General features: G+C 53.8%; 4 protein-coding genes and 1 long non-coding RNA gene across 9 annotated transcripts in view; 2 read left to right on the top strand and 3 right to left on the bottom strand.

Annotated features, from left to right (window-relative positions):
* The first annotated feature begins 1104 nt into the window (after positions 1-1104).
* On the top strand, positions 1105-58641 carry SCAP (SREBF chaperone). Of its 4 annotated transcripts, XM_082045047.1 has the most exons (24): positions 1105-1269; positions 5131-5233; positions 18952-19162; positions 28036-28165; positions 29761-29918; positions 33384-33604; positions 35251-35356; positions 36088-36260; positions 37101-37227; positions 40301-40413; positions 41260-41354; positions 45310-45408; positions 46071-46289; positions 47447-47862; positions 48508-48702; positions 49531-49732; positions 50579-50694; positions 51052-51589; positions 52674-52759; positions 53123-53205; positions 54121-54287; positions 55078-55158; positions 56366-56572; positions 57310-58641. In XM_082045047.1, the coding sequence occupies exons 3-24, from the start codon at positions 19041-19043 to the stop codon at positions 57553-57555; spliced, it is 3900 nt and encodes a 1299-aa protein (XP_081901173.1). In that variant the 5' UTR covers positions 1105-1269; positions 5131-5233; positions 18952-19040; the 3' UTR covers positions 57556-58641. The 4 variants fall into 4 exon arrangements, with proteins under 4 accessions (XP_081901173.1, XP_081901172.1, XP_081901175.1 ...); XM_082045046.1 differs by lacking the exon at positions 5131-5233 and having other exon boundaries at positions 1106-1269; XM_082045049.1 differs by lacking the exons at positions 1105-1269; positions 5131-5233 and adding an exon at positions 1413-1522.
* A 262-nt stretch (positions 58642-58903) lies between these two features.
* Positions 58904-78565, bottom strand: PTPN23 (protein tyrosine phosphatase non-receptor type 23). Of its 2 annotated transcripts, none has more exons than XM_082046519.1 (25): positions 78451-78565; positions 75975-76049; positions 75091-75218; positions 74817-74893; positions 73360-73409; positions 71090-71221; positions 70686-70766; positions 69718-69849; positions 69459-69506; positions 69155-69211; positions 68193-68251; positions 67674-67753; positions 67348-67462; positions 66836-66901; positions 66351-66496; positions 65186-65506; positions 64206-64360; positions 63942-64093; positions 63581-63760; positions 61151-63392; positions 60320-60504; positions 60003-60107; positions 59773-59911; positions 59566-59679; positions 58904-59496 (listed from the first exon to the last, which is right to left on the bottom strand). In XM_082046519.1, the coding sequence occupies exons 1-25, from the start codon at positions 78532-78534 to the stop codon at positions 58966-58968; spliced, it is 5454 nt and encodes a 1817-aa protein (XP_081902645.1). In that variant the 5' UTR covers positions 78535-78565; the 3' UTR covers positions 58904-58965. The 2 variants fall into 2 exon arrangements, with proteins under 2 accessions (XP_081902645.1, XP_081902646.1); XM_082046520.1 differs by having other exon boundaries at positions 60320-60501.
* A 1813-nt stretch (positions 78566-80378) lies between these two features.
* On the bottom strand, positions 80379-93961 carry MYO1G (myosin IG). The gene is made up of 22 exons (XM_082045438.1): positions 93673-93961; positions 92077-92285; positions 91897-91990; positions 90841-91006; positions 90696-90749; positions 89919-90014; positions 89734-89844; positions 88454-88678; positions 88237-88382; positions 87609-87723; positions 86594-86764; positions 86452-86522; positions 85248-85322; positions 85015-85147; positions 84144-84310; positions 83866-84073; positions 83023-83246; positions 81993-82137; positions 81810-81914; positions 81613-81726; positions 80760-80914; positions 80379-80686 (listed from the first exon to the last, which is right to left on the bottom strand). Exons 1-22 carry the CDS (start codon positions 93957-93959, stop codon positions 80530-80532), a joined length of 3228 nt encoding a protein of 1075 aa, XP_081901564.1. The 5' UTR covers positions 93960-93961; the 3' UTR covers positions 80379-80529.
* An 87-nt stretch (positions 93962-94048) lies between these two features.
* Positions 94049-97106, bottom strand: LOC309435930. Its single transcript, XR_014183245.1, has 5 exons — positions 96918-97106; positions 96503-96573; positions 95035-95105; positions 94334-94415; positions 94049-94192 (listed from the first exon to the last, which is right to left on the bottom strand). It is a non-coding gene; the product is annotated as an uncharacterized lncRNA (long non-coding RNA).
* Positions 97107-97459: 353 nt separating this feature from the next.
* Positions 97460-106892, top strand: part of CCM2 (CCM2 scaffold protein) — a 24342-nt gene continuing 14909 nt past the window's right edge. Inside the window, exon 1 of the mRNA XM_082046420.1 lies at positions 97460-97705. Within this exon, the coding sequence (XP_081902546.1) occupies positions 97676-97705 (30 nt within the window). The 5' untranslated portion in view covers positions 97460-97675. The remainder of the gene's footprint in view (positions 97706-106892) is intronic.

The following is a 106892-nucleotide window of genomic DNA, read 5'->3' as shown; positions in this document are numbered from 1 at the left end:
GGTGACTCCAGCACTGCCCTGGGCAGCCTGTTCCAATGCCCCACAGCCCTTTGGGGAAGAAATTGTTCCCCACATCCAACCTCAACCTCCCCTGGTGTAACTTGAGGCCGTTTCTTTGTGTCCCTGTCTCCCCTCAGCTCCTGTTCTCCAGCTGAACCCCCAGGTCCCTCATCTGCTCCACCACACTTGTGCTCCAGCCCCTTCCCCAGCTCCGTTTCCTTCTCTCAACTTGCTCCAGCACCTCAAGACCTTTCTTGGCCTGAGGGGTCCAAAACTGCCCCCAGGATTCAAGGTGATATAGTAGTTTCAGGCGGGGATCTCAGGAGCAGTGCTTGGCAGCTGGGAGCTGTGCTGGGGTGACAGCCGTGCTGGCAGCACTGGTGTGGGGGCACTGTCCCCCTCTGCCTGTGTTGGCACAGGAGCTGCTGCATCCTTTGCTGCAGAGCTCGGTCTTCCCGTGCCTTCCTCTGCACGAGGGGGGAAAAGTGCACATGATGCAGGGCTCTCACTGTCCTTCCAGCACTGCAGCTGTCCCAATTCTGCCCAAGCCATGTGCTGCTGTGCCCAGGGCTCTGGAGTCTGCCACGCTCCTGTTCCCCACAGCTCCGAGTATTCGTTTCTCCCCAGGGCTCCCGGTGCAACGTCCTCCCTCCTCCCCGCTTACAGTGCCCAAACCTCCCCTCTCAGCCCCTGCATCCCCCCCGTGTTATCTCAGCCCCGGCAGCCCCACCACTCCCCGCTGCACGCTCCGGGTCTGCTCTGCCCCCTAAGCCCCAAGGTGGCTGATGCCCTGTCCCGCCGTCCCCGGCTTTGTGCCCCACGGCTCCCAGTTTGCCCCCCGCCCCGTTTATCCGCGCTCCACGTGTTCCCGCCACCACCGTCCCGCTTCCGCCTTCCCACGTGAGCGGCGGCGCGCCCGTCCGCGGGGGGGAGGCGTGGCCTGGCGGTGGGCGTATCCAAAGCGCTAGGGGCGGGGACTGGCAGCCCAAAGGGGCGTGGTTATATACTATAGGGCGTGGTTTGTTGCGTGAGGGGGCGTGTCCACGCCGGCGGTGCGTGCGCGCGCACGCGTGGGGCCCCGGTAGCGGCGGCAACAACAGTAGGGAGGGCGGGAAGGGAGATGGATGAACCCGACGCTGGGAAACGACGGGAAGGCGTTTAGTGTCGGGGCGGAAAAAAAAGGGGGTTTAAAACAAGCCAAGACGGGACTCACGGCCGCGGAGAGTTCGAAGTTCGGAGGTTAACGAGGAGCCGCTTCCCGTCCGTGAGGTGAGAGGAACCGGCGAGCGCGATCGTTCCATCCCGTTCCCCACCCCCCCAAAAAAAAGAAAAGAGCGGCCTGGGCGCGCGCCCTCCCCTCGCGCGCCCGCACGCGCGCGGCCGCGCGCGTGCGGGCGCGTGAGGGGAGGGCGCGCGCCGCCGTTAACGGCCGTTTAACGATCGCTCCCCGCCCGCCTCACTCTCTGAGGTAACCGCGGCCTTCAGGCCTCTCTCCCTGCGCAGAGAGGTTGCGTTTTACTTGGTGAGCGTGCTTTACCATATTTTATATAACAATTAGCGTTTTTAAACAGCAAAACGGAGCGAACGTTGTTAATATTCGCAAAGAGGTGTTGGCGTGCGGGGAGAGGGAGGGAAAGCGCGAGGAAACGGGGATGTGCGAAGTTTTGGTGGGTGAGAACGTGGTGACTGAACCAGTGAAGATGAAGGGCGAGATGAAGGAAAGGGGCCGTCGTTCTGCTGCGGAGTCGGAACAAGGTGCTTTATAGAAAAGGAGGAGTGTGTACGGAAAGGGAACGACCAAGATGTGGAGTAAGTGACGCTGCTCCGTGGGTTTGCTCGGCACGGCGGCTGGTACTTAGCGATGGTGACAGAACGGGGACTGGGCTGCAGAACTGGGATTGGGATTCAAACAGGGACTGGGCTGTGGGACTGGGACTGGGCTTTGGGACTGGGACTGGGCTGCAGAACGGGGACTGGGCTGCAGAGCCAGTATTGGGCTGTGCAACTGGGACTGGGTTTTGGAACAGTGACTGGGTTGCGGAACTGGGATTGGGCTTTGGAACAGGGATTGGGCTGTGGAGCTGGGATTGGGCTCTGGAATGGGGACTGGGTTTTGGAACAGGGACTGGTCGGCAGAACTGGGATTGGGTTTTGGAATGGGGACTGGTCGGCAGAACTGGGATTGGGCTTTGGAACAGGGACTGGGCTGCAGAACTGGGATTGGGTTTTGGAACAGGGATTGGGCTGCAGAACTGGGATTGGGCTTTGGAACAGGGACTGGTCGGCAGAACTGGGATTGGGCTTTGGAACAGGGACTGGGCTGCAGAACTGGGATTGGGCTTTGGAACAGGGACTGGGCTGCGGAGCCAGGATTGGGTTTTGGAACAGGGACTGGGCTGCAGAACTGGGATTGGGTTTTGGAACAGGGATTGAGCTGCAGAACTGGGATTGGGTTTTGGAATGGGAACTGAATTTTGGAACTGTGACTGAGCTGCAGAACTGGGATTGGGCTTTGGAACAGGGACTGGGCTGCAGAGCCAGTATTGGGCTGTGCAACTGGGACTGGGTTTTGGAACAGTGACTGGGTTGCGGAACTGGGATTGGGCTTTGGAACAGGGACTGGGCTGTGGAGCTGGGATTGGGCTCTGGAATGGGGACTGGGCTTTGGAACAGGGACTGGTCGGCAGAACTGGGATTGAGCTTTGGAACGGGGACTGGCCGGCCGAACTGGGATTGGGCTTTGGAACAGGGACTGGGCTGCAGAACTGGGATTGGGCTTTGGAACAGGGACTGGGCTGCAGAACTGGGATTGGGCTTTGGAACAGGGACTGGGCTGCGGAGCCAGGATTGGGTTTTGGAACAGGGACTGGGCTGCAGAACTGGGATTGGGTTTTGGAACAGGGATTGAGCTGCAGAACTGGGATTGGGTTTTGGAATGGGAACTGAATTTTGGAACTGTGACTGAGCTGCAGAACTGGGATTGGGCTTTGGAACAGGGACTGGGCTGTGGAGCTGGGATTGGGCTCTGGAATGGGGACTGGGCTTTGGAACAGGGACTGGTCGGCAGAACTGGGATTGGGTTTTGGAATGGGGACTGGTCGGCAGAACTGGGATTGGGCTTTGGAACAGGGACTGGGCTGCAGAACTGGGATTGGGTTTTGGAACAGGGATTGGGCTGCAGAACTGGGATTGGGCTTTGGAACAGGGACTGGGCTGCAGAACTGGGATTGGGCTTTGGAACTGGGATTGGGCTGCGGAGCTGGGATTGGGCTTTGGAACAGGGATTGGGCTGCAGAACTGGGATTGGGCTTTGGAACAGGGATTGGGCTGCGGAGCCGGAATTCAGCTGCAGAACAGGGACTGGGCTTTGGAACAGGGACTGGGCTTTGGAACAGGGACTGGGCTTTGGAACAGGGATTGGGCTTTGGAACAGGGATTGGGCTGCAGAACTGGGATTGGGCTTTGGAACAGGGACTGGGCTGCGGAGCCGGCATTGGGTTTTGGAACAGGGACTGGGCTGCAGAACTGGGATTGGGTTTTGGAACAGGGGTTGAGCTGCAGAACGGGGACTGGGCTTTGGAACGGGGACTGGGCTTTGGAACAGGGACTGGGCTGCAGAACTGGGATTGGGATTTGAAACAGAGACTGGGCTGCGGAGCTGGGATTGGGTTTTGGAACAGGGATTGGGCTACAGAACAGGGATTCGGCTCTGGAACAGGGACTGGGCCGCAGAACTGTGTCTGAGCTGCAGAACTGGGATTGGGTTTTGGAACAGGGACTGGGCCGCGGAGCCAGTATTGGGCTGCACAACTGGGATTGGGTTTTGGAACTGTGGCTGAGCTGCAGAACTGGGACTGGGCTGCAGAGCTGGGATTGGTCTTTGGAACGGGGACTGGGCTTTGGAACAGGGAGTGGGCTGCAGGACTGGGATTGGGCTTTGGAACAGGGACTGGGCTGCAGAGCTGGGATTCAGCTGCAGAACCAGAACTCTGCTGCAGAACTGGGATTGGGCTGCAGAACTGGGACGCTGCTACAGAACCAGAACTCCGCTGCTTTGGTTTTGTGGGGACTTCATTCTGTGGCAACAGCACCGTGCTGCAAGTGCTAATCGCCCTAGTGTTTGAAGTTTGGTTAATATTTAGGAATCAGCTTCCGTATACGAGGCCAAATTAACATTTGTAGATGATTTTCTAATATAACTATTTGCATCCTGAAGTCCTGTAGCTGTGGGTTTGTATCTGGGAGAATCCCAAGGAAAGAGGTGCTGCCTATGTGCCAAAATTTCCTGAATGCAAGGCCCGCTTATTTTTCAGGAGTGCTGAAAGACAAATCGTTTCCTTTCATGAAGGGGCAAAGATGAGGCATGACCTCACTCTTTATGAAACCTGTGACTGCTATGACAGGGTGCTGGTGCGATAATTCAGGATTACAGGGGCTGTTGTGTAATAATGCAGAAAGGAGATTAGCTGACTTGAATGCAGAAGAGAGGAAAACACCCCGGGATTTTCACTGAATGTGTGACACGTAGAGAGCTGTGCTGGTAGCCCCTGGGTCCTCCCACCAAAACGCTTCTGCTCAGTATTTCCAGTTACAAAGCTTAACTTAGTGCGATGCTGTTTATTTTTCCAAACGTGATTCCAGTAGAACATCACGAAAGAGCAAAGAAGAATCAGGTTTTGTCTCAGGAGCATTAAAATAGTTTAAGTGTCAAAATCTCAGCACTGAATGAATTTGTCGAGCTTTCTCCAAAGACAGCCGTTGAGCTATTCAGTGTTATTTTTGCTAAGTGGGTTGCTAGGCCTGTCTGTCATCAGAGTTTGTATAATTGTTTGTAGAAAAGTCTTTCTTGTTTGTCCCTCTCTGAGCAAAGAGTTTTAAAAAAAAACAGAATAGGTACAGCTTGATGAGCAAAAATAGTTTTACGTGTCTGTAGCAGGATGTAGTAGGTAATGAGTGGAAGGGGAGTAGCAGGAGGTAGATGTAGACTGAGCTTTACAAGTATTCCTTAGCTGTCATATCTTGCATTATAATTCCTTTGAAACTTCTGCACGCAACCAAAATACCAAAAAGGTGGAGGAACAGGGACTTAAAGGTGGTTGTTTGCAAGTGAATCCTAATTTGTGTCCTCAGGTGAAGCCGCAGTCCTGGTGTTTTGGAGCAGCCGGTGTCTTTTCTTCCCAAGGGAACCCAGTTACGCTGAAAATAAAATTCTAAGGCTCCTACCAGTAAAAGAGTGAGTTTGAGCCACAGCGCGAGAGCGGGGCTGAATGAGGAGGGTTGCATTTCTGTGGTTAAAAACGGAATTAATCTTGTATGGACCATTGTGGTCAAGATGCCATGGGAATAATAGTTGATTTGTTTTCAAAAGACAATGTCGGAGTCAGAGTTTGAGACTTGTCGTCGAACAGAGTAGTTTTGGGTTTGTTGCGTTGTTGGGAAGAAAGAGCTTAGTGACTTGCCGATCCCGGCTTTTTAGTTGGTGATTATTAGAAAGAAAAATATTTAGTTCGTTGTGATGCTAGAGATGACAACAAGCTCCCTTGTGGGATGCTGGGAGTCCCCATAGTTTGCTCATTCAGGTTTGCCAAATGCTGCTTCTGTAACCTGGAACCCGCTGAAAATCAATCCCATGCAGGTGAGTCACCTTACACATGCTTGTGTTCCCTTCTGCAGGTCAAGCCTGAAAGATCTGCAAGTGCAGACTTATTTATAATGAAAACTGTTCTGCTGAAAGGTTTGGCAGTTTGTTTTTTGAGGAACCAATGCAAGGACATACATGCTGAAGCTTCCTTCTTAATTTTTGCTTTCTGTTTCGTGGACCAAGTGGTCAGAATTGCATTTGCTGGCTGTGTTGGTTGTCTCCCTGATTGCTGTCAGCGTTCGCGTCCTGCCTGGGAGAGGGTCCCTGTTCATTGGGTGACGGACACAGCCATAACTTGCGGCATTCAAGAATTTAGAGTAAAAATACCCCTGGAGCTCTAACTTTTGGGAGTTGTTGAGAGGGTCTGCATGGAACACAAAGCGCGTTTCCCTGGACAGTCAAAGGTAGATTCCTATTTTGCTGCCCAGGGGTTTCACAAACTCTTCTGTTGACAGCTATCAGCCGTTACTCAACAGGTACTACAGAAACCAAGTCCTCCTGAAATGGGAAAACCATTGTTTTATGTGTTCCCACAGCATATTTTTCAGGAAAACAATAGCGCTTGATGCATAAACTTAGTTTGATCCAGCTCTGTTATCTGTTAGTCAGGAAACTTCTGCCCGTGATAGCTGGACTTTGTAGTGGCTGTGTGTTTGTAATGCGACAGAGTGGAAAAAAACGGCTTCTGAGTATTTTTTGGGAGGATTTTCTTCTATAAGCTGTGATATTGGGAAACCAGAAAAGTAATACTGCTCTGTCGCATCAGCAGAGAGCACCAAATTGAGCGGCTGAACTAAGCAGTGATGAAAATGGTAATGATGCTAAAGGTGCTTGAGACCTCTGTGCTGGTGAGGCAAATTGCAGCAAAAGGAAGGTATTAGTACCTAAAAAAGCTTTTCTGCCCTTCCTTGGTTAAAGTCCGAGCCAGGACGGGTTTCTGCGTGGTGGGGGGAATGTGCCTTTGCATGGGGAGGCTTCTAAATGAAGTATATTTCCTTCTGGGGAGTATATTTTTCTGTAATAGGCACTTAAAAATGTTATTGTCCAAATTAACTTTCCCTGTGCAGTAAAACTGTTGAATGGAGTATGGATGTTGTCTGTGTATTCAGAAATACAGACAACGCTGTCATTTGAGAAATAAAACTGGAAACTATACAGTTGGAATCTGTGGCCTTAAATTAAACAGTGGTGTTTTGGTTTTTTTCAATAGCATTCATTAACCATTAATTCTGATACCTGTCCTGAAGGAGAGTTTTCAACCCGGAAATGTGTCCTTTGTGGGGAAAGGAGCCCCAGCCATAGATAAAGAATCGAGAAAAATTCCTGCTTCTTTTGGATACTTAATAGAGGTAAATGACTAATTGCAGCTGTAGAAGCGTTCAGGAAAAGCGAGTGAATGTCCGAGGAGTATGTTGTGCTACTAAATGAGTACTTCTCAGTTATGTGAACTTTTCTCGAAGGAGCAGAGCTGGGTAGAAATCTCATTCTTAAGGCACTAATTGCAGCCATTGCTTTCATCACTCCTGCAACGTGTGGGTTACTCAAACCCAGAGGTATTTCCGTTTTTCATTAAGACCACATAAGAAGGATTAAGACGGAAGTTGAACCTCAGTAGCAGAGGCCATCGAGGGATACAAAAATTATTCTGTGTTTTAATAGTAAGAAGATGGTGGAGGAAAGAACAGAGAGGAAAACTTACTGTCCAGTGTCTCTGGAACTGAAGAGTTCAGGATGTTTTGGCTCTTATTGAGGACCAAAGTCAGCTGGTGAGCAACTAATGCTAGTGACAGACTAGAAAAAAGAAAAAGTGCATTTGCAACAGTCACTTAAGTGAGATATTTTCATCTAGGTACTTACAGTACAGACTAAAAAAAACCTTAAGAGCTTTAGTAGGCGTCTTTTGAGAAATGGAAAAGAGGTGATGTTTTGAAAGCCTCAAGGAGAGCGAGCGGTTTGTGTAGGCGAAGGAGTGGGAAGAAGAGAACGTGGAGTAGCAGTGATCTGAAAATACTGCAGTGAGTAGTTGAGTGAGAGATGCCAGGGAGCGCGGCACGGCCGGGGCTGGTGCCACGGGTACCTCCTTGGTAAGAAGGTGTCGCTGTATAATGGATATAAAACAGGTAAATGTGCTGTATGACAGGATTAAAAATCGGGAAATGGATTTGATGACTTAAATGTTGCCTGAAAAATAGATTACAGGTCAATAAGGACAATGGTGAGGTTTTGTATTCAAGCAGAAATAATCAGCTGCAGGCATGGGAATAATTGATGAGGTATAATCCAGAATTAAAAGAGACTTTTCACCTGTGATCTGTGGGGAAAGGAGGAGGGGAGGTGAAAATTGTGTTTGGGTATATAAACTGGAAAATAAACTGCAGGTTATGATGGTCTGTTCCACCCCATGCTGGTAGAGCTTCACTGTAATTACTACCGAGGTTTGTTCTGCGCTGGGGCAGGATAAATGGCGAAGGGCAGCCTGCCTCACGGTTAGTGCCTTTCACCACGGATGGAACGAGGCAAAAAACACGTGAAACGGAAGAAAAAGGCTGTGTCCTTCAGTGAAGAAATGTGTGTCTGCCCTTGTGTACTTACAGAAAGCATCACAGTTATGCTGGAGTGTTTATCTTGATTTTTTTTTTTTGCAGTTTTCATGCTTTAGGGGGGGGTGTAGGGGCTGCTTTGGGGACATTTGGACTCTTTATTGCTGCTCTATAATGTGTATAATCCTTGGAAACTTCCCAGAAATGACACTGAGGATGGATCTGACCAAGTCACCACTTCATGAATGGTTCTGAATATTTCATAACCCAAACAAGAGGTGTGGGCTAAGCTGTTAAATTTGATCTTGGGGAGAGGTTTAGGAGAAGTCGTGAGCCTTGCGGGGCTGTGTGGTGTGAGCTGTTCATGGATTCCTCTCACAAGTCTTGCAGCAAGAGCTGCAGCGACGGTTACAGCAAGAGCTGAGCGGATGCTGTTGTGTTCCGGAGGAAACACAAATGTAGGCAGATATTACAGCGCTGGAGCTTGATAAGGCCTCCAAGAAGGTAAAGAATGTGTAATTAACACTTGGAGTCCGTATTATTTTTATGGAAATGAATTTTCCTCATACTTCAGAAAGTTTAACAGATGGGTTTCAGGTGTCTGATCAATGCATAGTTATCTGCATCTCACATAGATAAGGTATATCCTCAGAAAGATCAAAGATGCTCTTGGTTGTTTCCTGTTTCTGTCCTGGAGTTAAATTCTCTATAGCCAGTGTCTGGAATATCCCGAACTGCTGAGCAATGAAAAGTTGATCAGATTCCTCAGTGTTTGTGCCTCACTACTGAGTTGGGGCAAACTGCAAGAGCCCAGCACACTCTTGTTGAAGCTCAAGGTGGATTTGCTATAGCTGGATTTAATGGTAAAGCTCGGAGACGTAACTGCAGGTGGGTGTTGCATCAGGCTTTTAGTATTTTTAGGAGGAAGTGATTCCCTCGCCGTTTGTCGTATAGCAGTGACATCGACAAACACGAAGCAGCAGATAATTCCAAAAGCAGTCGTGTGGGATGCGTTGTGTAAGGCCAGCTGCCGGCCTGTTAGCCTAGTGTCTGCTTTCTGAGCGCAGACAGTGTTTATAAGAGGGGGAAAGCATATGAACGAGACAAATAGGTTGGATGCTGGCAGGCAGTGTGGTGTTCAGGAGCAGCGGCTCGTGGCCAAGGGGCTGCTCAAGCCAGAGGATCGCCTTGGCCTTGCCCTTCCAAAAACGTGTCTGCTTGCCTTTTTAACCGCCATGACATAGGCTGAGTCCTGATTTCCACAGCTTAACTGGGTGTTTATTTTGAGCTGCCGCTTTGTAGCTTCGTTTGATGCTGAATTATTCCTGTCCTGGAAGAGGTGGCCGTCCCCTGCTCCGTTTCCTCACATCATCTCTGGTTTTTAGAGAGTTCTGTTGAATCCATATGCTGATAAAATCTCCAGATTGAAAACACTTCCCATGCTTCTTTGTATAAAACATCCTTGTTGACCTTCTCTGTACCTTTTCTAAGGCTACTGCACGTCCTTGTTCAGATGAGGAGGAAGAACGACCAGAACTGTGTATAGAACTTAGTGTGTGCATAGCACAGATTTACATACTAATGGAATGATTTCTCTTTGTTTTCTGTTCCATTCTTGACAATTCCTAATATACAGTTTGCCTTTTTTGATGACATTGAGTACACATTTTCAGAGAATTAGCAATTAGGACCCCAGGATCTTGTTTGCAAGTGGCGATAGGCAGTTGAGAATGCATTCCTGTGTATGTAATGTTATTTACATCGTGTACCGTTCATTGGCATTGAACTTAATTTGCCATTTCGTTACCTGGTCACTTGACCTGGAGTTATTTCTGGGGCCTGATCCTTGCCACCATGGCTAACAGACAACTGAAAGTGTTATTTATGTCCACATCACACCTTTTTCCATGGAGATGGTGTGTATGTCAAGCAGCACAGTTCCCTCTGGCACTGTCTGATTGCCGCCCTCTATCAACAAACCTCCCTCATTGCTTATGGTCATTTTTTAAGCAACTCGTACCCGTGAAGGCTCTCCCTCTTTGTCACGTGGCAGCTTGGTTTTTCAGAAGTAAGGGGTTTTTGAAGACATTTTTCTCAGTCTGTGCAGCCTTTCGACATAGGATCTCCTCTCTGAGTGGGTTTTTTGTCCCTCTGGAGCAGTCAGTCTGATAAACCGATGATTTTCTGATTTGCGAAGCTGACTCTTCCTCAAGGTATAATCACTCTCCTTCCATCAAACAATTCTATTTGCTATTTTCTCCTGATTTCTTGAAAACATCTGCCTTAATGACCAGTAGCTTCTCAGGTATTCCCCAGTAGAAGCAGGAAGAATACTTCCCACCTTGTAGTAACGATATGGGGACACAAGGTGATGTGTTACTGTAGCTGTTTGGTGTCTTTTGCAGTAATTCGCCCTGGTCCTCCCCCCACAACGTCTCCCCTGTGAAGATAAATTCAAATTTGATGTATCTTTTCCATGATTTTTTTGTTCTCTCTGTGTTCTCTCAATCATCTCTTGGCCCTACAGACTCCCTGGTGGACTCGCTGCTTGTGGTATCTGAATTAATGGTGATTGTTAGTTGTTATACCTCTTTGCAGCTGTTCCTCAGCCTCCTCCTTGGCCAGCTGTATAATCGTCTCATACACAGTGTGCAAGAACCTCCCTCCTTGTTTGCTGATTTTTAGGTATCAAACCACTCATCAAAAATAATGTTGGAAGAGCCTTTAGAATTAATCAATGTTGATCCTATTGACAAAGAAGTTACATGAAAAATGTGTTGTATGGCAAGTTGTGAACTCCATAAATTCCTTGATAAAATGAAGGGCTTGCCACTTTACAGCATTTGATAATAAATGGTAGAGACACTTGAAAGTCTTTTTTGAACGACATTCTGATGACCATTGTTTGAAAGTTTGTGCATTACATGGCACTGGAGCGTTTAGATCCTTTCCAAAACTCCTGCAAGTTTTTCATTATAGTGTTGTAAGTGCAAACTTCTGTTTATCTAAGTAAATGTCTATTTTCTATAGTAAAAAAAAATCAAGAATTAAATGAAAAGCCAATCACTACAACCTGATTTGTCTCTTTTGCTTTCTTATCTCACCAGGAGTTTATAGGAGCAGCTTTTGAATGGGGATTCTTAGCTTCATATTTCACAATATTTTTAAATGGAATCAGTATGATTTACTTTTACAGATTGGGGAGAAATGGGTCTAGAGAGGACAAACCTTTTGTCCAAAATCTGCTCAGTGGCCGTGTGCCAGAATTAGAAATTAATTTGGGGATTCTTCCAATTGTATTTATCCCATACCTTTTCTTCGCTGGACTAAACCCTGTCCTAACTAATTTTGCAGGTTTCCTACAATGCACCTTGATCAGTTCAAATATTTCTTAAATTGTAATAAATGGTGCTAAATCCATATTTTTAAGAGATAAATTGTCTCATATGATCATGTTTCTTTCCTTGTAGTAAATTGACAGAGGAGACCAGATAATTGTGAACAAGAACTCAGGAAGGAGAGACTGGAAAATGTTTTCTTGTATTGGGTAAATTGTCAATGTACTTAATAATGAGTAAGCTGCCTTTGGCTGGATGCAAAGAGAAGAGAAGAGAGGATAGAAAAAACACCCTGAAAATAGGTTTGGAAACTTATTTTGAGCGTCAGTCCCTTCTTTGGTAGCAGGTAACACGTTATCTGGGATGTGGAGATTATTTAAGTGCTTTCCTTTTGAATCATGGTGGGAGCGTTTCTCTCTTGTCATTGCTGCTCAAGCATTTCAAGATATGATTAGAAATTTGTTAAATGAGTGAAGTACCACTTGTAAAATGGAGTATTTCAAATAACCCGGATTTTTAAACTCTCAAAACATAAACGAATATTGTAGGTGGAGGAAAATGGGCAAAAAGGTGAGAATGAGGTGAGTGGCTAACCATGAATTTGTGTAGGGTTTTGTATCAAGATGAGCGTGACTCCTTGATCTTCAAACCTCCCCAGCTCCTGGCAGACACGCTTTGATTTGGTTTTGGTGGCTTGTTCATTTTTTTTCAGTTGACTGAAGGGAGTGAGTTGCCAGGCGAGTTCAGAGCACACAGTGTGAAGAGCTTTGAGGTGTCTTCAGAGAAGGAGAAGCGAGAAGGGAAGGGTATGTTGCAGATGTTTGATCCTCGCAGTGCGACGTTGGATTATTATTTTGGACTTTAGAGAACTTGCGGGTTCAGCTCTCATCAAAACCAGCATGTTTCTGAGAAGAGGAAGGTGAGACTTGCCCTGAGGTTGCACGTGCCTGGTTATCCTGGGCTAGATGCACATTTTGTGCATGGAAATCTGGTTCAAAAACTCAGTTCAGACTTTCAAATACCGTTCTGCCCATGGAGCTGGAATGGAGGAAATGCACCCTGAGATGTAATTTGTCAAATAGTTTCTGCTTTTTGGGTATGAAAAGTGCCCTTTTATGAAGAATATTCGGCAGAGAACATACAGGCTCGTGTGGAGCCTTGTTTCTGAAACAGCAGCACCAGGATTAACCCCTTTCAGACACCAGTTTCCAGGAGCTTATGGTTTTCCCATAGGGACTCTTCTGTTCCCTCGTCACCTCTGAGTCCTTTCACAGCACAAAGCCCCTTATTCTTCTCCTGGGAACGCAAGCGGAGAAAAGGAGCTTGGTGTTTGAGCTGATTCTGCAGCATTTCCATGAAGGGAGGTTGGTGTTTGGAGCATTTTTCTTGTTTTCCCACCTCTGAAGTCTTCACAAGAACGTTTCATCCCTGGCCCTCGTCGTGCTCGGTCAGTCAGACTTGAAGAATGGGACAACTGGTTTCCCAAGGGCTGTTCTTCTCATCCTTCCCCTCTGTACAGAGGGCGAAAATCAGGTCTTTCTTTGCTGGTGTGTGAGTGATCCAACATCTGGCTGTTTTCTGCATCTGCCAGGAAACTCTTTGATTTCTCTTGTTTTCGGAGGGTGTTTGTGGTGCTGAGTTTCTGGCATTGTTGTGAAATCCTGGCTGTAATGAGGATGGAAAAAAGGCCAGAGGGGCATTTGCGGGTCGAGTGGACCATGTCAATCAGGCAGTAGATTCAGTGCTGGTCATCGCTCTTGCTTTTCTGCTTTGTGTGTCCTGGGTGTAGCCCAGGAATGTATAAAATACCTGTAGCCGTGTGCATGTGTGTGAATAAGTCCCCAGAGGCTGTGGAAATGCTGCCACATGAAGGAGGTGGCACATGGCCACGAAAGAGGCTTTGTCCTCCATGGACCCTCTATTCTGTGGCTCGAGATCTTAACTGGAGCCTGAATAAGAATTGTTCGTATTTAACAGTAGAAGATTGAAGTAGTTTGTCTAATTTTGTCTCTGGCAGCATCAATCCTGCTGTTTCCACATGCCTTGCCCTGCGGTGCTGAGAGAACAGCCGGAGATTGATCTGCGCCGTTTGCAATGGCAGAGAGCGGGGTTGTTTAGTCTAGAGAAGAGGAGGCTTAGAGGTGACCTCATCACTCTCTATAACTACCTGAAGGGAAGTTGTAGCCAGGTGGGGATTGGTCTCTTCTCCCAGGCAATTAGCAATAGGACAAGGGGACATGGGCTTAAACTCTGCCAGGGGAAATTTAGGCTGGATATTAGAAAGAAATTCTTTACAGAGAGAGTGGTCAGGCATTGGAATGGCTGCCCAGGGAGGTGCTGGACTCGCCGTCCCTGGAGGTTTTTAAACTGAGATTGGACATGGCACTTAGTGCCATGATCTAATAAACGGACTAGAGTTGGACCAAGGGTTGGACTCGATGATCTCTGAGGTCTTTTCCAACCCAGTCGATTCTGTGATTCTGTGATCTCAATTTTTAATAAATTCTTTCATCTTTCCCCTTCTTTCCTCCCCTTTCCTTCCCTAAATATAGGAAGCTGCTGAAATTCTGCATCAGATCTGGGGCTTCTGCCATGATGTTATGTTCCTGCTCGTGCATTTGAAATGTTGGGTCCCAGGATCCGAGGATCCCTGAGGATCTTTTTGGGTTGACAGAAGGACCATGTTGAGTCCGTTCCTACTTTACCAAGCTCAGTGTTTTAAATGGAAAATGCGCTGCGTTAAAAGTCGTGTTGAAAATTTAGATACAGGACTTTGCTATAGGCAACAAGATGGAGCGAATTATTTTATATATTGAAGTGCAAGAAAAATTACTACAAAACAGTGTCTGTGAGGCTTAGTATATTTTTTCCCATGCTTCACTAGCTCAGTAATATATTTCATGCCTACCTAACACTAAGGCCTGGTTGAAGAACATTTTCTGGAAAACTGAGATGTTGAATATACTTTAAAAACCAGACTACTGTTTATTATAAAGGGAAAAGTTTTCACACATTGGGTAGTTTTGCCTCCAGGCTTACGGGGGGCTCCTGTTGTCTGAGCTGCTACTATCTACAGATCTGCATTTTCAGTGGTAAAGAGGGGCCTTCTGTGAAAGCTCTAAAATGCTCTCAGGCAGAAATGTAAAGAATTTAGAACATGGAGCCATTGGTAAGCGAGATAAAAGCTTTTGTCTTGGGTAAAGCAGTATCATTCAGCATCTGTAAGTCTGAGTTTATATTTCCTGCAAGAAGAAATTCTACATTTCTTCCTTTGCTGGTCAGTCTTGGTTTTTGTAAGAATTTGCAGTAGAGGCAGAAAACAACAGCAAAGGCAGGAGTTTTCCAGGAAAGTATGGCCGTTCCAGCATCTATAATACTATGGAAAAGCAAACTCTTGAGTTTGAGGCACAGTTTAAAGTTACTCTGGACTCTCTTGGTCATACGCTCATTTACTAAGGAAACGGAAGAGGCTGTTCTGGGTTTGTGTTGCAAACCTCATATGTTGGTACGGGTGGGGATGAGGAGGCTGCTGTCTGTACACACAGATCTTGTGATTTATTTCTTAAACCTTAGTGAGACCAGACATGAGGAAGCAATTGTTGCCCTGAGGGTGGTGAGAGCCTGGCCCAGGTACCCAGAGAGGTGGTGGATGAACCATCCCTGAGCCATCCCAGGCCAGGCTGGACGGGGCTCTGAGCACCCTGAGCTGGTGACGATGTCCCTGCTCATAGCAGGGGGGAACTGGGGGGCTGGGAAGGTCTCTCCAACACAAACTACACTGTGATTCTCTAAGGTGGAGCGAGGCAGAGCTGGTTTTTGTGAGGGATGCGGATGAAGAGCCACTGTGCTGCTGTAGGCTAAGGGAAGGGCCGGGAGCAGGTGGCACGGTGCTGTGCTGTCAAACACAGATGCTGATGCTTAATTCCGGTTGAAAAGTTGCTTTGTCTTACGACAGCAGTCAGCACAGTGTGTATTGTAAATTAAATGGGATATAACATAATGTTTTCCAAACAAGATAAGGATCAGCTGGAAAGAAGGCGGCCTAGGGGCTCGGGCTCTTAAAGTGTTGTGGGCATTTAATATTCTCTCTGCCTGTCTTGTGTTGTGAATTACAGGATCATTTTGGTTGGAAAAGCCCCTCAAGATCATCAAACCAAACCATTCCCCCAGCCCTGGCACTGCCCCATGTCCTGAGAACCTCATGTCCGTCTGTCCAACCCTCCAGGGATGGTGACTCCAGCACTGCCCTGGGCAGCCTGTTCCAATGCCCCACAGCCCTTTGGGGAAGAAACTGTTCCCCACGTCCAACCTCAACCTCTCCTGGTGCAACTTGAGGCTGTTTCCTCTGCTCCTGGCGCTTGTTCCTGGGGAGTGGAGCCCGACCCCCCCAGCTCCAACCTCCTTTCAGGCAGCTGCAGAGAACAATAAATGAATAGCAAATAAATGATTGCGCTTTCTCTTGAGATGGTAGTTGTTTCAGCAACTGCTTTTTCTCCTCTTTTAACCCAAGGATGGAGGAAGATTCTGGTCATGAGGTAGATTAATTCACTCTTCTGCAACTACCCAGCTCTTGTGAACTTGGTAACAATCCAAATTCTGTTTCCCATCTGCACCTTCAGTACCTGGAAGGAATGACTACTGAGTTTAAGCAATTGCTTAATGTGTAACTTAGTTTGGAAATTAAGAGATTTTAAAAGCCAAACCCTGGTGCTTGCTTTTGTCTCCTGCAATCTCTGAACTTCATTGTGTATCTGTCTCTTGTACCTGAAGTGAACCAGGAATGCAAAATTGTGTTGAAACGTTAAGGAAATGTCCTGGTGTTCTCTTGTTTCCAGTCAAGCTTTGTCTTGGCTTTGCAGTCGTGCAAAAGGAAAGAAATACTCTGAATCGCTTCTACTTTTGTCTTAGAATCAGAGTGTTTGTTTTGAGTTAGCTACTATTTGTTTGCAAAAATGACTTTGAATAGGAACGGTTCCTGCTTTTAACTTTCATGAGCACTATTGTAGTGTAAAGCTAATAAAGATTTCAAAATTTAATATGCAATCGCTGAAAAACTAAGAAGCAAATATTCGCTTTGGAATGCTTAATGTTTCCTTCTTAGCAAATGCTGAGGTTTCGCATCAGGTAAAGCAAGTAAATATCAAGTTTTCCTTTTTGCAATTAGTAGAAACTGTTCCCAGGGCGATGCTAATAACCGAAATTGCTGTTAGAAGGTAGGGCCGCTCGGAGAGCCAGTCCCGGCAGATTTCTGCCCCAGAAATAGAGGCTTTGTGGTGTTGCCAAGTCACTCACAGAACAGGCGGCAGAAGGGATGGGCCAGTCCTGACCCCAGCCCTACACTGAGCTCTGATTTGTTCGGTCACTTCTTTCTAGACCACAACACCCAAGGTCTTGAGGCCCCCCAGCTCACCGGTGGGCGACAGGGAGGAGCCATCGCTCTGTGTGTGCATCAGAAATCTCCGTTGATTTGCGCTTTAAGGTAAAGGTGCAGACTCAAATGCCGTGTACGTGAACCGTGGGGGTGAAGCCAGGATGGCGTTGGCACAGCATGCGAGAAAATTGGTTCTGGAGGTTTGTCCCCCCAGAGTGCCTTTGGCAGGACAGTGTCCCTGTGCTCAATGCTGCCGCGGTGATGCCGCCGCTTAGGGAGGAGAATTATTCTTCACATTTGCCCTGTGCTTTATGTTGAGTGTGTGATGTATAGCCACTTGAATTTTTAAGTAGTCTAAACTTTTTATTTCTTTTCCCCCACTTCTGTGACTGGTTAGAGTAGAGTTTGTCCCTTGGAAGGGACTACGATCATCAGCTGGCCCAACTGCCTTCTAGAGCCTGAAGCTTTTCTCATTATTCCAATTCTTGCACAACAGTCATCAGCTTTGATGTTTCTACTCAGTCCTGAGACCTAGAACAGAAAGTCCATGTTTCTGTTGATTTTTGGTGCACCTTTAAAAACATTTTTTCTTTTTTCTTTTTTTTTGTTTGCCTTGGACTCGATTTAAACAGTTCCCATTTACTACTGGACCAAAACAAGCTAAAGGTTAAAAGTTGAGGAGTAGGTAGATCGTTGTAAAATAGTCCCGTGGGCGTTAAATAGAATTTAATCTGAAATGGAAAGCATAACAGCTGTACTTAGGGTTTGTCTTCCCTCATATGCTCTCTCCCATATAGCTGAAAAGACAGAATATAAAGAACATAAAACAAAACAGCGCCTGTGATACCTCCCCCAGCTTCCAAATACTTGAGGAGGATAGAATACTTGAGGAGCCAGATAGGTATAAAAACCCATAATGGGTTTCAGACCTTCTCCTCCAGGATTCTGTACATCCAGGGGGGTGAAGGTGAGTTCTTCTAAACGTCAAACAAGCGGCTGGTTTTAATGGGTAGCCTGATGAATTCTCTGGTACAATCATTACAGCATTTTCCTGTGGGCAAAGTGCCTTATTTCATATGCTTTGGGTTTCTTATTAGCCCCGTCTTATTCTGGAGAAGCCAGGAAAAATGTGTTTATTTTCCTCTCTGATAAAGATATAAAAATCTCACGTAATCGTAGCTTTGAACTGTACCAAAGAAATTCCGTCTTGCAGTGAATCCTTTCAGTCCCGAGAGCGCTTGTGAACCACACGTTTTGCATTCAGCCTGAGACTTAAAAGAGGAAAAAAAGGTTTGAGGGGAGGTTTCTCCTGCTCCGTCTTTCCGAGAAATTTGGGTTGTGCTTTATTTTAATGTAGTATCTTAAGCTGTTCTTCGGGCTTTTCATATGGCGGTTTTTTTATACTTTGTAAATCCAATTGCAAATTTAAGGTGACGGGTTCTGACATCTGCAGTTCAGTTTGCACTCGGTGAACAGCCCAGTCCCGAGTCTTCCGCTCAAGTCCAAATATGTTTTGACAAGAAGTATCTGCATTAGTTTATTCGTCTGTGGTGTGCTCAGGCTACTCGTGCTTCCCTCCCTCATTCCCCACTCAAAAATAGAATAGATTTGTTTAGATTGTGTTAACAGCGAAGGCTGTTCTTGTCCCTCCTCTCGTTCCCGGTGCGTTGCTAGTAATTAAAGCACTGCAAGTGCTTCAGTCTGTGTCCCGCTACCCTCAATCCTTCTTTTCTAATTGGCATTTTGGCGTCTTCTCGGAGCTCTGCGTAATTATTTCACTAAGCTCCTTTCCTTCCTTCCTCCCTTTCAGAGGGTTTGGTTCCTCGCTCCGTCCAGGCGCGTTTGCTCTGGCTGCCAACAGTGCCGCCGTTCCTTCGGCTGCTCTTCCTTCTCTGCCTTTCCTCCCCAAGAACTCCATCAAATCAGGCTCATGACTCTGCGTGCAGTGTCTCCTCCCCTTTCTCCTGAGGAGGTGCAATGCTTACAGTCTTTCTAAAGCAGGTTGATATGTTTATTTGCCATTTATTTATTCTTCTCACAAGCCTTCTTTCCGGTTCCCAGCTGGATCCTGTGCCGAAGCGTCGCCCATGCCGGAGTTCCCCGATCCCCTGACGTACCCCGGGATGGCAGCGAGGTGACGGCCGCCGAGGATGACCCTGACTGAACGGCTGCGCGAGAGGATATCGCGGGGGTTCTACAACCACGGGCTGCTCTGCGCTTCCTACCCCATCCCCATCATCCTCTTCACTGGGCTCTGCATCCTGGCCTGCTGGTAAGTCACACCAAATACTTGGTGTCCCAGGGGGTTTTCAGAGCGATGCTGTGAACATGCTCAGGTTTCCCTGTCTTGTGGGCTGTCCGGAATCTCTTTCTTTATTTAATACATACTAGATCTTTGTCATCTTTTTGTGGGACAAAAGAAAAGACGGGGATGAAGTGTCTTTGTGTGGTTTAATAAGTAAATAGTAAAAACTAATTGAATAAATGAAGAAAAGGAAGAAGTAAAATAAAAATAATCCCCAAAACACATGGTGTGGACTCCAAAATAATGACTTAAAACTGGGGAGAAGGGAGGTTGATCTTTCCCTCCATACCTGCCTGTTCTGTTCTCCCTGAAGCTTGTGCTCTTCTTTACCAGCCCTTGCCTTGGCACGTGTGCGTGTGTGTTCTTAGGAATCCTCTACTGTCCTTATGGACTCTAATTTGGATATGACTTGCAGCTGAATGTATTTTTACTCTCAGAAATGTTACATGGGCCTCATTATTACCGCTGGAGTTGAGAGAGTTTTGGGCACAGACACACACGTGTGCAGATACAGATTCTATCTTCAAGTTTTTAATTCCAAGTATCTTGTCTCCTTTGGTCAGAGTAAACCCTACGAGATAATGTACTCCTCTGGTTTTAGAAAAGCTCCCCCTGTGTTGATACAGATGTAAATTTTTCCCTGAGCGTTGCTGAGGATAAGACAGACTTTGTTCACATCTACTGTTAATAGATTATTGATTATTTTCATGTGTCGGAAACCCGTTAGATCATTTCTCATGCCTGTGACTCTTCGAGATTGTGCGCAGCAGCCGCGGTGTTGCTTTCCTGATTATTTTTCACTGCTTCATATGAATTCTTGTAACCGTTAATGATACTAGTTTTATCTACAGATCTCTTGTTCTGTAGAAATATGGAGCCTCTATGAGGTCCAAGCAAGTGGATTTTATGTTGTGTTTGTTGATGTGGTTCCAAGTAGCAGCTCTGTCTCTTTATTTCGGCTTTGCTGGCTGCTGCTCTCACGTGTCAGGTCTACATTAGCCAAAGTGCTCCGCCGTGCGCCCACGATCACCGGCCGCAGCGATCACCGCGCCGCAGCGATCTTGCTAATTGCTTTCAGAGCTGCCAGTGCCATTAGGCTCCTATTGAAATTTCTCAGGTGCTGTAGCTGGGGTAAATGCAGGAATGCAAGACAACCGCTTCACTGTAAGATGTTTATCCATACAAATGTTGCACTTTGGGAGGGATCAAAATAAAAACTTACTCCCTTTCCTAAATTTAGGATTTCCCGGACATTAGGAAATGTGATCTAGGATTACCAGCAGCTGTCCTCGTTCTTCCTCATGCCCACTAGGTCAGAACTTGGGTCTGTCTTTTTAGTCGTATGCTTAGAGCAGCATGAATTAAGGGGTCTCACATGAAGCTTCAAAACAGGTTGTATTTGGCAGATTAGCTATGAGTAATTGTGTGCTTGTGAAGTATCTGTGTTACTCGGTGTTGCTATTTGAGGGTTTTGCAGTTTTTGGTTACCTTTAGGCTGTAGAATTTTGTCCAAGACCCTGTCGGGCATACAGTGAATAGCCTGTTTTCTTTAGTGAGTTTCAGTAACTCATTAGAAAAGGAAATAATGGCCCTAGGAGAGACAAGGGTTTAAAAATACTGTGACACCCTTTGAGAGCAAGAGTATCGTGGCAAAAAAATGAAGTGTGGTTGCAGTGCTTCCTCTTTAGAAACAATTTGTGGGGCCGTTTTAGTTCTTGTTCTGAGCTGCTCTGTATCAACTGGTGTTAATTCTGGCTTGAGAAGTGGAATTGCTAACTAGGTCAGAGGGCACGGCCCGTCTACACTTGAGCATTTCAGACTGAACTCTGATGGGATATCCACGCGCAGGATACTCGGGATGCTTACTGGCTGCTTAGTTTTGGGCTGAGCTCAGCAGATCTTCCTCTTAGTCTGAGCCTGAGGTCTGACATCTCCACTGGTGACCTGGCTGATGGCGCAGACTGCACCCTCAGCACGTGTGCAGATGATAGAAACCTCATATGCCATGAACTGGAAAACGGAAAACTGGATGAAGAGCCGTGAAGATGATGAAGGGACCGGAGCATCTCTCCTATGAGGAAAGGTGAGAGAGCTGGGACTGTTCAACCAGGAGAAGAGAAGGCTCTGGGACCTTATCACCATATAGAGATATATGATGAGAGACTGTAAAGAGAAGGGAGCAATGGACCTTTGCAGTTCATTCCTTTAAAACAAGAAATAAAACTTATTATGTCACTTACAATGAAGCTACATTACTAAGTATATTGTACTTCAGGTTCCTTGGCTTGTACTAGAATTGGGGTATTTTCTTGCCAGAGCTCCAATTCAGGGGCTGTTCTCTACAGTGAGCGTTTGAGAAATATCCTTCAGAAGTCCAAGAGACTTGTTTGCTCTGTGTGTAATAATCTGATATTTGTGGTGTGCGGCTGCACACAGTTGTTTGCTCTGTGGTATGTGCAGCTATAGTTGTTGAAAGCTAATCCCCTAACGAATGGGTAGGGACTACGATTGTGTAAACCTGGAGCAAGAGATTCTGTAGCTTTTTGGACCGTACGGCACTAAAATCCTTCTAAGCAAGTCTTTTCATCAGATAGAGTAAAATACGATAGTTTTTTGGGGGGATAGTGTGCCAAGGCCAAAGAAAGGACTACACGAAGTGTCACATCTGCCTTTTTTCCTGTAGTCATTGTGAGGACTCTGAGTCTTTGGCACTGATTTTACTGCTGGAATTGAACTTGTGCTCTTCAGAAGTGTTCTGTTTTCTTAGGACAGATCTCACTGATTCATCTCATCCACCGCACTGCGAAAATGAGAGAAATGTGCTGAAATTTGGAGATAGAAGCTGGTGATAAAAATCAAGGCCAACCTTCAAGGCAGTAGCTCATTTAGCAAATGTTTCTGTCCAACACATCGATAAGCAACTCGGTGCTGTTTGCGTAATAATGCAGATTAGTGCCTGAAACAAGCACGGAGCAGTTAAGTAGTAGGAACTACATGTTTTCTAGTACATCAAGGGGACCTACGAGAAAGCTGGAGAGGGACTTTTTACAAGTACATGCAGTGACAGGACTAGGGGTGATGGCTCTAAACTGCAAGAGAGAGATTTAGATGAGACATAAGGAAGAAATTCTTCCCCCTGAAGGTGGTGAGAGCCGGGTTGGCCAGAGTGGTGGTGGATGAACCATCCCTGGAGACATCCCAGGCCAGGCTGGACGGCGCTCTGAGCACACTGAGCTGGTGCAGATGTCCCTGTCATGGCAGGGAGGGCACTGGGGGGCTGGGAAGGTCCCTCCAACACAAACCATTCTGTGATATGATTCTAATGAGGAAAAAAGAGACACAAGTGATTTGGTGGTTTCATACTCACTTTTATCAGCAGGGGAGGAGCTAATAACATCCTCAGTGTCGCTGAGAATGTTAGTCTTTGTCCCTGAAGAAGCGAGTGGAAAAAGAAGGTAGTAGAGCAAAAAGGAAAAATTCTGTGCTCTTCAGCCTTAAATGTGGTTAATAAATACATCATATTGTACAAACAGGGGTGGATCCTATATCTTGAATTCGTGAAAGGGACAGAGGTGACACAGCCTGCTCTTGAATCAAGGAAAGCTTAAAAAACTCTGCTACAGAAGGAATTCATTCAGTTGGTTATCGTTTTGCTCCCCACACCTCAGTAAAACATGACCGTCTGTGCTCAGATAACTTTCTTGAAAGCTGAAATAAATCGTGTGCTCCACACCTCACGCAGCTTCAGCTCTGGTTGTCAAGCCGTGTGACAACAGTTCACGGGCGTGTGTTTCTGCCGTTCTAGGCAGGTTGGGGTCAGGGATCAGGTACCACAGCCCCCACAGGGTCTGTGTACAGTTGTTTCAATGTCTTCTGTCTTTACCCTTGGGAGTATTTTGTGTAGACGCTATTTTTAATGTCACCTCTAGACAAGACATAGCACATCTATTTTTTTTGTTAATAAATTAATATTCCAAGTCAAACCAAAAATGCCTATGACTCATTCTTACTCTAAAATTCTGAAAATCCAGGTTATATTAGTATTTCCTTCCCAGTGTGGGCTTTCTGCTGAACTAGCTATTGACAGCTGTAGGGCTCGTTAAAGTCTTGTTTTGCTGTGTATCCCTTTGCAGGTGACGTTCATTTTCATCATCCCCTTTAGGTGGGTCAGCATTCAGAAACATTCCTGTTCTTTACAGGGACAAACTTACCTGAGTGTGTAACTTTTTTTCCCCTAGTAGAGTGCAAGTGTCACTTAAGCTTATCTGGCACAAGAGCAGTCCCTCCTCCCAGCAGAGAAGAACAGAAAATCTGCCAATAAGAGTCAATTTGAAGCGGCTGTGTAGTTCTGAAGAGCACTTTTTTTGTTGAAGTATTTAAAATCAAACCATTTACCCCATGAATCAGGGTCTGACGGACCCTGAGCAACGTTGTCTGGTGAAGATGTCCCTGCTCATGGACTGGATGAGCTGGGAAGGTCCTTCCAACCCAAACTGTTCCATAATTCTATGTATGTCTTGAAAGAACACATCACTGTCTGACAGGCTTGTGGTGTCTTGTGTGATAACCAGAGGAGGTGCTGGTACTTACCAAGTGCCTTGGTACTTTAAAAATGTTCTTTAAGCTTCAATGATTGTTTGCTGCTCCCCTTGTCTACAGTCATGCTGAATAAAGCTATAGCTAAATGGAAAGTTAAATGTATTCATGAGGTGTTCATGTCCACATCTTATTATTTGCAGTCTCTCAGAGAAAGCAAAAGAACTACAAGTAGCGCTGTGCCAGAAACTGGTTTCTTGGACCAACAGTGTTGCTTCAGCATGTAAGGAACTGGTTCATTCTAAAGTGCTCACAGTTGTTGGTGACAAGAGGCTTTGTATTTGAATATGGCACAGCTTTTGGTCCGTGTGAAAGCAAGTCTGAATGTTAAATATTTTCTGACGCTTCGGGGTTACCACTTTAATCAAATTTCATATCATTAGTAACGGGTTTTCATGTTGTCCTATCTTTGTGATAGTTTGAGCGTCTACAAGAACCTTTCTCAAAACCAAAATGTGCTTTAGATCCGACTTTTCTTCTCTTGTTTCTCTCTCCTTTCCATTCTAGCGTTCACCTCTTTCCCTCATGGTCAAAAAGTCTCTTTACAAAGACAAATGTGAAGAGGATCAATCCTGAACACTAGAAATCGTGTCCCTGTGACTCACGTGGAGCAGTTGGTGAGAAGTGTCTGTGGAAATGGCCTGGGCCTGTCACATCTCGCTGGCCCCGCAGCGGTTGGCGTCTGTGGGAAGCCAGGATGCTCCTCACAGCTCTTGCTTTGTTTTCAAACTCTCTTTACTTAAAGGATGCTCTGACAGCCATGTCTGAAGTAGCTGTGAATTTCTCTGTGTCACCGGCTGGTTCTTTTTCACTCTGTTCTTTCTTTTTTCCCCCTCCTGTCAGTCTCAGGTATCACTGACAAGATCAGCTGGTATCGCATGTCCGTACTAGTCTAAATAAATTCCAGAACTAATGCTTTAGCATCTCACTGAAGTAACTTAAATATAATATAGAACACATACTTTGTGTGTGTTTCTATCAGATGTTCTCAAAACCTTTCATAAACATGGATTCTCAAATATCACTTATAAATCTATGTCCCTGCTTCCCTTATGGGGACACTTATTTATGTTGTAGTTGGCTCGAGGTGAGGGAGCCTTTGGAAAGACTCCCAAGATTAAATCTTGTTCCTGAGCTTTGCCGCAAAACAACACCACGAGCTGCGCTGCCGGGATCATGAGGACTATAGGAGCGAACCATAGGTGTGTTTTAGCCTTTTTAACCTTTTAAAAGTGGATTTCCTGGATTTCCTTTTGCTGAAGACAGTTGCTGAAAGTGTGGCTTATAATAAAGAATAATTCCAGCGTTTTTTTCTGCTGTTCCAAACAATCTGTGAGGAAGTCGCGTTCCTGATGGTGCATCAGTGTCTTCTGACGCCACAGCTCTTCCCTCAGTAAAATGTGAAGATAATATCACCCGCCACAGAAGCTCTTGCTCCCAATGAAGGTGATAACACCTGAGAGTAAAGCCGTGGCTGAAATGCGTTACGTCTCGCTGCCTTTGACAGCGATGGGTGTTAGAATCAGGACTCATTAGCTGATGGAAAAGTGAAGACAATGATGTCCCTCGTGGCAGCGTGGCTTTTGTTCTTCCCTCCATTGCATTTGCATGTGCTTTCCAGTTTTTTGGACAAGTTTGAAAATCCAAACGTGAAAATCAAAACCCAGCAAGGCAAAAATCTTGGTCATTCAAAAATAGTGGTTAAGGAGCTCTGAGTTGCTGTGTCCAGTATTTTGGGAGCTGGCTCGCCCGTCACCGTGGGAGCAGTTTGCTTCGTTGCCTCTACACAAAGCTACACTTTTATTTAATAACAGAAAAAACCCCAAATACTGGATTCTCATCTAACCTCCCTATTAGCTGCCGCCTCCTGCATCTTTATCCGAGGCCCCATGTGAATGTGTGGCGATGAAACAATTTTGTTCAGATGTCAATAGACTAGTGGCTGAGAACCAACGCAGTGGAGCAACACTCAACCATCTTCAGAGGCTGATTTTTTTAAAAACATAGAAAAGTTCTTTTTTCCAGTTTTGTGTGGTGTGTAAACTGACTTGTTAAGACCTCCCTGTGTGGCCTCAAGCACAGAGATTGCAGAGCGGAACCCAGAATTGCGTGATGCGACGCGCTCAATACTGACAGAACCTGGGTGGTTGTGACCAGGTTGATATTTTGCTGTGGTTGTTGGGGTTGTTCCCCTGGCCCACGTGTTCTCCTGTCCCTCCCCTGCAAGTTGCTGCTCCCATAGCTCTGCCAGCACTTCATGTTCAACCCCTAATACCTGAACAAGGGTGAGGTCTAATTAACATTGCTGTTAATGACCCGGATGAGGGAGCAGAGTTTTGGGAAGGTCAGCAAAGGTAAAAAGACCTTCTTACTGTCTGCAACTGCCTCAAAGAGGTTGTAGCCAGGGCGGGTTGGGTTCTGCTCCCCAGGAACAAGCGCCAGGAGCAGAGGAAACGGCCTCAAGTTGCCCAGGGGAGGTTGAGGTTGGATTTAGGAACAATTTCTTCCCCAAAGGGCTGTGGGGCATTGGAACAGGCTGCCCAGGGCAGTGCTGGAGTCACCATCCCTGGAGGGCTGGACAGACGGACATGAGGTTCTCAGGACATGGGGCAGGGACAGGGCTGGGGGAACAGTTGGACTTGATGATCTTGAAGGGCTTTTCCAACCTAAATGATTCCTCGATTTTATGAAGATTTTGTTCTGACTCCCTAGAGCTGACAGGTGATTGCACAGGGAAATCCACCTCCACATAAGCACGTACTATGAATGTGAAGTGTTTCCTTAGATTACTTAGGTGCAGCAACATCAAAACCAGTTAGTGAAAAAGTCATTCTTCCTCAATCACCCGTTCAGCTCATTCTGTTGGGTTTTTCTAATCTCATCTCCTCGATTTCATGGGTTTAATTTCTGTCTCAGCCAGACGTGGGATGATTGCTGTGTGTATTTTCCCCCAGGCTTTTATTTTCAGCAGCACATTTGTGACAAGCAGGTGCTACGTGTCATTGAAAAGGACTCAACCCGATGGCTGCGTGTGAGGGAACGGAGGCAGCGCCGTGTCTCCAGATTGTGCCTTTTGTTGGGCATTTTTGCCACCGATGTATGATTTTATTATTCCTTTTTATCTTCCCTCCCATTGCACAACGAGATGGTAATAATTAGATGTTGTCTTTTTGTCAGCCTAATAACATCACAAATCTGACAAGCTTTGCTTCTGATTTCTTTGTTCTTTTTCAGCCTTTTGCTGTTCAGTCCGAAGCCTCCTTGTCTTTAGCTGTTGCTTGTTCCCGCCGTGGCCCTTGATGATTTGGGCTGATCCCTAATGAAGTGGGCAGAGTATTGCATGAAAGGCCTGTATATTTATTCTGGCAATATTGCAAGAAAAGATCAGCTGTAGGCAGAAAAACATGTCAGAAATTTAAGGCCTGATAGATTGTGGTGCATCAGACAACAAGAGAAGAGAAATTACATAATGAAACTCAGGTCACCGGTTCATTCTGGTGCTGACAATTCCCACTTGTTGGTCGATATCCCTGTAAGAGCAGCCTTGCTTTTCCACCAGTTCACATCTTGTATGATTTTAATCACTTTTGAGAACCTCTGGAGCTAAAGCTAATATTTGAAACTCTCTGAAACCTCAATACCTCAACTTTCAAATAGTTTTGAGTTATTTGTTGTGGGGGAGCTGCTACAATGATCTAAGATTGTGGTAGCAAAGGAGCAAGAAGATAAGTGTTTCGTAGCTGGTTTGGTGTCTCATTACTACTATTAAAAGCCCTTTGAGGACCAGTGAAATTAATGACAAATATTGGGAATAGTTTAAATCTTAATGGGGAAAATGAGGTGATTAGGATAGGGTTTGGGTCAGGAAAGCAGCCATTCGAATACAATGAATGTCTTGTTTTTATGTGGATACAGAACAGTTGAGACCTGGCTGTACTTAATATTTTTAGCATGGCTCACTTTCACGCGATGGAGAGTAATTCAGGTGAGGTTCTGCAACAACATCCCTTCTTTTTCTCCCAGGATTTTTCGCTGCATTATCTCTTGCGCTGGGGAAACACATCACACAGTTCTATGAAACATCAAACCCTCTTGCATTTCAGCTGCGCCTTCCGTCCCGCAGAGCTCGAATTAAGCTGCAGCAGGATTATTTTTCATGACCTATCCTTTTTTTTTTGAGCTCTTCTGTCTAAAAGCCTGCTTAAAACCCAATTACAATCTTCTTGCTTACATCTCCCCCCCAGTTACCCGCTGCTGAAGCTGCCGCTGCCGGGCACGGGCCCCGTGGAGTACAGCACCCCGGTGAAGGATTATTCTCCGCCGTCTCCAGCCGCGGGTTTGCAGCAAGGGGATCTCGGCGAGCGTCCCGACTGGGTGAGTCCTGCACCGTGAGGCGGTGAAACACCCCTGCTGCTTTACCAGCGCTTTACTGCCATCAGTGGAAAACATGCCTGGTGTCGCTGCCGAGTTTCGGCTGTATTTGTCTTGGTCTATCAGAAAGACGGGCGCTAGGCATTGGGAAGAGCTAAAAGCTTTGAAATGCTGTTTAAAAGCTCATTTTCAAGGATAACTTGAAGGCAAGTAGTGCACTTTTTAAAGCATTATTAGGTTAATGGTCATAAATGGATAATAGAAGGATGATACTAAATGATTCTGTGATTCTAATAATGGGTTCTGGGATAACAGGCCTGAATTTCCTAATTCCACACAAAATCATGGTCCCTAGAGCAGTGGGACAAGTGACACACACCACTTCACATCCCTGTCCTGGGCTTCCTCAAAGGCAGAGAACAGGATTTAGTCACTTTTTTGCAGCTGTGGAGATGCTACCAGTAACTACTGGTGGGTTCGGTGTCCTCAGCCTCTCTCTGGAGGGACCTGAATTCTGGCCACCAACCCGCTTATTTTTGAAAGATCACCAACTAGCTATCAGAATGGGAATGTCTGGCCTGGAGGTGTTCCTTTAAAATACTTCACGTGGCAGGGTTCTTCTGACGATGGAGGTTTCACCTCCAAGACACAGGTGTTTTTCTGAAAGTCACAACCTAGAGTTTTTCATTTGAAGTTGAATTTAGAATTTAGGGGAGCTGGCTACTACCGTGTGGTCTGGGATGTGTGGGGATGCTTGAGGAATCTCATGAATTTGGTATAATTGTGGTTTTTAATTGGCTGGATGTGTCATGCAGGTCAGCTAGACTTACGTCCTTATGTTACAGGTAAGGAATTAACTTTGCATGAACAAACTGGAGCCCCGATGCTTTTCGAGAAGGCTGTTAGCCTGGCCCAGGAAATCAGGAAACAATTCTAAAGTCATCCCTTGTAACCTGTGGTGTTCTTTTTCATTCCAGGGTCTCTCTTAAGTAGAATTTACCTGTTGGATTAATGCTTTTGATACCTCCAGCTCTCTACTCTCTCCTGTGCTCTTTTTCACTCGGTGGTTGAAACCATTTGCCACCTTCTACACTCGCTGGTGCCATGGAGAGCTTGTCGCAGTGGCTCGTTCAGTCCTCCCTTCTGCTTTGTACCCAGTTCAGCTCATAGGGCAGCAAATCCTGGCTGCCACGGCGTGTCGTGCTGCATTCCCAGAGCCGGGGCAGCAGCCTGGGCACCGAGACCAGCAGGATTTGGATGTCACACAGGTCAGGGGACCCGCAGCGCTGTGAGAGGCAGAGACTCCCTGCTCCTGCCTTTAATTCCAATACTAAATCCAGCAGGAACTGGGAGCCTCTGCCTCCAAGACACACGCAACACACTGATGCCAAAATGGTCAGTGGCATTTTGCCTCTTTGAGAAACAAGCTCTTTTATCTTCTTGCTAGGTTAGTACTGTCATGTTTCACTTCTTAATTCAAGAAAGGAAAATACAGGCTGGCAAACCCTTTTCTGAGACGTTGCCAAGCTGTCGTGGGATTCCGCTAAGCGGCTTCCCACTCACCGCATGTTTCCGTTCTCCCTCTGGTTTCCCCGCAGTACGTCGGTGCTCCCGTGGCCTACATCCAGCAGATCTTTGTGAAAGCCACTGTCTCCCCGTGGCAGAAGAACTTCCTCGCTGTCGATGTGTTTCGTTCGCCGCTGTCCCGCGTCTTCCAGCTGGTGGAGGAGATTAGAAACCATGCCCTGAGAGACAGGTAATTACAGACAGGTAACTCATTAACGTTTCTGTAGAAGAGAGAATGGCCCACTTGTACACTTGCAACTTCAAAGTTACTGCCTCGACAGTCTGAGTTTTAGCTTTGAATTTGGAAGATTCTCAAAATACAAAGAAAATGGGAGATCACTGTTAACAAGTGACATCATATCCATCCTGTGCATGGAGCAGTTCAGCTTTTGCACTCACGAACTTGCCTGTCCTCTAATTACTGATAATTGTCAGGAACCCTCCAGGCAGAGGGGTCTGGAAGGGTCCTCCAAGGTTATGCCTGTTAGGGCAGATAGCAGCATCATGTAACTCTTTCATAAGCGTGCAAGCTGCATATTCATTAAAGCAAATTCATTTGACCCCACTGTGCCTATTGGGAAGCTCTTCTGGAATTTCACATGGTCGGGAACCTTCTCCTGACTTTCCACTTGGCGATAGCACCGGTTTATACGTGCTTGGTTTTGTCCTGACATGGTCTTTGAACAAAAACAGCTGCTTGCAGATATTTACAGGGAGAGCTCCTACCCCTGCCCCCAAATCCTTCTTTATTGAGCTAAACACCTGAAGCTCTTGGTTTACCTGGGTGAGACGGTTCCGTATTCAGTTTGTCATCCCAGTTGCTCCTCTTGGCACTGTTAGTTCATCATTCCTGAATGTGGGAGATCAAAACTGTACGCAGTATTCTCAGAGGCATCTCACTTGTGTGTTATTTTCCATGGAAATGCCTTCCCCGTGTCCCTCTCTGTCATTTCCAGCTGCCGAGCTCTCACCTTGCAGCAGAAACTCCTGTTAGTCCCCAAGTTCATGGTCTTGCACTTTGTACCATTAATAGAAGGGAGATTAAATTTATTCCAGCCCTCCCATCATCCATTTCAGATTTCTATTCCTTTTCTGTATTAACAGCATTTCTTTATTTTGTGTCATTGGCAGATGTCCTTATATCTTATTCCAAGGTTATATATAGAATATATATATATAAAATAATCCTGGTTCTCTGACTTGCCTGTGAGAAACTCCACTTGGTTTTCCTCAGTCCCAGTGATTCCCCTTTCAGCAGCCCCATGACCATTTTCCCATTAACCTCCTTCTTTACTGCGCCACAATTTTGGTGCTAATTTCTGTCTTTCTTCTGCATTTTCTGTGTGGTGCCGCATCAACAGCCTCTTTGAGGCCCAGCTGGATGAGACCTGCTGTGCTTTCCTATCCAAGAAGTCAGGCGTTTTAAAGAAAAGGCCGCTCAGATTTGTCATAAATCAAGAATACGTTTTAAACACATTACCTTGACTCTGGTTGGTTTTAAATAAGTTTTCCTTCAAGTTCTAAGTTTTTATTCATGGTCAAGGTCTTGGCTGCATTTACTTTCTGGGGGACAGAAGGGTTTCCCTCCTGTCTGTGTGGTCAGTGAGAATGATGATGCTGAAAACAGGTGAGATTAGAGTCTCTGATAATCTCGTAGCTTTTCAGCTAGTTGCTTTCTTCATTCTTTCTCCCCTAACTCCCACAGGTAGAAGGATTTACTGCCTGTTCATACTTCCTGGTCAGCATCCTTCCTTGCTTCAGCTTGGAGTCCCCGCTTTCCTCTTCTACCTGATGATTTGTCCTTTTTATTCCGAAAGCGCCATCCCTTGCAGCTGAGCTGTGTGCTCTCGCTGGGATCGTTTTTTAGGAATACTGTTAAATGAGGAGCCCTTTCCTACCAGCTCACAAAGCCTTGGCACTGACATTCTCCCCGTGTTTTCAGTTCGTCTCCTCCTTTATCATATGTGTAGCTTTAGATAATAATCAGTATCTAGTTGCCAACTGCAAGTTAGAAACAAGTTGCTCCCAGGACGTGTGTTGTCTTCTCGTTATCTCCCCTTGGTGTTGCCCTTGATGAGCAGTGATGCAGTAGGGAAGCAAAATCAAACTTATGTAGCCACCAGAAACAAAAAAGATGTAAGCGCTTAAACTAAACCTTGGGCTAAGGGCTCCCATTCTGGTGACGGACTCGGATATTTCAGGAAACATCTCACTTTGAGATAAATTCTGAAATTCCTTCAGAAGTCATTATGAAGTCCCTTGTTGTCGGTTGCTTTTGTCAGTGTCAAAGTCAAGTGCAGCTGATTTTCTTAATATGAAAAAAGTCATTCTACTGACGTACAGAAGGAGCTGAAGGTTGCTGGCAACCAGGTAGGAAACACTGGGTGATTACATTTTCAGCAGCTGTGAACTTGCTGAAACTTTGAGCCGTCGACATCTGTAAAATGTCAGAATTGAACCGAAATTTGTGTTTTGCTCCAGTTGGTGGTTTTTTGGTATCACTCTGCATGCACAACGTACCGGTGGGGACATCAGCTGCATGCGTTTGCTTCACGAATCAGAACGTTACAAACCGTTATCGCTGTTGTGTTCCGGAGTGAGCTGAAGCTGAAATACAGCACAAACTCATCTTACTCTTCCTGGAGCTATTAGTGGAGGCATCACCACATCAGCTCCTTCAAATTCTCTTTCAGAAAGCTTCTGTTCCTATAAACACAGTATTTTCAAGCGTATTTTCTAGTATTCTCTTTTGATAGGTGTGACTTTTCTGGGTATCCTGCTGTATAGTGGCAGGAGGTGGATTGTGGGGGGAGTGTTCACAAAGACATAACTCAGATTATCATGAGTTTGTTTCCACGTTTGCTCTTTGTAGACATTATTGAAAAAATCTCCTCTAAAGAAGGAATTTTACAAGAGAATCCATCTTCTGGATCCACCTTCTCTGTAATCTGGAGCCAGGGAAGACTCATCTCTTGTCTCTTAATTTAGCCTTTGTTAAATATTCCCTTCCTGTGCAAATCCCGGCAGTTGCCCGTCTCACGTTGAGGGAAATGTTCTCTTTTGGCTCGGCAGCTCTTCTTTGGCTCACCAAACAGCGTGCTGACAGCTTTTGTCACTAAACCCTCGCAGGCAGATCCTATTGTAAGCCCAGACTGAGTCTTGCTTGAATTACTGGTTGGTAGGGATGACGTAACTGTGTTAAAATGAAGTTTGGGAACGAACACAAGTTCTATTTCATACCAGTTGCACCTCTATTTATTTCTAAACCTGTAAGACATTTTCCATACAATACAGAGGAATTCTGAAAACATTTTGCACACTTGGAAATATCGAACCCTTTGTACATTTGGGGGACACTTTGTACACCTTAAATAATCCACCTTGGGGAGGCAAATCAAGATTTCTGTACAATGTCCCTGTGCATATGTGGAAGGAAGTGTTTAGAGGAGTTTTAAGGTCTTTGAGGAGGAATTCCAAGGAGACAGTTTCTCTGGAGGTACTGGAAATGTGGAACTGAAAATTCCGAGGCTCTTGATCCTTAGTTACTAAGAAGAAGAGCAGTAACGCGGTGATGTGGGTCCTTGGGAAACTCATCCCAGCAGCTTTGCCTCTTGTTTGCGAGAGTTGCAATGTCTGACCTCTGTTTGCGTTTCAGTTCTGGTGTCAAAAGCTTGGAGGAAGTTTGCCTTCAGGTCACGGACCTCCTGCCTGGCCTGAAGAAGCTGCGCAATCTGCTCCCCGAACACGGCTGTCTGTTACTGTCTCCAGGGAACTTCTGGCAGAATGACCGCGAGCGATTCAATGCCGACCCAGATATCATCAAAACCATCCACCAGCATGAGCCAAAGACCTTACAGACATCGGCCACTCTCAAAGGTAAGAGGCTGAAGCCACGAAGGCGCTGCGAGAGATCCCTACCTCTTGCATCGCTGTTTTGTGCTCGGTATCTCCAGCATCTAGATTGCCAATATTATCAAATTGGGTGGCATTTTGTTAATTCACAGCATCCGGAATGAAGCTACCAAATATATGTCATCTCTCATTTCATATCTGTATTTGAACTTGGCTCTGTATTCGTGCAAAGTTCAGTTCAGGAAAGAGATTGAAGTGCTGGAGCGGGTCCAGAGAAGAGCAACACGACTGGTGAAGGGACTTGAACATAAGACCTATGGGGAGAGGCTGAGGGAGCTGGGCTTGTTTAGTCTGGAGAAGAGGAGGCTTAGAGGTGACCTCATCACTCCCTATAACTGCCTGAAGGGAAGTTCTAGCCAGGTGGGGATTGGGCTCTTCTCCAAGGCATCAGCAACAGGACAAGGGGCCATGGGCTTCAACTCTGCCAGGGGAAATTGAGACTGGAGATGAGAAAGCAATTCTGTGCAGAGAGAGTGGTCAGGCATTGGAATGGCTGCCCAGGGAGGTGCTGGACTCACCGTCCTGGAGGTTTTTAAACTGAGATTGGACATGGCACTTAGTGCCATGATCTGGTCAATGGGCTGGAGTTGGACCAAGGGTTGGACTGGATGATCTCTGAGGTCTTTTCCAACCCAGTCGATTCTGTGATTCTGTGATTCCACTCAGCCTCCTTTCTATAGGTGTAAAAATAGCATGTTCATGCCTTTTCATTCCCCTCTTGCTATTCTCTGTCCTACTCAGACTGTCTCGTTGTCATGATAAATGAACGTTCATCCTGCTTCCTCTTGTGCATTCCCTGACATTTGTTGCATCTACCCTGAGTTGATACTGGATCTCATAAAAGTATTTTCCTCTCTTAATTAAAAAAATAAGTGACCGTATCTGAGATCATTTGATTTAGTGGTTCCATAAGGCCAGACAAAATGCTGTTCCCTTTTTTATAAAGGAACTTTGAAGGTGTCAGGAAACCTATGACATGTCTGAAACGGGGTTTTGTAACTCTAAAGTGAGTTTGTTTCCAAGGTTATTTCCTGAGCGTCCAGCGTGTGTGCACACTGTGGTTTGGAGCATACGGAACCTCTCCTGGAGCGCTCATTCGCAAACAGGATAGAGGCCCACGGTATCCTGGGAGTTCCTGAGAGCGGTGGTGTGTTCATCGTTACGCATCATTTTCTCAAGTCTGTGTTTAGTGCACAAGGCGAGACATTAAATAGGTCTTCCTTGAAACTCTTTTTAAATCACACCTTGACATGCTCAACAATGAGTGTCCAAGGATTTCTTTGGCTGCGTCCTGTCTCCGTTATGGAAGGACACGTTGGGTGCCAACTTGACATGCCTGGACGCTAAAGGGAATTTAAAGGGAATTTCCCATGTTTTAATTTGTGCCTGTTGCCTCTTGTCCTGTCCCTGGGCACCGCTGAGACCCTCCAGTGTCTTTACTCCCCGCATCAGGTACATCTGCCACCGATACGGTCTCACCAGAGCACTGAGAAAGTTCTAAGAGTGGTAGTTCTCATTCAGCATCCCTCGCAGTGAACACTGCTCCTGTCCCATCTGTTTGCTTGATTTTCTGCTTCCCCTGACGGTTTGTTCACACTGTGTTTTTGCAGATCTGTTGTTTGGGCTCCCTGGGAAGTACAGCGGGGTGAACCTCTATAATAGGAAGCGAGTGGTATCGTACACCGTCACGCTGGGTCTCCGGCAATATGATTCCAGGTAAGGAACTGTTTCTGTCTTCGAGATCTCTTAGTCATTTCTTGGCAAGTTTGCTGTTTTCTCTAGTCTCATTCTTGTTATGTTTTTCTTTAATCTCCATTTTCTCCATTTTCTTGTGCTGTACAGTATTTTAGCATCTTCTGAATGTGCTATAGGAAAACAGCTTGCTGTTTTGGGGAGAAAACTTGCTGTGTTTTTGGGAAACAAAATACTGTCAGTTCTCAATCTCTCTACAGAAAGTACATGTAATAGCCAGAGGTGCCCATGGCAGTTCCTCTGGTGCTGGCTTCACCTGCACGCAGCGCTGACCTTGTTGCAGCCAGGGCCCAGCAGGTCTGTTTTGACCCAGTTCCTGGTGCACAGAGCAGTTTAGTTTCCAATAAGCTCTAATTCAGCTGGTACCAACTGCAAAACCCACTGCAGCATGTTCTGTTCCCCAGGGCCAGGATTTCAGATGGTGAGTCCTTGCTTTAAATAGTTTTGCTGAGTCTTCACAGTTATCATTGAATCTTCCTAGAAATCAAGGTCTGTGGGATTGCACAGTAGAGATGTGACGAATGTAATTTGAGATAACAGATTTAGCAGTCAGGCCTGGAGAAAACTGTGCTTTGTGAGTCTGCATGAACTTATGGAGCTTCCTCCTACTTGATCTCTACCCGTTGAGCTCCTCCACGGAATCGTACGCTGATTTTTGAGTGTGTTGACCTCCTCCTGCTTGCTTGTCATCTCAGGTTCCTCAGCAGCCTCCGCTCTCGCCTCAAGCTGTTGCACCCCAGCCCCAACTGCACGCTGCGCGAGGAGAACATCGTTCACGTCCACTTCAAGGAGGAGATCGGCATTGCCGAGCTCATACCCCTCGTCACCACCTATATTATACTCTTCGCCTACATCTACTTCTCCACACGTAGGTTTGTGGGGGGGAGAGCAAGCTAATAAGCCACCTGTACACCCACCAGCTGAATATATTAGTATGAATATATATATAATATGTAAAGGATCAGTGGTGGGCTGCCCTTTCCCTGGCTACAATGAGAGGAAGGCTCCTGTCCATGTAGAGAACCAGTAGTATCTGATTACTGCTCATTTTCCCCTCTTAGCCAGTGTGTGCCATCATAATGACATTTTTTTTCCAATTTGGAGTGAATAATTTGTTATGGAACAGATCATATAGAATCACAGAATTGCTTTGGTTGGAAAAGCCCCTCAAGATCACAGAGTCCAACCGTTGCCCTACCCCTGGCACTGCCCCATGTCCTGAGAACCTCATGTCCGTCTGTCCAGCCCTCCAGGGATGGTGACTCCAGCACTGCCCTGGGCAGCCTGTTCCAATGCCCCACAGCCCTTTGGGGAAGAAATTGTTCCCCAGATCCAACCTCAACTTCCCCTGGTGCAACTTGAGGCCGTTTCCTCTTGCCCTGTACATGTTCTGAGCTGGTGATGTTAAACCTTACTAGCCACACTAAAATACTTTGATGTATACACGAGCAGTGCTGTACGGGAAGCAGTTTGAGCTGCAAGCCACGCGTTACCCTCCACCCTGCCCTTGTTACGGCACCTCTTGCCTATGGAGAGGATCCTGGAGCTGCATTTCAGCAGCTGAGACTGAACAACTGTTACTTCTGATTGTGCAGGATATTAAGCTACCGTCTGAAATAAGTCAGGATGAGGATCCTTCCTTGATTTTTTTCATCAGTGTGTCGTTTTCTTTTGCTTGGTAACGGAGGCTTTGCGTTGTGTTTTCCAGGGAAGATCGACATGGTGAAGTCCAAGTGGGGCCTGGCGCTGGCGGCGGTGGTGACGGTGCTCAGCTCCCTGCTCATGTCCGTGGGGCTGTGCACGCTCTTCGGTTTGACCCCCACTCTCAACGGAGGGTACGTTTCCAACGTACTTTTTTCAAGCTGAAAACCTCTGAGAAAGCTCTGATAGGCACCTCACCTACTTGAGTTCTTCACTCTGCTCATTTCCAATTAATTAAAGTTCAGAATCTTTCTTTTTGATTTTCAGATCCCTTTCCTAAGTAGCTCAGGAAATATCCATCATTTGTCCTCCCATCTCCTCCTTGCTGCTGCACACCACAGAAATAATGAAATTCTCAGCTGTAGGGAGACTCCTCAGGGCTGGTGATAGTTCACCAGGAGCCAGACCTGGATGAATTCCTCTCCTCTGAATAATTGACTTCAAGAAATGAAATATTGGGGATTTTTTCTGATTTTTCTGCTGTGGTGCCTTAATTATGGGTCAAGACCACCTTATTCTAGGTGGTCAAATAAAGTAGATATCCACTGGGAGTTTGTCATTGTAATGCAAGAAAAAAGGCAACATTTGGATGCAGATAGAAGGAGGGAATCCGAGGGAACGGTGTTAGGGTTGTCACACAGAAGGGCTAAACCGATTTAATTGTTCCTCCTGCACAATACAAAGAGTTAAGTCAGTCCTTATTTCTAAAAATAGTTTTCCAGCAAAATTTCTTGATTCCCCAATGCCCGCCAGAGCATTTTCTCTCATTACCTGCTGCCCAACTGGGAACAGACTGTTCTTGGTGCATTCTAAACCAGCGGCAGCATCCTGGGATTTGGCCAGCGTAGGATGCGGGGTCTGGTTAAACTTTGATCCTTTTTTGATCTGTTTTGTTGACAGCAGAGCCTTCCAGATGTGGGTCTGTTTGTTTTTCATGGTACCTGTCTTTATGATAAGCCTTTTTCCCTTGCTGGTTTTTGTAAGGTATTAAAATAAAGCTTGTTGCTTAGAGATCAGTGATATGATATGATACGATATACAAGTTGGACCTTAATCATTATCAGTCAAGTTTTATGACAAAGTAACATGATTATAGGTGAGGTAGGTATCAGGTTTTAAAAAAGAATGACCGGCGAAGTTGAAGGGGATGCCAGTTCATTTGGATTCCTGTATCTGGTGCACTGGGAGAGTCTCCAACTGAGTCCAGAGCACAAACCACCGACCCACAAGCTGGCACCTCAGTTAGAGGAGAGGAATCGCAGTCTGAAATGGTGAACGACTTCTCCTTGTTGCTGTAAAAAAAACCCTCAACCAACGAGCTCAAATGTGAACATTTGCGTTTTTGATAACAGAGGCTGGTGTGCTAAATTCTGAAAGCTTACAAGCATTTTGGAGAAACCAGAGGTTGTGTTTTCTTTCTGAGTTACCCGTAGGGTTTCTGTTGCCTCTCTGGGTGCTGGTTCACGTTGTGGTGCAGCATCCTCCGGCATCAAAGCGATAAGTGAAGTGTAGATGTTTCAGCCGCAGCATCTCCCCTCGCTCTTCCTCCTGGAAGCTCTTTCTCGGTGCTTGGCAGAATATACGCCGAGGATCTCTTGCCATCTGCCTCACCGCGTGGGGACAAATGAGCTCAGGTTTTGGAGTTTCAGGGTGTGAACAGCTCGCGTTTGTCCCACACAGTCGTGTTACTCTCCTAGAAAAGCGAATGTCTCGTTGCTTTTAAACTGCTGGTCACTTAACATGAAAACTGCTGACTCTTCAAGGACTACTTAGTTTTCTCCTGCAGTAGAAGCTGCTGTTTAAGTAGGACACAGTTGAGGAGAGAATTACAGGGTTTCTTTTCTGTAGTGGAACTGGCTCCTGAAGGGTTAGTGCAGCTTATCTGGGAATGGTGCAGGACGGCTGCGCTGAGGACAGGGCTTTGCAAGGACTCTGCAGGACGGTGTGCGCTGTGCCGGCCAACCGAGATCTCCCTTGTGGTCACTGCATCCTTGTTACTCAGCAATTCCATCCCGAAGGATTTTGAAGGACTTTTTTCACATCCGTCTCCTGTGACACAGGTTATGAACTGAAAATGCTTTAGGTAAAGACAGGACTCAGTTATACTTGCTAGATTTTGGATTCTTTGACAGGAAAAGGAAGTTGCCCATGAGGGGCTTACATCTATTTTGTATGTTTTACATTAAGGAAATTCACCACCTGCACGGGTTTTGGACAGGAGGTGAATGGACTGATGTGTTACACAGTTATCAAAGCTGAAATTTGGTTAGAATACCTGGAGAAGGGGGCGTGGAGTTTGCTTTTTGTTTTGTAATCTTGCTTTGAATTGAACTTGTGCTTGCCCTTTGTTCAAGGGATCAACTGGACCGACGCAGCTGAGCGAGCAGGGGATCCAGGGCCGTGTTTTGTGCAGATGTTGCAGCCCATGTCCGATGGCCGTAGGCAATCGAAAGCAGCATTTGGGAAAATAGTCCTTGGGGTTGCGGCAGAAAACAGGAGCTGTTCTTCCGCAAACCTGGTTTTTTGGCGGTTAGTGATGTACAGGCCTGTTCTCCTTTTGGCTCTGTACATACCAGCACAGCCCAAATCAATCACCCGCCACGGGAAAAGCTTTAGTGTCTTTGCTTCAGTTTAGCTGGAGGGAAATGAAGAGATTTACTATCTGCCCTGTTGTGGCACGAAACAGCTTTTTCTCCCTGATCTGCACTGTAAGTAGCTCAGAAGAGAAAAAATGATTTAGGGGTAAGAAAACAAGTTGACAGAAGTCCCGGTGGTGGCTTTGGATCGTGTTGCTGTTCTGCGTGTGTGTATTCTGAAGGGCAAATCCTTTTCGGTGTGTTTTCTCTATCCCTGGCAGGGTTTAGTTGATTTATGTACAAAGCGTATGTGCGTTGCTGCTTGTTCTCAGAGTTGTGGCTTCTGAGGTACCTGGTGTGCTGGGGAACAGAGACTAATTCACACTAATTTAGGCTGCTAAATTAGTCTGCATGGCCATTTTCCAGAAAACCATACGGCTTTGCAAAAATTAATACCTGTCCAAAGCAGATGAAATACCAAATCATTTCCCCATCACAAAGCGATGTTGTACACGAAGGGGTTGTGCAAGAGCACTGGATAGTGTTTCCCACATGTTTGCTGCTCAGCTTGCGTTCCTCCCTTGTTTTTCACCGAGGATCTCATTCTCTGCTCTGCTTCTGTTTCCTCCAGAGAGATATTTCCGTACTTGGTTGTGGTGATCGGCCTGGAGAACGTGTTGGTTCTCACCAAGTCCGTCGTCTCTACGCCTGTGGACCTGGAAGTGAAGCTCCGCATCGCCCAGGGTATGGAGCCTGCTCTGCACAAAGGGGAGAGAGAGAAAGCGGGGGTAACCCAGGGGCCGGGAGACGGGGAACCACCTTAATTCTGCTCTGTGTAGGAAACAAGGACTCTGTGTGTTGAATATGAATTCTGTTAGTCTTTTTGTCCTGTTTTTTTTTTAATTCCAAGAACTAATACAAGCCTGTGATTGTTGGCGCTGCTTTTTAAGCTTGTTTCCTGAAGCACTGGCTAAAAAAGCTTAAAAAGGGTTAGTAAGGGAGAGCTGGATCTCTGGGTATAGATATTTAACACCTTATTCTCTCGTGTCACAAATATCATAAGTGCAGTCCACAGGTCGTATGAAGTTCTGCTGAGTCTGGGACAAAATTATCTTCTCTATTACAGACATGCTCTGTACCCATGTAAGAATTTGAATATGTGCTCAAACTGGGGAGTTTACAAACTTAAAAAGGGCTTCTAGACATCCAGGAATAGAGATGCTGGAGTGATGGCCAGAAAAATCCACCTGGTTTTAAAAATAGGAGTGGTTTGTATCCTGGATCAAGAACAGGACTCAGAAAGTCCTTTACACTTCTGAATCCCAGTGTTGCCCTGCGCTGCACCCTCTGCTTAAATCTGGGCAGTTTTGTGAGACGAGAGAGTCATCTGAGCTCCCTTTGTGGTTAATCTCGCTGATAAAGACATTGGGAGGCTACAGATAATCAAAATAGGTCAGATGAATTTTAGCCTGAAGGTGCCTTTTTTGCCTGTTGTCTATAGATGCCTAATTTTTAATTATTTTGCTATGCTCATGTCTCTCCACTAGTGAAAAATGTCCTTTTACCCATCTTGGCATGTTTTTTCTCCAGGTTTGAGCAACGAGAGCTGGTCGATTATGAAGAACATGGCGACAGAGCTCGGGATCATCCTGATCGGGTATTTCACCCTCGTCCCTGCCATCCAGGTGAGTGCAGATTCTCCTCCCCTCTCTGGCTGATGGGGATACTGGTCCGTTACTGGGAAATACAAACATCTGTGGGCTGTGGATGCGTCCTGGAGCTGGTCTTCTGCATCCCCAGTCTCCCCAGTTTGGGATCCTTCCAGTAACTGGGTTTACACATCCTTGTGCTCTCAGGTTGCCTTACACACACAAAAACAGGTCTCTTGGTCGTCCCGGACCATGGGGCCGATCGCTTTGCTGCCACAGCCCTGGGAGAAGCCGAAGCAGGAGCTCATTTCTCTCCCAACCATCTGTTTGTTCTCCTTGTGTTTCTAGAAATGAGCTTCCTATGGCAGAAATGAGCACTGCCCGGTGCCTTTGCTGTGGGGACACCTTTATTCCGACCTAAAAGTGCCTTTTTGTGAGCTGGCCAATGCACTTCATAAGTGGATGGAAGGAAATTATAATCCCTAGCGTGAAATAACTTCTCTGAGAATGAGGGTGGACAGTCTTTTTGGGGCTGTTTCAGCAGATTGATGAATCTGTAGGTTTTTACAGCCATGGATATTGCTGCCTCTGTTTCCTGGGTGGGTAAACTGAAAGCTCGAGGCAGAACGATCTGTTGGGGTCACTCTGTTGGGTCTGTGTAGCACTGAAAATAGCATTTTCTGGCTCGTGGTGCGTTCCTTTCTGTTGCACAGCTGGGAATTTCTAGCAGTGCAGCCAGCAGGAGCACCCTGACATCTGCACCACTCTTTAGGTGCTCGCTGGCCACGCACAACACACGGAGAGAGGAGCAGGTTGTGTATATATCCTTGTTGTAACCAGCAGAGACCGCAGATTAAAGCGTATTATAACCTAAGAAGATTAAACACTGAGGTTGGACTGGAGCACTGCAGGCTGAACTGCACAGTTCCTGACCCTCTGAGTAGCCCAGAGGACAGCAAGAAAGGAGCTGTAGTAGAATTCCCCAGGCTACGGCCAGCCACCTGTTGTGCCCTCATTTTTTTTATTTGAAGCTGATTGCAGGAATTGCTCAGCTCAAAACATCGGCAGGATCCATCCTTTGGGTTTAAATTGGGCTCATTCCGATGTTCTATTAGCACTTTTGGCCTCTGTTTCATCACTGCGCTGCTTGAGCTCGGAAAGCGAAGCTTGGCCGTGTCTGTGAACCGAAACCCACGCTCTGCGCTGCAGGTGCGGGATGGAGCCTTTCATCTGGTTTTTAGCCTGAGGTTTTGACTCGTGCATACGTTCCTGTGGATACCGCGGGACAGCTCGCTTTCTTGCTGCGTCTGCTACAGAGGAGCTTGCAGGGTGTGCTGATGGCAGAGATAAAAGTGTGATAAAAGGGGTTGGATAGAGGCATATTTTAGATTGGATCTGGGGAACAATTTCTTCCCCAAAGGGCTGTGGGGCATTGGAACAGGCTGCCCAGGGCAGTGCTGGAGTCACCATCCCTGGAGGGTTGGACAGACGGACATGAGATTCTCAGGACATGGGACAGGGCTGGGGGAACGCTTGGAGTCCATGACCTTGAAGGTCTTTTCCGACCAAAATGATTCTGTGATTCTACATAAGCAGAGCCATGGGGAAAAGTGACACCGTGCCCCCACCCGCATGTTATCTCAATTAAAGTACTCCTATTTATTACAGTATTTTGACACCTCTGATGCTCTCCGTGTGCTCCTCTCTTTCTTGCTTGCTCCAGAGGACGAATCTGGCAGGGATGCTACTCTGCTGGCAGCTGCCGCATCCCCCTTATCTCGTCCGTGGGAGTGAAGGACACTGTACAGATAACACACTGGGCTCGGGTTGCAGAGTCCAAGGAACCTGGCAGAAACAGAGCCAGGCTGCGTAAATTCGGAGGGACCTTTGCTCTCGGCTGTCGGAGGGAGCAGCGTGGTGCTGGGGTCATTCGGGTGCTGTCTGCACAGGGAATTGCAGAAAAGGGAGACATTTCTTTGCTCTCACCTGCCCAAAGGGTCTTGCTTTCCTCACTTACTCCTCAGCACTGCAATTCATTTAGCATTAAAGAATTGTCTGTGTTTTTTGTGGCTCACCTTGTCCTAAAATAGAGTTTGGCTTCAGCTGCGAATTGTGCATTCCCTTTAAATCCCTTGTAATTGTGAACAGCCATGAAATCCTGGTGCCTGGCGTTGCAGGGGGGTCGAGACACCACTTGTGCAGGTGAAGGTCCCGAGGTGCTGCAGGGCTGCGTGCTGAGCGCTCGTCCTCTGCTTCCCATCTCATCTCTGCCGCCTCGTCCTGCAGTTCACACCCCGACAGCCCCGTCTTGGACCCACAGAAATCACTCTGGATTTCACCATAGGGTGTACAGTGTCCAAGTCTAAGGAAATTTTAGATTTCCAGGGCTTCAGATATCTCTAATCCGAAGTGGAGACATGAACAGAATGAGTATCTGTGCGCAGAACCTGCTGTTTGTGGAGTCAGCGTTTGCTGACATCTGGGTGAAATCCAGCTGGATGTTGCTTTTCCCTTTGGTTTTCTCCTGGAGAGAGGAACCTGTGTTGTGATTTCATCCCAAAACCTCCTGTCAGATCTTTGGGAAGATGCTAAAGAGCAAAACCTGATCAGAATCTGCGGCCTTGTGCTGCTTTCACTGGGAGGTTTGGGGGATGGAGCCCAGTGGGTTGTTTCAGATCACACTGATTTTTAAGTAACAAGCAGTTGATTTATTGTGTTTGGAGAACCCTTTGGAGAGGATGGGGACGCTTCAAGGTTTGTTCAGAGGTTTTGGGTAGCGTTCACTCCTCTGTTTTCATTTTTCTGGGCTGATATTGGTCTCCAGCCCTATGCAAGGAGCTGGAGCAGATGTAGGAAGGAGAGGGACAGAAGAACTAATCTCTATGGGCTCCCTTCCCCAAGGTGCCTCCCGGCTGGATGTGTCCTGGGGCACCAGCGGCAGGCGCTGTTTCCCAGCTCTGTTCTGCAAGCGAGGGCTGAAGTCATAACCTGTTTTATAGCCTGAGGTTTTTACTCCAGCTTATGTTCAGCTTGCTTGATCTGACTGTGCTTACTAGATCCTTTTTGGGTCCTGGTAGAAATTGGTACCTCCCAGTGAAACAAAATACCTCTCAAAAATCTTTTAATTCTATGTTGCTGTGAAGTTTTGCATGTAGTCGGGGCGAGGGGCTGGCACATGGCACTGATGGGAATTAGGGCCAGAGTGTGCATTTGCTTTATAGGGAAGATCTGGGAATTGACTCTTTCTGCTGCTGGACAGAATCTTTTAATCCTTATTTCTGCAATGGCACCTGCTGGGAAAAGTGCAGCATTACAGGGAGTTTAGATAACCAGCTTTTGCAAACATTGTTTCCCATAGATTTGTTGTTTCGAGACCTTTGAGGGTGGGTACAGAACTGTTCTTCCAAGGGCACAGGAGTGATTTGTCCATCAAATATCCATTAACCAGAAGTGTGATTTAAGCAGAAATGGTTTATGTGGGGTCCTGGAGAGTGGCTGCAAACAGGGACACAGACATGCAGTGACTTCGGTGTCTGTCCTCGGTCGGAGAGTGATTGATCCAGGTCCTGAGCAAGCCGTGTACCTGCAGGAATCTGAAATCAGGACTGAGGATTATTGGTAACATAGGAAACTCTCACCTTTGGAAGCTCTTTGGCTTTGTGATTTGGGCACAGGGGCAGGAGACTGAGAGCTCTGGCGTTGTGACCTGGGAAAACATCCTCTGCTGGTTTTTCATATGGTGCTTTGATGTTTTACGGCTCAGAAGAACAAAGAGTTCAGATCTGAACAAATACGCTCTCGAGTTCTCACACGGACTTTTCTAGCACCAATCTCTCAACTCTTACAAAATACCAATAATAGGATTTGTCAGTAAAATAGACTCAGGCCTGTGCTCTGGGGAAGAATTTGCTGAATTTCCCTGTTTCTGAAGGTGAAATATTTACCGCTGTCTGTGCAGCTGCCGTAGCTAATCAGTGTGTCCTGTCCGCAGGAGTTCTGCCTCTTCGCTGTGGTCGGCCTGGTGTCCGACTTCTTCCTGCAGATGCTTTTCTTCACGACCGTGCTGTCCATCGACATTCGCCGGATGGAGGTAAGGAAGGCACAAGAACGTGGGGTTTTGCCTGGCATTTGCCTTCCTTGATCTTTTAGAAGGATTAAAGGAAGCACATCTTGGGATTAATGGCCTCAAGTTGCGCCAGGGGAGGTTGAGGTTGGATCTGGGGAGCAATTTCTTCCCCAAAGGGCTGTGGGGCATTGGAACAGGCTGCCCAGGGCAGTGCTGGAGTCACCATCCCTGGAGGGCTGGACAGACGGACATGAGGTTCTCAGGACATGGGGCAGTGCTGGGGTGGGTTATGGTTGGACTCCATCATCTTGAGGGGCTTTTCCAACCAAAACGATTCTGTGATTCTATGTTTTTTACTCTCCAAAGAGGAAAGACTGAGCTGTAAAAGCTGTGGAGCAGCACTTGCTTGGTTACACGTACGCAGGGATTGGGGACAGGGTGCTTGAGGGAACAAGACACCCTCAGGTAGAGAAACGTGCGGATTTGGGGTAAATGGGCTGGAAGGAGACACGATCACAAACAGATGACCATGGCTGGGCGAGGAAGAGAGAAGCGGGGACAGATCAACGCGAGGGTGAAGGTGGGACCTCAGTTGTAGGCAGGTGTCACGGGCAGCGGCTGTGCACACGTTTCTCTCGAGGGACCTCCTCCCCACGGCTCTCACGGGTTTGTTTTTCTCCTGGCAGCTGGCGGATCTGAACAGGCGGCTGCCGGCCGAAGCCTGCCTGCCCCCGGCAAAGCCCGGCAGCCGCTCGCAGCGCTACGAACGCCAGCCGGCCATGCGACCCGCCACCCCGCACACCATCACCCTCCAGCCCTCGTCCTTCAGGAACCTGCGCCTGCCCAAGAGGCTGCGCGTGATTTACTTCTTCGCCAGGACCCGGCTGGCCCAGAGACTCATCATGGTATGTTTGATATCCGCTGCCCCTTCCTGCTGGGCGCTAACCCACCCCAAATAGGCTTCTGAGGGGAAAAAGCCCAAGATTTTTATGCATCCATGTTCCCCTGCAAGATTTATGGTAAATACAGTTGAATAAATACTCCCCTGAGAATATTGCTCTGTGTGCAATAGCTCCAGGGCTCCGCTGTTTCATAGAATCGTAGAAAAGTTTGGGTTGAAGGAACCTTCCCAGCTCATCCAGTCCAACCCCTGCCATGAGCAGGGACATCTTCACCAGCTCAGGTTGCTGTTTGCATCATGTTCGGGTGGTAGCAGGTAGTTTTCTTTAAAACAAAAACCTGCTCTTACATAAGCAGATTTTTCAAGGACTGTATGAGTGGGGAGGGAAGATTGTTACAGAACAGAAGTCATGTTTTGTCCCTGCAGATAATGTGGAATAAAGACATGGAGATATTTTGCTATGTGAAAGACTAAAGCTTTTCATTTTGCAGGTGTAACGGCTGCGGTTACACCAGATACTGCCCCTGCTTGTCCCCCCCATCTCTGTTACAGAACCATAGAATAATTTCAGTTGGAAAAGCCCCTCAAGATCATCAAGTCCAACCATTCCCCCAGCCCCGGCATTGCCCCATGTCCTGAGAACCTCATCTCCGTCTGTCCAACCTTCCAGGGATGGTGACTCCAGCACTGCCCTGGGCAGCCTGTTCCAATGCCCCACAGCCCTTTGGGGAAGAAATTGTTCCCAGATCCAACCTCAACCTCCCCTGGCACAACTTGAGGCCGTTTCTTTGTGTCCCTGTCTCCCCTCAGCTCCTGTTCTCCAGTTGAACCCCTAGGTCCCTCAGCCGCTCCCATCACCCTTGTGCTCCAGCCCCTCACCAGCTCCGTTCCCTTCTCTGCACTCGCTCCAGCACCTCAAGGTCTTTCTTGGTGCGAGGGACCCAAAACTGCCCCCAGGATTCATGATTTGGCCTCCCCAGTGCCCAGCACGGGGACGGTCACTGCTCTGGGCCTGCTGGCCACACCAGTGCTGGTACCAGCCAGGATGCTGGTGGCCTTTTTGACCACCTGGCCACGTTGTTGCTCAGACTGACAAGGTGCTGGTGATGCAGTGTTCGGGCCGTGTACTAAACAAGTTGTCTCTTTGCTCATTGCGTGCAGGCTGGGACGGTGATCTGGATCGGAATCCTGGTTTACACGGATCCCGCGGGTCTCCGCACCTACCTCACGTCCCAGGTCACCGAACAGAGTCCTTTGGGTGAAGCGGTTCTGCCTCCTATGCCCGTTCCTGGAGGGGTCCTGCCTGCTGGTGACCCCAAGATCGATCTCTCCGTCTTCCCGTCGGACCCCATACAGCTGTCAGAAAACCAGACGCAGCAGCGTGAGCAGAAGTTAGGGCTGGAGACAAACCAGCACTCGTGGGCGCAGGGGCCGGAGGGCAAAGGGAACGGACAGATGGAGCTTGGAACCGAAGCAGAGGTTACCTGGGGAGCAGCAGATGAGGAGATTTGGAGGAAACTTTCCTTCAGACACTGGCCGTCCCTCTTCGGCTACTACAACATCACTCTGGCCAAAAGGCAAGTGGGCTGACTCCAAACATTTTTCTTTCTTCTGTCCTTCTCCTTCTGTGCAAGATAATTTGCGTTCCACGTGCCTTACCCCAAACGTGTCTTCAGGAGACAATGAAACGGCTCCTCCCATGTGGTGCAAAGACACCAAACTCTCCAGGAGCATTTGTCCGAGACGAAGGGTTGTGTTCCTTGCTGTGCTTGTGGCTGTATTATTTCCTTTACGCTGGAGGCCACGTGTAGAATTTTGTAAAGCAACATGTGATTGTCTGTAAGTGATGGGCATGGCACACCTAAGAAATAGAGACATCTGAGCTGGTGAGATCCTCTGGCCTGCAGGGTACAGAAAACTGGACCAGATCATTACATCCTTTCTTAAATCTGTGTGATCGGTTTGATCTCATCAACAGCTCAGTCCGCTGTTGACTCCTAACTTCTTCCGCAGAGTCAAAGGTCAAGACCTGGGAAATATCTTCAGAGCAAAATGTTTCCAAGGCAGTCTTTTCTTTCGAATACCTGAAATTCCTGGACAGCAAGCGCATACTGAGACCTGCCGTGGCTCCTCATGAGAAGACGGGCTGGATGACCTGTTCGTATTTGTGTCTCTTTTGCCTTTGTTGCTCCTAAGCTCTTCTCACCTTTCCGCCCCTTCAGATACATCAGCATCCTGCCGGCCATCCCCGTCACGCTCTACCTGAACCCGCAAGAGGCCTTAGAAGTGCGGCATCCCCAGGAGGTGAACCGCTACCACCCCTTCTTGTCGCCGAGCCGCGGGAAGCTGGACGCCGAAGCTCAGCCTGGCCAAACCTCCTCCAAGCTGCAAGGACACCAGGATGTCACCCTCTACAAGTAAAAAAGTCCTTGTGACCTTCTGAGCGTGCTGTCACTCCCTTAGAACACACCTATTTGGCTTTTCTCCTGGTGGGGGACAAAAAAATACTTGTAAAGCTTCGGTGCAAAATCCCATCGTGCTCAGGATGCTCTTACCTAGTGCAGCGTTACATTAATCTCTCGTTAATTCGTTCCCTGGCAGCCCAGGTTGGTTGCAGACAGTGCCGTTGGTGGGAGCTGCTTGTCAATATATAGATTGATGACTATGGACAATTGGCCTACAAACTTCATACGTATGCAAATATTCACTACAGTCTAGAAATAGTTGTGCAATTAGTCACACACTGTGAAGACTTAAGCCGTGATGTATTTTAATTGGCTTGGTGATGCTCAAACTGTTATTCCGAGCAACACACATGATGCATTATGGGGTTTATCGCAGGGTAACGGGGAAAGGAGCTTGTCTTTGGGGATAAATATCATGATTCGGTGACACTTTATTGAGTGTTAGATCCAAATCTCCTGCAAGCCAGGACCTTCCTTCCCTCCTGAGAGGACGGGCTCCCAGCCTGTGTCTGAATCCGCAATTCCCCTTTGGCTGTGTTATATTATCCCCATCTAGTGTTTTTCTTCCTGACTAAATTCCTGTGTACTCTTCTTATTGAAAAGTCTGAAAATCTTGTTGAAATTGACCATTTGCCATTAAAAAAATCCTTTTAAATTTCCCCCAAATCACAGGAATTTTGCTCAGCTGAAAAATTGAGACCAGCGCAACACATGTAATACTTTTTCTAGTCATTTGATGTTTTATCTCACCTCCTTTTTCCTCTGTGTCTCTCCCACCAGGGTGGCTGCTCTGGGTCTGGCCTCGGGCATCATCCTGGTCCTGCTGCTCTTCTGCCTGTACCGGGTGTTCTGCCCCAAGAACTACGGGCAGAACGGGCTCTCGCACAGCCGGAGGAAACGGGGGGACCTGCCCTGTGACGACTATGGCTACTCCCCCCCCGAGACCGAGATTGTCCCCCTGGTTCTCAGGGGTCACCTCATGGTAGGTCAGACGGGAGCTGTCCTTACCGGAAAGACATTTTACTGACTTGTGCCACACATCTTTGGGGGTTTTTTTGGTTGTATTTAAATAACAGCCCTCAGGAAGGACAGTCCAGCTGTGTGGCCTTAGCGTGATGCGGCTGTGAAGGCTGTCAGCTGGGTGAACTTTACAGGTTATATTTTTATATTTATACTGTAGGATGTTGTAGCATGAAGTTTCCTGTAGGACTTGTCCATTTCTTCCTTGGACTCACCCTGAGCTTTTTGCAATTGCTGTTATCGCCATCTCATTGTAGCCAACTGTTGGCTTTTATTGCCGAGGCTTACCCAGCCTTCCTTGCTAGATCCCTGATATTTAATACCTACTGCATCCTTTTTCCCTGCTTCCCAAAAGTTCCTGTGTCAGTTTGGGCCGTTCAATGTTGTTTCCAGTGCTGTCAGCATCCACGGGTTTGCACTGAAGTGTGCTCCTGCTCAGCTTACTCATTCTTGAGGGAAAAGATGTTTCTTTGCATTCTGAGATGAAACAAACCGCTTGGGCACCCAATCAGATGGAATTTGGAATGCTGTACTATGTCTTCCAGAGAGGCTGCACCTCTGTCCCTGATCCTACCAGCTTTTCGAGCCGTACTTTGTCAGGAAAAGGGAAGATGGATGGAGTCTTTTTGATTTGCAGCACATCTGGGACTTATATTCTCAAAGTATCCCAAGGTTGCTAAGCCAGCCATGTAATTTTGACATAAAATCTGTCATCTATATAGCTGCTGAGCCACACGCAAGGTGTTTGTCAGGGTCTGGAGGCCTGGGTGGTGTTAGATGCTCAGCTGTGCTGCTTCTTCCCTCGCAGGACATCGAGTGTCTGGCCAGCGACGGGATGCTGCTGGTGAGCTGCTGCCTGGTGGGGCAGATCCGCGTGTGGGACGCTCAGACCGGCGACTGCCTCACCGTTATTCCCAAACCGCGGTACGTGCTGCGTCCCGGCTTGTGTCACTGCTAGAGAGGCTGAGGTTGGATCTGGGGAACAGTTTCTTCCCCAAAGGGCTGTGGGGCATTGGAACAGGCTGCCCAGGGCAGTGCTGGAGTCACCATCCCTGGAGGGCTGGACAGACGGACATGAGCTTCTCAGGACATGGGGCAGTGCCAGGGTGGGTTATGGTTGGACTCAATGAGCGTGAGGGGCTTTTCCAACCGAAACGATTCTGTGATTCAGCTGTGGGCAGGTTCCTCCACAACCGCTGCTCAGCAGCCAGTGCAAACTGCTCTGTAAGAAATCAGAAACAGCAGAAGCGGGAGGACTGACCTTTTATTCCTGCGTTTCAGGTTGCGAAGAGACAGCAGCGGCATTTTTGATTACCAGGAAAGCTGGGATCACAGCCCAGACGGCAAGAACGCTCTGGATGACCCCTTGGAGAACAGTCACCAGCTCAAGAGGATGCTCAGCCCTCCCCAACCTCCCCTTTTCTGCGACCAGCCGGACCTCACCTCTCTCATCGACACCAACTTCTCCGAGCAGGCCAAGGTGGCCGAGTCGGAGACGCGGCTCCGTTCTGTGGCCGGTCGCCAGAAGGAGACAGGCTACGATTTCAGCAGCCTGGTTGGGAAAGTGTACGAAGAACACGGAACCTCCAACTGCCGGAGCTTTGCCAGCCTCTCTGCCCCACACGGACAGGCCGGGTTCTGCGGCGCCGAGGAGGGAGGATGCGCCAGCCGCAGGAGGAGCTTGGGGGACGAATCTTTGATGGGGTTTGACAAATCCTCATCGCTCCCTTCCTGGGGAGGAGACCTGGAGAGCTCGGTCTGGAGCCTGGAGCTGCAGGGGAACCTGATCGTGGCCGGCCGGAGTAACGGGAGGCTGGAGGTGAGCGGTGGGGCGCAGGGCCAGCGCTGGCGAGGCTTACCCATCACAGTGTCGTTACGTGATGTTACTGATCAGTCTGGAAATAGGTAAAATTAATAGGAATTTCGCAGGAATGATAGAGCTTCCGAAGCAAATTTTAATCTGAAATTTAAATCTCCTCCAATGAGAAACTTTCAGAATTAGTTTCATTTTAATTTCAGTTTTGGAAAGTTAGTTGGAATTTTTCCTTCAAAATAAATGCAGGTTTTTTTAAAAAAAAAACAAACACATTTTGAAATAAAATTTTTGGCCTGTGCTGCCCATGAGGAGCTTTCACTCTTCCCAACAAAGACCCAAGCGAGCCGCTCCACTGTTTTTCTTTGTCGTTTCCATACGATTTTAAGCTGAGATACCTTCTCCCAAGCGCCTTGAGACACTGGCTGAGTTTTGCTGCTGGCCCTTGTTTCCGGTCCACATCACAATATTGCTTCTGAATCCAGAGCATTTAGTGCTGGGATCAGGGTGCTGTGGAGCACGTGCTGCTGCGGGGTGTGTGACCCTGGTAAGAAAGGCCCACAGATTGTGCACAATGGATTAAAATACCATTTATTGGCAGCAGCACTAGAAGGAGAAAGGGGGTAGCGGGATCCTGCGTCGCTGCCGTTGCGGTGGTGCGGCATCAGACAGATCTGTCTGAGCGGGATCCGTGTGGATCGTGTCCCTGGAGAGCTCAGCCGGCACAGGGGTCCTTAGAGAAATCGTGAGATTTTCTTTGAAGAAAATAAATATATTCATCATTCCTAGTGCGAAACTAAAGGATATTCACTTGAGAACTTGCCGCTTCACTTTTAGATAGGAGGATATAATAGAATCACAGGTTGGAAGGGACCACAAGGATCATCTGGTCTGACCTTTCTCGGCGAAAACATTGATAATATCCTCACCAGTGCCAAGCGGGAGCTGCCTCCAAGCTCCTGCGTTATGATCCCGCAGCAAAGGGGTTGGGGGGGGCGTGTGGCGCGGCACAGGTCACTGTCACCTGGATCACCAACCCCTCAGTGTTCGATGGTGGGCATCACAGCGTTCTAACCCCTTCTCCTTCCAGGTGTGGGACGCGATCGAGGGGACCCTCCGCAGCAGTAACGACGAAGGTCAATCTGGCATCACAGCGCTTGTCTTCCTGAACAACAGGTGAGTGCGTTTGTGCTTGGTGACCTGCGAGGGGAGGAGCAGACGGAGGGTGAGCCGGGACCCTCTTGCCCTGGAGACACAGCAGCTCCGGCAGAGCCTCAGCCGGGACGTCTTTTCTTCCTACGCATCCCTGGCCACGGTGGATCGAGCTTCCCTGTGGCCAGGGCTGTTCCACCAGCCACTTCTTCCTCCGGACATTCCGTCTTTCTAGGAGCTGAATGCCCAGAATAATTCCAGGCTGGGCGGTGGGACCTTTGTGTCTCTGGTTTTTGTGCTCTGCCTCGGAAGGTGTCTGGTCTCAGGGCTCCTCACCCCGTCAGAGCGGAGAACGGCCTCTCCTCATCACCCACCTTTCTCCCTCAGGATCGTCGCTGCCCGTTTGAACGGCTCTTTGGATTTCTTTTCGCTGGAGACACACACGTCCTTGAACCACCTGCAGTTCCGAGGTAAGCAGGCGTCCCAGCACACTCCGAGCTCCGCCGAGCTGTTCCTGCTCGCTTGCCTCTCTGCAGCCACCTCTCCCTCGCACCCACTCCCTAAGCTGTCGTGATAACAATCCCCTCAAAGCAGCCCGTGCCAGCTCCTGTGGACAGGAAGATTTTGGGAGTTCCCTGTGCAAGAAGAGCATCTTGAGTGCTGTTCTTCTCCAGTGCGTGGGTCTGGAGGCCAAGGCGCATGTTCCAGGGCCGACTGCCCTGTACCTCTTTCCTCTCCCACTCCTTGCGTATTTTCTCCCTTGACAAGGTCTGGTGTTACATTCACACACCACGTAGCCCCACACACTCACAGTACGGCTTGTGGCCTTGGCACAACCACAACACACACCAAACCAGTCCGTGGGGGTCACTGGTTTGCGGTGTGGTGGCTCCTTTTGGTCCAGAGTGTTCCAGAGGGCCGAGAAGCCCTGGCCTTGTTTCATTCCTGGAGGGATGCCCTGGGCTCCGCAGGCTGCAGAGCTGGCTGTGGAGCAGGTCTGCAGGACAGGGCTGGCTCTGGAACTGACATTTCCCTTCAGGGCACGGAGTTTTGTGCCTCGCTGTCCGTTTGGCTTCTCTGCAAGGGGAATCAGCGCTCGGGCTTCAGGGGTCTCAGTCTTGCAGAAGACTTGACTGCAGAGCCGCTGTGGATCTGCAGATGGGAGTCGTGCTGCTGTGGACCCCGTTGGAGACCCTTGCTCTGGTTGTCCATGAGCACTGACCTTCTGCTGGTGTCAGCCAGAGTGCCGAGCCTTTGGCACTTCAAATTCCTTCAAGTTCAGCATCCAGGTGTCCCCAAAACCACATAATTTCTGGGCGACATTAGTAGTGCAGTGTCAGACTCTGCGCGCTGCAGCGAGGACTTACGCACACGTCTCGCCGCAGGAGCCCCGAGCAGGAGCAGCATCCCGTCCTCCCCCGCGTTCAGCAGCGGCGACGTGGTGTCCTGCCAGCTCACCCACACCGTGTCCTGCGCCCACCAGAAGCCCATCACGGCGCTGAAGGCCGCGGCGGGACGGCTGGTCACCGGCAGCCAGGACCACACGCTGCGGGTACGGCTGGCGTGGCGGGGACTGTGGACGGGATGCGGGGACCCCAGCTTGTCCCAGCGCGGGCAGGGAACGCCGCTTGTGTGTCTACGTGCATGAAGGGAGGCGAGTGCTTGGGTGGGGTGCTTGGAGTCCAGTCCAGCGCCTTCCTGAAGCTGCCGCTGCGATATTTGTCTGCGGGGATGTGGCTCCTCGCTGGAGTTAGGACAGAGCCCTGGGAGAGGTTGTGAGATCCTCTTCCTGTAGGGCCTGGCTTCTGGGGTACCCCCTGTCTCAGCCACAGGATGGTTTAGGTTGGAAAAGACCCTTAAGATCACAGAACCACAGAATCATTTTGGTTGGAAAAGCTGCTCAAGACCATCAAGTCCAACCGTTCCCCACCCCTGGCACTGCCCCATGTCCTGAGAACCTCATGTCCGTCTGTCCAACCCTCCAGGGATAGTGACTCCAGCACTGCCCTGGGCAGCCTGTTCCAATGCCCCACAGCCCTTTGGGGAAGAAATTGTTCCAAATATCCAATTAATTAACGAATCCAAGTCTTCCCCTCATCCCTTCAGCCACGCACGTCACTTCCCTGCCCTGTCACTGCCTAACAGGTGTCACCCTCCTTCCCTGCCCTCGCTGTCCCTCACTGTCCCTCGCTGACAGCTCTGACTGTGCTGTGTGAGGGGATGGTGCTGTGGGAGATAAAGTGAGATCTGTTACCTCATTAGCAAGAGCGATTAAGCCTGGGTGGTGTGGTTGTGCAGCCCGGCTGCCCCGCGGGTGCTCACTCCTCCCCTGCTGCCCGCAGGTGTTCCGGCTGGAGGACTCGTGCTGCTTGTTCACGCTGCAGGGTCACTCGGGAGCCATCACGGCCGTCTACATGGATCAGGTACGGGCAGCTGGCTCTGCGCCGCGGGAACATCACACACGGCTGCTGAGCAACCGCCCGGGAGATGTTCCTGCCCGTGACCGCTGGCCCTCCTGGGACCCGCTGGCTCCCAGAGGAGCGGCCGAGCTGAGCTGGCGGCAGCACTGCGGGGCTGGAGAGGGGAGCAAGGCTGAGGACAGGGCCTGGCAGAGCCCGCTCTGCCCCGAGCCTCCAGGGAGATGGGGGAGCACCACAGCTGGGCTTCTGCAACTCAGTTCAGTGAACTGAGGGTTCTCTGCACCCAGGAGGCTCAGGGGTTTGTTACCTTGAACACAGGTGCAGAGGCATGGGAGCCACCGAGCCAGCAGGTCAGCTCCTCATCCCACATTCCCGTGACCTCCTGCAACCCCGGGTTCCAGTGCAAGTTGGGGAACAACCTGTTGGAGAGCAGTGTAGGGAAAGGGAGCTGGGGGTCCTGGGGACAGCAGGGTGACCATGAGCCAGCACTGGGCCCTTGTGGCCAGGAAGCCAATGGGACCTGGGGTGGGTTAGAAGGGGGTGGTCAGTAGGTCCGAGAGGTTCTCCTGCCCCTCTGCTCTGCCCTGGGGAGACCACACCTGGAATCTTGTGTCCAGTTGTGGCCCCTCAGTTCCAGCAGGACAGGGAACTGCTGCAGAGAGTCCAGCGCAGCCACCAAGATGCTGGAGGGAGTGGAGCATCTCCCGTGGGAGGAAAGGCTGAGGGAGCTGGGGCTCTGGAGCTGGACAAGAGGACACTGAGGGGGGACTCATTCCTGGGGATCAATATGGAAAGGGGGAGTGTCAGGAGGATGGAGCCAGGCTCTTCTGGTGACAACCAGGGACAGGACAAGGGGCAATGGGTGCAAACTGGAACACAGGAGGTTCCACTTGAATATGAGAAGCAACTTGTTTGGGGTGAGGGTGGCGGAGCCTGGCCCAGGCTGCCCAGGGGGTTGTGGAGTCTCCTTCTGTGCAGACATTCCAACCCGCCTGGACACCTTCCTGTGTAACCTCAGCTGGGTGTTCCTGCTCCATGGGGGGATTGCACTGGATGAGCTTTCCAGGGCCCTTCAGCCCTGACACTCTGGGATTTTGGGAGCGCTGGGAACACTTAAATATAACGAGCCAGTGTTTCATGGCGTCCTGGGGGGTGAGGGAAGGGCACTGTCCTCGGGGGTTCCTGACGCGGGTCTCCTGTGTTCTTGCAGACGATGGTGCTGGCGAGCGGTGGGCAGGATGGCGCCATCTGCCTCTGGGACGTGCTGACGGGGAGCAAGGTGAGCCACATGTACGCCCACCGCGGGGACGTCACCTCCCTCACCTGCACGGCCTCCTGCGTCATCAGCAGCGGCTTGGACGACGTGATCAGCATCTGGGACCGCAGCTCGGGGATCAAGCTCTATTCCATCCAGCAGGTTGGTAGCTGAGGAGCAGCCAGGGAAAGGGTGAAGGGGCTCCTGTGCTTTGCTGAGACCCACCAAACCCCACGGGCCACCTGGGTCAGCACCGGTGTGGCCAGCAGGCCCAGGGCAATGACATCCCTGTGCTGGGACCTGGGGGGGCCAAACCACGAATCCTGGGGACAGTTTTGGGCCCCTTATGCCAAGAAAGGCCTTGAGGTGCTGGAGCGAGTGGAGAGAAGGGAACGGAGCTGGTGAGGGGCTGGAGCACAAGTGTGATGGGAGCGGCTGAGGGACCTGGGGGTTCAGCTGGAGAACAGGAGCTGAGGGGAGACAGGGACACAAAGAAACAGCCTCAAGTTGCGCCAGGGGAGGTTGAGGTTGGATCTGGGAACAATTTCTTCCCCAAAGGGCTGTGGGGCATTGAACAGGCTGCCCAGGGCAGTGCTGGAGTCACCATCCCTGGAGGGCTGGACAGACGGACATGAGGTTCTCAGGACATGGGGCAGTGCCGGGGGTGCGGTGATCTTGGGGGGCTTTTCCAACCAAAACGATTTGATGATTCTGTTTAAATTCCACATGCTTTGGAAAACTTCCCTGTTTGTAAATGTAACGTGCCAAAGCTCAGAAAAGACCGAATCTCTTGCTTGGCCAGGCCCCCCTGTTGTGCCGCGAGGCTCCGCAGCCCCGTCCCGCCCGTGGGCCTGTCGTGGCGCAGCGGCCGGGGCTCTGACGTTCTCCGTTCCCCGCAGGAACTGGGCTGTGGTGCCAGCCTGGGCGTTATCTCCGACAACCTGCTGGTGACAGGCGGCCAGGGCTGCGTCTCCTTCTGGGACATCGGCTACGGCGACCTGCTCCAGACCGTCTACCTGGGCAAGAGCAACGAGTCGCAGCCGGCGCGGCAGATCCTGGTGCTGGAGAACGCAGCCATCGTCTGCAACTTCGGCAGCGAGCTCAGCCTGGTCTACGTGCCCTCGGTGCTGGAGAAGCTGGACTGAGGCGCAGGGGCTGAGCCGGGGGGACGGGGACACTCGGGCCCCTCCCGCAGCCGTGGGCAGGTGAGGGGTTGGCGCTGGGCAGCTGCTGCCGCAGGTGAGGGGACGCCGGCTCTGTCACCCCGTCCCTGCCGCTGTCACCCTCCCTCCTCGTGCCCTGGACTCGTGTCACCCTGTGCACTGCGGCGTTCTCCTCATCTCCCCGTTTCCAGCATCTTTCCCTGGGGCTCCCCAGCTGTGTGATGGTCCTGGGGCTGGTGCCCTGTGAAAGCTTAGCTAAGCCAGGCCCAGCAAGTTCCAGCTCACTCCCAGCCCTTGATGCAGGGGCGGCTCCCACCGCACAGAGATCATCCAGGAGCAGCTGCGAGTGGCAGCCCCAGCCCCGAGAGGAGCAGCAGGGGCTGCAGCCCTCAGGGAGCCCCCAAAACCAGGGGGGACAGGGCTGAGCCCCCCATGGCACTTGGCCTCCGTGTGCCTTAGGGTGCGGGCAGAGCCCCAACGCGCCTGGCCCTGGGCTGGCGCTGTCCCCACGGGCTCCTGCCCTATTTATTTATGTGCTGTATATAGTTATTTATTGGGGAGGGTGGGAGTGGCAGCTCTGGCCCCTCCAGTGCCGGCCCGGACTCCCCGGCCACCCCCTTTGCAGCAATAGCACCTTCCTCCTCCTCCTCCTCCCGCTGCGGGGCCAGAGGAGGTTTTGCTCAGGTTGGGAGCAGCCCCTGCACCCCCCTCCCTGCAGGAAAAGGGGAGAAAGTCCCTTGGGCCGCAGGGGGGACACAGTCCAGGGGCTCCCACCCTGCCCGGGAGCGCAGCCGAGGCCGAACCCCCCAGCGCTCGCGGCCCTCGAGGAAACGCCGATAACGTCTGTTCATCGAATCCTGGTGATTGTAGAGGCCCCGGGAGCCCAGGGACCGAAACCGGGGTGCACCCCAGGGAGCTGGGGGGGGCAGCCCCGGTCCCGGCCCCCCCCGGGTCCCTCCGCCTCGGGTGGCCTTAGCCCAGCTGTACCCCCGCGCGGTACAGGGGACGCTTTTTGTACCAGATCGTGTTTTATAATGAGTACGAGGATACCGCCATTAAACAGAACTAACCCCAGCATGGCTGCGCTGCTGCTGACCCTCGCCTTGGGACCCCCCCCCAAAACCGGAGTGGGAGTGAGCCCCCCCCACCCCACAGCACCACTGCAGATCAAACTCTTTATTTTAGTAGCAAAGAGCTGAAAAAAAAATCAGTTCTAAGTGGAGTCAAAGAATGTGGGGACACCTGTACAAAGCAGAGACTCGGGAGGGCAGGGGAAGGCAGGACCCCCCCATACCCCACCAGTGCCCCCCACCCACCGCTCGCGTCCCAAACCGGGGCGACCAGGTACGGCAGCACCTGCAGTGCTGGGTCTGGGGGGGACACCCCCCCGCCTCACGTCTTGTTGAGCGTCCAGAGGGGGTCGAGCATGCTGAGGGGGTCGTCGCTGGGCCGGGGGCCCCACAGCCCCTCGCCCGGCTGCGCCTGCAGGAAGTTCTGCTTGTTCATGCGCTGCTTGCCCTTGAGGGACGCGTCCAGCGTGAAGGCCTCGGGCGTCAGCGACGCCAGCAGCTCCAGCGACGACAGGGGGGCGGCGGGGGGGGGCACCGGTTCCCCCCCCGGCACCTCGGGGGTCTCCACAATGTGGTTGCTGCTCTCAGGGTCAGCGGGAGGCTCGGGGACAGGGGGCTGCGGCGGGGAGGGCTCGGGGACCCTGATTGCATCCATCACGCCGTCAGGAAGCGCCGCTGTCGTCTCCGTGTCCACAGCATCAGGTGGGGGGGCAGGATCGGGCATCCAGCCCCCCCCTGGCTCCCCGCTGACCCCCCCGGGCTTGATGCTGAGCTTGGCGATGGTGGCCTGGATGGAGCTGATGGGGACATCCCCCCCCAGCACCAGGTCCTGGGGGTCCTGAGGGACGTATTGCTGTGGGAGAGACGCCCCGTGAGCCTGGGCGGGGGAGAGACCCCTCCAGCCCCCTCCCTCTGTACCCACCTTGGGGGAGGCACTGTTGGTGGCCTTGGGGACAGCGGGGCCGCCCACGCCGTGGCGGTGCAGCAGCTGCTCAGCGTGCAGCAGGACGGCCTCGTAGCAGAACTTCAGGTGCAGCTGCAGGAGGAGGAGGAGGAAGAAGAAGATGAAGGCAGGTGCCACCCCCGCACTCCCAGGGGGCTCCAGCCCCCTGCCCAGGCCCCCCCGTACCTTCTCCTGCAGCATGTGCTTGCGCTGCCGCCGCATCCGCTGCACCAGCTGCGCCAGGTCGGGGATGCCGTTCCCCGCCTCCAGCTCCTGCACGGCCGCGTACAGCAGGCAGAACGCGCCGGTGCGCCCCACCCCGGAGCTGCGGAGACACCCCCGGCCCCCCCGCTGTGACACGCCTGGGGGGGTGGGGAGGTACCCCCCAGCCCCATGGGAACCCCCAGTCTGCTCACCTGCAGTGCACAACGATGGGGGTGTGCAGGGGGCGCTGGTGCAGGTAGTGGCCGTGCACCTCCTGGATGAAGCGCAGGAGGCTCCCCTTGCTGTCAGGCAGGCCCCTGGGGGGGGACGGGCATTTAGGGGTGGGGGGAGACACTTATTAGGGTGGAGCTCCCACTCTCAACCCCCCCACGAGGAACCGGTGCTCCCCAAACACCCCACGCTGGAACCCCCACCAGCCAAGGGGTCCCACAGGGCTCCCCCGAACCACAGCAGGACCCCCCCCCGCCCCACCAAGCTCCCACCCGCCCCCGTGCTCCCCCCATCTTACAGCTCGGGCCAGGAGGTGAACTGCAGGTGCACCACGGTGCGCTTGAGGCTCTGGTCGCGGTACTGCAGCGTGATCATGCGCTCCACGTGCGTGGGGGTGACCTTGAGCCCCGTGAGGATGAGGGTGATGGGTCCCTGCACCACGGGCTGGCCCCGCTCCGGGGGGAAGTACCGCAGCACCTTCTGCTGTGGGGGGACACGGGGGGAGCCGTCGGGAGGGTGACCCTCTAACACCCTCCCCAGCTGATGCTCCTGTCCCTCCCTGGTCCCCAGCAGGGGCTGGAGCTGCTGTGCAGTGACCCCAGCGCAGGAGGGGGGTGAGGGGTGGGCCCCAGGCCTGGCCCCAGGGATGGGTCTACTTTAGAATCACTGAGTTATTTGGTTGGAAAAGCCCCTCAAGATCATGGAGTCCAACCATAACCCACCCCAGCACTGCCCCATGTCCTGAGAACCTCATGTCCGTCTGTCCAGCCCTCCAGGGCTGGTGACTCCAGCACTGCCCTGGGCAGCCTGTTCCAATGCCCCACAGCCCTTTGGGGAAGAAATTGTTCCCCAGATCCAACCTCAACCTCCCCTGGCGCAACTTGAGGCCGTTTCTTTGTGTCCCTGTCTCCCCTCAGCTCCTGTTCTCCAGCTGAACCCCCCAGGTCCCTCAGCCACTCCATCACACTTGTGCTCCAGCCCCTCACCAGCTCCGTTCCCTTCTCTCCACTCGCTCCAGCATCTCAAGGCCTTTCTTGGTGTGAGGGGCCCAAAACTGCCCCCAGGACAGTTCCAAAGATCCAACCTCGACCTCCCCCAGTTTAATGCGTTTCCAGCTCGAGGCCGTTACCTTGTCCAGCTCCTGCTCCGACACCAACATGACGACGACCGAGACCTTCTGCTCGTAGATCATGAGCCAGAAGTCGGCGGCGGTGCCCAGCAGCGGGGCCTGCGTGGCGATGACGGTGGGGCAGTAGGGCGACAGGTCCTCCACGCGGCTGGCGTTGATGTAATCGTCCTTCCCCGAGCGCAGCACCACGCGGTTCCTGTCATAGGGCATGATGTCCTGGTGCCGGTTCTTCATGGAGTAGCAGCGGGCGATGGCGATGGAGAGCTGGCGCGCGTCGCGCTCCTGCGCGTCCTGCAGCTCCTTCCAGACGCCGTCCAGCTCCCCCGGGCGCTCCAGCAGCGCGCGGAACCGCTCCAGCTCCGCCAGCAGCCGCCGCAGCCGCTCGGGCTGCTCGTAGGGGTCGTTCTCGATCAGCTGCACCGCCCGGGGCTTCTGCCCGTCCTGGGCGTCTGCCTTGGTGGGCTGCAGGGGGGGCTGCCCCCCGCCCGCCTTGCAGCCCCCGTGCTGGCTCTCGGGGCTGGAGGACAGGAGGTCGTCGGTGGAGGAGCTTTGGCGCTGGAAGGGGACGTCGCCGGGCGCCGGGGCGGGGGTCAGGGAGGGGGGGGGACGCTGGGACAGGCCGGTGGAACCGGGGACCAGCGGCGGGGGCTGCATGGGCAGGGGGGGCTGTGGGGAGGGCGCCGGGGAGGGGACCAGGGGACCCTGGACCACCAGGCCGGGGCTGGCAGAGGGGGGGACGTGGTGGGGACCGGGCTGGCTGGCGGGGGGGGGGCCGGGGGGGCCCATGGCCATGGTGCCGGGGGGGGCAGGGCTGGGGCAGAAGGGCAGAGCGGGGGAGTTGGGGGGCAGCGGCTGCAGCGCCCCCAGCGGGGCGTGGAGGGGCTGGGGGGGCGCCCCGCTCTGGCCGGGGGCCCTGGGGAAGGGCAGTTTGTCCTGCCCGGGGAGGGGGTACATCTGGGGGGGTAACGGGGGCTGCTGCCCCCCGGGGAAGGGCTGCTGGGCAAAGGGGGCCTGGGGGGGCAGCGGGGGCCGGGCTGGGGGCTGGAAGGGCAGCGGGACTTGGGCTCTGCCCCCCAGGAAGGGGCCTGGGGGGAACTGCCCCTGGGGCCGAGGGGGCAGCTCCATGGGCTGCAGCTGCGCGGGGGGGGCAAAAGTGTGGGGGTGCTGCCCAGGGGGAAAGGGGTGCTGGCCCGGCTGCCCAAAGGGCTGCAGCCCCCCCGGGGCGTAGGGGAAGGGGGCCGGGGGGGCCCCCGGGCGCTGGGGGGGCAGGAAGGGGCCGGGGAGGCGGGGGGGCGCGGTGCAGCTGGGGATGGGGGCCTGGACACTGTCCACCGTGGTGGTGGCTGGACGGGGGCCCGGGGGGGGCTCAGGGCCACCCATGGGGGCTGCCCCCAGGGCAGAGGGGCGCAGGGGGGCGGGGGGGGGCATCCCCGGCTGGCCCAGGGCGTAGGAGGGGGCTGAGCCCGGAGGGGGAACGTGCTGGGGGGATGAGCGAGGGGGGGGCACATGGGGGCCCATGTAGCCAGGCTGCACTGGGACCGTACTGGGATGCACTGGGACTGTGCCAGGCTGTACTGGGACTGTGCCGGGCTGCGCTGGTCCCATACTGGGTTGTACCGGGACAGCACTGGGATGCACTGGGACCGTGCTGGGCTGCACCGGGACTGTACTGGGCTGCACTGGTCCCATACTGGGATGCACTGAGACTGCACCAGGCTGCACCGGCACTGTACTGGGCTGTACTGGGACCACGCCGGGCTGTACCGTGACCATGCCAGGCTGCACTGGGACCGTACTGGGCTGTACTGGGACCACGCCTCGCATCAGTGGGGGGGCCGGGAAGAGCTGGGGTGCAGCAGCGGCCGGGGCCGCGCCGGGAGCCCCCCCGGCAGCCTGGTGGGCAGAGGGCGGCAGCAGCGGCCCCGGGGTCCCCCCGGCAGCGGTGAAGGGTCCCGGTGCCGCGGTGGGCGCCGCCGGCAGCCGATAGTGGCCGGGGGGCAGCGGGGGCCCTGGGAAGCGGGCGAGGGGCTGCAGCGGGGGCCGCAGCGCGGGGGGCAGCGCGGCGGGGGGCAGGTGGCCCAGGTGACCGGCCAGCACGTCGGGGGGGAGGCCCCGCAGCTCCTCCGGCAGCTCCGGCAGCGCCGCCAGGTCCGCGGCGTCCAGGGCTCCGGCGTCCAGCTCCTTCCTGGGCAGGGCGGGTTTGGGGGCCGTGGGGCGCGGGGGCGGCTGCTTCTTCAGCTCCCTGCCGGGGGGGGGACAGTGGGGCTCAGCGTGGGGCTGCACCCCCAAAAACCGACCCCTCCACCACAGCCCGGAGCACCCAAATGTGCCACCCGCCTCCCGGAGGTGTCACACCAAGGACCCCAACCCCAGATTTACGGCCCCTCCAGCCCCAGCCTGTGTCTCGGTGACAGTGACGCCACCACCTACTTCTCCAGGATCTGCTGCCTGGTGGCCTCGGCGGCTTGGCAGGCGGCGCGGGCTTTCTCCAGCAGTTTGGTGGCTTTGCCCTCCAGATCGGTGTAAAAGTCCTTCCCCTCCTGCGATTTCTTCATCAGGTCCTCATAGGCTTCGTAGGAGGCCACCAAGGTCTGGACGGTTGTGTTCCACCTGGGGGGACGCGACCAAAACTGGGTGGCCCTGCTGCTGGGACCCGAGGAACCCACCAGCACCCACCTGGGATGGACACCTGTGGTGGGAGGGGGTTGTTCCCATGCACCTTGACCCCCAGGACACCCAGAACCGCCCCAGGACACCCAGAATGCCCCCAGAGAAGCCCCTCCCCACTCACTTGTGCTCCACCTCAGCCAGCGCCTTGCGAACGGCCGCATATTTGACGTTGGCGTCCGTCAGGGCCTTCAGGACGTTCTCCTGGGCAGCCAGGTTCTGCTCCAGGTAGACCTTGATCTGGTCATACTTCTTCAGCTGCTCCTCAAAGAGTTTCTGGCGAGAGATGGAGGATTTAAGGGGGTGCATGTGGCTGGGGGGGGTTGGGGAGGTTGGGACGGGCTCCAGCCCTAGCGGGATGTCCCCAAACGCAGTGGCTGGCACCCACCTTCATCTCGGAGCGGTCGGTGGTGACCAAGGAGGTGGTGATGTCGTCCTTCTGGATCATCTCGCGCAGCTGCTGCTCCAGGGACATGCGCTGGTCCCGCATCTCCTGCACCTTCCCCAGGATTCGCTTCAGGTTCTGCAGAACCTGCTTGTCATCTGTGGGGACAGGGAGGTTCTGAGCGGCGGCACCGCAGCCCACAGTGAGGTTTTAAGGTCAGATTGACCATGAGCATGGCCCAGAACCTCCCCAAGATGTGGGTTTGAGGTCAGGAAGACCATGAACACGGCCAGAACCCCCCCAGATGCAGTTTTGAGGTCAGGGTGACCATGAGCATGGCCAGACCCTTCCCAAGATGCGGTTTTGAGGTCAGGAGGACCACGAACATGGCCAGAACCCCACCAGATCCAGTTTTGAGGTCAGGTTGACCATGAGCATGGCCAGAACCCCCATAAAATGCAGTTTTGAGGTCGGGATGGCCATAACCATAGCCAGAATCCCAACAGGGTGTGGTTTTGAGGTCAGAAGGACCACAAGCATGGCCAGAACCCCCCCAAGATGCAGTTTTGAGCTCAGGGTGACCATGAGCATGGCCAGAAGCCCCCCAAGATGCAGTTCTGAGGACAGGATGACCATAAGTGTGGCCAGAACCTCCTCAGGCTGCAGTCCTGAGGTCAGGAGGACCATGAGCATGGCCAAAACCCCCCCAAGAGGTGGTTCTGAGGACAAAATGACCATGAGCGTGGCCAGAACTCCCCTCAGGGTGCAGTTTTGAGGTCAGTATGATCATAAGCATGGCCAGAACCTCCCCAGGGTGCAGTTTTGAGGTCAGTATGATCATAAGCATGGCCAGAACCTCGCCAGGGTGCAGTTCTGAGGTCAGTATGATCATAAGCATGGCCAGAACCTCCCCAGGGTGCAGTTTTGAGGTCAGGATGGCCACAAACACAACTGGAACCTCCCCGGAGTGCAGCACCGCTCACCTTCAGTCAAGGCCGGGGAGGGCAGCGCGGCGCGGACCTGCTCCAGCGGGCCGCTGAGCAGGCGGAGGTTGCCGATGTGGAGGTTCATGGCCTTGTGGAGCTCGGTGTTGGTGAAACTGGCCTTCTCGTGCACCTCCAGGTACTTGGCGCACTCCTTGCTGACCTCGGCCAGCCCCGGGGATGGCGGTGGGGGGGACCCCTGGGGGGCCGGGACCTTCCCCAGCAGCTCCTGGAGTTTCCGCTCCTGAGCCTCGTCCTCCTCCAGGAGGTCTCGGATCTCCTTCAGAGAAGCTTCCACGTCGGTGAAGACCCCGGAGAGCACTGCAGGGAGAGACATGGGCTGAGCCAGTGGCTACGAGCTCTCCCAGTGCCTTTTTATTCCAGACTTGACACCAGGCATTGACCCAGCAGCCTGAAGAATAGATCTGGTCATGAGTGAGCAGAGAATCAAGGAATCATTTTGGTTGGAAAAGCCCCTCAAGATCATCAAAGCAAACCATTTCCCCAGCCCCAGCACTGCCCCATGTCCTGAGAACCCCATGTCCGTCTGTCCAACCCTCCAGGGATGGTGACTCCAGCACTGCCCTGGGCAGCCTGTTCCAATGCCCCACAGCCCTTTGGGGAAGAAACTGTTCCCCACATCCAACCTCAACCTCCCCTGGCGCAACTTGAGGCCGTTTCCTCTCATCCTAAAGACAAGGATATCCCAGCCCAAGCACCTGGTGCTGGGTTCAGGGTTGTTTGCGCTGGGGAGATGTTCACAATGGGCTCTGACAGCACCGACTCTCTCGGTTGCGAGGAAGCAGCATCCAGGAAGAAATTTTTGATGCTGAGGGTGCAGGTTGCCCAGAGAGGTGGTGGATGAACCATCCCTGGAGACATCCCAGGCCAGGCTGGACGGGGCTCTGAGCACCCTGAGCTGGTGCAGATGTCCCTGTCATGGCAGGGGGGGCACTGGGGGAAGCTTTAAGGTCCTTCAACCCGAACTGTTCTGATCCCCCATGAGCAGCCAGCAGGAAAACCACTTGGAAATGAAGTAATTTATACGGACAAAGAACTGGCCACCGGGGTGGCGGTTCCCAACGCCACCGCCAGGCAGGGAGCAGCGTGTCCCCAGGGCCAGCCTGGACACCCCCATGTCCCCTGCGTGTCCCTGTGTACTCACCCTGCATGGACTGGACGAGGTTTTTGACGGTGTCGGGTCGGACACTGAGTGCGGCGCATTTCTCCATCAGGACGGGGGGGATGTGGCTGTACATGTCCAGGTTGTCCACTGTGTCGGGGTCCAGCTGCAGGGAGTCCATGAACTGGCTGCGGGGGACAGAACAAGCTCCTGAGTGGTGGCAGAGTCCCCCCAGGTGCCCCCCAGCCCAAACCACAGCCAGCTCGGGGGGCAATGTCACCCCCCATGGCCTGAGCAGAGCCACAGGGTGGATTTGGGGACCAGTCGCTGGGACTGGAACGCGCTGGGGGATGCCCCAGAGCTGGCGTGAGGGTGACCGATTGGGGATGTCTGTGCTCCCGTCAGTGTCAGGTGGGGAAATCCAAGGAGGGACAGTGGGGACACGCCTGTGACAGGTGACAGGGAGCCCAGAACCCCGCGTGGGGAGGAAGCGCCCGGGGCGCCGCTCGGGTACGGCTCACACGTACTCCAGCACTTCATTCTTGGCTTCGATCTTTGCCATCACGTCTCGCAGCAGCTTGGCCTTCTCTTCACTGGAGGACAAAAGAAAGATTAAAGAATTAATGTTTTAGCGCTGTGACAGGAGTGAGGAAACCTCCACCGTCAACCACAAGAGCTCTGAGCCCTGCTAGGACCGGACGGAGTCTCATCTGTCCCCAGGCCTGTCCCCGCACCCTTTGGGGCAGCAAGAGCAGCTCCAGCTGCCAGGAGTGATGCTGGAGAGGAGTCGGCCCCAGGGAAAACTCAGGGACACCAGTGGCTCCCCGAGGAAACCAGAGCGGCCAGTTTGGTCCCCTCCAGCTCCCCTCGGCCTGGGGAAACGCTGCGCTGGGCCACGGGCTCCTTGTTGAGCTTGGTGACGGAGATCTGTGTCCCCAGCTTGGTGCTGGTGCTCGAGGTCCCCAGCTCGGTGACAGATTTGCACCCCCAGCTCTATGACCAGCTGGTTTTCTGGCTCCGGTGCCCACCTGGGACCCACCTGTAGAGGGACGAGGCCTCGTGAGCAGCCATGGGCACCAGTTTGGCAAATATATCGGGGCCGGTGACAGCTGGATCCGTGGGGTTGACAGGAAGAGCTTTCACCAAGGGGGCACCTGGGGGGCGAACACACAACACACACCTGTCTGACACCTGCACGGCGAGCTGCTTGTTCCCAAAACAAGTCCTCGTGCTCAACACCTTCACTCCTGGCAGATCCCCACAATGGCACGAAGGCCCCACGGGTGCCAGAGCCTCCGTGGATTCACCGGGTGTCACCGCATGTCCCAGTGGGAGCTGGCAGGAGAGGACACGGCCCATCCTCACCTTTCACGGACTGCAGGGTGTCCAGCGCAGGCACAGCCTCATGGTAGATGAAGTCATTGTCCTTCTTGGCTGAATTGTACCTGCAAACAAGAAGTTTGGTGAGGAGCAGAGGGCGCCCCCGGCTCCCGAGCTGTGGGATCAGGCTCTGCCTCTCCTGAGCTCGCTCCAGGGAGGGTGAAGAGCAGATTTCCCAGCAGCTGCACATCCCCAGAGCCTTGGGGAGCACGGGGTGCTTGGTTCTGCACCTTGGGGGACACTGAGGATGCTCCCCAAGGGACACTGGGGACACTCTCCGCTTGGCTCTGCACCTTGAGGTACACTGGGGATGCTCCCCCAGGAGACACTGGGGACACCCCTGGCTTGGCTCTGCATCTGGGGCAACGCTGGAGAAACCCACCACTTTCTTTCCACCTCATGGGACACTGGGGACACTTCTCAGGCCGCTGTGGCCACCAGACATTTCCAGCCCCCAGAGAAGCAGGACGGTCACATCCAGGGGTGCCCTGCACAGGGACTCACTTGCCACCGATCACGTCCATGGTGAACCTCAGGGCTTCCTGGACGGTTTCTGGCTGGCCCTGCAGGAACAAGAGCAAGTCAGTGTGGGCAGGGGACATGTGTCACCGGCCCTGCAGCTGGTGGCAGCCCCGTGTGCCACAGCTGCAGCCCCGGTGTGCCCGGGAACCAGCGGCAGCCACCTTTCCTTGTGCCCCATGCAGATGCCTGCAGGCTGCCCCAGATCCTGTGTCCCAGTGTCACACGCTGCCACAGGTCTGTCCTCAGTTTCCCGACAACCTAGGGGTGCGCAGGGAGCCCACCGAGGCGCAGGGCTGACTGCTGCAGCCCCACGGCCCTTCTGGGGCTGCCCACATGCTCCTGAACGATTAAAATCAAACTAAACCCCTCTCAAGAGTTGTCTGGAGCACAAGTGTGATGGCAGCGGCTGAGGGACCTGGGGGGTTCAGCTGGAGAACAGGAGCTGAGGGGAGACAGGGACACAAAGAAACAGCCTCAGGTTGCACCAGGGGAGGTTGAGGTTGGATGTGGGGAACAATTTCTTCCCCAAAGGGCTGTGGGGCATTGGAACAGGCTGCCCAGGGCAGTGCTGGAGTCACCATCCCTGGAGGGCTGGACAGATGGACATGAGGTTCTCAGGACATGGGACAGTGCCGGGGGTGTGGTAACAGTTGGACTCCATGATCTCGAGGGGCTTTTCCAACCAAAATGATTCTAACTCTACAAAGCCCTGGCAGACCCATCAGCCAGGAGACGCCGGAGCCTCGGGATGTCGCAGAGGGAGCAAAGTGACGCTTTAAGAAGCCAGCACAGGTTTGCCAACTCAGTCAACAGCAAGGGAAGCTTTTAAACCGCCACCATTTCCCATCTTCCCACTCTGACATCCCACTGGCCTGAGCTGCTGATCAGTACAGGAACTCTGAAAAAACCCCACAATTACCACTCTGAGAAGGAGCGGAACGCACCTTCGCCAGCTTGATCGCTTCGTTGAGTTTATCCAGAGCGCTCTGGAAGTAGATGACCTGCAGAGAGACCGGGAATTAGGGCTGGTGCAGAAGTAGGTGCCCTTTGCTTTGCACAAGACCATCCCCAGCTGCAGCCTCCTGCAGCGTAATGAGGCTGAGAACACCCACAAACACTGGTGGGAGGGAGGACATCGCTGGTGACACACTCATGTCCCCGGTGCCACCAGCGTGACAGTCATCCAGGACTCAACCCTCTCAGGGCAGAGCCACGACCCAGAGCCCAGCCCGGATGGGATGTGCTTACCCTTTCCCCAAACTTCTGCTGCTCCTCAGCCTGTTTTCCCATGTGCAGCTGCGAGAAAACACACAAAGGGTGTCAGAGCTCCTGAAGTTGAGGGAAATCTTTGAAACGGCCAAAAAAGCCCTGGAGCAGCCAAAGCCCCCTCGTCCTTCGTGTTGAGGTGAGCACTGCTCCACAGCAGCCCAAAATGGGGGTGGGATCACAGGGCAGGTCCTCTCGCCACAGCCAAGCAGCCCCCTCCCCAGTTTGTCTCCTCACTTACATGGGCCACAGCAGCAAAATAATAGATTTTCATTTGCACCAGCTTCTTCCAGTCCTTCTGGATCTTGCCCAGCAGTGAGGCCGTCTCCGAGTTCTCCAGCGCCCGGCAGGCCTCTTTGTAGTAATCCACCACCTGCGGGGAGAGGGACAGTATTTGGAAAGGGACCTTAAAGCTCCCCCAGTGCCCCCCCTGCCATGACAGGGACATCTGCACCAGCTCAGGGTGCTCAGAGCCCCGTCCAGCCTGGCCTGGGATGTCTCAGGGATGGTTCATCCACCCCCTCTCTGGGTACCTGGGCCAGGCTCTCACCACCCTCAGGCCAACAATTCCTTCCTCATGTCCAGCCTGAATCTCCCTCCTTTAATTTAAAACCATCACCCCTTGTCCTATCACAACAGGCCCTGCTCAAAACTCTGTCCTCATCTTTCCTCTTGTCCCCTTTTAAGCACAGAAAGGCCGCACTAAGGTCTCCCCGGAGCTTCTTTTCTCCAGCTGAACACCCCAACTCTCTCACCTGTCCCCAGCAGAGCTGTTCCAGCCTCGGGTCATTCCTGGGGCTCCTCTGGCCCCTCTCCAGCAGCTCCACGTGTGTCCTGTCTGGGGACCCAGCGCTGGAGCAGCACTGCAAGGGGGTCTCACAGAGCGGGGCAGAGGGGCAGGATCCCCCAAACCTGCTGGTGACACAGCCCAGGACTCGGGTGGTTTCTGGGCTGCCAGCGCATGTTGCCGGGTCATTTCCCATCTTTCATCCCCCAGTGTCCCCAAGTCCTTCTCCGCAGGGCTGCTCCCCATCCCCTCATCCCCCAGCCTGCAGTTGTGTTTGGGATTGTCCCACCCAGGGGCAGGACCTTGCACTGGCCTTGCTGAACTTCCCAAGGTTCCAGGACCCCACTTCTCCTGGTCCCTCTGGGTGTCACCGCGTACCTCCGGAGCCTCTTACATGGCAGAGTTCCCCCCCAGGAGCTCACCTGGGCACTGATCCGCGCCACCAGGAAACTCTTCCTGTTGTCCAGCATGGATTTCTCCAGGAGACACTCCTGCGCCTGGCCCTGCCGGAGAGCAGAGGGGAATATTCAGTTTTCATGACACCTCAGTGTCCAAACCAGCGCCAGGACCCCTCAGCTACAGCCGCTTTCTTGAGGGATCAGTCAAGCACAGTCACCACCAGCCCCAAGGGATGGCCAGAGCCTTCCCTCCTCTTTCTCGCTACCTCCCCAAACCTCCTTCCCCGACGGGAGGGATCCCCTCTTGCCCACAGCACCCCAAGCCCCCAAACAACCCTCTCCCAGTCAAGCAGCAGCTGCCCCTGACACACACAAGAAGCCATCCCAGTGTCACCAGCACCCTGAGAGTGGCAGAGCCCAGTTCCTACCAGCATGAGGTTGATGTTGAGGCTGAGGATCTGGTGACTCATGTCCACGCTGTAGGAGTGGGGGAAGTGATCGCGCAGGTATGTGAATGCGCCGGCCGCGCACTGGAAGTGGGTGCAGGAAACCTTCATGCCCTGAGGGGACAGGAGGATGCGTGTCGGGCCTACACATGCTGCCGGACACCAGAAACGTGTAGAGAAGACTGGAAAAACAGCTGCCGCCTTTCACACGGGGCGTTGGGGCGATGGTGGTGGTTTGATGCTTCCTGCCTCCTCCAAGACCCCAAAAAGCAGCCACCAGAAGCCTGGGGTGAGTCCCCAGGGCTCTAAAAAGCTCCGTGTGTGCTTCAAATAGCATCAGATTGTTGTCATCGCTCAAAAGAATGAATCCTACCTGCAACGACTAAACTAAAGATATGTAAATCTTTTCAGTTTTAGGTCGGTCAGCTCATATAACAAAGAGTGACTTGCAAAACACCTGATCACAAACTACAGAGACTGAGAATCATAGAATGTCAGGGGTTGGGAGGGCCCTGGAAAGCTCATCCAGTGCAATCCCCCCATGGAGCAGGAACACCCAGCTGAGGTTACACAGGAAGGTGTCCAGGGGGTTGGAATGTCTGCACAGAAGGAGACTCCACAACCTCCCTGGGCAGCCTGGGCCAGGCTCTGCCACCCTCACCCCAAACAAGTTGCTTCTCATATTCAAGTGGAACCTCCTGTGTTCCAGTTTGCACCCATTGCCCCTTGTCCTGTCCCTGGTTGTCACCAGAAGAGCCTGGCTCCATCCTCCTGACACTCCCCCTTTCCATATTGATCCCCAGCAATGAGTCCCCCCTCAGTCTCCTCTTGTCCAGCTCCAGAGCCCCAGCTCCCTCAGCCTTTCCTCACACGGGAGATGCTCCACTCCCTCCAGCATCTTGGTGGCTGCGCTGGACTCTCTGCAGCAGTTCCCTGTCCTGCTGGAACTGAGGGGCCACAACTGGACACAAGATTCCAGGTGTGGTCTCCCCAGGGCAGAGCAGAGGGGCAGGAGAACCTCTCTGACCTACTGACCACCCCCTTCTAATCCACCCCAGGTCCCATTGGCTTCCTGGCCACAAGGGCCCAGTGCTGGCTCATGGTCACCCTGCTGTCCCCAGGACCCCCAGCTCCCTTTCCCCTACACTGCTCTCCAACAGCTCATTCCCCAACTTACACTGGAACCTGGGCTGTTCCTGCCCAGATTCAAGACCCTACACTTGCCCTTGTTCTATTTCATTACATTTTTCCCCGCCCAGCTCTCCAGCCTGTCCAGGTCTCTGATGGCAGCACAGCTTCCAGTGTCACCACTGCTCCCAGCTTGGTGTCACCAGCAAACTTGCTGACAGTCACTCTGTTCCCTCATCCAAATCATTGATGAATACGTTGAATAGTACTGGTGCCAGCACTGCCCCCTGAGGCACTGCACTGGGTACAGGCCTCAGCTGGACTCCGCCCCATTGACCACGACTCTCTGGCTTCTTCCCTTCAGCCAGTTCACTGTCCACCTCAATACCCGCTCATCCAGACCGCATTCCCTCAGTTCAGCTGTGAGGATGCTGTGGGAGATGGCGTCAAATGCCTCACTCAAGTCAAGGCAGACCACATCCACCGCTCTGCCATCATCTATCCACCTCGTTATGTCTTCACAAAAAGCTATGAGGTTGGTCAAGCACAACTTGCCCTTGGTGAAGCCACTCCTGACCTTGCAGCTTTAGACATTTTGAAGCCGTGCAATTAGCTGAGTCACTCTAACACATATCTTGACACTGTTGGATAAAGTGTCCTTTAGCTGGATGTTGCTCATTATACACTAAAAGGACTATGTAATGCAATATGCAATTTTGCCCATAATGCCCATTACTTTTCTTGCTGGCCTGCTGGCTTTATTCCAGCATCCAGACCTGCACAACTCCGTACCAAACAAAACCTCATCTCTGTGTGCTAATCTGGCTCATTTGTATGCACACCAGGTACAGAACCCTGCTCTGGGGACAACAAGATCTGTCCCTCCTGAGGGAGGAGGGTCTGCCAGCGAGCAGGCGGAGTGTCACCAGAGCAGGGACAGACACAACCATGAGAGGGTGGCCCCTTGTAACACTCTACTAGGTGACAGCAGTCACTCTGAGCTGGTGTGTGACACCAAGAGCCTTGTCACCACCCAGGGCATGGAGGAGAAGTCCTTCATGCTCGGCTGTTAACCCCACAGGAGAGAAAAGAAGTCGCCACGGGAGGACGCGGGGGATTGTTACCTCCTCAGACACTCGCTTGTCCATGGCGCCCAGCATAGAGTGCAGTGCACCTGCGGAGAAAGGACAGTGGCTCAGGGGATGAGGGGACTCTGCCAGGCCCCCTCACCACTCCTGGACACCGGGGGTCTTGTAGGAGAAGCCTAAACCTGTGGTGAGATGGCCAGGGGCACCCAGCAGCACCCAACTGGCTCACAGTGCCAGAGGGATGTGGGGAACGTGGCACTTGGGGTGCACTGGTATGAACGACCACGCACATCAGTCATCCAGCACAGGAGAGTCCCAGGCTGGAAATAAACCCTTGGTATTAAAAAGTGAGTATATAAGGATTAAAAAGTGAGTATCTAACACCATCCTGGCTTAACAAGTGTCTTTCTACAATTTTTAGGGAGCAGACACTTCTCAAAAGGGACCTGGGCACCACGCTGGCTCCCACTGCCTTATGCTGCAGAGTGTGTGGCCCTGCACATACTTAGCTTTAAGCTAAACTTGTGTGTGGTTTAAGCTACACCCTGTGTGTGGTTTAAGCTAAACCCATGTGCGGTCAGCTGGGAGAGTGGAGCTGCATTAAGTGTCCAGTGGCTGAGTGACACCCCCAAAAACCCCCCCCGACTCTGAGCCATGATTGTCCATGGCTGGAGAGCAAGGGAGGGGCCCAAGGGTGAGATTTGCTGGTTTCACAGCCATCTGTAGTTTTTGCAGGGACGGGGCAGGGGGTGAGCTGGGCAAAGCCCAACTGCGGCTGTTGCTGCGCCAGAAAGTGCGTTTATAATGTCACAACCCAACGTCACCCTCCTTCGCGCAACTTCTGAGCGCAACGCGGGGCAGCGCATGACCAGGAGGGACAGAGGGGAGACAAAGTCAAGTTCTGGTGAGATCTGACGCTGAGCACCAGCCCCGGTGTCTGCCCAAGTGGCCAAAAAGGCCACAAGCATCCTGGCTTGTACCAGCACTGGTGTGGCCAGCAGGCCCAGGGCAGCGAGCGTCCCTGTGCTGGGACCTGGGCAGGCCAAACCTCAAATCCTGGGGGCAGTTTTGGGTCCCTCGCACCAAGAAAGACCTTGAGGTGCTGGAGCGAGTGGAGAGAAGGGAACGGAGCTGGTGAGGGGCTGGAGCACAAGTGTGATGGGAGCGGCTGAGGGACCTGGGGGGTTCAGCTGGAGAACAGGAGCTGAGGGGAGACAGGGACACAAAGAAACGGCCTCAAGTTGCACCAGGGGAGGTTGAGGTTGGATCTGGGGAACAATTTCTTCCCCAAAGGGCTGTGGGGCATTGGAACAGGCTGCCCAGGGCAGTGCTGGAGTCACCATCCCTGGAGGGCTGGACAGACGGACATGAGGTTCTCAGGACATGGGGCAGTGCCAGGGGTGGGGGAACAGTTTGATTTGATGAGCTTCAGGGTCTTTTCCGACCAAAACAATTCTGTGATTCTACGAAGCAGCCGGTCTCCAGGCCCTTACCCAGATTGTAGAGGATACACGCCTGCTCGTACTTGATATCCTCATGTGTCACCGTCTTGCCTGAGAAGATCTCAGTCCTGCAAGGAGAGAAGCCCAGTTACCAGCTGTAGATGGAGGCACTGGTGTTACTGGGCACAAGCCACATGCCAGAAGGGTTTGCCAGGGACCCTCCTGCCTGGTGTTCTCCACAGGCATCCAACCAAGGTGCCTGCAGCAGCGGGACGCTGCACTCCAGGCAGTTTTGGCTTTATAACTGCACAGATGCCACACTCACCACGCGATGGGCACTGCCGCCTCCTGCTCGGCGCCCATGGGGATGCGGCTCTGCAGGTAGTGGAGCTGACCGAAGTATTTGCGCAGTGTGCTGCAGCCCTCGAAGTCCCGGGGGACATTGACAGCGCTCTGGAGGGGAGAAAGGAAGAGGAAGAGGCTGCCCCGGGGACAGGACCACACTCAGGGTGACGCATTGGGCAGGAATAGGCACTGGTCTGACTCGCGGTGAGATCTGTGGACAGGAGGGCATGGCCAGAACCCAGCATCGGCAGCTGGCCATGAGATGAAGCAGAAAAACAGGTCTGTTCGCCTAAAAATGAGGCTGGAGGGAGCAGCTTTATGGATCCAGAGCAACCGGTTTGGGGATGAAACTCCACTTTGCACATTGGGCTTACAGCCTCACTACAAAACCCACAGTGCGGCACAAACTGGCACTGGTGCTGGCTCGGGGAGAGTCTCTGACCCTCTCCAGCTGGTTTTGCCACCTGTGGCTCAAGTACCAGCTGCCCAGGGCCTCCAACCTGCTCAGTGACTAACACAAGCATTTGAGCTCTGCAGCTGAGAGCAAAGGGTTGATGTCTTCCCTGCAAAGACCTCAGGCGATTCTTTCCCCAAAAAGGAACTTGAAATCAACACAAACCCCCCCAAATTCCGGAAGGCGGATACAGCAGAGCCCTAATACCCAACCCTGCACACTCCTTGCCAAAAGCCTCGTTCTTGGACCACCAGTGAGGAAGAGGAGCAGCCACGGCGGTGTTTTGGCGCAGCTCCTGGCGTGGGGAGGTGGTGGGAACCGGGACGTGTCCTTGATGAACCAGCTCCCCCGGTTGAACTCTGGCAGATCCCAGTGGCACTGCGAGGGGTTCGGGACAAAGCCCGGCTTACCTGTCGGAGCTGCTCCAGCTTCCGCAGCTCCTCATTGTAATTCTCTGGGTTCTCCCCATAGTTCTTCAGGACAAACTGGAAGAGGAAGAGAGGGGTAAGAGCTCACCCTGACACCCAGAGCCACCTTCCCAGCCTCACGCCGGAGCAACAACTAGTAGCTCTCTGGGAAAGCCTGGGAGAAACCCCTGCAATGGGGCTGGCAGTGTGGAGGGGCTCGTTTGCCCCCAAAACCTTGCCCGGCTCCCACTGAACCTCAGTATAATGCAAAGTCGGGGTGCAAGGTCCTGTGGAAACACCACTCCAGGGAGAGGCACCAATGCAACATGTGCCAGGAGCCAACAGGGACCTCAGAGTTGGGGCAGAAAATCTGGAATCGAGGGGCCGTGAGGTCCGAGGTTCCATCTCCCCAAACCTGCCTCTGGCAAGGGTTTCACAAAATCACAGAATCATAGAATGTTAGGGATTGGAAGGGACCTCCATATTTCTCTGATCACAACAGCATTGGGAAACATGGCGCTGCCCGACTGCAAGCAGTTTGGGATCCTCTGAGGGTCCGGGCAGGGATCCTCCACCTCCCCGACAGCGCCAGGCACGGCCGGGACCCAGAACTGCCAAGCTAAGGGACCTTGGGGACATTTGAAGGGCTGCCTGTGCCCTCTGGCACTTAAGCTCAAGGTTAAGGCCACTCAGTGCTGGAGAAAGGAGGGAAGTTTCCTCTCCTCCCACTCTGTTTCAAACAGGGCGCCGGGTTTCTACTCCCCACCACTTCCCACATGCGTGTTTCCATCAAACACCCCCTGGCTCACAAAACACACACAAATGCTGCCGTACACAAAAATGCCCTGAACAAGCCACTTTTGATAAGTCACCGTCCCTCAGGCCCAGCTCGGAACTGGAGGCCACTGTCCCCTCTGCCACAGCTCCCATGAGGTGGCACCACGGACGGCTGCCGCACCTTGTCCCAGCCCGCACGGCATGACTCAGCTGGGTCACCCTTCCTCCCGCTGCAGGGACGTCCCTGTCACACTAATGCTGCTGCTGGGGTCCAGCAGGACACCAGCCCCCTCAGCACCCCAAAAAGCCATGGGGTGGGATGCAGGCGGTGGCATGAATGCAGAAACCGCCCCCCCCATCCTCCTTCCACATCAATAAATCATGATTTTCATCCGGAGGCAGCACTAGGAAGCGCTGGCCATAGGTGGAGCTTGTTTACAGCGGCTTTGTTAAGCACTTCAGCTCCCTTAAGCCATCGGGTCAGACCCTGCTGGGGACAGGTCGTGTCCACTGCAGAGGAAGGAGCCTGTCACCTCGCACCCACCGAATTCTCAGCTTCCCTCTGATGGTGTTGCGAAGGGCTGGGGGCTTTTAGCTGACGGAGGATCAGCCAGCCTGGGCTGCTGGTGGTGGGAGAACCGGATCCCCGCTCCCCAGTTCCCCGCTTTGACACAAGAGCAGAGGGAACAGAGATACGAGGGCTCGGCCATCGCCACCCTGGATCTCCTAACGACACCAGCCGCAGCGTTTGTAACGCCGGAGCCAGTGACTCGGGAGTCAGCGCAGTCACATGCGGCGGGGACGGACTTGCCAACTCACCGCTCATCCCCGATGCGGCTGGGGTGGGGACTCCCCCTTCCCTAAACTCTCTGGACCCGCTGGCCCTGGGAGGAAGGTCCCGCAGCCCTAAGGAGGCGGCAGGGCCGAGCCGGGAGGTGATGTGGCACAGACAGGCTCTTGGCCTTGCTCCCCCTGTCTCTCTGCCCCACCACACCCAGAGCCCCCCAGGGCCCTGCCTGTCCAGTGCCCCCGCAGCCCTGCCCCAGTCATCCCCATTGCCAGACACCCCCCCCAACACCCCCAGCTACAAGCCCCTGCTCCACCAGGGTGCCCCGAAAATCCCCAACCCTCTGCACCCCAAAGACTCCTCACCCTCTCCCCGCCCCACACCCTAAGCACCCCCCTTCCTCGCAGACCCCAAACACTCCCCACAGATCTCCTCTTCCTCTTTCAGGCCCTCCTCATCCTCACAGACCCCACACACCCCTCCAGGAGCCAGTGACCCCTCGAACACACACCCCAAGCATTCTCATCCCTCACAGACCCCAGAGACTCACTCTCTCCCCTCCAAGCACTCCTCCCCCTCACAGACCCCAAATAACCCTCATGGAGCTCCCCGATGCCCCTATTCCCCACCCCTCAAGCACTCCCCTCTCTCACAGATCCCCCTCCCCAAGCACTTCTCTCCTTCACAGACCCCAGAGAGCCCTCACAGATCCCAAACACCCCTCAAAGGCCCCAAAGAGCCCTCAAAGGCCCCAAACACCCCTCGCAGACCCCTCCTCTCCCTCACAAACACCCCCCTCCCTCACAGGCCCCTCACAGGCCGCTCCCGCCCCGCCCCTCACAGGCCCCACCCGCCCTCCTCGGGTCCCTCACAGGCCCCGGCCGCTTCCTCCCCGCGCCCCGACCCCAGCCCCACCTTCTTGACGGCGGCGTTGAAGGCGAACTCCCCGGCCTCCTTGAGGTCCAGCCAGATCATGGGCATGCGGGGCACGGCCTCCATCCCGGCCTGCGCCCGCCGGAACCGCCCGCCGCCGCGGGGCCTCACGGGAAACCGAGTCCTCCCGCCCAGCCACGCCCCTTCCGGTGCCGCCGCGCCCTATGAGGTGCCGTTCCCATGGCGACGCCCCGCCCTCACCGAGGCGTTCCCATGGCGACGCTGCGCCCGCCCCCTGAAGGCGGGGCGAGGGTTGTTCCCATGGCGACACCGCGCTCGCTGATAGGGGGAAACGGGTGTTGCCGTGGCAACGCCCCGCCCCCCCGGAAGGCACCGGCGGTTCCTATGGCAACGACCGTGCCCAGTCAGCCCGGGCCTAGTGCAGGCCTGAGGGCACCGGGCCCGGTTATATTAAATAGCACAAAATAAACCATCTGCTGTTTATTAACATGTGAGCTCCTTTGAATTGGTGTTGTTAATTAGCTGTGTTAATTAGCCTTTTTCCCTTGATCTCCTGTGGTTCTATCAGTATCATGATATATATTTAATGTTCCAGCCCTTCTCATGTCAGAGACCACCAAGTCTATTCTAATAACATGGTTATTATCAGAATAATGTTCCGTTTTATTTTCCTACAATACTCTATTAATTTAACCGTTTGAGCTCTTCAGCTCGTTAGCGGCGAACAGCAGGTGTTGGAGACACTGGGACACAGGGACACGAGGACATCACGACATGGGATGTGGGGACATCAAGATCTGGAACGCAGGGACATCAGGACATGGGGACATTGGGTATCGGGGACACTGGGGCCCAGGGCCAGCAGGACCCAGGACATGGGGACATCAGGACCCAGGGATCTTGGGACACAGTGACATTGAGACATTGCATGTCAGGGACACAAGGACATCGGGATCTAGGACACAAAGACATTGAGACACAGGGTGGCAGGGACCTCAGGATCCGGGACATGGGGACACCAGGACACTGGGTAACAGGGACACCCCATCCCAGCAGATCCCACCCCAAGGAGCCATAGATCACATCCCCCCCATCCCATCCGTCCCTCTCACCACATCCCATCCCACCCCATCCCATCCAACCCCACCCCAGAGATCCCACCCCATCCATCGATCCCATCCCAGCTGATCCCAGCCCATCATCCCCTCCTGTCCATCTCCCCACATCCCACTCTATCCTATAGATCCCATCCCATATCACAGATCCCAGCCCACCCCAGAGATTCCACCCCATCCCAACAGATCCCAGCCCACAGATCCCATCTCACCCCACCCCATCCCATAGATTCCAGCCATCACCTCACCCCATCCCAGAGATTCCATTCCATCCATTCATCCCACCTCAACCCAACAGATCCCACCCCACGGATCCCATCCCAGTCCATAGATCCACCCCCCGCCCCACCCATTCATCTCACCACATTCCATCCCATCCTGTGGATTTCACCCCATTGATTCCATTGATCCTGTCCCATCCATCCCACCTTATCCAGTAGATCTCAGCCCACCCCATTCCAGAGATTACATCCCATCCACTCATCCCACCCCACAGATCCCACCCCACCTCCATCCACACCCCTCCACCACCCCATTGATCCCATTGATCCTGTCCCATCCATCCCACCTTATCCAGTAGATCTCAGCCCACCTCATCCCAGAGATTACATCCCATCCACTCATCCCACCCCATAGATCCCACCCCACCTCCATCCACACCCCTCCACCACCCCATTGATCCCACCCCGTCACATCCCCACTGCAGCTAACCTGCCTCCCCAGCCCCCCCCGCCTCCCTGGCAGGGTCCCCATGCTGTGTGGCAGTTTTTGGGGACCCCAGGCCCATCCTGGAGCAGCTGGGGGACACGAGCGTCCTCGGGAGCTGCGAGGGTCCCATCCAGCTGTTTATTCCCAACACACACAGAAGCTTCGGCATCGTCCCGGGGGGTCCGTGGGGACACACGGTTGGGGGTCATGGGGTCCTCAGCGGGGCAGGGTGGGGGCAGGACGCTGCTGGGGGTGGGTGACAGAGTTGTCCCCTCCCTCATTTCCCAGGCCAGTAAAGCACGAAGCCGTCGCGGCTCTTCCCAAAATCAGGGGTGGGCACATCCAGGCGCGTCTCCACCGTCAGCAGCCGCCGGCGCCCGCCCAGGCTCAGCTGGACGCGGTCAGACACCCGGACCTGCAGCTCCCGCTTGGTCCTGCGACACCCCAATGTCAACGGGGGTGTGTGGGGGTCACAGGGAACCGCCAGCCCACAGCCCCCCAACTCACGCTCGGCAGTGCTCCAGCAGGACGCCCACCAGCTCGCCCACGCGGTTGTCCCCCGGCGGCTGCATGCGGTGCAGGCACACGGCCAGCTCCTCCTGCCCGCGCGTGTGGAACACCACCAGCTGCGCCCCGCAGCTCGTCACGCTCAGCCCTGTCACCTGCGGGGACAGCCAGGGTCACCGCTGCGGCCAGGGCTGCCCAGGGCCGGGGAGAGTGGGGACATGGCATGGGCAACACAGTGTGGCCAAGGTGTCATGGTGAGCACGGTGGGGACAGCATGGTGGGGACAGCACAGCATGGCCAGCATGGTGTGGGCAGCATGGTGGGGACAGCACGGTGAGGACAGTGTGGTCAGGACAGCATGATGGGGACAGCACAGCACGGCCAGTGTGGAGGGGACATCACGGTGGGGACAACACAGCAGGGACAGTACAGTGGGGACAGTATGGCATGGCCAGTGTGGTGGGGACAGCACAGGGGGGACATCACGGTGGGGACAACACAGCAGGGACGGCACAGTGGGGACAGTATGGCATGGCCAGTGTGGTGGGGACAGCACAGGGGGGACATCACAGTGGGGACAGCACAGTGAGGACAGCACAGCACTGCCAACATGGTGGGGAGAACACAGCATGGCCAGCATGGTGGGGACAGCACAGCATGGCCAGCATGGTGGGGACATCATCCCACCTCTGTCCTGGGGGACCTCCCTGTGCCACCGCAGACGGCTCCAGTGTGTGGCCATGAGGACCATGGAGGGATCTCCAGCCTCCGGGTAGGAGTGGGACAGGGTGTAGGGGGTGACTCTGCCCCCCTGCCATGGCCTGGGGACACTGGTGGGTTTGGGGACACTCACAGAGCTGAGGGGCAGCGCCCGCATCACCCGGTACTGCTGCCGCGGGTCCAGCTTGTAGAGGTGCTGGTCCGTCACCAGGATGGCCCGGTCCCGGCTCTTCCCGAAACGGTTGATCTGTGGGGACAGGGACAGGTAAGGAGACACACTAGGGGGGGGTGACACAGACATGGTGGCCGAGCAGGATCCCCCCCACTCACCTTACGGACGTGGCAGGAGAAGAGGACGGAGCTGAAATGCACCTTGTCCTTGAGGCTCTGGACACGGCGGGCGAAGACCAGCGCCTGCCCTGGGTTCTCACTGGGCTGGGGGGAGCAGTGATGGGGGGTCACCACGGCATGGGGCACGGGTGACACCCCCGGGGACACCAAAGCCACCCTTACCGAGGAGAGGTAGTCCTGTGCCCAGCTGCGCTGGCAGCCCCAGTCCCGCCGCAGCCCCCCCAGCGCCTCCATGGCGGCCACCTTGGCGCGGAGCTGCCCCATAGCCGATGGGGGGATGTTCTTCACGATCTGGCGCGCCCGCCACCTGCAGGGGGGACTCGGGGCGGTCATGTCACCGTCACACGGGCACATCCCATGCACCCACCCACCAGTGTCCCCGTCCCACATCCCTGCCCTGCATTCCCATCCCATGTCCCCAACCACCTCCCCACCTCACATGCCATCTCGTGTCTTTGTCCTGTGTCCCTGTCCCCATCCCATGTCCCTGACCCTGTCCTTGTCCCCATCCCATGTCCTTGTCCCATGTCCCTGACCCCATCCCACATCCCCATCCCATGTCCTTGTCTCATGTCCGTGACCCCATCCCATGTCCCCGACCCACATTCCAGTCCTGCATCTCCCATGTCCCTGTCCCCATCCTGCATCACCATCCCATGTCCCAATACCACATCTCCATCCTGTATCCCCATCCCATGTCCCCAACCCACGTCTTCGTCCCACATTCCTATTCCACATCCCCAGCCCTGTCCCACATCTCCATCTCATGTCCCCATCCCTATCTTGTGTCCTTGTCCTGTGTCCCTGTCCCCACCTCATGTTCCCATCCCACATTCCAATCCTACATCCCATGTCCCTATCTCACATCCCCATCTTGTGTCCTTGTCCCACGTCCCTGTCCCTGTTTGCAACTCCATCCTGCATCCCCATGTCCCCACCCTGCATCCCCATCCCATGCCCACATCCCCATCTTGTGTCCTTGTCCCATGTCCCTGTCCCTGTCTGCAACTCCATCCTGCATCCCCATCCTACATCCACATCCCACGTCCCCTTCTTGTGTCCGTGTCCCTGTCCCCAGCCCATGTTCCCATCCCACATCTCTGTCTCACATTCCCAAACCATGTTCCTTTCCCATGTTCCCGTGCCCCCATCCCTGTCCCATGTCCCTGTCCCCCATCGCGCAGGCCGGTACCTGCGGAAGAGGCGCTGGCTGGCCTCCTGGAACCGCGCCAGCACCGCCGGCGGCTCCGGCCACTCCACGCTCTTGCCGAAATCAGGGAGGGTGCGGACAGCCTGGAAGCGCCGCAGCAGCTCCCGCAGGTACGCCCTCACCTTCTGCCGCTTGTAGAACGCCATGATGGCGTAGGCAGCGCGCAGGTGCCGGCAGCGCCGGCGTGCCACGGCGCCGCGCCAGGCCTGCGTAATGCCAAGGGTCAGGGTGGGCACTGCCCCATGGATTCCCCCCCAGACTCCACCAGCAGCTCCAGGTGTCCCCCCAAACCCGTGTCCTGCTCAGTGCTGGGGATCAGGGTGGGCACTGCCCCACAGATTCCCCTGGGACCCCACCAGCAGCTCCCAGTACCAGCAGAGCCCTGGTGTTCCCCCAAACCCATGTCCTGCCAAATGCTGGGTATCAGGGTGGGCACTGCCCCGTGGATCCCCCCCAGACCCCACCAGCAGCTCCCAGTGCCGGGCAGAACCCTGGTGTCCCCCCAAATCCACGTCCTGCCTGGCACCAGGGTGGGCACTGTCCCATGGATCCCCCCAGGACCCCGCCAGCAGCTCAGGGCGTCCCCAACCCCATGTTCTGCCCAGTGCCGGGGGTCAGGGTGGGCACTGCCTCATGGATTTCCCCACCAGCAGCTCCTTGTGCTGGCAGAGCCCTGGTGTCCCCCTAGACCCCTGTCCTGCCCAACACGGGGGCTCAGGGCCCCACGGATCTCCCCAAAACCCCACCAGCAGCTCCAGGTGTACCCCCAACCCCGTGTCACCCAGAGCTGAGACCAAACCAACCCACCCCACGCATGTCCCACACCTTCTGCAGCAGCAGGACGATGATGGGGATGAGCTGCGCCCGCGCCTGCTCGAGGCAGACGAGCGTGCGGGGCGTGCGGATGAAGACCTTGGTGTGACCATACGCCACATCATCCTGGAAGCCGTGCTGCTCCAGGAGGGCTTGCGTGGCCTCTCGGTCGCTGGCCATCAGGTGGTTGGGCCACGTGTACTCGCAGGTCATCTTGTACCTGGGGGATGGAGCAGCGTGAGGGGCTGCAGGGGCATTTGGGGGGTCCCGGGGGCGTTCAGGGGGCGTACCGCAGGAGGAAGCGGTGGTAGGGCTGGCGGTAGGCGAAGCCGGCGCGGCGCACACGGACGTTCTCCAGTAGCCCCAGGTAGGAGACCTGGTGCCGACAGCGCTCGGCGTCGAAGAGCGTTGGGGACTTGTGGTCGTTGGGTTTGATGCAGCGCACGTAGTAGGGCTCCTGCGGGGACACGGTGGCACTGCAGTGGCACCAGGACCACTGGTGGCCAGGGCTGGGGGTTTCCGGGCACGGAAGGTGGGAGGGCACCAGGCATGGGTGGCATGGTGACAGGAGGGCTGAGTGGCTTAGGGACACACCGGGCTGGCACAGGGACACCTTGGCTGGCTTGGGGACATACCAGGCTCATACTGACACATCTTGTCTGGCTTGGGGATATTCCAAGCTGGCTTGAGGACATCTTGTCTGGCTTGGGGACATGCCAGGCTGGCAAAGGGACATCTTGACTGGTTTGGGGACACATCAGGCTCACTCAGGGACATGCCTGCATAGCACAAGGACATCTTGGCTGGCTTGGGGACACACCAGGCTGGCACAGGGACACCTTGGCTGGCTTGGGGACACACCAAGCTGGCTCAGGGACATGTCTGCATGGCACAGGGACATCTTGGCTAGCTTGGGGATATGCTAGGCCAGCTCAGGGACTTCTTAGCTGTCTGGGGACACATCAGGCTGGCACAGGGACATCTTGGCTGGCTTGGGGACACACTCAGCTGTCTTGGGGACAGGCTTGGCTGGCTCAGGAGGTGTCTTGAGGCCATGCCCAGCTGCCACAGGGACACACCAAGATGGGCTGGGGACATGTCCACCTGCCATGGGGACATGTGACACTGGTGCAGACGTGCCCGGCTGTCCCTGTCCCCTACCTTGGAGGCGAGGTTCTCCACCAGGGCCACCATGGAGTTCTTGAAGAGTGTCCCGGCAGTCAGCGGGCGCTTGGTGACCTCGGTGATGCTCTGCTCGCCGTCGGGCCACATGGCACGTAGCACCGGGTCCGTGCTGGGGACAGCGCTGGCATGGGGCTGGCAGCACCGGCCACTCCACTCCCACCCCACAGCTGTGCAACCAACCCCCGGCCTATGTCCCCTGTGTCCCCAACCTGTTGTAGAAGAGCCGTTTGAAGTCCTGGAAGAGCGTGTCCTTGTTCTTGTCCAGGAAACCCTCCACTGAGTACCTGAGGGATGGGGACACCACATTGGGGGTGGCCCAAGGGCTGCCGGGGCCACCCGGCCCCACGCAGAGGTGACATGTGGCCCTGGGGACACCCATGGAGGCCATGGGGCTGTGGGGTTCGCGCTCATGGACGGAGTTCCCCAACTCTGTCACCCATGGTCACCCATGGTCCCCCATGGTCCTCACAATGCCCCATGGTCCTCAAAGCCCCATGGCCAACCAAGGCCACTGCAGAATCCCTCAGGGGCTCCTGTGGCCCTCAGTGGTCACCATGCCCTCCCAAGGTCCCTCATGTCCACAAGATCACCCACAGTGGCCCCCACAGATCTCCGTGGCCCCCAACTGATCGCCTCACCAGTCTCCCATGGTTCCCATGATCACTACAGCCCAATGATCCCTGATGACCCCAAACCATCTCCTGCGGTCCTTCAAAATCCCCCACAGTCCCATGACCCTGCCATGGTCCACCATGGTTCTCCAAGGTTTCATGGTCAACCACAGACCCCCAAGAGCCAGTCTAGCCAGTCCCAAGTGCCTTCCTCATGGTCCCCCATGACCCCAGACTGCATCTCAGGGCCCCTGAAGTCCCCCCACAGTCCCATGACCCCCTCATGGTTCTCTAAGGCTTCATGGTCAACCATAGATGTCCAAGAATCCCTGTAGCCTCATGGTCCCAAGTGCCTCCCCATGCCCTCCCAAGGTTCCCCATGACCCCAAAACACCTCCCATGGTCCCTCAAGACCCCCAAAGTCCTATGACACCCCCAGGCTCCCCCATGGTCCACCATGGTTCTCCAAGGCCTCATGGTCAACCATAGACTCCCAAGAGCCCCTCTAGCCCCCTGGTCCCAAGTGCCTTCCCCATGGTCCCTCATGACCCCAAACCACCTCTCATGGTCACTCAAGACCCCCAGAGTCCTATGACACCCCCATGGTCCACCATGGTTCTCCAAGGCCTCATAGTCAACCATACACCCCCAAGAGTCCCTCTAGCCCCATCGTCCCAACTGCGCCCCTCATGGTTCTTCAAGCCCTCCCAAAGTCCTCCATGGTGCCCCCGAGCCCCATGGCCACCCACTGACACCCACAGCCCCCCCCATCTCCCACATGTCCCCCCCACATCCCCCTTACGTGACATCTCCAGCGTAGTGCTTGATGCGGAAATCCCGGTCGAACTCCATGGTCTTGTCCGTGGGGCAGAGCTGGGGGGCACAGGGGTGTCAATCCCCAAGCCGTGTATCCCCTGTCGCTCCCCCCGACCCCCCCAGCTCACCTTGCGGCTGGTGTAGTGGGGGTGGTGGCCCAGGCGGGCATCCATGGAGGCCAGGAAGAGCGGGTCGGTGACGGTCCCCGCGGCCAGGCACGCCTCGTCCAGCAGCGCCAGCACCCCGCGGTGCGGCTGCTCCACCAGCGCCACGATGGGCTCGTTGCTGAAGTATTCAATCTGAGGGGGCAATGTGGGGGGGTGGGCACCCCAAATTTCCCCCCCTGAGGCACCCTGAATTGTGCCCGTGTAAACCAAAATCTGGCCCTGCCAGGTGATGTCACCCATGCCCTCCCGTTCCCCGAGCTCTGCCAGGTGATGGCCCCGTGTCCCCCTCCAGGTCCCCCCAAGCTGCTCACTCTCTGCCAGGCAATGTCCCTGTGTGTCCCCTGTGCCCCCCCAAGTGCCCCATGCTCTGCCAGGTGGTGCCACCCATGTCCCCTGTCCCCCAAGCTTTGCCAGGCCATGTCCCCCCTGTTCCACCATGTCCTCCCAAGCTCTGCCAAATGATGCTCCCATGTCCCCCCATGTCCCCCTGTTTTCCCCAAGGCCCTTGTGCTCTGCAAACTGATGTCCCCCATGTCCCTCCATGTCCCCCTGTTTTCCCCAAGGCCCTCATGCTCTGCAAAGTGATGTCCCCATGTCCTCCTGCGCTTTGCCAGGTGATGTCCCCATGTCCCTCCATGCCCCAGTGTGTTTCCTTACGCTCTGCCAGGTGATAGCATGTTCCATCATGTCCCCCCTTTCCCCTCACATCTCCCCCATGCCCTTGTGTGCTACCAGGTGATGTCCTCATGTCCCCTCCATGTCCCTGTGTCCCCTCACACACTGCCAGGTGATGCCCCCATGTCTCCTCACACACTGCCAGGTGATGCCCCCATGTCCTCCCATGTCCCTGTGTCCACTTGTGTTCTGCCAGCCAATGTCCCCCTGTCCTCCCCATCTTCCCCCCATGTTCCCGTCCCGTCACGCTCTGCCAGGCAATGCCATGTCCCCCATGTCCCCATGTCCCCTGTCCCCTCACGCTCTGCCAGGTGATGCCCTCCCGCTGATACTCCTCCTGCTCCTGCCGCAGCACCAGTTCGATGAAGAGCTGCTGCAGCTTCTCGTTGCAGTAGTTGATGCAGAACTGCTCAAAGCTGGGACAGGGGGACAGGACAGCCCCTGTCACCCGGTCCCATGCCATGTCCCCTGCACCTCCTGCCCCATGGCCCTGCTGGGGACCTGCTCCTGTCCCTCCATGGGTTCCTTGTGGTCTTGTCCCTCCATGTCCCCATCCTGTGTCCCATTCCCTCCATGGGTCCCTCTCAAGCCCTGTCATTTCCATGTGTCCCTCCTGGGTCCTGTCACCTCCACGGGTCCCTCCTGGACCTCTGTTCCCCCCAGGCCTTCCCCCAACCCCTGTCACCTCCCTGTGTCCCTCCCAGGTCCTGTTGCCTCCATGTGTCTCTCCCAGGTGTCCCCGTGTCCCCTCCACACATCATTCCCATCCCAAATCCCCCTGAAATGTCTCTCCCAGGTCCTGTCCCCTCCATGTGTCCCCCGATCCCTCCACACATCCTTCCCATCTCTAGTCCTCTCACCACATCCCTCCCAGCTCCTGTCCCCTCCACGTGTCCCCATGTCCCCCCCCAACCCTTGGGCCAGCTCACCTGTTGGTGTCGAAGATCTCGAAGCCGTAGATGTCGAGGACGCCGATGACGGTGCTCTTGCCGTGCAGACGAGCGTCGTAGCCGCGGGCCGCGATGCTGGCGTTGATGCGCCCCACGATCCAGCAGAAGAGCCGCTCGTAGATGGCCTGGGGACAGGGACAGCGTGACAGCCACCCAAGGGTGCTGTGGTGGGTGTCACCCTGTGTCCCCTCCCTACCTTGGCGCAGGCGTCCCGGGCATAGGCGGCTTCCCGGGGGCTGTGGCCCTTCTCGATCAGCTCGCCGCCGCCGGCCGCCACGGTGCGGGTGAGCAGCGCCTGGTGCAGGCACCCGGGGGCTGTGGCCGTCAGCTCCGCCAGTGCCGTCACCGCTGCCATGTCCTCCACCACGGCCGTGTCCTCCGCCGTGGTCACCTCGCCCTCCACCGTGAACTGGATGTTGCCCTGGGGTGCCCCACAAAGCCACCTTGGTGGGTGTAGGTGGGGGACACCCAGGAGCCCCCCAGGAAGGGGATGGGGTGCCCTGGCACCAGCCCCTGCTGTTTCATGGGCTGAGCTGGGCCATGCAGGGCTCTACTGGTTTGTACTGGGCTGAGCTGGGCTGTGCTGGGACATTGCTGGGCTGTGCTGGGTTGCATTGGGCTGTACTGGTTTGTATTGGGCTGTACTGGGCTATACTAGTTTGTATTGAGCTGGGCTGGGCCATGCTGGGTTGAATTCGGCTGTACTGGTTTGTACTGGGCTGTGCTGGGCCATGCTGGGTTGCACTGGTTTGTATTGGGCTGGGCTGGGCCATGCTGGGTTGCATTGGGCTGTACTGGTCTGTATTGGGCTGTGCCATGCCATACTGGTTCCTATTGGGCTGGGCTGGGCCATGCTGGGTTGCATTGGGCTGTACTGGTCTGTATTGGGCTGTGCCATGCCATGCTGGTTCGTATTGGGCTGGGCTGGGCCATGCTGGGTTGCATTGCGCTGTACTGGTCTGTATTGGGCTGTGCCATGCCATACTGGCTCCTATTGCGCTGGGCTGGGCCATGCTGGGTTGCATTGCGCTGTACTGGTCTGTATTGGGCTGTGCCATGCCATACTGGTTCATATTGGGCTGGGCTGGGCCATGCTGGGTTGCGTTGGGCTGGACTGGCCCATACTGGTGTGCAGGTGTACTGGTGCAGGAGGGGCCATACTGGTGCGGGGGGGTGTACTGGTGCAGGGGGGGTGTACTGGTGCAGGGGGGTGTACTGGTGCAGGGGGGTGTACTGGTGCAGGGGGGGCCATACTGGTGCAGGGGGGGTGTACTGGTGCAGGGGGGGTGTACTGGTGCGGGGGGGTGTACTGGTGCAGGAGGGGCCATACTGGTGCGGGGGGGGTGTACTGGTGCAGGAGGGGCCATACCGGTGCAGGGGGGGTGTACTGGTGCAGGAGGGGCCATACTGGTGCGGGGGGGGTGTACTGGTGCGGGGGGGGTGTACTGGTGCAGGGGGGTCACCACAGGGTCTCACCAGGAGCAGAATGGCCGCCAGGACCCGCCACAGGGTCCCCACCTCCTCAGGGGAGAAGCCGATGATGCCCAGCGCCTCCTCCACCGCGCGGTACCCGCCCGCATCCTCCTCCTGGGGACAGGACGGGGTGTCAGGGGCTGGGGACACCCCTGTCCCCCACCCTGGCCCTGTGTCCCCGCACTCACGCAGGCGGGGGCTCCCTCCCGGGTGTAGCGGTAGGTGCGGGGGTCCCGGCAGAGGTGCAGCGAGCTCAGCAGCGCCTGGGGGGCGCCCAGCAGCAGCTGTGGGGCAGGGGGGGCAGCACCATGAGGTGGGGGGAACCCCAGCCTGCTGCCCCCCCAGTCTGGCTGGTGTGGGTCTGTGTCCCCGTACGCTGTCCCTTTTATCCCATTTGCCCCATCCCCATCTATCCCTTTCACATCCATTCCTATCACATAGATCCCATCCATCCCATTGATCCTATCCTGTAGATCCCATCCATTCCATTCCATCCATCCCATCGATTCTATCCTATAGATCCCATCCATCCCATTGATCCTATCCTGTAGATCCCACCCATTCCATCCATCCCATCGATCCTATCCTATAGATCCCATCCATCCCATTGATCCTATCCTGTAGATCCCATCCATTCCATCCAATCCATCCCATTGATCCTATTCTATAGATCCCATCCATCCTATCCCATCCCCATCTCATCCCATAGATCACATCCAACCTATCTGTCCCATCCCGTCCATCCCATCCCAACCTTTTCATCCCACCGCCACCCCATAGATCCTACCCCATAGATCCCATCCCATCTCACCCCATCCTATCCCATTCATCTCACAGATCTCATTTGTTCCACCCTAATCTTCTCAGCCCACCCACTCTGGCCCCATCCCATCCCCATCTCATCCCAAGGATCACACCCCATCTGTCCCATCCCAACCTCCTGATCCCATCCCATCCCATCCCACCTGGTAGAAGGCATGGAAGTTCCTCTCTCCCGGTTGCTGCTGGAGGATCCGGGACTAGAAGAGGAGCAGGGAGTGGGTGCCGGGTGGTGCCCAGGTGAGACCAGCACCCACCTGCCCATGGCCCCGCCCACAACCCCTCCCACACCTTCTCCAGGAGGTAGTTGTGGATGTGCCCGCCGGTGGGGTCGCCCTTGAAGTCAAAGTTGATGTCCATGTACTTGCCGAAGCGGCTGGAGTTGTCGTTGCGGTTGGTTTTGGCGTTGCCGAAGGCCTCCAGGACGCAGTTGGACTTGAGCAGCACGTTCTTCACCCTGGGTGGTGGCACGGCATGGCACACCATGGCACGGCGTGGCACAGCACTATGGGGCTGCAACCTCACGGATGGACACAGGACACGGCACCCCTGCTCTTCCCACCCCATCTCTATGGCCATGGGGCACCCCAGGACCACCCCAAAGCCATGAGGCCCCCTGGTCCCTCCACTCCACCCCACAGGTCCATGTGCCACCCTGCTCTCTCCCACAACATCTCTCTGGACATGGGGCACACCAGCTCCCCCAGGACCACCCCACAGACATGGGGCACTCCTGGTTGCCCCACATCATCCCTATGGGCATGGGGCACCTCAGGACCTTCCACGAGCACCCCCACAGCCCCATGGGGCACCCCATGTCACCTCAGATCTTCTCTATGGCCAGGGCCACCCCAGGAACCTCAGGACCAACCCACAGCTATGGGGCACTCCTGGTTGCCCCACATCATCCCTATGGGCATGGGGCACCCCAGGACCTTCCAGGACCATCCCACAGCCCCATGGGGCGCCTCATGTCACCTCAGATCTTCTCTATGGCCAGGGCCACCCCAGGAACCTCAGGACCAACCCACAGCTATGGGGCACCCCTGCTTGCCCCATATCATCACTACACGCACGGGGCACCCAGGTCAACCCACCCCACAGCCTTATGGGGCACCCTGGTCACCCCACACCATCTCAATGGCCATAGGGCACCCCAGAACCACCCCACAGCCATGGGTTACCCCTAGTTGCCCCAGACCTTATCTATAAGCATGGGGCCCCCAAGGATCACCCCACAGGCATAGGACACCCCTGATTCCCCCCCAGCCCAGAGCTGGCAGGCCACAGGGTCTATACTCCAGCCCCCAGCCCTCCCGCCCCACGGCGCCGTGGGGCCGGACCCACCTCTCCACCTCGGCGCGCTGGCTGGGGTTGGTGATGGCGGCGATGTACTGCATGATGTACTTGCTGGCCTCTGTCTTGCCCGCCCCGCTCTCGCCTGGCGGGGAGAACAGGGGCTGGGTGAGGGTGGGTGCCACCCACCCAAGGGTGCCCCCCACCCCAAAAAATCACCGCCAGCCCTACCCGAGATGACGATGCAGGTGTCCTTGGCGCGGCGCTTCATGGCCTTGTAGGCGGCGTCGGCCAGGGCGAAGAGGTGCGGCGGGCGCTCGTAGAGCTCGCGGCCGCGGTAGCGCTCCACCATCGGCGCGCCGTACAGCGCCAGCGCCCGGTACGGGTTCACCGCCACCACCACCTCCCCGATGTACGTGTAGATGCGGCCCTGCGAGAACCTGCGCAGAGGGGCGGCCGTGGGGCAGGCAGTGGGGCTAGGGGGCACCCTGTGGGGTGCTGTGCCATGGGGTGGCACCTTGTAGGGTGCTGTGCTATGGGGTGACACCCTGCAGAGTGCTTGGCTGTGGGGTGGCACCTTGTGCCATGGGGCAGGAGGGTTCTGGGGGGTGGCACCTCGTAGGGTGCTGTGCTATGGGGCAGGATGCACATTCTGTGGGGTGCTGTGCCATGGAGTGAGACAGCATCCTGTGCCATGGGGCAAGATGCAGACTCTGTTGGGTGCTGTGCCATGGGGTGGGGTGACACCCTGCAGGGTGCTCTTCTGTGGGGCAGGACAGCACCCTGCCCCATGGGGCAGGATGGTGCAGTGGGGTGGCACCCTGTGGGGTGCTGTGCCATGGGATGCCACCTTGTAGGGTGCTGTGCTATGGGACAAGATGCACATTCTGTTGGGTGCTGTGCCACAGGCTGGGATGGTGCTCTGTGGGGTGGCACCTCGCAGGGCACTGTGCTATGGGGCAGGGTGCTGCTCTGTAGGGCACATCATGCTATGGGGCAGGATGAACACAGTGGGGTGCTGTGCCATGGGGTGTGATAGCACCCTGCAGGGTGCTGTGCCCCGGGGCAGGATGCACATTCTGTGGGGTGCTGTGCCATGGGGCAGGATGGCACCCATTGGGTGGCATGGTTCTCTGTGGGGTGCTGTACCAAGGGCAGGATGGTGCTGTGCTATGGGGCAGAATGCTCATTCTGACAGTGCTGAGCTGTGGGATGGCCCTCCGCAGGGTGCTGTGCTCTGCCATAGGGCAGAATGATTCTCTGTGGGGTGCTGTGCTACCGGGCAGGATGCACATTCTGTGGGTTGCTGCATCATTGGGTGGGATGACATCCTGTGGGGTGCCATGGGGCAGCACCCTGTGGGGTGCCTTTCTGTGGGGCAGGGTGAGACCCCCCCAGGGCTCCACGCCATGGGGCAGTGGCTCTTCCTGCAAGCAGCACCTGTGGGTGCAGGAGCAGGCAAAAAGTGTGGGGGACCCACAGGTGGGACACACAGTTTTGGGGTGCGCACCCCTATATCCCCCAGACCCCCCCCCCACCTTGGGCGCGGCTGTGCCTCAGTTTCCCCCCAGCCACAGGCACCACCCGGGCGTTTCCTGCAGTGCTGGGGTTTGGCGCCAGGCGCTTCCGCATCCCCCGTGGGACTCGGGGTCCCCGGTACCCCCATTGTCCCCACACCAGCACCCCCAGGGTGCAGATGCTGCCGTGGGGTCTCATACCGCATCACTGGGACCCACCACACCCAGTGCCACGCCCGGGGATGCCGCAGCAGCACTTTGGGGTGTCCCCACTGCCGCGTCCACCGCCCCGGTGTCCCCCGTCCCCTACCGCAGGCGCAGGTTCTCCAGGAACTGCTCCATGGTCACCTCGTCCAGCAGGACGAAGTCGGCTTTGCCGAATTCGGGACCCTCCAGCTCCGCCATGCCGCGCCCGCCGGCACCCACTTCCCCCCTGGGCGCGCTGGCGGTTTCCTGCGCCGCCAACGAGCCGCCGAGCCCGCCGCGCAGGCGCGGGGGGACAGGGAACACCCGCTCTGTCATTGTCATCGTCACCTCCTCCGGGGCTGGGGACAGCCCCATTTGTGGCCGTGCACCCCAAGGGTTGACATTGACCATCACCGGCGTGGTGGGACATGCCATGGGGCTGCTGCACCCTGCAGGAGCACCACGGTGTCCCCAAATTTGTCACCGTACCAAAAACCCAGTGGGAAATCAGTTATTTATTGAGATGCTGGCATCACCCGTTGTCAGCCCAGTATCCCCAGTTAAAAGGCTGGTGTAACTGGGAGCTCTGGGAAGGACAAGCCAAGTGAGGAGTGTCGGACTGGGGACCCCGTGCCGGCGTTCAGCTGGAAAAGAACGAGGGGAAATGTCAAGAAATGAGAATTATGGCACCACCAGGATATAAATTTCACTGCTTCACTTGTTATCGTGGCAAACCAGCGCTCACCAGTATTCCCAGTAAAGCCCAGTAAGTCAAACCTCCTTACCGAGCAAGCAAGGAACGTGGCGAGCTTCTTCGGGAGCTACCATCCAGTTCTTCCAAAAATGGACGATCTACCAGATTTTCACCTAAATTTGAAGGAAAAAGAGTCAATAAAAGCTGCCGCCTCCAACCTGTCCCGGGGCGCAGGGGAAGATACTCCCTCACTGCTGCTCGTTTGACTGAATGCTTAATTAGCCGGATTAATTACGCACCCACGAGCGCGTGGGCCACAAACTGGAATGGGGGGTCACTCCAGATGTCCCCCGCAGTGGGATTTCAGCCCTGAGAGACTCGGTGGCTTAATGAGGGGACAAGACCTTTGTGCCGGGGTTTGGCAGAGCTAGTTAGGCAGAATTTGGCTATTGACGAGAGGATGGGCCAGTTGAACCCACCTCCTCATTGCCGGTGGATTCTTGTGTCCTTCCAGATCGCCAGAGTTGTACCCAGCAAGGTACAACCAGAGCGAGGGGTGACAAGGGGTAGCCGGGAATGGGACTTTGTGGCCACAGCATCACCTGAACTTGCCCCGCGACAGCAACAAACCAATGCGGGGACACAGCTCTGGGGTGGGATGTCAGCCCCGGGAGAGGCTTATGTAGTGGTTATAGAGGTTTGGGAGAGCTAATTACAGAATTTTGGCTAATTATGACCTTGGGGGAGAGTGTGGAACGCAGACCCCCCCCCAGACAGGCCGGTTGAACCCACCTCCTCGTTCCCAGCAGCTTCTTACACCCATCGCAGCTTCCTAAACCCATAGTCAGGGTGAGAACCTGTAACTGGAGAGGAAGACACGGATATCAGCAGATCCAGAAGTGACCGCAGCCCACGGGGCTCCCCCCACCGCCCCTCGTCGCCCCCTGGGCCACGGGGGTGTCCGGGGTTTCTATAACCCTCCCCCAGCATGGCAGGGAAGGGCCTCAAACCGTCCCGGGGCTGCTCTGGCAGGCGTTGCAGGAATGGCGGGGGCCACGCCAGGCCCCCCCACGCTGGACGCCTGCGGAAATGGCTGAACCGGCAGCGGCTGCCGAATAAAAGGCGGTGGGGTGACAGGATGAGGCTGCGGCTGATGGCACCGCGGGCTGCGAGGGTCTCCAGGCTCAGTCAGTCGGTGAGGGGAACCTCAGCAGAGCAGTTGCAGTTGCTGTCACCCTGAGAATCCCAGAGTGTCAGGGGTTGAAGGGCCCTGGAAAGCTCATCCCGTGCAATCCCCCCATGGAGCAGGAACACCCAGCTGAGGTTACACAGGAAGGTGTCCAGGGGGTTGGAATGTCTGCAGAGAAGGAGACTCCACAACCCCCCTGGGCAGCCTGGGCCAGGCTCTGCCACCCTCACCCCAAACAAGTTGCTTCTTAAATTCAAGTGGAACCTCCTGTGTTCCAGTTTGCACCCATTGCCCCTTGTCCTGTCCCTGGTTGTCACCAGAAGAGCCTGGCTCCATTCTCCTGACACTCCCCCTTTCCATCTTGATCCCCAGCAATGAGTCCCCCCTCAGTGTCCTCTTGTCCAGCTCCAGAGCCCCAGCTCCCTCAGCCTTTCCTCACACGGGAGATGCTCCACTCCCTGCAGCATCTTGGTGGCTGCGCTGGACTCTCTGCAGCAGTTCCCTGTCCTGCTGGAACTGAGGGGCCACACCTGGACACAAGATTCCAGGTGTGGTCTCCCCAGGGCAGAGCAGAGGGGCAGGAGAACCTCTCGGACCTACTGACCACCCCCTTCTAACCCACCCCAGGTCCCATTGGCTTCCTGGCCACAAGGGCCCAGTGCTGGCTCATGGTCACCCTGCTGTCCCCAGGACCCTCAGCTCCCTTTCCCTACACTGCTCTCCAACAGCTCATTCACCAACTTACACTGGAACCTGGGGTTGTTCCTGCCCAGATTCAAGACTCTACACTTGCCCTTGTTCTATTTCATGAACTTTTCCCCACCCAGGGGAGCGCGGGGTGACAAGAGGACAGCTGGGAGTCACAGCCATGGTGTCACCTGCTCCTGCCCCACAGCAGCCGGAGCACAAACCGATGTGGGGACACAGCTCTGGGGTGGGATGTCAGCCCTCAGAGAGGCTTATGCAGTGGTTAAAGTGGTTTGGCAGAGCTAATTACAGAATTTTGGCTAATTATGATCTCGGAGGGGAGTGCAGAACACAGATCCCCCAGGACAGGCCGGTTGAACCCACCTCCTCATTTCCAGCAGCTTCTTACACCCATCGCAGTTTCTTAAACCCATCGTCGGGGTCAGAACCTGTAACTGGAGAGGGAGACACCGGTATCAGCAGATCCGGCAGTGACCGCAGCCCGCGGGGCTCCCCCCACCGCCCCTCGCCGCCTCCAGGACACGGGGGTGTCCGGGGTTTCTATAACCCCCCCTCGAAATAGCGAGGAGGGGCCTCAAACCGCCCCGGGGCTGCTCTGGCAGGCGCTGCAGGAATGGCGGGGGCCACGCCAGGCCCCCCCACGCTGGACGCCTGCGGAGGGGAAGGGAGGGGGGACCGCGGGACACGCACCCCCGGTGAGCCCCGTTTTCCCCGGGGCGGCCCCGGCGGACACATGCGGCCTGTGAGGAACTACCCATCCCGGCATGCACCACGGCACCTCACGGCGGGGTCCGCTGAGGGGCCATCGCCCCGTCCCGCGCTGTCCCGGGGAGTCCCCGCCCCTGTCCCGGTCCGTCGGGGCGGCTCCGGTGGCGGATGGCGGCGGATGGCGGCGGATGGGCCCGAGTCACGCCATCCTCCCGACCCGCTGTCGCCGCCATGCTTGACTGCCCCGCCCGCGCCGGCGTGTGACGTCAGCGCGGGGCGTCGTGGAGCAGCGCCACCTGGCGGCGGGGGCTCCTCCGCAGGGATCAGCGCATGCGCGGGAGCTGGGTTGGGCGGGGCCAGGATGAGGGGCGGGGTCAACCAGAGGTAGGCGTGGCTACACGCACACAGAGAGACTATGATAAGCGGGGCGGAGCCAACAGACAGAGTGGGCGTGGCCAGGCGGGTGGGCGGGGGCATATCACCCGCTTCTTTTCAATTCGCATAGAGGGCGGGTGGGCGCGGCCGCGTCCCCGCGGCGGGCTCAGCGCATGCGTAGACGGGGAGGACTGACGTCAGTCCTCCGGGCGGTGCGGGGGGCGCGGGGAACGCCGGGAAGCCACCGCCCAAGATGGCGGCAGGATTGAAAAGTTGTCGGTGGCGCTGAGGCGGCTCCGGACGGGCCGGGAGCGGGAAACGGGGCCCGGCAGGGCCATGGACGCCGCCGGGCAGTGAGCCCGGGCCCCAGGGCCCTCACACGCACCCAGGCCGGGCGGGCACGGCCGCTGCGGGGATGCCCCGGGGGGGGCCGGGGCCGCCGCCGCCGGAGACATGGAGGAGGAGGGAAAAAAAGGCAAAAAGGTGAGAACCGGGTGTCCCTGGGGCTTCTCGGCCCTGTGGGGCCATCGTCGGGCTTTGTCGTGCTCCTTACGGCCGGGCTTTTCCTGAGCCCCATCGCAGGGTCGGGCCCTGTGTGACCCACAGCCCATGGGCCTGAGGTGGCTGGAGCCACTCTGGGCTTTTTAAGCTTTATTTTCTTATATTTGAACCCTTATTTTCATCCTGGGGGGTTTTCAGGCTCAGCCCTGTCTGTGCTGAGCGTCTCCCTGGGCTGGGGCCTCGTTTTCCCAGCTAAAAACCCCTTGTTTTCTGTGTCAATATGGGGCTTTTTGGGGGTGCCGCTGTCACCTCGCAGCCTTCCCGCTCCCCTGGGATGAGTTTGCTCTGCCCGTGTGTCCGGACACCGGTCGGGGCCATTTAACCTCCTGCTTCTCTGCCCAGGCTGCGAACGAGGCGACTGGTTAATGAAACATCTTAAAATATGTCCTGGAATGGCACTGGTTTGTCTTGTCTGCTGGTTGCGGTGCTAAACCGGCTGTGCTGTATACGCTTGTCTGGTTTATATGTATATTTTTATATATATATTGAGTCAACTGTAGTCAGGATGAGCTGTGTCTGCCTTGGATGGGAACAGGCTGCTCTGGTTTCTCTCGTTTAAAACCTATTTTTGCATCGCGTGGGGGAGGCGAAGCCAGAGCTGGAGCTGCGGGTGGGAAAAATAAACCCTTCCCTTCACTTGGTGACATAACCGGGGGGGGGAAAAAGAGCTATTTTCAGTAGTTTTAGTGGCACATGCAGCGACAGTGATCTCAGAAGGTGGCAGCAGAGTCTCCTGCTGAAACTCTGGTTTGAAACGCTCAGAATCCTCCCAGAAGGAGAAATATTGAATGTTTTTTCTTTCTGGAGATACAGTGGGAGTTTCCCACAGATGTGGAGCTGGGAAATCAAACCACCTTGTGATGTCTGGTGACCTGTCTGTGGTGTGACGGGACCAGCAGCATGGGCGGGAGGAGAAATTTCTAATCTGTACATGTAATTTTCTTGTTTGCAGAAAGAACCAGCTCTAAATGCTCATTCCCGGGGCTGTGGATAATTGTAGAGTAACTTTAGGAGTAAGTAAATGCCATTTTTTGCGGTAGGCAGGGGCTGGAAGCGATGCTTAAATAAAATAGATTCAAAGTGATATCTTGTAGAACTGGAATCAGCTCTTGGCCCTGTTGAAAAGTGGGTTTTTCTGCTGTTTGGGGAGAAATCAGAGGTTTTTTTGCTTTAGAAAACGGTCCTTTCCAACCACACTGCTCATGTTTTTTGAGGGATAAAGACTCTGCAGTCTTTCTGGGCAATTGTTCCGTGTTCATCCTCGTGCTAAAGAAAGTTGTTGTTTTGGTTTCTTTTTATCACCTCTCAAACGTGTAGGTGATGCAGCACAATATGATTTTCCCAGGTAATTTTCTGGTGATGGCGTGAGATATTTGCATAAAATTCCTGACTTTTCCAGCTGGGATGTGTCCTGAATCCCCGATGTTGGCTCCGTTTGCCTCTTCCAGCCGCCGCTCCAGCGGTTGCCAGATTGTCCTCGTAAAGCTGCTCCCGATCTGTGAATTCTTTGCGGTTTTAAATCCCGGTTAATATTCAGGATATTGGCCAGTCCAGCAATTCCTCCTCGTGCAGATCATGGGGGAAACGGCTGCCAAAACTGAGCTTGGAACTCCAAAGCGCGTTTCGCTCCCCGCTGGAGGATTTGGACAGTTCTGTGCTGGTGTTTGAGAGAATGGGAAGCTGAGAAGCTTTTTTGGGGGAAGTGAGATGGTTATTAAGTTACTGAAGTAGAGCTGGTTCTTATTGAAGGTCAGGATGAACCCCCAGCCTTAATATATATATTAAAAAAAGTATTGAGTGTTTGAGCTGGAAGTTGCAGCTCTGTGAGAGTTTGTGCTTGTAGGACAAACCTCTTCGTTATCCTGAATATTCAGCTTCTTTGTGCTGGAGTAACTGTTGGGCTCTGACAAGCCCCTTGACTCTTTTGCCTCAGAAGTGGTTCTGCCATGATTTCATTTATTTAGGGCACTTGGGGGAATGCAGGATCTGTATTTTTAGCTCTCTGGGAGGTTTTTAGGCTAATGAAGGCACCTGCATCTACTTGGTTCTGTACTCCCAGCTAAAACAAGCCGTGTGATGATCATTCCCATGGGCTCTGTCACCCGTCATTCTTTTCTGTTCCAAGACCTGATGCTGTAGCCCTGACCTGCTCCCGGCCCTTCTGGAATGAGGAAATGTGTTGGGTGGGTTGTGACTCCTTGAGGTAAAGCTCCAGCTCCTGATGTTCGGTTATTTCACACCTTGTTCTGAAGTTGGTGCACGGAGGGGTATTTAGCCCCTTTCATATAATCATTTTGGTTGGAGAAGCCCCTCAAGATCATGGAGTGCAGCCATAACCCACCCCTGTCCCTGCCCCATGTCCTGAGAACCTCATGTCCGTCTGTCCAACCCTCCAGGGATGGTGACTCCAGCACTGCCCTGGGCAGCCTGTTCCAATGCCCCACAGCCCTTTGGGGAAGAAATTGTTCCCCACATCCAACCTCAACCTCCCCTGGTGCAACTTGAGGCCGTTTCCTCTTATCCTGTTGCTTGTTCCTTGGGAATCTGGAGTCCTGGGTCCAGTTCTGGGCTCCCCAGTTTAAGAAGGACAAGGAATTACTGGAGAGAGTCCAGCGGAGGAACACAAAGATGCTGAGGGGTCTGGAGCATCTTTCTGACAATGAGAGACAGAGAGCTGGGGCTGTTGAGCTGAAGAAGCTGAGAGGGATGTGATCAATGGATCAATAGCTCAGGGTGGGTATCAGAGGATGCACCAGACTCTGTTCAGTGGTGCCCAACACCAGGGTGAGGGGCAACGGGCACAGACTGAAACACAGGAGGCTCCATGTGAACATGAGCAGAAACTTGTTTGCTGGGAGGTGCCAGAGCCTGGCCCAGGCTGCCCAGAGCGGGGGTGGAGTCTCCTCTGAGACATTCAAACCTGCCTGGATGTGACCCTGTGCAAGGAGTGAATTTTGCATCCCCACTCCCTCTGAAGGGATGGCCTCGGGGCTGGGAAATTGACTTTTCATTTAGAGACCTGTCTCATCATCCAAGTCTTTGTGGGGAAGCCGCCTGACCTGCTAGGCTTGGTTTTAGCAGCTGCTCTCCTGTGAACTGCTGGTGCTCAGCGGGACAATCCTGTCCTTGCTCTTCTTGGCCTCAGCCCAGTTCTGAGCAGGGAGTTGCTCTGTTTCTCCTCTCAGTGCTTCCTTTTTCTTCTAGAGGAAGCCAAAAATATCTTCTGGAATAGGAGGAGCGGAGGCTGAATGGAGGTGGGATCATCTGGGGTTTAGGCATGAAGTCTGTAGGGGGGGAATGTGGGGTTAAAGCTGGTGGGCTGGGGGGAAAGGGGCAGGAGAGATGGGGCTCTGGTGTGGTGGCCTCAAACAAGTTTAGTGCTCTGCTCTGGGTGGTGGCATCTTCTTGCTGCTGCTGCACCACTTGGCACGAAGGTTTGGATGGTTCTGGTGGCGCTTGTGGTGCCGTGCAGCTCTACTTGTCCAACTTGCTGTGGTTTTAAACATTTACTTCAAAAATTAAACTTCATTGTGGTTCTAAGGGCCCGGGAAAGTTGAGACTTGCCTGGCTGAAATTCAGACTGAGTCTGTCTCCTTGTAGGGTGTGTTTTAGTCTGGTCCTTGGAGATCTCTGCCTTATCTGGGGTGGAACAGGGACCTGGGGTGGGTGTCCTGCAGCTTGGGGCGTGACTCCTGTCTCTCCCAGGGCTCTGTGACACTGGTGGGACGTTCTCCTTGCTGGTGGGTGACTCTTCCAGCTTGGTGGCAGCTGTGACAGGGGACATCTCCAGCAGCTTCTCTCCTGGACTTGGGTCTGCACCTCCTGATCATCCTGAGCGTTCGACAGTTGGGTTTTATTGCGGCTTTGGGCCTCGAGGGGCAGGGAGGAAACACGGGTGCGTCTCACACAATGCATGTCCCCAGAGTAGGGACACTGGAAGCCTGGTGTGGCGGCTGGGAACAGGGATGCCTTCCAAATTTCCTTCCCCCATCTTGGATCAGGGACCTGGGCTTGTGGTCACCGTTGTCCTGAGAACCCTTCTGGCTTTGCCCATCGGCCCTGTGAGGTGGACGGGTCAGAGTTTGGTGATTCCATGAGACGTGGGGTGTTTGTGGGTGGGAGCAGGTGCGATACCGCGCAGGCTCTGCACTTCCGCCCAGCTGTTTGCCTTCAGACCAAGTGTTTTGTTCTCAGCCTCATTTCTATCCTTGCATTAGTGATGTTTTCAGTAGCTGTTGCCACCACCTCACCAGTGTCTCTTTGCCAGGTCCAGTGCAGGTTCCTGGGCTCTCTTCACCCCACCACAAAGGACAGACTTTCTGATCCTGGCCGGCTCTGCTTTAGCGGGAGCTCCCGGCTCCTCCTCCCTCTTCTTGAGCATCCTTGTGTCCCCCCGGTGGTGCTTGGCACCAGGACATGGACAGAGCTGTGACTGGAGGCGCTGGGGAGGACAAAGCTTCACTTCAGTCACAGCGCTATCCTGACTTCAGCTAGAGAATCATTTGGTTGGAAAAGCCCCTCGAGATCAAGTCCAACCATTTCCCCCACCACTGGCAATACCCCATGTCCCTGAGAACCTCATTTATGTGTATTTTCAGCCCCTCCAGGGATGGTGACTCCAGCACTGCCCTGGGCAGCCTGTTCCAATGCCCCACAGCCCTTTGGGGAAGAAATTGTTCCCCAGATCCAACCTCAACCTCCCCTGGCGCAACTTGAGGCCGTTTCTTTGTGTCCCTGTCTCCCCTCAGCTCCTGTTCTCCAGCTGAACCCCCGGGTCCCTCAGCTGCTCCCATCACACTTGTGCTCCAGCCCCTTCACCAAACTGCTGCTTCACAACCATGGAAGTTAATGATCCCACTTTGGACCTTCACGCCCTGGTAACCAAACTGCTGCTCTGCGGCCCAGGCTGGCGCGGGAAAGGACGGATCCTGCGGCAGCGCTTAATGTAACACAGATTTTGTTTGGGTTTTTTTTTTCCTCGCATGCCTGGATTGAAATAGTTTTGCTGTTGTGGTTTTCGCTTGGTACAAAATAACTGTACCATGTAATTGGGTAAATAGTTGTTTTGCTGTTCGGTGAGAGAACGGCAGACAGAGCTCGAGCTTCCCAACACTGCATTGCTCACACAAGACGCCGGCTGAAGGAGCGATAGCAGCTTTCGAAAGCAAACCTTTCCATGACAGAAGCCCTGACTCGACACCAGGCTGGTTCCAGCCCCAGATAAGGGCATGAGGTATCCCTGCAGCCCTGATTTATTGTGTTTTGTGGAGCAACACCGGAGCCTCTGACATCTTCTTGCGTGTGTAACACCCAGAAGGGAGATAACAGTTTGTGTTGCAGGGGTGCAGCCCATTTCAGGCCCAAAGCCGCACGGGAGCAGCACCCTGGGGCGCGATGGTGCCTCTTTGGTGCAGACCTCCCTGAACGTGAGCAGTTTCCCAATTTCCAGCATGCTGTCCAGGGCTTTTTGGGCTGGCTGATAGACACCAAGCTCAGTCCCGGGCTTGTCTCTGTGGATCCGTGACAGGCTGCAGAGCCCCGTTCTCCAGGGATGTGACCGGGAAGCCCCCAGGTTTGCTGTGGCACCACCACAATCACAAACCTTTAAAGCGGTGACTTAGCAAAGTGGCTCTTCGGCAGGGATTCCTTCCCCAGCCTGTGTTGTCCTGCTCCCAGGGCAGCGTTTCAGCCTCACACAGTCTTAATCTCCATTTATTTTACTTTTCGCAAAGCTGTATCAGCCTCTAGTGCCTTTTGATCCTTTCGCTTTGGCATTTAGTCACAGCAAAAAGAGTCGAGGAAGAGCGTGCTCTGCAGAACCACAGGGTTTAACGTGGCTCCGGGGCTGTGCTGAGAGGTGACCACAGGTCTAATGACATTCTCGGTGACCACAGAAAACTCTGAAACGTGAGTAACCTCAAGCATCATGCTCAGCAAAGCTCTTCAGGTCTCATTTATGCTTGGCCTGCAGAAAGTGCTAAAAATCCATCAGCAAATGATGCTTTGTAGGAAGAACAACAACAACCAGGGTTCAGCTGGAGTTTGCTGGAAGCAAAGTCACAACCAGCTGATACCTGGGAAGCTGGTTTTTTGCCCGTTTTGGGTTTGTCTGCCAACACTGCAGTGACAGCTACAGCTTATGGTGCCCAAATGCACCTGCCTGAGCTCTGTGGTCTAGTGCTGATCACTGACGGGATCTCCTGTTAATTATCTCTGGCTTGTGCCCTGTACCTGCACTAATTGTCCAACCTGACCCAAGCGGGTGTTTTCCAGCCAAAGTGAGGGTGCAATAAGTATCTTGAGGGCTCAGTGTGACCAAGATATCACTGAGGTTTTGTGGATACAGAGCGGAACAGGAGCAAAATTCTCCCCAGAGATGAGCAAGCTGATGTGTTTGAAACTGAACTCTGCATCCAGTTGAGTTTGTAAGTTTTCTGCTGATAGAATCCCAGGATACTTAGGGTTGAAGGGACCTCAAAGATCACTGAGATCCCACCCCTGCCATGACAGGGACATCTGCACCAGCTCAGGGTGCTCAGAGCCCCGTCCAGCCTGGCCTGGGATGTCTCAGGGATGGTTCATCCACCCCCTCTCTGGGTACCTGGGCCAGGCTCTCACCACCCTCAGGGACAACAATTCCTTCTCATATCTAGTAAAAATCTCCCTCCGTTAGTTTAAAACCATCACCCCTTGTCCTGTCACAACAGGCCCTGCTCAAAAGTCTGTCCCCATCTTTCTTATGGGCCCGTTTTAAGCACAGAAAGGCCACACTAAGGTCTCCCCGGAGCTTCTCTCCTCCAGCTGAACACCCCAACTCTCTCAGCCTGTCCTCCCAGTCTCGGATCATTAGGTTCTGGGTGACTTTGTTCCATTTCTGTCCTTTCTGAAGCAGCTGCATGATCCTCACCCTCAACTGCAGGAACACTCCCTGGTTATTGCGTGTGTGGAGCTTCTGCCTGAGGAAGTAGATCTCGGTTTAAACCAGAAGACTCGAAGGAGCTCGGTCAGTCTGGTTGCAGAGCTCGTCCCCTCATTTCTGACAGGAGATGAAGGGGCAGGAGTCGAACACCCTGTGCTTTGCTTTATAAACAGTTTATTTCTCCAGGCTGAAGTGTTACAGCCCTTTCCTCCTCACCAGGAACTGGAAAACTCTGCGCCTGTGGGACCAGTTCAAACACCAGCAAAGGACGTAACAGGCAGTGCCAGGAGCCTGAAATATGGATTTCTAACTGATTTTACAGCTGCTTCCTGCCTTAATATTTATTTTGATGCTTTGTTTTTAAGACCCTAAGGTTTCCCCAGAACCAAAATTGACCGCATCAGCTCTATTGCTATTTCCAAGGGACAATGAGCTGTAATGTCACCACAGCCATCCTGGTGTCCCTGGTGCCTCAAGGGCAGGTAACAGCAGACCTAGAGGATTAAATAAATGGGATTAATTACACTCTGTAGTGTAAGGGGAGCTCATGTTGTTTCCTTAATGCAGCTCTTTGTTCTGGGTGGCTGAACTGGGCAAAATGGGAGGAGTACAGCTGGTAAAAGGTTTCCTAAATCCCTGCTTTTTTCCAAAATCTCTTTATCAGCGCAGGGGGAACCCTGGAGGATGGTGGGTCCCCCTTTGCCATGTCACCTCCCCTCCAGAAACGCATGATCACATCCCTGAGAGCTGGTTTTCTGCAGTGTGACTTCTCTGCTTCACTTCCAAAGCACTTGGGGGGTTTGTGCTGGTGTCTGTGCTCACTGGACGGCTAAACCTGCATGGGAGCCTGACCAGGCGAGGATTTAGGGCCTGTCTGGTAAGCCTGGATCTTCAAAAGACAGACTAGAGACTTCTTGAGATGTCTCCACAAATGTAGTTCAACTCATGTGAAATTCTGCTCTACTTTATCCTGTTTTACTGGCTTTGATACCATTCAGAACAGAGACATAAAAGTGGTGTTTTCATAAAGTACTTCAAATTCTTTGCGTAGTCTCGTCTGACTGGTGTATCTGTAGACTTGGTCACCAGCCTTTGAATAAGCTTCTCTTTGTCTCCAAAAGTACCTTTTCTGTGTGTACTTAGCCAGAAGCAGAGTACCAGCCCCTCTGATGTTGATGTGGTAAAAGCTGAATGGACTTTTAACCAAAGCAAATACACAGAGCTCTGAAAAAAACAGCGTAGAAAGTGCATTTCACGCAGCCAAGTGAACTTCAGGGCTTCCCTGCTTTTGTTAGGTTAGGAAAATAAAGTCATTCCATTATTAAGAAGAGGAAACGGCCACCTTTCCTGGTTTAATTTGAGCCGTGAAGCGTCTTTGGAGAGCAGCTCCCAGGAGAGGGAGCAAACGTGGAAGATCTGCGGTGCTTGACGGAGCCAAGATGAAGATCTGGACATGGTGCAACTGGTGGGTTGTTGCTTTTGCTGCATCTTTGGAGGAGGATCAGGTTCTGAGAACCTTGGCGCTGGGGTGGATCATCCCCAAACTGTGTTTCAGTGATGGGGATGGAAGGGACCTCAGCGCTAAAGCAGATCTGGGGCTTCCTTTCCCAACACGTTTCCCGTGCCGTCTCCTTGGAAGTGTTTTCCAGCTGGAGATAATTCATGTTGCTCTTGGGTGAGAGCGTTGGGGGCTCCACATTTTCCTTCTTGCAGGAACCAAAAGCCAAAGCCTCTTTAGTGTTGTGTGAGGGGGATTAATTAATAACATCCTTAGGGTGTGTGCATAGCTCAGGGAGGTAAAATAAAATTGAAGGGCTTTGAGGACTTTTCCCCCATGGAACTCGCTTCAGATGTGACCTGCTTGGTGCTGCCCAAAGGGGAAGGTCTCATCTCGTTCCCCTCCCCATACCAGGCACGACTGGGCTGTTGGAAAAGGTTTGAAGAGTGTATTTCTGGGAATTTTGCTGTTAAAGAGGCTGACGGAGCTGGTGATCCCAGAGCTCTGGTGGGACGAGCACGATCTGTCCACCAAAAGTTTTGGTGGAGGGGAACGAGCTCCGGGTGCTGCAGGAGACGCTGGGACGGCCGCACTAACATGGTTCTGTATTCCAGATCTCTTTGAGAAGAGTTGGAGAAGTCGTTCATCTTGTGATGCCGTGGCTTAAAATACTGTTGGGTTTGGGAGGGTTT

The sequence above is a fragment of the Streptopelia decaocto genome (assembly GCF_964273445.1).
Source record: "Streptopelia decaocto genome assembly, chromosome: 2".
Classification (NCBI taxonomy): domain Eukaryota; kingdom Metazoa; phylum Chordata; class Aves; order Columbiformes; family Columbidae; genus Streptopelia; species Streptopelia decaocto.
This window is presented reverse-complemented; position numbering and strand designations above follow the sequence as displayed.

Coding starts and splice junctions, on each gene's coding strand:
- SCAP (XM_082045047.1), top strand. CDS start 19,041: ATGACCCTGACTGAACGGCTGCGCGAGAGGATATCGCGGGGGTTCTAC. Junction 19,163..28,035: donor CTCTGCATCCTGGCCTGCTG/GTAAGTCACACC, acceptor TCTCCCCCCCAG/TTACCCGCTGCTGAAGCTGC. Junction 53,206..54,120: donor GAACCACCTGCAGTTCCGAG/GTAAGCAGGCGT, acceptor GTCTCGCCGCAG/GAGCCCCGAGCAGGAGCAGC.
- PTPN23 (XM_082046519.1), bottom strand. CDS start 78,534: ATGGAGGCCGTGCCCCGCATGCCCATGATCTGGCTGGACCTCAAGGAG. Junction 69,507..69,717: donor ATTTTGCTGCTGTGGCCCAT/GTAAGTGAGGAG, acceptor GTTTTCTCGCAG/CTGCACATGGGAAAACAGGC. Junction 60,108..60,319: donor TTCACCTCCTGGCCCGAGCT/GTAAGATGGGGG, acceptor GTCCCCCCCCAG/GGGCCTGCCTGACAGCAAGG.
- MYO1G (XM_082045438.1), bottom strand. CDS start 93,959: ATGGTCAATGTCAACCCTTGGGGTGCACGGCCACAAATGGGGCTGTCC. Junction 92,286..93,672: donor CTGGAGAACCTGCGCCTGCG/GTAGGGGACGGG, acceptor CCCTCTGCGCAG/GTTCTCGCAGGGCCGCATCT. Junction 87,724..88,236: donor GAGATCTTCGACACCAACAG/GTGAGCTGGCCC, acceptor CCCCTGTCCCAG/CTTTGAGCAGTTCTGCATCA.